We start from the raw sequence: 144,179 nt of genomic DNA on the forward strand, positions 1-144,179 counted from the left end.
ACTTCCATTGATACCTCCATATTATTGTCCATTCTTCCTCAGATATAAATATCCCTCCTTCCTTCTCCCATTTTGTTTTAATGTATGAAGTCAAATGTGTTTTAAGATTTGACAAACCCTTATACATGCTTGAAATGATTCTACTACCGTTATCTGAATTATATGCTTTTCTAAATAGCTGTATCAAGCATGTACTTGCCTTGGTTACATTCTTAAGCATCCTATTAACATATTGTCATATTTGAAAAATACCGATAAAAATCTTGTTTTTCTAATAAGAGTTTCTCTTTAAGCATTTCAAAATTGAACAGTGTTCCTTCTTTCATTATGTTGCAAAGAACTGTTATTCCTTTAGCTGTCCAGTCCTTAAATCTAGCATCCAATTTATTTGGTGTAAAATCCAAGTCCTATGCACACCATTTAAGAATTGCAATACCTCCCTCTAGATTATATTCTTTTACAGTAGTTTTCAATATTTAAGAGTCAATTTCACCCATGGGCAATCAATAGCATTTATGTATCTTTGCAGGTTGTTATCAGTCAAAATTGCTTGTATGGGGATGGGAAGTACCCGCTCCTCAATGTTTTTCCATTGAGCATCATATGATGAGTTGCACCAACAAATCACAGCTCTCAACTGTGCTGCAAAATAATAATCTCTAAGAGAAGGTAGGCCCCATCCCCCCTTTTCCTTTGCTAATTGCAAAGTTTTGAGGTGAACTCTAGGCCTTTTACCCTGCCAAATATACCTTGATAACATCTTGTTCCATTCATTGAATTGATTTTGATTAATCTCTATTGGTAGGGTCTGAAAGAGATATAACAGTCTGGGCAGTATATTCATTTTAATAGACTCAATCCTTGAACTGAGGCTGAAAAAAGAAATCAGGTTCCATCTTGCCATTTCTTCCTTTTTTTTAATATAAAGGCTGATAATTACATTCTGATAATTCCAATTAACCGAATCAAATGCCTTTCCAGCGTTCACGCTTATCACTATTGCTTCGATTTTATTTTTTTGTATATGATCCATAATGTGAGGTGTCCTTCGTATATTGTTTTGTATCTGGCATTGTTATATAAAACCTGTCTGATCGTTACGTATCAGAATGGGTAGAAACTCCTGTAATCGTTTGGCTATAATGGAGGTAAATAATCTATAATTTACATTAAGAACGAATATTGGTCTAAATGACTCGCATTCCATTTTATCCCTGCCTTCTTTCGGTATAGCTGAGATTATCGCTTCCTTCCAACTGGGTGGCATTTGTGCCTTTTTTAGAGCCCAGTTCAGTGTGGGGAGTAAAACAAGAATTAACTCATTTTTAAATTCTTTGTACCACTCTGCCGTATACCCATCTGATCCTGGTGACTTTTTTAATTTAAGCCTACTAATTGCAGCTTTTAATTCAACTTCAGTTATGTCAGCAGTCATCGTTCTATTTTGTTCTTCACTTAAAGTGGGTAACTCTAGAGAATTCAAGGATGTGTCACTTTGGGTTATGCTTCCCCCTGGAACTTTGGAATATAGAGTTCTGTAAAACACTTCAAAAGCTTCTTGAATTTCACTTAGCTTATTTTTTTTTATCATTTTTGTTCTTGGGTCCCTAATTCTATGAATTGTATTTTCTGCTTTTTTTTTTCAGTTTCCACGCCAGTATTTTCATAGATTTTGATTCACTTTCATAATGTCTCTGTTTCAGAAACTTTAAATTTTTCCTGATTTCTTGCATAGCCAAACTATTAATTTCATTCCTAGTTCCTTTAATTTCCCCCTAATGTATCCTGTGCCAAATTCAATTTGTGTTTTTCTCTACTTCTTTCAGCCTATTTTGTAATTCCTCTAATGTTTTATTCCTTATTTTTTTCTTATATGAAGATATCACTATAATTTTCCCTCTTAAGACAGCCTTCAGAGTATCCCATAAAATGGGAGGTAAAACCTCTCCATTACCATTGAATTCTAAGTAGAGACCAATTTCTTTTTTAATTTGTTCCTTAAAGTATGGATCATTTAGTAGACTTGAATTTAGTTTCAAAATAGTATTCTTTGGTTGTAGGTCAAAATCAACAGATAAATATATAGGTGCATGGCCACTTACATCTATTGTCCCAATTCCACAGGTGTTTATTTTGTCTCTGTCTTTTCCAAATGTTATGAATTAGTCTATTCTTATATATACAGAATGGGAAGCAGAATAATGAGTGTAATCCCTTCTGTCAGGGAAAGGTCCCTCCATATATCAATTAAACCAACATCTTCAAAAAGTGTATTAACTTTCTTATGTAAGGATTTTGTTTCATAGGTTTTTGTATTGGAAAAGTCTAACTTTGGTTGTAATTGTAAATTTAAGTCTCCTCTACATATCAGGAGACCTTCTGTTCCCGCTACCATAATATCAGTAATTTTCTGAAAGATACCAATATCACTTCCCAGGGCAACGTATATATTCAATAGAGTAATTGAATTTCCATCTATATTCCCCCTTACCAGACTATATCTGCCCTCCTTATCTCCCATTTCAAATACTTTTTCAAAATTTGGCTTACTTGAGATAAGAATAGCAACTCCTTTCCTGTGTCCTGATTTATATGAGGAGAAAAACAAATTAGTGAAGCCCATTCTCTTTGGTTTTCTATACTCATTATCACTTAAATGGGTTTCCTGTAAATATACTACATGGGCTTGTTCTCTTTTCATTTGGATAAAATTCTATTATGTTTGATTGGATATAATAGCCCATTGACATTAAAAGAAATGAATCTTACTTTGTCCTTAGCCATCTGTATTTATCTGTCAATGTATCATTGAAATTAGCAGAATAAAACTTAATTGATCTACTCCCTGAACAAATAAGAACCAAGAAATGCGAATAATAACAAAAAAGGCAACAAAGGTGTGGTTCCAAGGCTGAGGTCTCCGGTAGATGACCCTGGGTTGAGCTAGAGGAAATGTCTAGCTGTGGGGGATAACCCCTCCTACTTGTGAGTTGAGGGCCCCCATTGCAGTATTCATAAAAGTCAGTAGTCAGTGAACAAATCCATTACACAGAAATGATTTCCCTGTGTATTCCTCCTATATATATACATATGCACACACACACACACACACACACACACACACACATACTCATATACACACATATATACACTTTGTATATATTCTCATTTTGGTAGGGAAAAAGGAGTAAGTGACTGAATAAAGAAGAATAACTGAGTAATATAAAATCCGCATTATAATAAGTATTTTTCGAGATGGGTATGTCACCGTCTACTTTTGCTTCCGTTTAGCTTCTCAACGTTTTTAAAGTTAGCCAAACCTTATGGCTCTTCTGGAGGGGGTGAGTCTCTCCTGATATACTTCTCCTCCCATCTCCTGCCTTCTCGATTCTCGCACGATTTCCCAAGCAGAGCGGGATAATTCCTCTGCCAGGCTTTCCCTTGGTTTGATCACGCTGACAGGCAACCCTCTGGCCTTCATGTCTGTAGTCACCTCTTCCACTGTCTGATACAGTTGAATCCCATCTTGATAAAACACTTGAAGTTTAGCAGGGTACGGAGTTTGAAATCTAATCCTTTCTTGCTTTAGTATTCGCTTTACTTCAGAGTATTCTTTACATTTCTGCAGGACTGCGGGGGGTAATTTTGGTCGAAATACATTAATTTCTAAATTAATTTTCTACATAAATAAATTTCTACATTAATGTCTAAAGACACCCGCTTCTGACCCCAGGCCCTTAGTATAATCTCCGCCTTGGTACTGTATCAAAGGAATTTAATTACTATTGAGCGTGGCTTATCTGCTCTACCTTGGGTAGGCCTCTGGACGATCGCGTGATGTGCCCTCTCAGTTCCAGCTCCATAATCGAGGGAAGCCCCAGCGCGTCCCACAGCAACTTTCCAACAAACTCTGTCATAGATAAACCCTCAGCTCCTTTGGGAACGTTGTATATTCTGATATTTTAACTCCGTGATCTTCCCTCCAGGTCAAGCAGTTTACCTTCTTGGTGATTTAATATTTTTATTGTCTTACTTAGTATCCATTGCACATTTTGCACGCGATCTTCCACCTTCTCAATTTGAGTCTCTGCCACCGCTATTTTTTGATTGATGTTGGCTAGCTCTGACTTAATATCATGTAGCTGCTGTTTTATATCTTTCTGGAACTCCCTTAACTCTTTCAAAATTTCGATCATACTTGCCGGTTTGCCTGAATGAGGCCCATCGTCAGCCTCGCTAGCACGCAGTCAGGTAGGAGAGCTCCTCGTTGTACTCCTCTCGTCCACAGTCTCCGCAGTGTCACTTTTTTAAATTTCCATTCCTTTTCCCCATTCTTGCCCCTCTTATCTGTTCAAATACTTTCAAAAAATACTATATTTGATGGGTTAACAGGGCAAAATATGCATTTTTCCGGAGAATCTAGTGACTTAAGCTGCCATTCTCAATGATGACGTCACCAGAAATTCCCAGAATGCTTTTTCAACACTTCTGTATGGTCTGGGATCAAAGATTCCCGGGAGCCCATGGGAATGTTGCACACCTTCCAGGAGGTTTTGAGCACATCCTTCTGCTTGCAAAACTCCATCCACAATAGAGCTCAGAACAGAGTGTCGGCTTCAGGAATCTGGTGTTGGATGTGAAGTCTGCCCAATGAGGCTGACTGAATACTACTAGATCATTGATATTGGGGATATTGTCCTGAGGTAAGACATTGATGTCAGTTTGCTTTTCTTTCTAGTTAACTCGGAGGATTTTTCAGACATTCTGCAAAGCTATGATCCTTTTACTCACCCAATATGGAACCTGCACATTTGGTTATCAGTGCACGTGCCCTAAACCTTGAAGATTTGGAAAAGGCCTACTTATGTGGTGATCTTGGAAAGTCCCTTCGTCTGCATCCCAAAATGGACACAAACTGATCTTCCTACTTGAAACACCAAAGTGCAAAGAGAAACAACTAATTGCAAGGTGCAATTAGTAAAGAAAGAATAAAATAGGTAATCTCTAAAGGCTTCTTCTCTTGTCCAAATGCTTGGAGTTCAGCCTCATCACAAAACTCTGTTTCAAAGAAGAAAGCACAAGGTGTCATGGAAATATTCTCAGCCCAAGTATTGACACCTAATAGGTTACATTATTAGCCAAGCAAAAGAGTACCAAGATGCCTGCACCTCTCTCATCATGAAGGGCACTAATGACTAATGGGCTGACAGCAGCCTAAAAATGCTCTTTAATAAACTGTTTTCAGTGCAATGTACACTGAAAATGTTACTTTCGTAAGTAATCTATTTCCTCTTCAAGAGGTGCTTCCCAAATCAGTATCTCCAGCACTTAATTTTATACGCCCTCATTTCGAACTATCAGGAAATTGTAAAGACTTGTAGAGCTCAGAAGTCCAGCTTTAGTCAAATCATTTGTGTGATATTTTTCATGTTAATGATTAAGCCAAAATAGTATCATTTCCAGTGTTCTTATAAAATTATCCTGGATTTGTCATTGTGGTCAAAAAACTTTGCATCACTGAGCCCACTGCATGGCTGTACCGCCATCACCTTGTGATTTTACTACCACACAGAAACTCACTGGTTTACTAATTTATTACATAATCACTTTGGCAACAGTGAAGACTCTGTATGATCCACTTAACTTACTACATGGTCCAGTTAAGTTGTAAATGTATTTCCAAGAAAGTGCTGATGAAGGATCATTCAATCAGGAAGTAAATTTAAATGTTTGACTGAATTGATGTTGCTTCATGCCCTTAAATTCACTTGGACCATCTCTGACACCTCTATCCCCTTTCTTGATCTCTTTCTCCATCTCTGGGCACAAACTATCTACCGACATCTTTTATAAACCAATTGATTCCCCCAGTTATCTCAACTATACTTCTCCCCACTTTTATCTTCTGCAAAAATGCTATTCCTTTTTCTCATTTTCTTCACCTCCTCTGCATCTGTTCCATCTCCCCCATTTCCCACACATCCACGCTCACCCCATCTTCTTGTCCCTCTTGTCCTTACCTATCAACCCACCAGCTTCTGCAATTTCTGCCATCTCTAAAGTGACCCAACCATTAAACATATCTTTACCTCCAGCCCTCTCCACTTCCTACAGAGATTGCACCCTCCATGATTCCTTGTCCATTTGTCCCTCTCACTCCAGGTACTTACTACTGTAAGCGGCCTAAGTGATACACCTGCCCCTACACCTCCTTCGTCACCTTCATTCAGGCCCCAAACAGTCCTTCCAGGTGCGGCAACACTTCACCTGCGAATCTGCTGCTGTTGTCTATTGTATCTGGAGCTCCCAATGTGGCCTCCTCTACCTTGGCGAGACCGATTGTAAACTGGGGAACAACTGCATCGAGCACCTCTGCACCATCCACCACAAGCAGGACTTGCCAGTGGCCAAACATTTTAATTCCCGTAACAAGATGAGGCCCCCTCCAACCTGCTGTCATGAATATCGATTTTTCCTTCTGGTATACAAATCTCTCCTCCCTCCTCTATTCCCTATTCTGACCTTTTACTACTTCTCAACACCATTTTTCTCCCCCTTGATCCCCTGCTCTTTCCCTTTCTCCTGTGGTCCACTCTAATCTCCTCGCAGGTTCGTTCTTTCCTCTCCAGCCCTCAAGCATTCCCAGTCACTTAGTTCTACCCATCACCTTCCAGCTGGCCTCTTTCCCCTCTGACCCCCCCCCCCCACCTTTTTATTTTGGCATCTTCTCCCTTCCTTCTCAATCCTAAAGAAGCGTCTTGGCCCAAAACATAAACTGTTTATTCATTTCCATAGATGCTGCCTGACCTGTTTAGTTTCTCCAGCTTGTTGTCTGTATTGGTTTGGATTTCCAATGTCTGCAGACTTCCTTGTGTCTTTAAATTTAAGAACTGGCTAAATTTAACAACTCTCACTTTTTTACCATCAAAAGACTTTTATATAACAGTAATATACAAACCTACACAGGTTGTGTTGTATTCTTCAGCAATTTACAATCTTTATAATTAACATCTGTATTTGAACATGTTGTTATCATCTCCATCAGAACTGATTTATAGTATACTTCATCCATCGGAACCAATCTCACCAGCTGACTACACAAAGACTGATGAGCAATGTGTTTGGGTCACTCCTCTGTAAACCATCTGGACTTCAGCATGGCAACAGTAATTACTAAACCAGATTCAGTGAAACAATCTTTATACGTTGGTGGACACCAGTCTGCAAAAAGATATTCGGCTGTGCCCGTGCTTTCATACTCCAAACCCAATCCTCGAGATCCTCTCATATTCTCAAATACTCCTTTTATAATTAATATGGTCATCTTCATCACAATCGCCATTTGCGGTAAAGCATATCCTAAACTGATAGTCTGCAGTGCAAAAATGTTTTGCCAGTTTGAATTCAGTCCAAGACCACATGTCCAATCCTGCTAGTAGAACCAGGCTTTTATAAGTTATATTAACAGCAAACCCCTGGATTTCATTTGCTGCCTTTTTACTTCTGCCAGTCAGCACATAGCTGTTATTTTAGTTCTCATTTCCTATCGCAAAAGGGTTAAGATTCCAGAACACATTCTCTTTCACCCACACCTCTTTCATTTAACATTCCAGCAACACTACTTCAGTGATAATCACATTTTTTTCCCTCAAGCAAACACATTCACCCAAATGTCACAAAGGAATTTGGAAGGGAAGCTATTAAATAATCACTCCGCGCCCATCGAATTCATTTCCTCATTGCACTTCAGCACAAGTTGATCTATACACTGAAACCAGACCAATAGGTCCAAGAGTAACACAGACAAAATGCTGGAGGAGCTCAGCAGGTCAGGCAGCATCTATGGAGAGGAATAAACAGTCGACATTTCGGGCCGAGACACTTCATCAGAACTAGAATGGAAGAGGGTAGAAGCCAGAACGTGACATTTCTCATTGATATATCTCAATGCAGTTCTCTGCTGCTGAACCAGCTTCAATTAGTGAAACGGAAACTCACAATACAAATGCTGGGCGCAGTTGTGAAAGAGAGCATCAAATGTTTTGCATCCTGGATTGATTTTTATTCCAACTATCTGTTTGCAAATATGATTCAATAACTCTTTTCAACCTACATGTTCTTTTCAGATAAAAGTAAATATGAATTTTATTCCAAGTGCCTTGGAACAGCTTAGCTCCTGGTTTGCCAACAAATGATAAATGAACACTGTGTAAAGAGACTGCACCTCCCTTTATTTATTACATAACTGATCCAAAACTAACAGCAGTAGCACTCTGTTCATATTACATAATGTGAGTAAGACTAGGCCATCTGGCCCATCACCCTGCCCTAACTTTCAATATGATCACAGATGATCCTTAATGGCCTCAACTTCTCGTTTGTTCCCCATATCCCTAACTCCTCAAAATTTCAAATATTTATCTACTTCCACATTTAAATAACTGGCCTTGACAATCTTATGGGGCAGAGAATTCCAGAAATTCACTACCCTGTGAAGAAATTCCTCTGCACCCATTTTATATTAAAACCATATTTGAAAGAACTTTGAAGAAGAAGAAAGCCTTCAGATCTGGAGATAGACAAGTATTGAGGTGAGTACAGAGTGAACTGAGGGGGTAAAGAATCCTACAAGAGGAGGCTGGAATACGGGCTCCAGCAGAATAGCATAAGAGATGTGTGGTCGGGCATGAAGCAGGTCACTGGCTGCAAGGTTAAGGCAAGGAAGATCGAAAGCTGTCTGGATAGGGTCAATGAATTGAACTTGTTTTTCAACATGTTCAGCACGGGCCTTCCTGCTGTCCCCTCCCCCACTGGCTCAGACCACACACCCTCCCTGACCCCAAAGCCTTCTCCCCCCACCACTCTTTCCCCTCTGGCATTTGTGTCCCAAACCCCACCCACCCCCAACCAAACACTGACTGCAAGTCAGGTTAAGAGACAGCTTAACAGACTACATCAAGGTAAGGCTGCTGGATCAGACAACACTGGCCCCAGGGTACGGAAGGCCCGTGCAAGCCAGCTTTCTGATATTTTGCATCACCTTTACAATTTGAGTCTGAGTCAGGAAAAAATACCAGTGCTGTGGAAGACTTCCTGCTTCGTTCCTGTACCAAAGGAGGCAACTCCATTTAATGACTACAGACCAATTGAAATCACACCTCATATGATGAAGTGCTGTAGGGGCTGGTTTTGACTTAACTTAACCCTTGGGTGAAAGCTTCACTGGACCCGCTAAACCACTGGACCCTTTTTTAAACCATAAACAAGAGATAGGGCCTACCAGAGTGGCCATTAACTGAGTAGGGGCTAGAGTCGGAGTGGGAGCTTATAGGCTTTGACTCTGGAGGCTGAGGCCAAACGGACAGATAAGAAGGGTAGGCTCTTTCTTTCGTTATTGCTGATTTGCCTACAGTTCAGTGCAGACGGGATAGCAGATACGGCTGTGGAATGCTCTTCCGGTAGGATGTGGGAATTCATTTGACCTGATGAATACACCTGCGGGAAGTTCAGCGAACTCCAGCTCCTGAAAGGCCGCATTAAGGAGCTGGAGTTGGATGAACGAAAGGACTAGATGGGTGAACACCTATAGAGGTAAAGGCAGAAAGAAGTTAGTATGGGGTCCCCCTGTGGCCATTCCCCTCAGCAACAGGTATACCCCTTTGGTTACTGCCTAGGGGGGATGACCTATTTGGGCAAGGCAGTAACAGCCAGACCAATAGCACTGAGGTCAGCTCAGTGCCTCAGAAGAGTAGGGTGAAGTCAGGCGGAGCAACACCAGCTGATTACCCAGTTTGGCGGGGCTGAAGTCTGCTCCCCCTAGACGAGAACGAGCTGAGCGAGCCTGAGGCGTCCCGGGGGGTTACACAGGGAGCAGATGTTTTCAGGGCAATGCACAGCAGAAATGTGGCAAATGTTCAGGGAACATGCAGAACATTATGCAAATAGTATGTTCCACTGAGACATGGTGTTAGAAAATCTAGTTAAGAAGAAAAGAAAAGCTTACAAAAGGTTCAGGAAACTAGGCTCTGTTAGGGCTCTAGAAAATTACGTGGGTGCCAGGAGGAGGTACAAGGATGAGCTAGAAGGGGCCGCGAGAAGATCTGGGTAAGCAGGATTAAGGTAAACCACCAAGGCAGTCTACAAGGATGTGAAAAGCAAGAGGATGAGCCAAATGAGAAAAGGACCAATCAGTTGCAATTGTGGAAATATGTACATGGAGTCGGAGGAGGTAGCAGAGATACTTAATGAATACTTTGCTTCAGTATTCATCAGTGAAAAGGACATTGGCGATTGTAGGGATGACTTACAGTGGACTGAAAAGCTTGAGCATGTCGACGTTAAGAAAGAGGATGTGCTGGAGCTTATGAAAAGCATTAAGTTAGGTTCAGATGAGATATGCCCCAGGCTACTGTGGGAAGCAAGGGAGGAAACTGCTGAGCCTCTGGTGATGAACTTTGCGTCATCAATAGGGATAGGAAAAGTACCAGACAATTGGAGGGTTGCAAATGTTGTTCCCTTGTTCAAGAAAGGGAGAAGAGATAACCCAGGAAATTATAAACCAGTGAATCCTACTTCAATAGTGGGCAAATTGTTGGAGAAGATCCTGAGAGGCAGGATTTATGAGCATTTGGAGAAACATAATTAAATTAGGGATAGTCAGCATTGCTTTGTCAAGGGCAGGCCGTGCCTTATAAGCCTGATTGAATTCTTTGAGGATGTAACAAAACACTTTGATGAAGGAAGAGCAGTGGATGTAGTGCTTATGGATTTCACTAAGTCACTTGATAAAGTTCCCCATGCGAGGCTCATTCAGAAAGTAAGGAGGCATGGGATCCAAGGAGAGCTTTGTGGATCCAGAATTGGCTTGTCCACAGAAGGCAAAGGGTAGTTGTAGATGGTTCGTACTCTGCATGGAGATCGGTAACCAGTGGTGTTCTGCAGGAACCTGTTCTAGGACCCCTCCTCTTTGGAATTTTTTATAAATGACCTGGATGAGGAGGTAGAAGGATGGGTTAACAAGTTTGCCGATGACACAACAGTTGGGGGTGTTGTGGATAGTCTGGAAGGTTGATAGAGATTACAGTGACACATCAATAGAATGCAGAACTGAGCTGAGAAGTGGCAGATGGAGTTCAAAACAGGTAAGTGTGAGGTGGTTCACTTTGGTAGATCAAATCTGAAGACAGTATATAATATTAATGGCAAGTCTCTTGGCAGTGTGGAGGACCAGAGAGACCTTGGGGTCCGTGTCCATAAGACACTCAAAGTTGCTGTGCAGATTTACAGTGTTAGTTAATAAGTTGTATAGTGGGTTGGCCTTCATCAACCATGGGATTGAGATCAAGAGTGGTAAGGTAATAATACAGTTATATTAGACCTTGGTCAGGCCCCACTTGGGAGTACTGTGTTCAGTTCTGGTCACCTCACTCACTACAGCAAGGACGTGGATCTATATAGAGGAGATTTACAAGGGTGTTGCCTGGGCTGGAGAGTGTGCCTTATGAGAATTGGTTGAATAAACTTAGCCTTTTGTCCTTGGAGTGACAGAGGATGAGAGGTGGCCTAATGGAGGTGCATAAGACGATGAAATGTATTGATTCTGTGGATAGCCAGAGGCTTTTTCCCAGGGCTGAAATGGCTGACACAAGGGGGCATAGTTTTATGATGCTTGGAAGTAGGTACGGGGGAGATGTCAAAGGTAAGTTTTTTACACAGAGAATGGTGGGTGCATGTAATGCACTGCCAGCAACAGTGGTAGAGGCAGATACAATAGGGTCTTTTAAGGGTCTCTTAGATAGGTACATGGGGCTTAGAAAAATAGAGGGCTATGCGGAAGGGAAATTCTAGGCAGCTTCTCGAGTAGGTTGTATGGTCGACACAACATTATGGGACAAAGAGCCTGTAATGTTGTACTTTCTGGCTCCACTCTGCTTGGAGTACTGTGTTCATTTCTGGTCGTCTCATTTATAGGAAGGACGAAGAAGCTTTAGAGAAGATTCAGAGGAAGTTTTCCAAGATACTGCTTGGATTAGAGAACATGTCATGAGCAAGCTAAGGTTTTTCTTTTTGGAGTGACAGAGGATGAGAGGTGGCTTGAAGGTGAATAATACGAGAGACATAATCCAGACAGCACCTTTTTCCCAGGTCATCTGTTTAAGGAGAGTAAAGTTGTGGAGATAAGTTTAAGATGTCAAAAGAAGTTGTTTTGTGTTTTTTTACACAAATTGGTGGGTACATAAATGCTCATTACTAAAACCAAGGCGAGAAGAACTGCAACTAGCGGGGTACTCTCTACACCACCCTGAGCTACCTGCCAGCCTGGTCATCACATGGGAGCCCAAGCATAGGAGGATGAACCCTGGGCGCCCTCCCAAGACTGTGGTCAACACGCTCCTAGAAGATAGCGGTGCAGCTAATGTAGATGAACTGAACACACTGATGAGGGAGAGGGAGGAGTGGAGAGTTCATCATCATGCCTGACGCCGGCCCCCTAGGCCTGAGTCGACGTAAGAAGAAGAAAAAGTGGGTACATAGAAAGCACTACCGGGGGTGATGATAGAGGCTGATACAATGGAGACATCTAAATGCTCATGGAAAAGCACCTGAATGTAAAAAAAAGGCAGGGCTAGGACCTGTGTAAGAGGGAAGGGTTGACTATATTTACATAGATTGCATGACAACGGCACCAAATATTATGCTGTATTGCTCTATGGTTTTCACTTATTTGCAGTCTCTATTCAGCCTTTTGATTCCTCTTAATGACATCACATTTATCCACATTAAAGGCATCTTATATTAATGAAAGATGAAAATGACTACTGAAGTCTTCAATACCTTTGATCTTGCATTTAAACACTGTTGATGCATATACAGCCGCCCATATCTGCACACGGTGTGTCGAGCTGCAGCTCCTAAGGGACCCGGTTAGGGAATTGGTGATGCAGCTCGATGACCTTCATCTGGTCAGGGAGAGTGAGGAGTTGATAGAAAGGAGTGATAGGCAGGAGACAGACAGGTTGGTCACAGTCAGGAGGGGGAAGGGGAAGAGTCAGGCGCTAGAGAGTACCCCTGCGGCTGCACCTCTTGACAATAAGTACTCCTGTTTGAGCAACGGCCATGCCTCTGGCACAGAGTCTGGCCCTGTGGCTCAGAAAGGTAGGGAAGGGAAGAGGAAGGCAGTAGTTATAGGGGACTCTATAGTTAGGGGGTCAGGCAGGCAATTCTGGGGACGCAGGAAAGAAACTCGGATGGTAGTTTGCCTCCCAGGTGCCAGGGTCCGGGATGTTTTGGATCGTGTCCAAGATATCCTGCAGTGGGAGGGATAATAGCCAGAGGTCGTGGTACATATTGGTACCAATGACATAGGTAGGAAAAGGGAAGAGGTCCTGAAAAAAAACTACAGGGAGTTAGGAAGGAAGTTGAGAAGCAGGATCACAAAGATAGTAATTTCAGGATTACTGCCTGTGCTGCGTGACAGTGAGTATAGGAATAGAATGAGGTGGAGGATAAATGCGTGGCTGAGGAATTGGAGCAGGGGCAGGGATTCAGATTTCTGGATCACTGGAACCTCTTCTGGGGCAGGTGTAACCTGTACAAAAAGGATGGGTTGCACTTGAATCCCGGGGGACAAATATCCTGGGGGGGAGGTTTGCTAAGGCTATTGGGGAGAGTTTAAACAAGAATTGTTGGGGGGTGGGAACCAAACTGAAGAGACTGGGGAAGAGGATGTTAGCTCACACATAGAGAAAGCTTGTAGACAGTGCGAGAGGGAGGATAGGCAGGTGATAGGGAAGGGACGCACTCAGACTGAAGGTTTGAGATGTGCCTTTTTAATGCAAGGAGTGTTGTGAACAAAGCAGATGAGCTTAGAGCGTGGATCAGTACTTGGAACTATGATGTTGTGGCCATTACAGAGACATGGATGATTCAGGGACAGGAATGGTTACTTCAAGTGCCGAGTTTTAGATCTTTCAGAAAGGACAGGAAGGGAGGCAAAAGAGGTGGGGGCGTGGCACTGTTGATCAGAGATAGTGTCATGATTGCAGAAAAGATGGACACCACGGAGGGGTAGATGGAGGTTAGGAACAGGAAGGGGTCAATAACTCTACTGGGTGTTTTTTATAGGCCACCCAATAGTAACAGGGATATCGTGGAGCATATAGGGACACAGATCCTGGAAAGGTGTATTAATAAGAGTTGTCTAAATGGGAGATTTTAATTTCCCAAATATCGATTGGCATCTCCCTAGAGCAAGGAATGAAGGAGTGGAGTTTGTTAGGTGTATTCAGGAAGCTTTCTTGAAACAGAATGTAGATAAGCCTACAAGAGGAGAGGCTGTACTTGATTTGGTATTGGGAAATGAACCTGGTTAGGTGTCAGACCTCTCAGTGGGAGAGCATTTTGGAGATAGTGATCATAATTCTATCTCCTTTACAATAGCATTGGAGACAGATAGGAACAGACAAGTTAGAAAAGCATTTAATTTCAGTAAGGGGAATTATGAAGCTATCTGGCAGGAAATTGGAGGCTTAAAGTGGAAACAAATGTTCTCAGGGAAAACTATGGAAGAAATGTGACAAATATTCAAGGTATGTTTGTGTAAGAGTTCTGTATAGGTACATTCGAATGAGACAAGGAAGTTATGGTAGGGTACAGGAACTGTCGTGTACAAAGGCTGTAATAAATCTAGTCAAGAAGAAAAGAAAAGCTTACAAAAGGTTCAGAGAGCTAGGTAATGTTAGAGATCTAGAAAATTATAAGGCTATGAGGAAGGAGCTTAAGAAAGAAAGTAGGAGAGCCAGAAGGGGCCATGAGAAGGCCTTGGCGGGCAGAAGTAAGGAAAACCCCCAAGGCATTCTACAAGTATATGAAGAGCAAGAGGATAAGACGTGAAAGAATAGGACCTATCAAGTGTGACAGTGGGAAAGTGTGTATGGAACCGGAGGAAATAGCAGAGGTACTTAATGAATACTTTACTTCAGTATTCACAATGGAAAAGGATCTTAGTGATTGCAGTGATGAATTGCAGCAGACTGAAAAGCTTGAGCATGTAGTTATTAAGAAAGAGGATGTGCTGGAGCTTTCGGAAAGCATCAAGTTGGATAAGTCGCCAGAACCAGACAAAATGTACCCCAGGCTACTGTGGAAAGTGAGGGAGGAGTTTGCTGAGCCTCTGGTGATGATTTTTGCATCATCAATGAGGACAGGAGAGGTTTCGGAGGATTGGAGAGTTGCTGATGTTGTTCTTTTATTCAAGAAAATAAGTAGAGATAGTCCAGGAAGTTATAGACCAGTGAGTCTTACCTCAGTAATTGGTAAGTTGATGGAGAAGATCCTGAGAGGCAGGAATTATGAACATTTGGAGAGGTATAATATGATTAGGAATAGTCAGCATGGCTTTGTCAAAGTCGTGACTTACGAGCCTGATTGATTATTTGAGTATGTGACTAAACTCATTGATGAAGGAAGAGCAGTAGATGTAGCGTATATGGATTTCAGCAAGGCATTTGATAAGGTACCCTATGCAAGGCTTATTGAGAAAGTAAGGAGGCATGGGATCCAAGGGGACATTGCTTTGCAGATCCAGAACAGGCTTGCCCACAGAAGTCAAAGAGTGGTTGTAGACGGGTCATATTCTGCATGGAGGTCAGTCACCAGTGGAGTGCCTCAGGGATCTGTTCTGTGACCCTCACTCTTTGCGATTTTTATAAATGACCTGAATTGGAAATGGAGGGATGGTTTAGTAAGTTTGCTGATGACACAAAGGTTGGAGGTGTTGTGGATAGTGTGGAGGGCTGTCAGAGGTTACAGAGGGACATTGATAGGGTGCAAAACTGGGCTGAGAAGTGGCAGATGGAGTTCAACCCAGATAAGTGTGAGGTAGTTCATTTTGGTAGGTCAAATATGATGGCAGAATATAGTATTAATGGTAAGACAATTGGGCAGTGTGGAGGATCAGAGGGATCATGGGGTCCAAGTCCATAGGACACTCAAAGCAGCTGTGCAGGTTGACTCTGTAGTTAAGAAGGCATATGGTATACTAGCCTTCATCAATCGTGGGATTGAATTTAGAAGCCGAGAGGTAATGTTGCAGCTATATAGGACCCTGGCCAGACCCCACGTGGAGTACTGTGCTCAGTTCTGGTCGCCTCACTACAGAAAGGATGTGGAAGCCAAAGAAAGGGTGCAGAGGAGATTTACAAGGATGTTGCCTGAATTGGGGACCATGCCTTATGAGAATAGGTTGAGTGAAGTCAGCTTTTTCTCCTTGGAGCAAAGGAAGATGAGAGGTGATGTGATAGAGGTGTACAAGATGATGAGGGGCATTGATCATGTGGACAGTCAGAGGCTTTATTCCAGGGCTGAAATGGTTCCCACACGAGGACACAGGATTAAAGTGCTGGGGAGTAGGTACAGATGAGATGTCAGGGGTAAGTTTTTTTTTATTCAGAGAGTGGTGAGTGCATGGAATGGGCTGCCGGCAACAGCGGTGGAGGTAGATACAATAGGGACTTCTAAGAGGCTTTTAGATATGTACATGGAGCTTAGTAAAATAGAGGGCTGTAGGTAAGCCTAGTAGTTTCTAAGGTAGGGACATGTTCAGCACAACTTTGTGGGATGAAGGGCCAGTATTGTGCTGTAGGTTTTCTGTGTTTTTATTACCTTTTGTAATTCACACAGCAGGTTTGATCTTGTGACGAATGCTTGCAATGTTTTTTTTCTCTCTTGCAATGCAGTGGAATAAACTTGTTGTGGACTGGTGACTGTCGGTACACAGTGGAAAACTGCCTTCAGGTACAGCACACTTTTGTGGATGTTGATTCCCCTCTACTCAACACCCACATTTAGGAATTGGGAAGACAACAGACCATCCACACTGATGGGTGGTCAAAGTTCTTTAGCTGGAATGCACAAACTCATCCATGAACAAGATCAGAAATTATTGCAATGGTCAGAACAATGTTTCATAGAGGCTCAAAGAAATCATGATTATTTTGCCTTAGAAAGAGATGAAAAAGACTTCCACTTTTTTTTTTACAAATTATGCAGGATGGTGTGTGATTTGGAAGAAAATCTGTAGGTGTTGGCATTCCCAAATGTGTACTCCTTGTTTTTTTTTTGTGGCAACATTTGTAGTTTGGAAGTTACTGTTGCTATAGAATAGGCAATTAACTATTGTAGATGGCACCTACTGGTTAATCAACGGATGTCAATCAAGAGACAATCAATTGTCATAAAATATATTTAGCTTATCACAAATAAATGCTGGAAAGCAAAGACAAAGTCTATTTAGATCACTTGGATCCTGCAAAGCCTCATGAATTACAATGGGCAATTTGTGTAGGATCATTTAATTGGCCTGGCAAAACACCCACTTTCAAAGAATAACTCCTAGTTCAAGAAGTCTCCTTAAAATTAGGAAATAAACTTTCAAAGCAAGGCTACAATCGATTCAGTACAAGAACTTGGTGTAAGAGGCGCTGCAGCAAAAGTTCAAAGTAAGTTTATTATCAAAGTTCAATATGCCACCATATAAAACCCTGAGATTCATTTTCTTGAGGGCATACTCAATAAATCCATAACCATAATAAAACCAGTGAGACTGTACCAATTGAGGTGTTCAACCAGTGTGCAAAAGATAACAAACTGTACAAATACAAAAATAAATAAATAAGCAATAAATATCAAGGACATGAGATGAAGAGTACTTGAAAGTGAGTCTGTAAGTTCTGGGAACACTTCAATAATGGGGCAAATGAAGCTGAGTGAATTTATTCCATTTGATTGAAGAGCCTGATGGTTGAGGGGTAATAACTATCCCCATACTTGGTCACGAGAGTCTTAAGGTTGCTGTGCCTTCTTCCTGATGGCAGCAGTGAGAAGAATGCAATACCGAGGTTGTGGGGATGCCTGATGATAGAGGCTGCTTTTCTGCAATGTTCCGTGTAGATGAGCTCAGTGATGGGAAGGGCTTTACTTGTGATCAACTGAGCCTTATCCACTACTTTCTGTAGGCTTTTCCATTCAAGAGCATTGGTGTTTCTACCAGGCTTTGATCCAGCCAGTCAATATACTCTTCACCATAGATCTGACAAACTTCTATAAAGTTGTCGATGTCATGCCAAACCTTCGTGAACTCCTAAGTTAGTAGAGATGCTGCTGTGCTTTCTTTGTAATTACGTGCTAGGCCCAGGACAGGTCTTCTGAAATGATAATACCAAGGAATTTAAAGTTGCTGACCCTCTGATTCAGTCAGATTTCCAATCTCCCTCCAATATGCTGACTCTTGATAGTGGTGTTATATGGCTTGGAGCTGTGCTTAGCCACACAGTCATAAGTGTAAGGTGGGTGGGGGGGGGGGGGAATTGCTAAGCATACAAAACAAGTATTGCAGACAGTTTTGCACATTTTTGGGCTTCAGATAAGTCTTCAGGTTTTAACCTCTAAAATGTTTCACTGAAACTTGTGAAGTCAGTGTCTTAAAATGTCACTTGGCAGACCCTGATGTGTAGCACGTTTTATCTTAAAAAATAATCCCCAAATTATGTAATCAGACATGTATGTATCTCCCAGATTTGTTTCATTGGTAGCCCCAGTTAGATTGAATTAATCAAAAGATTGCCTCAATCCAGATATTTGCACTTCCAACGCTGGGACATGAGAACTTTCCCCAATTGATTGCTAGACAGGTTTATAGATAATATGTATAAAATCACTGGCTCAAGTCCTAAACTGACAAGATTCAAGGTAAAGCTAAAACAATATTGAGTTAACATTATTCACATCAAAATGGTTTACCCTTCTTAATAGTTGGATTTACAATGCTAATTTGAGTCACTACAAGTAGTATGATGACTGAAAGAAACATCAACCAAGTAAAAATGCATTTGCAAAAAACATTAAAAAAAATCTTCCATGAAGAGAAGGATATACTGAAAACATGTTTAATTGTCAGCATCTGCTTACTTATAATATACAAAATGTTTTATTCGAGTGCTGATCAAAAGCTAATGGTAGGTTGTTCAGTCACAACATAACCTACACAATCCCTTTTCCATTATGTTTAGTACATGTAGCAAGAAATGACATTGCATTAAGCAAATAACAGTAAAATATTGAAGGAAGCCATCTGAAGCTGTAGACACAACTGAAGCTCATGGTGCAGGTAACGTTACAGTGAAGGAGCTTTACAGTGCAGTGATCTATCAAATATATGAAAATGCAATCCCTTTATTGTTGTCACCTAGTCTGATCCCTATTAGGAAATGGATTGCTTTAGTATCTGAAATACCAAAGTTAACTAAAGGGCACAATGGAAATAGGTATAGAGGATGCACAGATCTTCAGAAACGCTCTCATTTGTGAGAGAACTTTATATTTCTGAGAAGCAGCAACAGTTGCCGTTTTGAATAAGTAACTACTGTTAATGTGACCAACAGCTCAGTTCAGAACCCATCACATCAGCAAATTTAACTCACTCTGTGCATATAGTGTCAGACAAACTCAATATGCAAGAATTTGATGATGATCTGAGTCAAATTGAAATTAACTGATTGCCAATAGATAGCAGGAACTTTCTCTCACACTAGCCTACGAAGCAAGTGCAGAACAAGAGCTCCAGTGGCCTTAGTTTAAAACACATTCTCTTTTATTCTATTTCTACTTCTAAAGCTTGCATTTATAAAGCACCTTCCACGAAGTACAATCACAGAGGTACAAGGAAAAAAAACTGCCCCAAAGTCATTAGAAGAGTTAGTCCAAATTTTGGTAGCTTATGTTCCTGGTGTTTAATACTAATTTCCACATTATAAATGCTTAGTCAATAATCAAAATCTGGTAGCCATCTTCTGAAACAAACACTAGATTGTCTGGGGCAAAAAATAACTTTAAGAAACTATTAGATTTGCTAGCTTGATGTTAGCTATTGAAAATGTTGCATAGTGCCCACTTCCTTATGGTTTAGGTCAAGATCTTTGGAACAAGCAATCCAATTGAATTGCGAGATAACTACCGCAGTCATTTCAACTCACTTCAAGAGTCTCATCATGCAAAGCAGTTATAGGTACTCACCTGCCACAACAGGTTAAGCACAAAATATTAAAAGTCTTTTCTATTTCAGGTTGAATAGAATCATCCATTTTTTTCCATAGGATTCTCATAAAAGAGTCTCTGCTACTCTTAAGTTTCAAACTGGTTGAAGAATTGGAACTGTACTAGCGTGTGGTCTGCTCATCATTCAAAAAGAGAATCATTTGTGAAGGTTATGCGGAGATAAACTCACCATGGCTGTTAAAGTTCCAGAAGAGGTTGAATAAGGAACTGCTAAACTTCAACATAGCTTCCACAGGTAATAAAAACTTGAGGATTAACACACGATTAAATCTTATTGCTACTTCAGCTGAGGCACGACGAATTTGGCAGTTTGAAAACTAGCATTTCTACAAACTTTAAAATTAGGGATTAGTAGATGACAAGAAACATATAGAAATTAGTAATGTCCAATTATCTTGAGTATTGCTTGTTGGTAGATATATACATATTTTTGGAGATAATGTCTTTCATCAACTATCTAAATAGATCTTTCTACAGCAACTGCCACCTGGGACTTGTTGATAACAAGAACTCAAAAGGTCAACTCTAAAACTTAAACAAAAAAGGTCCACCTCACCATTCCATAGACAAAATTCTATTAAGTTAGCATTTTACAAGTGAATGAGTTATCCAGTTTTAGTGTATTTTTTTTAAATAACAGTAAGAGATTAAGAATGGAACTGGCCTGGATACTACACTGCAGGAAAATATAGATGGATGCTACATAAATTAATTTGCGTTAACTATTCTCTCTCACCAGAAACTAAAAAAAGAACTGATCAATTTGCCTTGTTTAAACACCCTCCACACTACATTTTGAAAAATTCTTGCTACAGAACACTTTCGTATTTTGTAGACCAAACAAGTATATACTGTATTGCTCATTGTGTGAAATGGATGATGTTCTAGGCCTCACCCACAACCTTCCTCTACCATCCCATCAACCATCAGCAGCTTTAATGAGGCTTTAAAAACATTTTATTAAAATTAGGATTACTGTTTTATAATCTTGTAAATTTGAGTCAGGCAGATCATTCTGAAGCAATCAAAACCTCAGCTATACAAATTGCAGTTTGCCTTGTGCTGGGGTACAACATGGGAGAAATAAAACAAAGGGTAAAGCACCTGCTTGAAATAAGTGGTTTAAACATTCAAGGAGCTCAGATGATTTTCTGTCAGCCCAGAACAACACTGTAATTTGAAAAGGTACCGATAGCTTACTGGCTTCTTTTATATACAAATATAAACATTAATTATTTATAAATGGACAACACAATCCAAGATAAGCAAATAATCAAGCTCCTCTTTTATATAAAACAGGTCAGGAAATAATAAGTCCAAGTTGAGGTTAATTAAATAACAACCTGGCAATTCCAGTTAACAAAAATTAGTGTTAGATTGTCCTGCTCCTTAATGTTAGTGCTTTCTTTTAAATACATCAGTCCAGCAGGATAATAGATCTTTCTTTTTTAGTTTTACTCCTAATACACAAATCCCTATCTTTTTTTAAAAAACCTCAATAGCTTAACATATTTAATACTTAACATATTTCTAGAATTTGAAGACATGATAGAGCTTTGAGATAAAATTCTGGCTAACAATCTGTACAAAATTCAGCAAGATAATTACAGTAGAAACACTTGTGGTGTAAGAAAATACACTAGTTTGAAGAAATCTGTTTTGTCAAATTCAACAACTACATTTAGCTTGAATAAATCAGAACCCCATTCATAATCTCTTGGATACATCAGTTAAACTATCTAACCACATGATTGGCATTGCTAATTGTACAGAAGATACGGAGAGTCTGCAGAGAGATAGAGAGAGGTTAAAGAGGGCAAGGGTCTGGCAGATGGAGTACAATCTTGGTAAATGCGAGGTCATCCACTTTGGAAGGAAAAATGGAAGAGCAGGTTATTATTTAAATGGTTAAAGATGGCAGATTACTGCTGTGTAGAGGGACTTGGAGTGCTTGTGCATGAATTGCAAAGGGTTGCTTTGCAAGTGCAGCAGGCTATCAAGAAGGCAAATGGAACGTTGGCCTTCATTGTTGCCAGAGAGATTGAATTTAAGAGCAGGGAGGTTATGCTGCAACTGTACAGGATACTGATGAGGCCGCACCTGGAGTACTGCTTGCAATTCTGGTCTCCTTACTTGAGGAAGAATATACTGGCTTTGGAGGCGGTGCAGAGGAGGCTCACCAGGTTGATTCCACAGATGAGCGTGTTAGTCTGAAGAGAGATTCGTGTCATCTGGGATTGTACTCACTGGATTTCGAAAGAATGAGAGGAGATCTTATAGAGGTAAGTAAGATAATGAAAGGAATAGATAAGAGAGAGGCAGGGAAGTTGTTTCCACTGGTAGGTGAGACAAAAAATAGATGACATAGCCTCAAGATTCAGGAGAGTAGATTTAGGACGGAGATGAGGATGAACTGCTTTTCCCAGAGAGTGGTGAATCTATGGAATTCTATGCCCAGTGAAACAGTGTAGGCTACCTCAGTCAATATATTTAAGACAAGGTTGGATAGATATTTGCATAGTAAGGGAATTGAGGGTTATGGAAAAAAGGCTGGTAGGTGACCATGGCCAGATCAGCTATGATCTTATTTAATGGCAGAGCAGGCTCAACAGGCCAGATGGCCAACTCCTGCTCCTATTTCTTATGTTCTCATGTTCTATTTCAGAAAATGTGGTTTCAGCATTCAGGTAAAATAAATATATCAATCCATAATTTATAAAACTAAATCTATAATAGCTTTACAATTAATCAAGTATTAGCCATTTCTAACTTTGTTTTCTTTTGTTGAAGCAGTTCATTTAACATGTAAACATCATGATAACAGTACATTAAATATAGTGGCATAAAGTAGTCAAGAATAGTCATTATTAAATTTCTTGATTGTCCTCTTCAGTTCATTTCCACATCTTCTTTTGGAGGTGGCTCAAGATATATTGGCATAACTGATGCAGGCTTATTTGCCCTGTTTAAAAAAAGAAAGAAATGTCCTCAAAGTATCAGTAAGACATTTGGAGAATGTTTTATTCTATGAAGAGTCTTATACAAAACAAAATTCAACTGCACGTAGTCACGGAAAATTGGAGATATCTCATTTAACTTTAAAACAAAGTCTTCCAACTGATCAGAACATTCTCAAGTAAGCTGTAAGGAATCATATAAAAGAAATGCTTCAATTTAAAATTGGCTTAATGACAGAATGATGCTTACGAATAAGGAGAGGAAGGTGTCCCCACAACAAGCAAGTGGTTCTTTTTTCTGAACAGCCTCCACATGCCTTTGTGGTTACCGCGGACATCTAGGTCCCAGATGTGCAAGCACTGGAAAACAGAAATACTGTAATTTTTAGACAATCAGTATAAGCCAATGATAGACAACACAAAATCAGCATCAATTCAACATTTAACAGTATAATCTTCACTATATAGATTTACTAAGGTATCATTTTCTACAATTGAATCATGTTTAACCATTTCTTTATAGGAGAATAAGCAAATTATTCATTATTCATAACCAGAGACTCAATGCCACACGTTTTTGACTTCAATGTCACAACATAGGCAAGTCCAACAGTTTTAAAGCCAAGTAATAATGCAAACACTAACTAGATTGTTTTCTTTCCTTAGTAATGTAAAAGTTCAGTAGTTGATGAATAAATGCCAACTACGTCCCAAAAGCTCCATTATATCCTGACTACATGAAGGAGGGAAAACAACATATTAATGGTTGCACAGAAATTAAAGAGATAGAAACATAGAAAACCCACAGCACAATACAGGCCCTTCGGCCCATAAAGCTGTGCCGAACATGTCCTTACCTGAGAAATTACCTAGGGTCACCCATAGCCCTCTATTTTTCTAAGCTCCATGTACCTGTCCAGGAGTCTCTTAAAATACCCTACCGTATCCACCTCCACCGCCGTCACCGGCAGCCCATTCCACACACTCACCACTCTCTGCGCAAAAAACTTACCCCTGACATCTCCTTTGTACCTACTTCAAAACACCTTAAAACTGTGCCCTCTCAGGCTAACCATTTCAGCCTAGGAAAAAGCCTCTGACTATCCACACAATCAATGCCTCTCAACATCTTACACACCTCCATCAGGTCATTTCTCATCCTCCGTCACTCCAAGAAGAAAAGGCTAAGTTCACTCAAACTGCTCTCATTAAGGTATGCTCCTCAATAAAGGCAACATCCTTGTAAATCTCCTCTGCACCTTTTCTATGGTTTCCACATCCTTGCTACAGTGAGGTGACCAGAACTATGCACAGTACTCCAAGTGGGATCTAACCAGGGTTCTATATACAGTAGCTGCAACATTACCTCTCGACTCCTAAACTCAATTCCACGACTGATGAAGGCCGATGCACCGTATGCTTTCTTAACCACAGAGTTAATCTGCGCAGCAGCTTTGAGTGTCCTATGCACTTGGAACCCAAGATCCCTCTGATCCTCCACACTGCCAAGAGTCTTAGCATTAATATTATATTCTGCAATCATATTTGACCTATCAAAATCAACCACCTCACACTTACCTGGGTTGAACTCTATCTGCCACTTCTCAGCCCAGTTTTGCAGTTTTACAGTCCCACTGTAACCTCTGACAGCCCCCCACACTATCCACAACACCTCCAACCTTAGTGAGTGTCATCAGCAAGTTTACTAACCCATCCCACCACTTCTTCATGCAGGTCACTTATAAAAATCATGAAGGGTAGGGGTCCTAGAACAGATCCCTGAGACACACCACTGGTCACCAACCTCCTTGCAGAATATGACCCATCCTCAACCACTCTTTGCTTCTGTGGTAAAGCCAGTTCTGGATCCACAAAGCAATGTCCTCTTGGATCCCATGCCTTACTTTCTCAATAAGACTTGCATGCGGAACCTTGTCAAACGCCTTGCTAAAATCCATATACACTACATCTACTGCTCTACCCTCATCAATGTGTTTAGTCACATCCACAAAAATTTCAATCAGGCACAATCTGCCTTTCACAAAGCCATGCTGACTATTCCTAATCATAATATGCCTCTCCAAATGTTCGTAAGACCTGCCTTTCAGATTCTTCTCCATCAACTTACCAACCACTGAAGTAAGACTCACTGGTCTATAATTTCCTGGGCTATCTCTACTCCCTTTATTGAATAATGGAACAAATCTGCAACACTCCAATCTTCCAGAACCTCTCCCATCCCCATTCATGATGCAAAGATCATCACCAGAGGCTCAGCAATCTCCTCTCTTGCCTCTCACAGGAGCCTGGGGTACATCTCATCCGGTCCGGTGACTTATCAAACTTGATGCTTTCCAAATGCTCCAGCACATTCCCTTTCTTAGTATCTACATGCTCAAGCTTTTCAGTCCACTGCAAGTCATCCCTACAACCGCCAAGATCCTGTTCCCTAGTGAATACTGAAGTGAAGTACTCATTAAGTACCTCTGCTATCTCCTCCGGTTCCATACACAATTTTCCACTGTCACATACTTGTAGAATGCCTTGGGGTTTTCCTTAATCCTGTCCACCAAGGCCTTCTCATGGCCCCTTCTGGCTCTCCTAATTTCATTCCTAAACTCCTTCCTGCTAGCCTTATAATCTTCTAGATCTCTATCATTACCTAGTTTTTTGAACCTTTTGCAAGCTCTTCTTTTCTTCTTGACTGGATTTACAACAGCCTTTGTACACCACGGTTCCTCTACCCTACTATCATTTCCTTGTCTCATTTGAATATACCTATACAGAACCCCACACAAATATCCCCGAACATTTGCCATGTTTCTTCCGTACAATTCCCTGAGAACATCTGTTCCCAATTTATGCTTCCAAGTTCCTACCTGATAGCTTCATATTTCCCCTTATTCCAATTACATGCTTTCCAAACTTGTCTGTTCCTATCCCTCTCCAATGCCATGGTAAAGTATATAGAATTGTGATCACTATCTCCAAAATGCTCTCCCACTGAGATCTGACACCTGACCAGTTTCACTTCCCAATACCAGATCAAGTATAGCCTCTCCTCTTTTAGTCTTATCTACATATTGCGTCAAGAAACCTTCTTGAACACACCTAACAAACTCTACCCCATCTAAACCCCTTGCTCTAGGGATATGCCACTCAGTATTTGGGAAAATAAATGTCCCATCACAACAACCCTGTTATTATTACACCTTTCCAGAATCTGTCTCCCTATCTGCTCCTCGATGTCCCTGTTACTATTGTGTGGTCTATAAAAAACACCCAGTAGAGTTATTGACTCCTTCCTGTTCCTAACTTCCACCCACAGAGACTCTGTAGACAACCTCTCCAGGTCTTCCTCCTTTTCTTCAGCTGTGACACTATCTCTGATCAACAGTGCCACGCCCCTCCTCTCTTGCTTCCCTCCTTGTCCTTTCTGAAACATCTAAAGCCTGGCACTCGAAGTAACCATTCCTGCTCCTGAGCCATTCAAGTCTCTGTAATGGCGACAACATCACAGCTCCAAGTACTGATCCACACTCTAAGCTCATCCGCCTTGTTCATGATACTCTCTGCATTAAAATAAACACATCTCAAACCATCAGTCTGAGCGCATCCCTTATCACCTGCCTATCCTCCCTCACGTACTGTCTCCAAGTTTGCTCTATTTGTGAGCCAACCGCCTTTTCCTCTGTCACTTCAGTTTGGTTCCCACCCCACAGTAGTCCTCGTTTAAACTCTCCCCAATAGCCTTAGCAAACCTCCCCGCCAGGATATTGGTCCCCCAGGATTCAAGTGCAATCCATCCATTTTGTACAGGTCACTCCTGGCCAAAAGAGGTCCCAATGATCCAGAAATCTGATTCTCTGCCCCCTGCTCTAATCTCTCAGCCACACATTTATCCTCAACCTCATTCTATTCCTATACTCACTGTCACGTGGCACAGGCAATAATCCCGAGATGACTACCTTTGTGGTCCTGCTTCTCAACTTCCTTCCTAACTCCTTGTAGTCTGCTTTCAGGACCTCCTCCCTTTTCCTGCTTATGCCATTGTACCACGACCACTGGCTGTTCTCCTTCTCACCTCAGGATACCAGGGACATGATCACAAACATCTCTGACCCTGGTACCTGGGAGGCAAACTACCATCCGTGCTTCTTTCCTGCGTCCACAGAATCACCTGTCTGACCCCCTAACTATAGAAGTCTCATCACTGCTACCATCCTTTTGCTTTCCCCATCCTGTGGAGTCACAGGGCCAGACTCCGTGCCAGAGGCGCGACCACTGTAGCTTCCCCCAGGTAGGCCCCCCCCCGCCCCCCCAACAGTACTCAAGCAGGAGTACTTATTGGGATTTCATATATTCATTGGGATGACAGATTTCATCTATGTCTTATCATTTATGTGGAAGGCCCAGAAAGGGGGCAGTTTTCCTTCAAATAAGGAAAATTAAGAGGTCAATTAGTAGGTGTTGATTTTCACAAAATGAATTTTTAAAAATGGCACCAGAAATAGGATACAGGTTAAAGGAAAATTGCAAAAAGCTTGAGACAATCAAACTGCAAAAAAATATAATGCTATAAATTTTGAAAACATTCAGCAGACCAGAAGCACCTGTGGAGAGAGAACTGGTTTAAAATTTCAAGCAGAACTTGTTCTTAAATATTTCTAATTACAATGAAAGGTCATGAACCTGATTTCAATCTCCACAGATGCTAATAATTCAGAGTGTTCCTAGCAATTTCTGCTGCCTCTGATTTTAATAAGACATGGAATACACAAATACAAATTGTTATGTCAAATCTATTAGCTGGAAGGGCAGTGGAAGCAAATTAACGCTCTGGTGCAAGGACAGAAGAAAAAAAAACCATCAGAGTTAGGATACTCAGTACTTCAAGCCTATCCCACCATTTAATGTAATCACAACTCATTTGTTCCCAGCCTCGTCACCTCTTCTGTGTAGGTCCTCATAAACTTCAATTCCCAGATTTTTCTTTACTTCTTTAATTAGCTTCCACAACAGTCCAGGGTAGACAGTTCCAGAGATTTATCAAACTCTCAAGTTACTCCTTTGCATCCGAACTTCAAATGACTGTTCTCTAAACTTGTAACTATCTCCCCTCATTCAAGTTCATACCATTAGTGTAAAGATATTAGTATGTACCCTGTGTTGCCCCTCAGGATCTTGTGTTTCCATAAAATCAGCTCTCCTTTTTCTAAACTCTAAGGAGTCCAGACTTAATTTCTTTGGCCACTCTTAACAGGACACCTTTTCTTTCCAGGAAATAGTCGAGTGAATCAGTTTCATACTGCCTCTATTGCTAGTATAAGAGCTGGATGGGATTGATTTCAAGGAGTTAGCAGAAATAATTGGCTTCTAATTTAAACTCCAAGAGTCATCTTCCAGGTGTGTGTAAAATAAAGTACCATTTCTAGAACCCCAGAAGAAAATTAAACGCAACAGGGTTGTTCCTGGTGTGATATACTGCGTCCGGTGCTCCCGGTGTGGCCTTTTATATATTGGTGAGACCCGACACAGACGGGGAGACCGTTTCATGGAACACCTATGCTCGGTTCGCCAGAAAAAGCAGGATCTCCCAGTGGCCACACATTTTAATTCCACGTCCCATTCCCATTCTGATATGTCTATCCATGGCCTCCTCTATTGTCAAAATGAATCCAAACTCAGGTTGGAGGAACAACACCTTATATACCGGCTAGGTAGCCTCCAACCTGATGGCATGAACGTTGACTTCTCTAACTTCCGTTAATGCCCCTCCTCCCCTTCTTACCCCATCCCTGATATATTTAGTTGTTTGCCTGTTCTCCATCTCCCTCTGGTGCTCCCCCTCCTCCTTTCTTTCTCCTGAGGCCTCCCATCACATGATCCTTTCCCTTCACCGGCTCTGTATCACTTTCGCCAATCACCTTTCCAGCTCTTAGCTTCATCCCACCCCCTCCGGTTTTCTCCTATCATTTCGCATTTCCCCCTCCCTCCACTACTTTCAAATCTCTTACTATCTTTCCTTTCGGTTAGTCCTGACGAAGGGTCTCGGCCCGAAACATCAACAGCGCTTCTCCCTATAGATGCTGCCTAGCCTGCTGTGTTCTACCAGCATTTTGTGTGTTGTTGTTGTTCCAGAAATTGTTTATTTTTACATAATGCCATAAAATAACAGATGACTTTTTCCAATTGGGACATATTGGTAGCATTCAATGGCAGAATTAAACATCACAACAATTTTTTTTATTTGATCCATTCTAACCTAAAGGGATTTTCCATTTTAAGACCACGAGAGAAGACATGGAAGCAGAATCAGACCATCCAGCCCAATAAGTCTGCTTCACTATTCTATTATGGCTGCCTTCTCCCTGCAATCTTTGACACCCTAGGTATTCAAGAACCCATCAACCTCCACTATAAATATACCTAATGACTTGGCCCCCACAGTCATCTATGGCTAGGAATTCTACAGATACACCTTCCTCTGGTTAAAGAAGTTGGTCCTCATCTCTTTTCTAAATGGACATCCCTCTGTTCTGAGGCTGTGCCCTCTGGTCCTCCACTCCACTACTACAGGAAACAGCTCCTAGGCCTTCCAATATTTGATGGGTTTCAATGAAATCAGTGAGTACAGGTCTCGAGCTATCCTCATACATTAACCCTTACATTCCTGAAATTATTTTCATGAACCTCCTCTGGACCCTCTCAATAGGTGCATGTTATGTCAGGGAAATGTATACAATATACATCCTGAACTTCTTTTTCTTCGCAAACATCCACGAAAACAGAGAAGTGCCCCAAAGAATGAATGACAGTTAAAATGTTAGAACCCCAAAGCCCCCCTACCTCCTCTTCCCACGCACAAGCAACAAGGCAACAACCCCTCCCACCCCCACAAACATACCAACACATTTTTTCTTAAACAAGGGGCCCAAAACTGCTCACAACACTTCAAGTGCAGTCGGACTCCTGCTTTATAAAGCCTCAGCATTACATCCTTGCTTTTATATTCTAGACCTCTTGAAATTAATGCTAACATTCCATTTTTCTTCCTTACCACTGTCTCAACCTGCATGCTCATCTTTAGGGAATACTGCAGGAAGATTTCCAAGTCCTTTTACACTTCTGATTTTTGAATTTTCTCCTTGCTTAGAAAATAGTCAATGCCTTATTCCTTCTACCAAGGTGCATAACTATGATGGTTGTTGACTTCAGGAGAGCAAGGAGCAACCACTCTCCACTGAACATTGATGGCTCCTCTGTTGAGATCATTAAGAGCACCAAATTTCCTGGTGTTCACCTGGCGGACAATCTCACCTGGTCCCTCAACACCAGCTCCATAGCCAAGAAAGCCCAGCAGCGTCTCTACTTTCTGCGAAGGCTGAGGAAAGTCCATCTCCGACTCCCCATCCTCATCACAATCTACAGAGGATGTATCAAGAGCATCCTAAGCAGCTGCATCACTGCCTGGTTCGGGAATTGCACCGTCTCGGATCGCAAGACCCTGCAGCGGCTAGTGAGGTGAGCTGAGAAGATCATCGGGGTCTCTCTTCCCGCTATTACAGACATTTACACCACACGCTGCATCCGCAAAGCTAACAGTATTATGAAGGACCCCACGCACCCCTCACACAAACTCTTCTCCCTCCTGCTACCTGGCAAAAGGTACCAAAGCATTTGGGCTCTCATGACCAGACTGTTCAACAGTTTCTTCCCCCAAGCTATCAGACTCCTCAATACTCAAGAGTCCAGACTGACCTCTACATCATTTATTATTATATTGCAATTTGTCCTCTACCAGTCCTATTGTCTTATTAATTATTGTACTGCCCTGCATCGTTTTGTGCACTTTATGTAGTCCTGTGCAGGTCTGTAGTCTAGTGCAGGTCTTTAGTCTAGTGCAGTTTTTATGTTGTTTTACGTAGTCTAGTGTAGCCTTGTGCTGTCTCACATAGTCTAGTGTAGTTTTGTTTTGTTTCATGTAGCACCAGGGTCCTGGGGGAACATTGTTTCATTTTTACTATGTACTGTACCAGCAGTTTATGGTCGAAATGACTTGACAATGAAACACTTCCCTATACTATATTCCCTCTGCCACTAATTCCTTCTGTCTAGAATAACGTACAATATTCCATCTAAGTCCTTCTGCAGACTTCCTGCTTGCTCAACACTATCTGCACCTCTATCTACCTTCATATCATCTGTAAATTTCATCTTTTCTCTCCTTATGGCTTTTTTAGTTGTCGCCTGTTGGTTTTAAAAGTTTCACAATCCTCTAACTTCCCACTAATTTTTGTTCTATTATATACCCTCTCTTTTTTCTTCTATGCTATGTTTGACCTCCTCATCAATAACAGTTGTTCAGCCTCCTTTTAAAATACTATTTCTTTGGATAGAACTATCCATGCCTCCCAAATAGCTCCTAGAAACACCAGCCACTGATGTTCTGGCGTCAATCCCATTAGAGTCCCCTTCTAATCAACTTTGGCCAGCTCCTCTCTCATTCCCCTTTTCTCCACTGTAACACTGATACATCTCACTTTATCTTCTCCCTCTCAAACTGCAGGATGAAGTCTATCATATTATGACTACTGCTTCCCAAGGGTTCCTTTATCTTAAGTTCCTAAACAAATCTGGTTAATTACACAACCTTCAATCCAGAATCAGTTTTTCCCTAATAGACTCAACCACAAGCTCCTCTAATAAGCCATCTCATAGGCATTCTACACATTCCCTTTCCTGGGATCCAGCATCAACCTGATTTTCCCAATCTATCTGAGTATTGAAATCCTCATGACTATCGTAGTTTTTTCCCACATGCTTTTTCTATCTCATATTGTAATTTAATCCCCACATCCTAGCTACTGTTCAGAGGGCTGTATTTAACTCCCATCAGGGTCTTTTGACCCTTGCAGTTTTTTAACGCTACCCAAAAGGATTCTACATCATTAGATCCTATGTCATCATCATCATCAGGTACCATGCCCAGACCATGCCCAGTTTGAGCTTTGACTGCCATGGGCCACACACTCCAGTTTCAGGTCAAGTGGATCAATTCATTGATATTCATTTCCAGTTCTCTGGCTGCTGCCTCCATCATCACTTGTCTTTGTCTTCCTCTTGCTTTCTTCCCTTCAACCTTTCCCACAATTACCGTGCATTCTAACTCCTCTTTCCTAATCACTTGGCCAATGAGGTTATGTTGCCTTTTCATGATCTCATACATTATTTCTTTTTGTGCTTGCTCTGTTCATGACATCCTCGTTAGACATTCGTTTTGTCCATGATATTCTTTGCATCTTCTTCAAAAACCACAGTTCTGTTGCTTCAATTTGTTTCCTCTAGTAAACTGGATAAATGTAACATTTCAGTACTCTGAGGCGGGTTTTCATGCCTAGTTTAGTTCTCGTAAAGGTGTCTTTTGCCATCTCTATTCTTCTTTTGATGTCCATGTCACACCTGCCATCTAATGTCACTCAGATTCCTAAGTAGCAAAAGTTCTGTACTTGTTTTATGTTTTCCCTGCTTATTCTCAGCCTGCAAATAGGATTCTCCTTTTTTTGGATATCACCATACATTCTGCCTTTTTGCAATTGACAGATAGACCCATTTTTGCACTTTCTTCAATTACTATATCAATGAAGTTTTGTAGTTCTTCCTCCATACTTGCAATTAACACAGTGTCATATGCATTTCTGAAATTATGGATGATTTCACCACCAACTTTGATTCCCCAGGTGTCTCTTATTTTTTGTAATATTGTTTCACTGTACACATTAAACAAATCCAGGGAGAAAACACACCCTTGTATAACATCTCTCTTGATTTTCATAGACTGACTCACTTCTCCATCTATTCTTATAGCAGCAGTTTGTTCCCAGTACAGATTTCTGATTAGGCGGAGGTCTTTCAAATCTAGATCTAGAGTTTCCTGTAGTATTTCAAATAACTTACTGTGCTTCACTTCATCAATGCTTTTGTGTAGTTGATAAAACAAACAAATCTTTTTGCATTTGGATAACTCATTCGGATAGTATCTTTAACATCAATATCGCGGTTCTTTCACAAAACTACATTGTTCTTTACCTATTTCAGCTTGTATCTTATTTTTAACTCTTGTCATCAAAATTCTTATAAGTATTGTGGTGATATAACTCATTAAACTTACGGTCCTACATAATTCACATGCTATTGCTCTGGGTTTCTTAGGAAGAGTGATAAATACTTATAGATGAAAACATGGCAAGTGTTTTAGGACATTGGGCAATATCAGAAAGAGTGCTCCTTGTTAGATTCAGAGGGCAACCATTTGATTTAGCAATTATACAAGTACGTGCACCAACAACAGATGGAACAAATGAGGATATAGATAAATTCTATGAAGAGCTTGAACAAGCAAAGAATGGACGCAAATCTCAAGATATTGTTATTGTCATGGGAGATCTAAATGTTAAAGTAGGACAAGGTGCTAATGGAAATACCATAGGAAAATTTGGACTAGGGGAAAGAAATAAAAGGGGTCAGAAAGGGATAGAATGGTGCAAGATGAATGGTTAGGTCATTATGAATACCTACTTTAAGAACCATCCAAGACGCTTGTGGTCCTGGAAAAGTCCAGGTAATAACACCAGAAATCAAATTAACTTTATTACTGTAAACCAAAGATTTAGAAACTCAGTGACTCAATGCAAAACATATCCAGGTGTAATGGTGACCATACCCCAGTAATATGTCATGTAAAATTAAACTTAAACTAAAGAAGTAAAACCTGATCAATCCCTTGACTACTCACAATTAATTAAAGAAGAAAACTTAAGAACAAAAATTTACCATTGAAGTAAGGAATAGATTTCAAAGTCTAGAAATAGAGTATGTTGAAGATGATAACAATCATGTAGAAATGAAGTTTAACTCTCTAAAAGATGCCTTCGTAGAATCAGCAAAGTCAGTGATTCCCAAAAAAGTAAAACAGCACAGAGAATACATGGATGACAGATGAAGTCAAAAATCTAATGGAAGAAAGGAGACGGAAGAAAACAAATCCTATAGAATATAAGTCCTTAGATAAAAAAGTTAAAAGCTTATGTCAAAAAGCCAAAGAAGAATGGTTAAACCAGGAATGTGAGCAACTAGAAAGAATCCCTATTACCGATCCAAAAATGATACATCAACAAATCAAGAATATTACTGGTGAAAAGCTCCTCTATTCTTCAGGTGGATATTTGAAAGCAAAGGATGGTACCATTATCATGGAAAAAGATGAGATTATGAACAGATGGACTGAGTATATTCAGGAATTGTTTGAAAATTATCAAGGTGAAAAACCAGAAATTAAGAAGAACATTGACAGTCCAAGTATTTTAAAATCTGAAGTTCGTAATGCAACAAATAAGATGAAGAAAGGAAAAACAGCAGGTCCTGATGAATTAGTGATAGAACAAATTATCACCCTTGAAGATTATGGAATTGAAAAACTTACTGATTTAATCAATGATATTTATGAGATCCAAAGTCACCCCTTTCTAAAGATTTGATTTCATTTTTTACCAACAGAGCCACACCACTCCCTCTGTCTACCTGTCTGTTCTTTCAATACAACGCCTATCCTTGGATGTTAAGCTCCCAACCATGATACTCTTTCAGTTGTGACTTAGTAATATCCACAATGTCACACCTGCCAATCTCTGACTGTTCTACAAGAACATCTACCTTATTCCACATACTGCATGCATTCAAATATAACATCTTCAGTTCTGTTTTTAATCAGGTTTTGATTTTGTGCCGCCCCATACTTTAACTCACCCCACTGACTGCAATTTTGTCATATGTTCTGCCTGTCCTTCTTCACAGTCCCACTATACACTGCACCTACTTGTGTACCACTTGCTCCATCCTCAGCCCTTTCACTCCAGTTCCTATCCCACTGCCAAATTAGTTTAAACACTTCCAAACAGCTCTAGCAAACCAAAGATATTGGTGCCCCTTGAGTTTAGGTGTGACACGTCCCTTTTGTACAGGTCATACCTTCCCAGAAGAGATCTGAAACCCTGCTCCCTGCACCAATTCCTCAGCCACACTTTCATCTGACAAATCATTCTATTCTTACTCTCACTGGCACATGACACAGGCAGAAATCAAGATTACTTTTCTTGAGGCCCTGCTTTACAGCTTTCTACCCAACTCCCTATATTCTCTAAGACCCCATTCCTTTTCCTACCCATGTTGTTAGTACCAATACAACAACCGTCTCTTCACCCTCCCCCTTTAGAATGGTGTGGACCTCATCCAAGAGGGCCCTGGCACTTGGGAGGCTTCATACCATCAGGGTGTGTCACAAACACAGAACCTCCTGTAACTACGGAATCCCCTACCAATACTGCACACCTCTTCTCCCCCCCCCCCCCCCCCCACCGCTTCTGAGCCACAAAGACAGACTCTGTGCCAGTCGCTGCGTCTTCCCCTGGTAGGTCACCTCTCTCCTCCCAGCTGTATAATTATTATGGAGGAGAATGGTGACTCTGCATTAGCTGCTTATTCCCTGACAGTCACACAGCTACCTTCCCCCAGCAACTTAGGGGTGAATACCTCCCTGTAGCTCCTATATATCACCACCTCATTTTCCCGTATGAGGCAAAGGTCATCCCGATGGAGCTCCTGTTCCTTAACATGGTCTCTTAGGAGCTGCAGCTCGAAGCACTTTGTGCAGATGTAGTTATCAGGGAGACTGGTGATCTCCCAGAGCTCCCTTATCTCTCACAAAGAACATGCCATTATGCCTGGATCATGGCCAACACAAGAGGGCATAGTTTTAAGGTGCTTGGAAGCAGGTAAAGAGGAGATGTCAGGGGTAAGTTGTTTTACTCAGAGTGGTGAGTGTGTGGAATGGGCTGCCGGCAACAGTGGTGGGGGCGGATACAATAGGCTCTTTTAAGTGACTCCTGGACTTCTAAAGAAAGTACATGTTCGGCACAGCATTGTGGGCCGAAGGGCCTCTATTGTGCTGTAGGTTTTCTATGTTTCCTTCTCAATGCACTGGCTATGTATCATTAAAGAAAAAGAACTTTCCAGAAAATTACTTGGAGCCTCTGCCAGTTGAGCCAAAGCCTCTCATTGTTAACATGGGCCCACACCACTTGCACCATTTCTTTTCATTGACCCTTGCCAAGTGACTAATAACCAGGCCATCTTAAACTCTGCAGACAAGTTCTGACATGCCCAGCTCGCTTTTAAACACTGGCATATCAACTCAACAAGGAATTATCGCCAACTCTCTCGGTGATCTCCCACTCCACGGACAAATCCCAACGGGGTTTTTTAAAACTGGTACAAAAACTCCAGAAGGAATTGTCACCAACTCTCTCTTAAACTTCAATTTAAATCAGAAACATATCCCAATTTTCTTCCCCCAACCTTGCAGGTTATAACCCAGTGACCGCTCGCCCACTAATTAAATGCAGTAAATGTTTCTGTCCTCACTGCACCTGGATAGAAGAACATGTTAAACTCTTTTACAGCCCTGTTATCTTACCATTAAGGTGATACATTTTCTCTGGGAAGGAAAGAGAAAATACAAAGAAACTTTCTACGCCACTATTTTATGCACATTTATGCACCTGCCACAGCTTTTTGTTTTGAAGTAAACAAGCATAACCTAGTTAATCATTTCCCAAAACTATCTCTCTCAGCCATGGTAACTTGTACATATCCTCTTAATAATCTCTAGTGCTTCACAATTCCTAAAATGCAATGACCAGAGCTACGCAGAATTCTGAACTGTATGTTTAATGTTTCACATAACTCTAGCATGATTTCCTTTCTTTTACGTTCCATTTCTCCATTGATAAACTACCTTTGTAATTACCTTACTGACCTGCAAGCTATCTTGAGGAATCTGTAAAACGTCATCTGGTCTTCTGCACTTCATATTTTCCCTATTTCCATTTATTCTTTTGCCTTGTTTTCACCCTCGCCCTGCCACCTCCCAAACAATCCCATAGACTCCAATTGCCACTTTTCTTCACCCTAAGCAAATCTCTTATATTTTCCTAAATTCTACAGCTTTACAACAGTAACAAAGTCAGTTCTGGTATTGTCTACAAACTACTTAAACCATTCCCCCGAAACTCATGACTTACATTCCAATCAAGGTAAATCCCTTTACAATGATCAGATGCCTCTTAGTTTTACCATTCCTTAAACAGGAGGAAAACCCCACATTTCATCTGTTGAACCACAAATCAGTATGGGATTCTCCCAAACATAATGCAGGTACACCATGCTTACACAGTCAAGTACTTTCTAATTTCAGAATAATATTTCTTGTGCCTCTTTATGAGTCACTTTTTGAGGCTCAAACCAGAAGAAAACCCCTCTTACCTTTGCTAACTGTGTCCAGGTTATAAAATCATCTTCCTGTTCCATTCGAATGTACATTATGTAGATTTTTCCTTCGGTGTCTGGAATGAAACTATCTTCACAGGGGTTTTTGGTATGGTCTAGAACCTTGGCCTCACTGCAGGAATAACCACCAATTATTAGAAATCCAAGAGGTCAACTGAAGTTAAGCTATGTTGTATATACTGCAAAGAGCAGGTTCATTTTAGTTAACCAACAATTACCAAACTGCTTGATTACTACTAAGGGTAGTTAAACATGATCACTGCTTATTAAAGGTAATGGTACGAAGTAAACATTTTCCAATCACAGAAATTCTTGAAATGAAAAGCTAAACAATTCAGTAGCTGCTTTTACACCCTGTCCTCTTATTCTATATAAATATTAAACAGGAAACAGGATCAGAAAGAAAACAAGTGAGAAGAAGAGCAGTTTTATTTAAACAAAGCACTACATTACCTTACCAGCTTGTGAATTTCATTCTCATATGCATCCTTTTTCAAACTGGAAAAGAGGTCAAGTTTGAGCCCATGAGCATGCAAAGATATTTTATCAACAACATTTTAAAATGGCTTTTAAATGTCACTAGTGTTAAGAATCATTAGTATAAAGTGTAAAAACAAATAGATTTTGATCTAAATACAAGAATGGGGCATAAGTAAATTTCTGGTTCAAAAATTGCCGAAAAGTCGGGGTTTCAGCACCTAAGTTACAGAGAAAAGTTGAACAAGTTAGGTCTTTATTCTTTGGAGAGTAGAAGGTTGAGGGGGGACTTGATAGAGGTATTTAAAATTAGGAGGGGGATAGATAGCGTTGACGTGGATAGACTTTTTCCATTGAGAGTAGGGGAGATTCAAACAAGAGGACATGAGCTGAGAGTTAAGGGTCAAAAGTTTAGGGGTAACACAAGGGGGAACTTCTTTACTCATCGAGAGTGGTAGCTGTGTGGAATGAGCTTCCAGTAGAAGTGGTAGAGGCAGGTTCGGTATTGTCATTTAAAGTAAAATTGGATAGATATATGGACAGGAAAGGAATGGAGGGTTATGGGCTGAGTGCAGGTAGGTGGGACTAGGTGAGAGTAAGCGTTTGGCATAGACTAGAAGGACCAGGATGGCCGGTTTCCGTGCTGTAATTGTTATAGAGTTATACAAGTCAAATATCAACATTAGGTAAATGAAGCACACAAGACTATTTGGGACACAATGAGATGTCGAAAGAGCCAAAGACTGATAAAAGTACAAGATACCTATCTACGTTTTTGAGCTGCACATTTGGAACAGTGTTGAGCTTGTGTTTCTTGAAATAAGCTTCCTACAAAAGAAAAAAAAGTGAATTACACAAAATGTCTTAATTTACAACAACAAAACATTATAACTCAATTAAAATAGATTAAAATTAAGCCCTCATCACTAATCATTTAGCTATTGATGGTACTGCTGACTATACAAGAGCCAACCAGAAAGGTCACAGCACACATCAGCTGTTTATCACTATAACTAAATTGGTTTGATCAACCCTAAATCATCCCATCAGAGCAGCTTTATATTAATACAACCACCTAGTACTTACATGAAAATACCCATTCATATTGAGTCCAACGATGCCAAAATGGTACGATCTGGATACATCTGGGATAATACATTCCCGACCTTTTCTTTGCTCAGGCATTCTCACCCACATGTCCCAGTCCCAGAGCTGTGAAGTAGTCAGAAGTTAAAACTCAAATAATCTTCTTTAAACTAAATATCAGGGTATATAGCTGCATTTTTATTTACTTCTTTATTATTTATTGATTGATTGATTTATTTGCTTTGTCCAAAACAATACACTCAGCCTGCATGATGTTCCTGATCCTGGTTCAATGCCACAGTTGTATACTATGCACTTTAAAGGTGTATTCACCATGACCACGATAAACTCTTAAATTTTCTTTGATAAATAGAAAATAAATTCTTATCTCATAGAATTACTATGTAATGCATGATAGCATGAAGATATTTTTTTAAATATTTCTTCAAATGGAGTGTTTAAACATGTAAAAGAAAGCATTTCACTCAAAGCAATTGTGCTGACATCTCTTATCAAAACAAAGTGTTGATAAAACCACTTGGATAAAAATGAATTGCTGCACATTGATTTTTTTTTTAACTTTCCAGATAACATCAGTGGCACTTATGCATTAATAACTTGTGGAGTCTTTGATTTGGGCAACAATTGCCAGTATGTTCATCCACACTTGGCAAGATGTCAATGTCACAAGCATTCTGGTTCAACCAGGTACACACGGCATTTCCCCATAGCACAGACATGACAAGTTGGCCCCTGTTGACATTTATCTAATGTATGATTATTATATGTTATTAAAATTTCATAAATATTCACGTTTCTATTAAAAATTCACCATCTATGAGAATGACCATGGATCCCACTCATTTTAAAAACTAAGACTTTGTTTTGCAGAAGCAGATTTGTGGATTTGGTCAGTGGAATAGAAGATACTGATTGCAAGTAGGTACGATAACTATTTATTTACAAACCAACAGTGAAACAATCAACCAAACATCTAAGTCAAACAAGTACTTATTTGAGCCCCCTGCATAACAAAACTGCAACACTACACATTCAATAACATTACTAACTCAAACAGGAACTTTGTTAAGCCCCCTCAAGTTACACAACACTAACAAACTGTCCGTCTCTGTGTGGGGCCCTTATATCAGCAGAACACTTTCCCAATGGCTCTGCAGCCCTGGTCGTGACCCAGCCTGAAAGGACCCAGTCCCTAATCAAGGGTCAGAACGTCTGGCACACACTATCCTTATACTGCTGGCGGGCCCGAAACCGAAGATGGTGTTACAGCGTGAAAGCCAGCTAATGGGAGACAGCTGCCACATCTTTCAAATGGGCTAATCAGCAACCAACACCGTGGAAGCGGCCTTCGATCAGTAGGCAAATTTATCCTTTACATTACATTTTAGCCCTCAAAAGATACAACACCATGACTAGTCAGCCCTCAGGCTACTATAACCCCCACAAGCACCCCACTAAACTACATATAAAACATAAAACCACTGGCAAAGAGCCCTGGTCCCTTTCTCTTCTGTGTTTCACTCTGCCAAGGGCTTTAAATCCTACTCAAGGCGGGAAGGGTATCTGACCTTGACCGACACTGCTGCCCAATCCCATAAGGATTTATTTACATTTACAGGGAGTGAGCAGCATCCTGTGTGTGTTGTTGATCACATGTTGGAACAACAGACCCCATAAGGCGCCCTTCTTTCTATTAGATAGACTCATTCCAGTACCCCTATCATCCCATATCCTCAACAACCACGTGACCAGGGGCCTTCCCAGCTTCTGCCTGGCCTGTACCTATCCGCCAATCCCTCTAGTTCCTTGGTGGAGAACTCCCTGATCTCTGACCTCGGAAGGGCCTATTTTAGTACTCCCATGGCATTTCCCAGGGGCCCCATGGGAAATGGGGTTCATGTGGGATCATGTGGTCATAGATCTGAGCTGTACAGAGAGAATCATACAACTCTGCTCTATTTGATAAGTTGCAGAACCTGGGCCTCTGTACCTCCCTCTGCAATTGGACCCTCGACTTCCAAACTGGAAGACCACAATCTGTGCGGACTGATGATAACATCCTCCTCACTGATGATCAACACTGGCACACCTCAGGGGTGTGTGCTTAGCCCACTGTTCTACTCTCTGTATACACATGACTGTGTGACTAGGCATAGATCAAATACCATCTATAAATTTGCTGATGATACAGCTATTGTTGGTAGAATCTTAGGTGGTGACGAGAGGGTGTACAGGAGTGAGATATGCTAACCAGTGGAGTGGTGCCACAGCAACAACCTGGCACTCAACGTCAGTAAGACAAAAGAGCTGATTGTGGACTTCAGGAAGGGTAAGCTGAGGGAACACATACCAATCCTCATAGAGGGATCAGAAGTGGAGAGAGGGATCAGAAGTGGAGAGAGTGAGCAGCTTCAAGTTCCTGGGTGTCAAGATCTCTGAGGATCTAACTTGGTCCCAACGTATCAATGGAGTTATCAAGAAAGCAAGACAGCCGCTATACTTTATTAGGAGTTTGAAGAGACTTGGCATGCCAACAAATACACTAAAAACTTCTATAATTGTACCGTGGAGAGCATTCTGACAGGCTGCATCACTGTCTGGTATGGAGTGGCTACGGCACAGGACTGAAAGAAGCTGCAGAAGGTTGCAAGTCTAAGTCAGTTCCAGCTTGGGTACTAGCCTATAAAGTACCCAGGACATCTTTAGGGAGCGGTGTTTCAAAAAGGCAGCATCCTTTATTAAGGACCTCCAGCACCTAGTGTATGCCCTTTTCTCACTGTTACCATCAGGTAGGAAGTACAGAAGCCTGAAGGCACACAGTCAGCGATTCAGAAACAGCTTCTTCCCCTCTGTCATCCAATTCCTAAATGGACATTGAATCTTTGGACACTACCTCACTTAAAAAAAATATACAGTATTTCTGTTTTTGCACGTTTCTTTAACCTATTCAATATACATAACTGATTTACTTGTTTATTTATTGTTATTTTTTTCTCTCTGCTAGATTATGTATTGCATTGAACTGTTGCTAAGTTAACAGATTTCACGTCACATGCCTGTGATAATAAACCCGATTCTGATTCCTCCATCTTCACCATCTCGCCATGTATCCCTATCCCCAATCGGCACGTTTGGATCACCTCCCTGCAGCAACAAGGCTCAAACCTTAATAGGAACCATTTGCCAGTTAGCCTGTCGGACATCCTCCAAATGCTCCACCTTCACTACCCAACAGGCTATCTTCATACCCTTGTCTTCTAGCTCTTCAGCCTGGGTCAGTGCTGAATGAGAAGCTTCCTCCATGGTGGTACAATTCTGGTGCAGCACCACCGCCTCATTCTTGAGACTTGCTGTCTCCAGCTCTCTCTGTGTGATCGTTATTTGCTGGTGCTTTACGATGGCTGCCAGCAATTGTGAAAGCATCACTCCGGCTCCCCTTTCCCCTGAGGAACCTGCCTTATTAAGTACAGACATTATGTGGTGTCTGATATTCACCCCACGGGAGTCCAACTTGTCTGACCAGTCTCCAGGCATCAAGTAGGTTGGCAAGACTCCCAAATCTCGCACTGCTGTCAGTCCACCCTGGGACATGACACTGCTCACACAGAGTTCTTTCTCTTATTTTCCCTTCTAAAGAAACTTAACTTCTGTTCAATCTCTGGATCCTTGCTGACTATGCCAAATGTTTGACAGAAGCAGATTCAGTAAGTGGGACAGGAGACACTGATTGCATACAAGCACTTTCACTATTTATTTACAGTGAAACACTCAACTAAGTATCGAAGTCACTCAAGTACTTATCTAAGCCCCTTAAGTTACAAAACTACAACACTAAACACTAATTTCTAACTCAAACAGGTATTTGGTCAAGTCCCAAATTACACAACTACAACACTAAACATTCAACCGAAGTGTACGCGTGGGCCCTTCTATTTGCAGCAGCACACTTTTCCAATTGTTCTTCAGTCCTGGTTGTGATCCAGCCTGAAGGAAGGCCTTGGCTAAGAGGCAGAGCATCTGGCACACTCTAATCTCCAGGAGCCAATGCCTCCGCATCCTTTGAACAGGCCAATTAGTGACTGGCACAGCAGAAGCGGCTTTTGACCAGCTGGCAAGTTAGCCCTTCATGTTACAACTTCTCAGTTCTTTTTAATACAGCTTTGATTACTATAACCTTTGACACGCTGTGACTACAATATTGTACTTTACCCATCAACAAAAGATAGGACAATGCTTTTCAGATAATCAATTATTTCCAACTACACTAACAGAATCAAGAATTTGCACCAACTCTTTCAATTGGCAATAATAATTATTGCTCCATTTTTGACATCACATCCTGGTTAATCAAAATATGACAACTTAGGGATCTTTACTAAATTATTATGGTTTCTTTTAATTTTTCCTTAGCTGTACAATGCAAATGATCTGGCCTGGGTAGGAGAGGAAATAGTTGTCTGATACAAGTACATTGACCAAAAAAATCCATTTAATGGCTCACTCTCTGAATAGATGCCTTATTGCAAAGGCAATAGGAATTGAAGGGAGAAAGAGGGAGTTCTTTAAGTTGGACATGGTATTTCTGCTTTTTTTTTGGATTTCATCTCTCATCCCCATAAGAAATTAAAATAATTTGTAAATAATTACTGCACAGTTCCACTAATGTATAAAAATTCAAAAGGAAATTAGAATACATACTTAGATAATTTTTCTACAATTCCTGCCAAGAAAAAAAATTGAAAAGAGAGAGCAAAAAGAAAAAAAAATTGTCACACTGATACACTCAAAGTGACCGTTATGGAAAAAATTAAAACAGCTGTCAGAATAACACACAGGAACTAACATTGAATTAATGGACTAGGAATTAAAACAACCTTACCTTTTCTGGTGTTGGCCACTTTGGCTCCAGCTCATCTTTATAAAGGCTCTTCTTTAGAACCCATCCAAGCCCTGGCATACTCTCCACTCGATAGAGCAGAGCAATGTCCTCTGCTGTGTGCTCATAGCCCTAAGGTTTACACACAAAGTATCACTCAATCTCAACCATGGAGAACTGCAAGTAATCAACAAGCAATACTGATCTGATAACAGCATCAGTCACAGATAATTTGTAGAGCAGAAAGAAAATCAACCATATGAACATAGATGTATCAAAATGCTTTAAAACAGAAGTTAACTTTCTCCATTTACCTTTACAAACACTGTAAATTATCACAAATTTTAATTTAATATTGTCATTTAGAACAAACACTTCAATGGAAAAGGCGTCTAATAAGGAGGCAGTGATTTCCCAATACAAGTAGAGCAGCTGAACACACTAAACACAGCTCAAGTGGTAGCAACCATCATTTTGAGTTAAAACCCAAATACATAATCCATCCCCTCCACCTCTATGATCCTCTCCATAACAGATGCTAATCTGATCCACTATGCAGGACTCAAATGACATCAAAATTACTTGAATGTTTTGGAAAATAACAACACTCAATGCTGGGAAGCTAGTGCCAATGACAGAGCTGGCCAAGTTTTCAAATTTCAGCAGCTGCTTTTGCTCCATTGCCATGGTACCTCAACAACAGATGCAGATGCAACCAGTTAGAATGCTCTCCATGGCACATCTGTAGAAATTTGCAAGCACCTTTAGTGACATACCAAGTCTCCTTAACTTTTTAATGAAATACAGACCCTGTCATACCACCTTGTAATTGCATCAAGCATTCTTTGTAATTGTTGGGCCCAGGATAGATCTGCAGCAAAGGTGACAAATACAAATACTTTATTGTCACCAAACAATTGATACTAGAGCGTACAATCATCACAGTGGTATTTGTTTCTGCACTCTGCGCTCCCTGAAGTACAAATCAAAGTAAATATAATAAAAAATTAAATTATAAATCATAACTAGATAATAGAAAAGGGAAAGTACAGTAGTGCAAGTCAGGTCCAGATATTTGGAAGGTACAGCCCAGATCCAGCTCAGGATCTGTTCAGCAGTCTTATCACAGTTGGAAAGAAGCTGTTCCCAAATCTGGCCGTACGTATCTTCATGTTCCTGAACCTTCCCCCGGAGGGAAGTGGGACAAAAAGTGTGTTGGCTGGGTGGGACTTATCCTTGATTATCCTGGCAGCACTGCTCCGACAGCGTGTGGTGTAAAGTGAGTCCAAGGATAGAAGATTAGTTTATGTGATGTGCTGGGCTAGGTTCACGATCTTCTGCAGCTTCTTCCGGTCTTGGACAGGACAACTTCCATACTAGGTTGTGATGCACCCTAGAAGAATGCTTTCTACAGTGCACCTATAAAAATTAGTGAGGGTTTTAGGGGACAGACCAAATTTCTTCAGCTTTCTCAGGAAGTAAAGGCGCTGGTGGGCCTTCTTGGCAGTGGACTCTGCTTGATTAGTCCAAGTCAGGTCACTTGTGATATTCACCCCGAGGAACTTAAAGCTTTTGACCTGTTCCACCTGCGCACCACCGATGTACATGGGGTCATGCGGTCCGCTACTCCTTCTGAAGTCAACAACCAATCCCTTCGCCTTGCTGACCTTGAGGGATAGGTTATTGTCTTCGCACCATGCCACCGAGTTCTTAATTTCTTCTTTGTTCTCAGACTCATCATTACCCAAGATGCAGCCTACAATTGTGGTGTCATCAGCAAACTTATACATTGAGTTTGATCGAAATTTGGCTACATAATCATGGGTGTACAGTAAATACAGCAGGGGGCTGAGTACACAGCCTGTGGGGCACCAGTGCTCAGAGTGATTGTAGAGGAGAGCTTGTCCCCTATTTTTACAGCCTGGGTCCTGTCTGTGAGGAAGTTGAAGATCCAGCTGCAGATCTGAGTGCTAAGACCCAGGTTCCGGAGCTTAGGAATCAGTTTATTTGGAATGATGGTATTAAGGGCAGAGCTGTAGTCAATGAAAAGGAGCCTTACATATGTGACTTTATTCTTCAAGTGTTCTAAGGAGGAATGTAGTGCCAGAGAGATGGCATCTGCCATTGACCTGTTGCTTTGGTAGGCGAATTGCAAAGCGTCGAGGTTGACTGGTAGGTTATGGTTGATGTGTGCCATAACCAATCGCTCGAAGCACTTCAGAGCAATTGATGTCAGAGCCACAGGTTGGCAGTCATTCAGGCATGCCACCTTGCTTTTCTTCGGCACCGGGATTATTGTTGCCTTCTTAAAACACGAGGGGATCTTATACTGAAGCAGGGAGCAGTTGAAGATGTCAGCAAACACTCCAGCAAGCTCGCTTGCACAGGCCCGGAGAACCTGTCCCGGGACGCCATCTGGGCCCATCACCTTCCTTGGATTTATCTTCAGGAAGATTCTTCTAACGTCTTCCTCGGTGACGATGAATCTCGATGCCACCAGGTCCGGTTCATCCAGAGGGGGCTGGACGCTCCTGTTCGAATCTTGCGTAGAATACGTTAAGTTCATCAGGAAGAGAAGCACTACAGTTATTGATATACCCAGCCTTTTCTTTGCGCCCAGTGATCTCATTCAGACCCTGCCATAGTCTACTGGCATCCCTCTGGTTAGCGTGGGCTTCCAACTTGGCTCGATATTGCCTCTTGGCGCCCTTAATGGCTTTCCGGAGCTCACGCCTGGATTCCATGTAGCGACTGGTATCTCCAGACCTAAAAGCCACAGCTCTAGTCTTCAAAAGGGACTGGACCTCATAATTCATCCAAGGCTTCTGGTTAGGGAATACCCGGATCGTCTTGCAAGACACACAGTCCTCTGTGCATTTCCAGATAATGTCCATGACAGACAATAGACAATAGGTGCAGAAGTAGACCATTCAGCCCCTCGAGTCTGCACCGCCATTCTGAGATCATGGCTGATCATTCACTATCAATACCCAGTACCTGCCTTGTCCCCATATCCCTTGATTCCCCTATCCATCAGATATCTATCCAGCTCCTTCTTGAAAGCATCCAGAGAATTGGCCTCCACCGTCTTCCGAGGCAGTGCATTCCACACCTCCACAACTCTCTGGGAGAAGAAGCTCTTCCTCAACTCTGTTATAAATAACTGATCTCTTATTCTCAATCCATGCCCTCTGGTACTGGACTCTCCCAACATCTGGAACATATTTCCTGCCTCAATCCTATCAAATCCTTTAATTATCTTAAACGTTTCAATCAGATCCCCTCTCAATCTCCTCAATTCCAGCGTGTACAAGCCCAATCTCTCCAATCTCTCTGCGTAAGACAGCCCTGCCATCCCAGGAATCAACCTAGTGAATCTACGCTGCACTTCCTCAATTGCCAGAATGTCCTTCCTTAAACCTGGAGACCAAAACTGTACACAATATTCCAGGTGTGGTCTCACCAGGGCCCTGTACAAATGCAAAAGAACATCCTTGCTCTTGTATTCAATTCCCCTTGTAACAAAGGCCAACATTCCATTTGCCCTCTTCACTGCCTGTTGCACTTGCTCATTCACCTTCATTGACTGGTGAACTAGGACTCCTAGGTCTCTTTGTATTTCTCCCTTACTTAACTCGACACCGTTCAGACAATACTCTGCCCTCTTGTTCCAGCTTCCAAAGTGGATAACTTCACACTTATTCACATTGAATAACATCTGCCAAGCATCTGCCCACTCACTCAGCCTATCCAAGTCTCCCTGTATTCTCCTAACGTCCTCTTCGCATGTCACACTGCCACCCAGTTTAGTATCGTCAGCAAACTTGCTGATATAGTTTTCAATGCCCTCATCTAAATCATTGACATAAATCGTAAAGAGCTGTGGTCCCAATACAGAGCCCTGTGGTACCCCACTAGTCACCTCCAGCCAGTCTGAGAAACACCCATTCACTGCTACCCTTTGCTTTCTATCTGCCAACCAGTTTTCTATCCATGTTGAAACCCTGCCCCCAATGCCATGAGCTCTGATTTTACTCACCAATCTCCTATGTGGCACCTTATCGAATGCCTTCTGAAAATCTAGGTACACAACATCTACTGGCTTACCCTCGTCTAACATCCTTGTTACACCCTCAAAAAACTCCAATAGATTAGTCAAGCCTCAAAAAACTCCAACAGATTAGTCAAGCTGAGGCATACTCATCAAGGTTAGCTGCCGAGTCCTTGAACACGAACCAGTCCACCGATTCAAAGCAGCCACGGAGGACCTCATCCGTTTCCTCTGTCCAATGCAGCAACACTTTTGACACGGTGACCTCCCGCTTCAGTTTCTGTTTGTAAGCCGGGAGGAGGAGTGCGGCCTGATGGTCCAATTTTCCAAAGTGAGGTCATTGGACTGAACAGTAGGCATCTTTGACTGCTGTGTAGCAGTGGTCAAGTATATTCGGGCCTCTAGTGGAGCAGGAGACATGTTGATATAACTTTGGCAGCGCTTTTCTGAGGTTGGCCTGGTTAAGGTCCCCAGCTGTAATCTGTAATGAGCAAAGCCTCCGGATACCTAGTCTCAAGTTCACTGATGTTGGCATACAGTGTATTCACAGCACACTCCAAGACCGCCTGGGGGTGGGGAATGTAGACCGCTGTCAGTATGACCGAGGTGAATTCCCGTGGCAGATAATAAGGACGACAGTTCACTGACAGATGTTCCAGGTCCGGACTGCAGGAGCTTGTCAGTGCCACTGTGTCCGAGCACCACGCAGTGTTGATCAGTAGGCAGACTCCACCTCCTTGTCTTGCCCGAAGACACCATGCAGTCCATCCAATGGATCGAAAATCCCTCTGGTCGGATGGCACAGTCAGGGGTGGCAGGGGAGAGCCAGGTCTCTGTGAAACAGAATACACAGCAGTTCTGCATCTCCCTGCAGTAGGCGAGTCTCCCTTTAAGATCATCCACCTTGTTCTCTATGGCTTGCACATTAGCTAGTAGGATGGTGGGCAGAGGGATCCGAAAGCCCCTCCCTTCAATCTGACCAGCAGCCCAGCTCTCTTCTACGCTTCCTCGGTAATTTGTTCATCTTTTCAGATTTCCATCGATGCAGTGTGTTGTTGGTCCCATGCCACCCAGGAACTTGAAACTGCTCACCCTTTCCACTGCTGATCCTTCGATGAGGACTGGTACATGTTCCCTCAATTTCCTGAAGTCCTTGGTTTTACGAGCAAGGCCTTTGTTGCAACATCACTCAGCCAGCTGATCTATTTCACACCAGTATGTCTCCTGGTCACCATGTGAAATTCTGCCAACAATGTTTGTGTTGTCAGCAAATGTATAGATGGTGTTTGAGCTGAGCCTAGCCTCAAAGTTGTGCGTGCAGAAAGAGTAGAGCAGTGGGCTAAGCACACATCCTTGAGGTGTGCCAGTGTACACTGTCAGCGAGGAGACGTTATTTCTAATCCGCACAGATTGTGGTCTCCCGGTGAGGAAGTCAAGGATCCAGTTGTAGAGGGAGGTGCAGGGGGTCAGGTTTTGGAGCTTGTTGTCTAGAGCCGAAGGTATGATTGTGTTGAACACTGAGCTGTAATCAATAAACAGCAGCCTGACGTAGGCATTACTTTTTGTCCAGGTGATCTAGTGGAGAGCCAGTGAGATTGCATCCACTGAACCTATTATGGCAATAGGTAAATTGCAGGTCCAGGTCCTTGCTTAGGTAGGAGTTTAATTCAAGCCACAACCTACCTTTCAAAGCACTTCAGGTCAGTAGATGTAAGTGCCACTGGTAGATAATCATTGAATAGCTCACCCTCTCCTCTTGGGCACTGGCATGATTGAAGATGGAGGGAATGTTCTATTGCAGCAGCGAGAAATTGAGCCATGCCCTTGAATATTCCTGCAGTTGGTTGGCACAAGTTTTAAGAGATTGGTATGTCACTAAAGTCTCCAGCAAATGCATAGAGTATACATAATGAAATGTGGAGAGTATTCTGACTGGTTAATCACCACCTAGTAAGGAAGCTCCAATCCACAAGATTGAAATTGGCAGCGGTGTGTTGTGCATTCATCCAGCTCGACCACGGACACAACCCTCCCCACCATTGAGGACATCTTCAAAGGCAGTGTCTCAAGAAGGCAGCATCCATTATTAAGGACCCTCACCACGTGAGACATGCCTTCTTCTCGTACTACCACCAGGTAGGAGGAACTGAAATCAGAAGACTCACCAAAGGTGATTTAGGAACAGTTTCTCCCCCCGCCATCAGATTTCTGAATGATCCATGAACCCTACCTTATTATCCCTTTTTAATGCCAATTTTAATAAACCTGTTTCTGATTCTGAATATCCATTTGTGGCTGAAGCGATACCCAGTACAAAAGGAATAATATTCGGGATCTTGGAACAATAATTTCAAGTTTATTGTCAACTGACTACATACATATGAACACCCACAAAACATATCACACACAGCACATTAAACAAAATATTAAGTTAATGAAATATAATTCAAAGTGTATGTAATATGCTGCACGGGTGAGCAGCTCGTAGTCCTAGTGACAAGACCTCAATTGTTGTAGGGTATTCATTAGTCTCAGAACCTGAGGGAAGAAGCTGTTACCATAAGGCCATTCAATCCTTCAAATCTGCTCCGCCATTCCAACATGGCTGATGTTATCCCCCCTCAACGTCATTCTCGTCTTCTTCCCGTAACATTTGACACCATGAGTAATCAAGAACCTATCGACCCCCACTTTAAATTGCCCAATGACTAAGCCTGCACTGTCATCTGCAGCAATGAATTCCACAAATTCACTATCCTCTGGTAAAGAAATTCCTTATCTCTTTTCTAAATGGACATTCCTCTATACTGAGGCTGTGCTCTCTGGTCCTAGCCTCCCCCACAATAGGAAACATCCTCTCCACATCCACTCTATCTAGGCCATTCAATATTTGATGGCAAGTACAAGCCCAGAGCCATCAAATGCCCCTCATACATTAACTCTTTCATTCCCAGAATCATTCTCATGAATTTGCTCTGTACTCCCTTCAATACCAGCACACCTCTTCTTAGAAAAGGGGGTGAAAACTGCTCACAATGCCTTATAAAGCCTCAACATTACATCCTTGCTTTTATATTCTAATCCCGTCAATATGAATGCTAACATTGCATTTGCTTTTCTCAGCTGCACTCAACCTGCAGTGTTAACCATTAGGGAATCCTGCTTGAAGACTTCTAAGTCCCTTTGTACAACTGTTCCTTTTTAATTTTCTCCCTTATTTGAAAATAGTCTGCACCTTTATTTCTTCTATGACCATACACTTCCCTACACTATATTCCATCTGCTACTTCTTTGCCCATTCTCCTATTCTGAGCCTTTCTTCAGACTTCTTGCTTCCTCAACACTACATGCCACACCTCCCATCTTCATGTCATCTGCAAACCTGGTTCCTTAGCCATGAACTCAGTCCTCCAATTCAATAACATAATGCTCCACTAATTTATGCTATATTATATGATCGCTCTCTTGAGTTAATGCTGTCTTTGACTTCCCTTGTCAGCCATGATAGATAACCTCATCTTCCCTTTAGAACAGGGGCTCCCAATCTGGGGTCCACAGACCCCTCTGTTAAACACACACGCACGCACGCATTCTTGCAGGTGCAGTCGTCAGTGACATTGGAGGTCTCCCTGCCTTCAATTACCTTGCAAGAGGAGCATTTCACTCTCCTGTCTGACGCCCCCACTGCCCTAACTGTGCAATAAAGAAAGAAAAAATAAATGAAAAATATCTACTATTACGAATGTGAAGCAACTCTGAGGGGCCAAAGGGTACAAAGTCGCCCCCTCCTTTTTGAGAATCGCAAGATTGCTATTATTTCGGGTCTGAGACCCAGGAAATGAGAGAGAGACGTCCAGAATACACAAGGTTTGGAATGTGTCCTGACATCAGCGGAATGGAACCACTGATAATGGCCATTGTCTCTTGGAGACGGAATTGTGTATTGAGTACTGTACTGGTCATTGAAACCCCTCAGGGGACAACCAGAGAGGTCTGGTTGAGGGATTGCATCATCCCAATCTGATTGACATCTGAGACCCTGTGAATAAGGATAAAAGAGGGGTCTGGGGAACAACCCCTTTAGACGCACCAGGAGAAACGCTAGAAATCCCGTGACAGTGTTTTATAGCAAAACCCAGTGGGGGCTAGTATTGACGAATACTAAATCTAAAAGTGCGGGTATAATAATAATCAATAAGAAATAAGCTCTATCATTGTCTAAGGGATAATGTATTGTCCGATGGAAATATAAAGTTCACTGCAGTTCCACAAGCTGCCGTCTTTTGATTTTCGCTGGGTTGCAATTGATGTCAGATGTCAATCAGGTTGGGATGATGCAATCCCTCAACCAGACCGCTCTGGTTGTCCCCTGAGGGGTTTCAATGAATAGTACAGTACTCAATACACAATTCCGTCACCAAGAGACAATGGCCGTTTTCAGTGGTTCCGTTCCGCTGATGTCAGGACACATTCCAAACCTTGTGTATTCTGGATGTCTCTCTCTCATTTCCTGGGTCTTAGACCCGAAATAATAGCGATCTTGCGATTCTCAAAAAGGAGGGGGCGACTTTGTACCCTTCGGCCCCTCAGAGTTGCTTCACATTTGTAACACTACCGATGGTCTCCATCTCTCCTCACCAAAGCCTGAATTCCTCACCCTAACACTGGCACACTCACACAATGACCACTCCACTTACTCTTGACAAATACCCAATTATGTACAATCCAACTTCTCCCCAGGAACTGATACACAGAATGTTACCCAGTCTAGCTTACCTAGTCCTGATGCTCTTGAACCTCCCTTCTGACAATAGTGAGTTAAAGAGATTTTGGGATGAGTGGTAGAGTTCCTCAATATTCAACTGCAGGATATATTTCAGAGCATTCAAACGTCAATATGCTACAAACATCGGTCTTCTTTTGTTTCCTCCATTACAAGTTTAGAAACTGAACTTCATATACAGCCGCACAGAAAAATGAAGCAATTAATGGTTGCATGCAGCTATATCTGGTCATATTCATGTCTGAGCTGATAGGTAACCATTTGAACCCCAGGAGTGCTAGGCAAGAGAAATACCTTCTCCTCTTGCATTTGACATCATTGCTATCACCAAATCTCCCTGAGGAGCCAGAGGCTAGCTGAACAAGCCACCGATACTGCAATTAAAAGACCAGTAGTCACTTAACCTTCTGGCCTGCATAGCCTACCAAGCATTTTCAAGACACACGTGGCAAAATACTCTCCCAATAATACTCCAGATGCTCAGCAATCTAAGACAAAGCAGCTTGGTTGATGTCAACTGAACCACTGCCTATTCATCTATTCCCCATTGCAGCAACATAATCTGACTCTAGTAGGCACCATTCTATTAAATGCACTTTATCAACTCAAATTTCTCTGAAAGCCTCCACCATTAAAAAAATCACTATCAACAAGGACAAACAAGCTGATGCACATGAATGCCAACATCTGCAATTCCATCCAAGTCAGACCACCGTGGCATTTAAATGCAGCTCTGACCTTTCATTCCCTTATCTGAATGTTGAAACTCAGACCAAAAGAAAGGAGACAGAAAACACAACTCTCTCCTTACGGGAGGCAAGGTATAGTGTTATAGGTGTGGAAAGGGAAGCCATTAGGAGAGATGCTGCTTACAAATCAGGATGGAACTAAGTAAGAGCAGTCTAGAGACTTAACAATCGGAATGAATAGAGAAGGACCCAGGCATTGTCACACACAAAGGCTATAGGAGGGTAAAAGAGGAATTAGTTACGGCAAAGCAGAAATGAGGGAAATAGGTCTGTCTGAAATCAAACAGGGCCATCGTGGGAAAATCAGGCGTAGCAGATATGCAAAGGACACAGGAAAAATGCACCTGTAATGAGAAAGGGGAACTTTCATCAAAGTCATGTTGAGCATTTTAGGTTGTGGAAAGATGGCAAATGGAAGAAACTGCTGAAAATAGTTTTCACAGAGATAATGTCGGCTAGCAAACTGAAACTCAAAAACAGATTCAAAATCAGAACCAGGTTTATTATCACCGGCATGTGACGTGAAATTTGTTAACAGCAGCAACAGTTCAATGCAGAATGTACAGCAAATTAACTGGAGCTGAAAGTATCACAGATTAGGTAAATTAAGAGGTGACAGATAAATTAGATAGTGCTTCAAAGCTACAAATACAGCAGAAGCAGCATTGGAAGGGTAAACAAGAATTGTACTGCACAGTGAAACAATCGTCTTTACTTTCATATTGTCTTTCACTTAGAAGGAAGGTAGTGAGATGAAAGAATGGAATTATGAAGCTCATACAACAGCAAATTTATCTTTTATTTATACATGTTTTTCTGTAAGTTTGATCAAAAGTTCAAAGTAACCTTATTATCAAAGTATGTTAACATATGCTATCTTGAGATTTATTTTCTTGCAGGAATTTACAGGAAAAGTAAATAAAATACGATAGAATTTATGGAAACACTGTGGGACCCAAGGCTTCTGTATCTCCTGCCCAATGGTAGTAGCAAGAAGAGAGCATGGCCTGGATGGTAGGGGTCTTTGATTATGGATTCTGTCTTCTTTTGTAGCAGTACTCCATGTGGGAAGGCCTGTGATGGACTGGGCTGAATCCACCACTTTCTGTAGTCTTTTCCATTCCTGGGCATTGATAATTCCATACCAGGAGATGAAGCCATTTAGGATAATCTCCAACATTGATAAAAGTTTATCAAAGTTTTTGGTGATTTGCTGAATCTATGCAAATTCTTAATAAAGTAGAGGAGTTGAAATGCCACCTCCTTGCCCAAACACCCATTCTTTTAATTTCTGAACCAACATTTTGATGGGGAATTATTCCAGATACAGGAGCAACACTTTAGTCCTTTACATGGGATTTGGAAGAATGCTTAGGCTAATCAGCTGGGTGACCACAAAATCTGAGGTTCCCCTTCTCTTGCTTCATATCTACAACATTCCAGATTTTTGTAGATACAAAAAAGTAACAGAAAAGAAATGGGTTCTCCTTTTTAGAGTGGAGCAAGAACATAGGGAAGTTGCTTGGTTTACATGGCCTTATACTGAATTTGAAGGAAGGGCATTTATCCAGTACCTCCATGAATACAGTCGGCCCTCCTTAACCGCAAGTTCCGCATGCGCAGGTTCAACCAACCGCGGATCGGGAAAACCCGCAGGTTGAGCATTGTTCGCCTCGCATTTCGTTCATTCGCTACTCATGTTGTGAGCGAGAGGAAGGCGTTTAAGGCTAATAAGTGATGGCTGGCTAGCTACATAAAGCACTACAGCCTCAAGAACTTAAAGATCACGGGAGAATCAGGATCAGCTGATGCCAAGTTGGCATCAGAGTTCCCAGAACAGCTGCAATGGTTGCATCTGTACTGAACATGTACAGACTTTTTTTTCTTGTCATTATTCCCTAAACAATTCAGTATAACAACTATTTACATAGCATTTACATTGTATTAGGTATTAAAAGTAATCTAGAGATGATGTAAAGTATACAGGAGGATGTGTGTAGGTTATATGCAAATACTACACCATTTTATACAAGGGACAAGCATCCACGGGTGTTTAGGATTTAGACTTACAATTAAAATGAAGAATTTCTCCAGAGATTGATTAAACTAGGCATTCACCTGGCAGTGTCAGGAGTTTTCACACCCTTCAGATACAAAACAAATCTTTCTATTCAAATGTCCACACAAACTAGTTAAACTAGAACTCAACCAGATGCAGTTTAGTATGGCCTACCTGATCATTCCAAGCAGATATGCAATACAAACTTTCATCTTCTTCAAGTAAATGGATTGTTTGGCTGAGAAAACTAGAAGAAAACAGATCCAGAGTACTTGCCAATTATGAATAACAAGGACTTGACCCAATCTTGAACCAAATTTACAAACAACAATTATAACTAACTGTTCTGGTATGGAGTTCCGGAGTTTTTGACACTATCATATTCGTATAAACTGGTATTATTGCCCAAGTTAGTTTAGGTTTATTTTTTTTAATATACATTTTTTCGTGCATTTTTACTTTTTTTTCTTTTGATGACTATTTTTATTCTTTTTCATGTTCAATCAAAGTAGGTTTGATTGTTTATTATAAGTTTTTTTTGGCTAATATTTAATAAGATATTGTTATCCTATTATAAATTTAACTTCAAATCTATGTACATAACCTATTTATATTATGTTATGTTTCTTTTTATATATGAAATTCAATAAAAAGATTGAAAAAAAACAATTATAACTAATAAGAAATTTTCCACAGAATAATCATTGGCTAGAATACATTCTTTAATCAATAGGGTGTTAAGCACAAAAATTTTGAAACTTTCTTATAAGAATTTAAAAATACAACATCAAGAAGTGTTTATTAAAGTAAATCAATACTTTACAAATTTACTTTACTTCACTGCTTACTGAAACAGTACCATTTGAAACAGGAAATATGTCTGTACTCACCTGAAAAAATCCACTGAGATATCCAAGTCATCCTCAAGTACCACAGTAAACTTTGCATCCTAGGATACCATACAAAAAATAAATAGGAGAATACTATGCAATGGAAAATTCATTACAAAATATTAAAAGGTAGTGTTTTAAACACTACCAAAGAACAGAAACATGTCAATTATCAATCATCCAGGACTGATAAGATCAAAAGCAGAAAGTGCTAGAAAACCCCTGCAGGTTAGAGAGCATCTGTGGTAAGAGAACACTTCAAGTCAAAGACCAGATGGCCTGCCTTGCCTGTAGTATTTCTAGCAATTTTTGTTCGTATTTCACATTTCCAACATCTGCAATTTTTATACACTGAAAAAATGTTTGTTAATACAGAATTAAGCCAAATCAAAACCCTGAAAGAATACACAAGCAATTAATTATTTCTATATGTGGGGAGCATGCTCAATCCATTTATTAAGATGGAAGGAGGATGTGACATTTCTACTTTGATGGACAGTCAAGCACAGTAAGAGCAAAATGCTAGGAAGTGAGTCAAGACAGTTAAACTATATCCAATAATCAGGCCCAGGTACATCCTCTCCAGTTAAGTCATCATGTGGTACAGCACAGAAACGGGCCCTTTGACTCGACAAATCACACACATACACATATGCACATACAGACAACACATATAGTATAGACACACAAATAAACTAAGTACGTACTGCAAAAACATAAAGAAACTGTGAGGTAGTATACATGAATTCATCACTCATTCAGGAATCTGATGGCAGACAGAAAGAAGCTGCTTCTAAAATATTGAATCTGTCTGCAGCCTTCTGTACTTCTCTGTAATGGTAGCAATGAGAAGAGGGCTGATGAGGATTCTTTAACGATAGATGCTGCTTTTTGAGGCTTTGTCTTTTGAACATCTCCTCAACGCAAGGAAGGTGAGTACCCATGATGAAGCCGGTCGAGTCTGTAACTTTCTGCAGCTTTTTCCAATCCTGTGTAGTGGCCCCTCCATACCAGAAAGATGTTGCATCGAGCTAGAATGCATTTCATGGAACATTTGCAGAAATTTTTTGAGAGTCTTTCATGATATACAAGTTTCCTCAGACTTTGCATTTTCTTGTACTGGCACATATTGTGATGCAATACATTTCAGTAATTATACTAACTTTATCTCCACAAACTCCTAATGAAATATAGCCACTGTTGTGCCTTCTTTGTAATTGCGTGAATAGGTTGGGCCCAGGATAGATCTTCAGAGATGTTGACACCCAGGAACTTGAAATTGCTCACCCTTTCCACTACTGATCCCTCGATGAGGACTGGTGTGTTTGCTCAACTTCCCCTTCCCGAAGCCCACAATCAATCTCTCGGTCTTACTGACTTTGAGTGCAAGTTCGTTGTTGCAATACCATTCAACCAGTTGATCCATCTTCACTCCTGTACACTTTCCCATCACCTTCTGAAGCTCTGCCAACTATTGCTGTGTCATCAGCAAATTTATAGATGGCATTTGAGCTGCGTCTAGCCACACAGCCATGGGCATAGAGAGAATAGCACAGTGGGCTAAGCACATACCCTTGAGGTTTGCAGGTCATGACAGTCAGCAAGGAGGAGATGTTACTTCCAATCTGCACTGACTGCGGTCTCCCAATTGTTGTTTTGTGGCAGCAGCGGGAAACACAAGAGACTAGTATGCTCGTATGTGTGCAAACGTATACATCCATTCTTGCTGAAGGAATTGGTGACGTTTCAAGTCAGGTCTCCGCATTCTATTGGCTCCGCTTTCCCACAACCCCCCTCCCCCAAACTAGATGCTGGCTCAACCCACTAAGTTCTTCCAACAGTTGTTTTTTTTTTGGCATCTTGTTCCTGGAAAGGAGCAGCACAGGCAGACAGAGTAGTGAAGGAGTAAGGAATGCTTGTCATCTTCATCTGCATCTGCTGAGATAGTGAGGATGGGAGTTGGAATGTCTTGTTAGAAATGCATAAATTATTTGTTAAGACTGTACTGGGAGCACTGTGTGCAGTTTTGGCTGCTACGCCAGAGTGATCAAGCTCCTGAGAGCACAAAAAGGATTAACAGGAATGTTGCCTAGACTAGAGTGTTTGAGTTACAAGGATCGATGGGATAGGCTTTAACCAATTCCCCTGGAATGAATCATGTTGAGGGATAACCATGGAGGCTTATAAAATTATGAGAGTGTATTCCCCAGCATAGAGAATTAAAGTGTGTAGATTAAGGATGAATGGGGAAAGATTCAAATAGAATCTGAGCAGCAAGATTCTCCCCATATTGGCTTTATGAAAGAAGCTGCCAGAGAAGATGGTAGAGGCAAGTACAATTACAATCTTTAAAAGACATATGCAGAGGTACATGCACAGGAAAGGTTTAGAATATTGGCCAAATGCAAGCAAATGGTACTGTAAACAGGCAACTTGGTCAATTTGGAAAAAATGAATATTAAATGTGTAGGGTTCTCAGTAACAGTAACCATGGTGTTAACTGTTCAGGCTAACAAAATGGCTTCTCTGTAATGCTATAATGTTATTCTGTGTCTGTTATGTTTGGGTTATGGCTAATGATAAGGGGGAAAATAACCAATGGAGAATTGTTATGCTATCTTGTCTGTGTAAGCTGAGCGGGAGTCTGTGGTCTTTTTCGGGAGGAGAGCAAGGAGGACGGACGTGTGTGGAGCGGGCAGCGGTTCCAGAGCGACGGATACTGGATGTCAGCGGTTCGGACAGTGGCCGAAGGCTCGGAAGGTCATTATGGAAGGAACTGGAGGCATGAGCTCCAACGTATTAAAATATGTGCACAAACTGTCAAACTGATTATTACTTTGGTGCCTTTAGATCAGGGGTGTCAAACTCATTTTAGGTCACGGGCCAGATTGGGCAAAATGCAGCTTCATGCAGGCCGGATCAGTCGGGCGCGTGCGAACGCAGCTTTCATTGCCTCCGTTTTTTCAGCCTGTTCTCATGTGTCTCAGTCTCTGTTATAACTACAAAGTGTTCCACTTCACAAATTCCGTTTCTTATGAAGAAGACTGCTAAGCAAGCATTAATTTTATGATTGGTATTAACTTACAATCATAGGCTTCATATCGCCGGGCCATTAATAATTAAAATAATAGATCTATCTAAAATGATCTCGCCGGGCCGGATGTGGCCCACGGGCCTTGAGTTTGACACCTATCCTTTAGATTATCTGTTTCTACTAACCCATCACTAAGAAATAACTAAAAAGTTGCAATTCTTTACTCACCTTTGGTGCATTGTCTGATATTTGTGTTGCGAGCGTGTACTGGGGGACATTACCGAAGTTTTGCACTACTGGCGGGGTGAAGGCGGTTCACCCTAGGCAAACGGGGGTCAACTGGGGGCACGGAGGCTACAAATGCAACTTTTGGAAAACTACTAAAGATGAAACTACAAACATTTAAAAATACTTCTAAAAACATTTGCTGCAAACACTTAAAACAAACAAAAATCAAATAGTAAATAAAAAAAGATTTTGCCCTGTCTTCCATCCACATTATTTTTAACAAGCCCACATTGATTTCAGTGAGAGTGGTGTCTAATCTAACACAGGATTTGAGACACCTAGGAATGTGAACAAGATAACGGAATCCAGCGATGGAGAAAACTACATTACAAATTGTTCAGTAACTTCAGGACCTTAGTCTTTCATACTACGCATACAGGAAGCCCCCCACCTTGATTCCACATAAATAGATTAATGCTGTATCATCATTTACCTGTAAGATTGAGTCCTAAGTGGGCCATAGTAGCTTACACTTTAAAAGAGCCTTGCACAGAATGGTTTCACTACTTACCGGATGTAAATTGAATGTGGCTGTCAAACTGGCTTTGTAATGCTGTGAAAAGAAAAAGAATTTAGAAAGAAATACAAGTGCTGATCAGGGTTAATAGACAAAGTCCATTCTCTTTAAATACATTAAGTTAAAAACACTAACAAATACAGTTACAGTGGTCCTTTTTGTAAATGAAGTTGTATTTGAAGACAAATGAAGTTGTCTTTTGAAGTTGTCTTCTTTCAACAGCACAAGCAGTTCAGATTTTAATTCATCATTGTTTGTGTCCTTTGAACTATTAAAATCATGAAACACTGATGGAAAAGGATTCTACTTGAACTGCTAGTAGACAAAGAAAGTAGAGAAGGCAAGCAGATTACTAAAACTTTAAACTATTACCTGTGAAACTCGAGCATTTTTAATACTAATGGGAGTATGCTGAACACCTTTCAACCCAAAGAGTTCTACCACATCCATTGGCTCCTAAAAGAGGAAAGAGAAACATTGAACATTAAAGAACAGATTTACTTGAAATTATATAATTTTCACTTTATTTTTAAACCTGAAGAAAATACCATGTCTAACATAATTTATGTTATTAAGTATCAAGCAGAATAATACCAAAACAAAACAAAGGACATATTTGAACACTGCAGTTTGGATATTAATGAGGGTCTGACTTTGGAAGAGGTATTGTAATCAAAGGTGAGAGAGTAGAAACATGTATAAATAAAGCAGTTCAGTTATTCACACCTTTTTACCTCGCTAATAATAATCAGATTTTCTCTGAATTTACAAAAAATATTAATATTCTAAATATCTCCATAAAGAATCGGAAGTGACTCACAATGCAGTTAAATTTATCTGTGCCATAGAGAGAAAGAAAAAACAGTTCATTTGGATGTTACACATTCAGAGGGTTTGATCTATACACACCTGTTCTTTTAACTAAAGTAAATTCTCACCTCATAGTAACCATCAATAAAAACAATGATTTTCTCTGGATTCACACCCTGTGCAGACAGTAATGAACGCAACATCCTACAAAAAAGCAAAGCTACATTCAAAATTGTGGTTTATTTTATCACCTCTCCTAATTGAAAATATTAAAATCTTGGGGACTATCAAACAAATCAAAAATTAAAAACATTCAGGATTTTATTTTAGACCAACTAGAATTGGACCTGGTTTGCAGACAAGGCAGTCCAAAAATCAGCCACTGTTAGTTTGTGCCCATAGACAGAATCTTTTTCAACTTCCAATGCCACAAGATTTTCACCATTGCCCCAATTATCATGGCAAAACATTCCAAGCTGCAAAAATGTTATGCATAAAGCCTTTCCAGAGGATCAGTGGCTCCCAAGTATAGAGATTCTCCCAACATCTCATTAAATCTTCATGAATATAATCTCTGAGATGGTCTCTATTTCGTACTCTCTAATTCATATATAGTCTGACTATTCAGTCAAATGGGAAGAATTAGAAATCTCTAGACCTAGTGTTAGCTAGATGGCCATAGATCAGGATGATACACAACTACCGGTACATGAGAGAGCAACCATAGAATTCTGAAATATATCCTTAATATAGCAATACAGTAAAATAAGGATATGTTGAAATACTCATGTTAATATTAACAAACAAATCAAATTATATCATCTGCACGAACCACATAAACAATAAGTAATCTTACCTGTAAAGGTAGTTAGGCCTGTTCCCTGCTATTACTGCTACTGGGATATCATACACTTTATTATCTTTTAGCTGTTAAAATAAACATAATATTCTGTGTTATCCTGGTGACAACTACACAAAAATATTGGAATTTATATGTGTGATATTTGTTCTGTAATAAAACTGAAATTCCAATCAAGGCACAAATCAATACATCTCTCAACAAAACAGCATTCATTGTTTTATTTTTAAATCCTTTTTGGCATCCTTCAAACAATCTCTGCACCTGACCAGCTGCTTGAAACATCTCAAATGTTAATCTGACCCAACCAGAAGAATCATACAACTATGCCATCAAAATAACTTTAACAAAAGTTTCAGCCTTCAGAGCAACCATTTGGCCTCCAGTTTGCATGGACAAACAGCACTGTGATCAACAATGCCAACGCATAAAAGGTCTTTAGCACGGTTTACAATATGCCATCCAAATATTTTATAATAATTATTTTAAAACAAGTGCCAATTAAGAATACAAGCACTGAAATCATCATTTATGGCAACAGAGCTCCCCAATTTTTAACAAACATGAGAAAATATACAGATCTCGATTTTTAAACCTGGATTTTTCCATTTTATCAGAGGAATGCAGAGAAGTTCTTCAGCTCAACTTGTCCATGCTCACCAAGATGCCCATGGAAAGCAGTCCTATTTGTTTTGCAAAGTTACGATAACACCCTATTGTAATTTCAAATAATGCGGGCAGGATGTAGAAACTTATTTCATGGCTCACAAAGTCTATATGTTGTTCAGCTTGTGAGAGATTGTTCCAAAATCTACAAGAGGTAGTAAAAGCATGGGAAGATAAAGGAAAAGATGCATCAAAGCTACACATTGTTCTAAATCATTCTCATGATTCACCAAACACACATAAAAGGAGCAGCATATTCCTCCCCTTTTCCCAAATGAGCTTATTTTTAGGAGATTGAAATGGTAAAAAAAATTAGTCGAATAATCAGTCGACACTGTTACTATATTGAGTTCGGCAAGGGTTTATATAACAAACAACACGTTTATTAAACACTGAAAACAAACCCCCCAAAAGTAAACAAACACTAATGTAACCGGAAATCAGCTGCTGTGCAGCAGCTTAAACAGTTCTTAAAGTGATGCAGCAAAAACAGTTCTTTAAAGTAGTATTGCCAAAAGTTCAAAATGCTCACAGTCCATTTAAGGGAGAAACTTTTTAAGACGATTTAAATTCTCTTTCACGTCGTTTTGCTTCGATCCCCGACATCGAACTTTTCCCACGAAGTATTTACGAAACGAAACGGCTTAAAGGCACTGACCTTTCCTTTATCACACTGTCCTCAATCTTCTGCTATCCCGCAGAGATTAACACGAGAACAGTCAACGTATTCTTTCAAATAAGGATTAAATAAGGTCGAACCCGTTTCACCGTCGAAAATAGTTTCTCCTCGATCTTTAATTCCCGAACTCCGATCTTCACTCTCCACTGACTTCTGAACTAGCAGTATTGTAACAAAACTGCTGGCAATGACCTTTTAAACTTTAGGCAGTAGATAAAAACTTCATCCTTCAACTAAACTGCGTCATCACATTAATTCACGCAGTGGCATGAAGTCAACTTGGCAAATCCAGCCCCGAACTGCCCCTCCTCACAGGGTGGGGTCTTCCTTTTATAACCTGTAAAAAAAAACCTGTCACATGATCTCTACTGGCGGGAAAATGATGTCACTCCACCATCACAAGACCATGACCTCAAGTCCAGTATAGCTTCAACCCCAGTCACGTGACAAGGGTACCACTGTCATGTGTCACAAGTACGTAACAACACACATTAACAGGGAACGTTCTAGAGCACTGAATTGAATCAATGGCTGAAATGACCACACACACTCAGCCAATCAAATATTAAGACAAAGGTTTTAGAAGATTTAAAATCAGTCAAGAATATAACCAAATCGATTTAGAACACTTCAGCAGAATTTATCAAGTCTAAAATGACCCAACATGGCGCCAGTGTACACCGGACTCTCTGCGGGCTGCAGGAAATTTTCCTCTTAAAATATATTGCTTTTGAGCTACTTTCGCTGCAATCTGTAACATGTAAATTTCCTCTTAACAACGGACTACGAAACTCCATCAATGATTTTCAGTTCTCACATTCAAGAGTTAAATGCCAAAAACGCAGCAGGAGGGGCAGGATTCAAACTTGGCTGAAGCATGGGGAATGAGGGCTCCCCTTCTGAGCATCTTGTTGGTGAAAAACAGTCACTTGAAAATAAGATTGGCAATCTCACGGAAAGGTTGCTGTATCAAAGACAGATCTCAAACGTTTGTTGCTTTACTCGGTTAACAGTGAACACACTGGATGCAGCTATCTGACCAGAAGGTTTTACAACTTTCAGAATGAATCAAACCTCAAACTCTGGCAAGGAAAGAGGTGGTGTGTGCTTTTTGAGTCCATTCTCACTGGTGCACAGATGTTGGGGTTATGTCAACTTCTTGTCCCCTGACTTACAACAGCTAATGATTAAATGTAAGCTATTCTACTTGCCTCAAGAGTTCGTATCCATGATCCTGACCACAGCTTATATACCATCAGCAGCCGATTATAAGCAAGCACTCGCAAAACTGCACAATGCTATCTGCAAACCAGAAATGCCCATCCCAACACAGTTCAAACTTTAACCAGCCCTGTTTGAAGAAAATCCAGCCCAATTATCAACAGCACATGCCCTGTTGCACCAGAGGTCCTAACATACTAGAGCAGTGTTACACTACAATAAGACATGCTTATCCTTCTTTCCTGCGACTGCGTTTTGGTAAGAGGGATCATTTGACTGTATTCCTTATACATACAGAAAATGATTAAACGGCAAGGTTCCAGACATCAAAACAACTAAGAGCTGGTTGCAGGAGGCAGGGGAACAGTTACAAGACTGACTTGAGTAGGTGGGCTGGACCATGCTCAAGAACACATCTGAAGACCTGAGTGATGACACCAGGGTTGTTAAAGACTTTATTAAAACAGCTGTGTATGAGATTGTCCCCACAAAATTGTTCAGCGTTTTCCCCAACCAGAAGCCCTGGATGAACAATGAAATCTGGATCTTGCTGAGAGTGAGGTCAGAGGTATTCAAGTATGCAGATCAAGAATGCTGCAAGAGGTGCAGGTATGATTTCCGGAAAGCCATTTCTCGGGTGAAGCAGAAATTCTGGACTAGACTGGAATCAGCAAGGGATGTTCGACAGCTGTGTTGGGATTTGAATGCCATAACCTCCTACAAAGTTAAATCTTGTGACACAGGGAATAGCAGAGCTTCGCTTCCGGATGAGCTCAGTGCCTTCTATGCTTGCTTTGATCACCAGAACAGGGAGGAACCATCGCACACCCTAATGGTCATTTGGTCTCAATATCTGAAGATGACATGTGGGCTGTTTTTAAGAGAGTAAATCCAAAGCAAAGCATCCAGTCTGGACAGAGTACCTGGCTGAGAACTGAAGACCTGTGCCGACCAACTGACTGGTGTATTCACAGATATCTTCACCTCTTGCACCAGCAGTGTGGTACCAACTTGCTTCAAGCAGGCTTCAATTGTAACAGTGCCTAACAAGAGCCTGGTAGCCTGTCTAAATGACTATCGCCCAGTGATACTTATACCTACAGTGATTAAGAGTTTTGAGAGGCTAGTATTGAAGCACATCAGCTTCTGTCTGGGTGGCAACTTAGACCTGCTCCAATTGGCCTTCCAAAGCAATAGGTCTACAGCAGATGTCATCTTGTTGGCTCTTCACACAACTCTGGAACATCTGAACAGCAAAGATGAATACATCACAATGCTCTTTATCAAATTACAGCTCAACATTTAACACCATCATCCCCTCAAAACTAATCAGTAAACTCGTGACCCGGACCTCAATACCCCCTTGTGCAATTGGATCTTAGATTTCCCCACTTGCAGACTCCAGTCAGTTCAGACAGGCAAACACATCTCCTCCACAATCTCCATCAGCACAGGAGCACTGCAAGAATGTGTATTTAGCTCCCTGCTCTACTCACTTTACACCTGTGACTGTGTGGCTAAGTACAGCTCCAACACCATATACATGTTTGCTGATGACACCACTGTTGTGAGCTGTAGCAAAGGGGGTGATGAATCAGCATACAGGAGTAAAACTGAAAACTTTGCTGAGTGGTGTAATAACAACAACCTCCCACCAAATGTCAGTAAGACCAAGAAACTGATAGTAGATTTCAGAAGAGGGAAGATGAGCCAGTAATCATCGGAAGACAGAGGTGGAGAGGATCAGTAACCTTAAATTCCTAGGTGTTGCTATCTCAGAGGACCTGTCCTCACCTATCACATAAATATTATTCTGAAGAAAGCACAACAGCACCTCTACTTCCTCAAGGATCTGTGGAGGCTCAGCATGTCATCAAAAACCTTGGCAAACTTCTATAGGTGTGTGGTAGACACTGTGCTGACCGGCTGCATTACACCAATGCCTTTGAGTGGAAAATCCTACAAAAGGCAGTGGATTCAGCCCAGTACATCATGGGTAAACCCCTCCCAACCATTGAGCACATCTACATGAAACGTTGCCGTAGAAAAGCAGCCTCCATCGTCAAAGATCGTCACCGCCCAGGCTGTGTTCTTTTCTCACTGCTGCCATCAAGTGGAAGATACAAATATCTCAGGACTCGCACCACCAGGTTGAAGAACAGTTACTACCCCTCAATCATCAGGCTCTGGAACAAAAGGTGATAACTACACCCATTTAAAGTTAATTAAGTTTATATTGCTATTCCATGCTCATTACTTATTGCTATTTATTTACAAACGTATATCTGCATTTGCAGTTTGTTTTCAGTTAACAGTTCCTACTGTTTAAGGTTTATAGTTACTGTTCTATAGATTTGTTAAATATGCCCACAGAAAAAGAATCTTGGGATTGTATGTGGTGACATGCATGTGCTATAATAATACATTTTACTTTGAACCTTGGTCTATTATAACATAGCAGCCACTTGAAAACAATTATCTGATAAAACAAAAACACAAAATGCTGGCAGAACTCAGCAGGCCAGACCGCATCTATGGGAGGAGGTGCTGTCTGGCCTGCTGAGTTCTGCCAGCATTTTGTGTTTTTATTTATTTCCAGCATCTGCAGATTCACTCGTGTTGACTGATAAAACAGCTCAAGGGGGAAGAAGAACTTACAGGCTCAGGATTAAATTCAATAGGTGCTGGATCCTTACAGCTGCAGATGCTCCCATATCCTTCCACTTTACTGCAGAAAGTCTTCCTCCTGCGATTCGCATCTGTATCTGCCCAGTGGCACTCAGCATCTTCAGAAGAAATGCAAACCTTTAGCGGACACTTGACTTCCTGTGACTTGTCACACCAAAGGAATTGGTCTGGAATATCTGTCATTTATTTCCATCAAAATCTGCTAATTACAACTTTAAATGTTTTGTTCCATTCACATACTTCAAACTAACTACAGGTAATTTCATAGAGAAACAGCTGAAGAACATAAATTGTAAGTGAAGGATTTTCAGGCAGGTATTCTCTGCTGGGAACAGGGTGGTAAGGCAAGATTGAGCTCGTTGCAACTTAAACATCGGCTATGATGGCACATGGCTGATCAGTTTGTTCCTCAATTTTTTTAAATTTTTCAAAAAAAATTTAAAGGCATCCATGCAGCTTCACCAGTTACTCAAAATTGCATAAAGCACGGTGTTTAATGAGAGAGTAAAAGCTGAATTCTGCTCATTATGTACCGCAATGCTCAGAATCAACTGACCCACATTTAATATTTACCTTCAGTCGAAGTTAACTGAACTTCAGTCTTCAATAAAACAGGATCACCCCAAGTGGCCAATGCAGGAGATTTTGAATGTTTTTCACCATATACCTGACCTGAAAGTAGAACTGAACATTGTGAGCTTCCAAATAAATCAGTTTGACATCCACCTATTTGGCACGTATTAACTGCAAGAACATGCAAATCTCCACATTTCTCTAACTAATAAGCCATTGAAGACGACAGGATTCAAAGTGGAAATCTACTGCAATACCGAGTGCAGGGTAGTGATATAACAAATTCTTACCACCTCAAAAAAATACTGTTCACTTCTCCATGTTATTACTTCTGGTACGTTTCACTTTTCAGATAAAATAATGAAAGCTATCACATACTGTATGAACATGTAAATATGCATAAACTTCACCTCCTTTCTTTACAACGAAAGTCCACATGTCACGCCAACTGAGTGAGGAGGCAATTTGACTGCCTAGGCCTTTCAGCAGGTTTTTGGCTGCATCTTTCAGGTGGAAGGATCCTTCATCCTATGTAGCAAATAAAAAGAAAATAACAAGCAATTTCCCCCCAGTGTAGCATGTTTAAAGAAAGGAAAAACCAAAATACTGATTATTAACATTTTATATTGCTGTAATTGCACTGACTCATCCTGATAGAAATTTATGGCAAAAAAAATCACAAAAAACTCAGGAGATCTCAACAGGTCTTTCAGCGACTGTGCAAAGAAAATCAGAGTTAATATATTTTAGGTCAATAATCCTTTATAAGATCAGTGAAGAGATTCAAATTCTCTAGTCTTGACCATCCAAAGTGATCCAGTTTATTGCAATTAACCTCAGCATGAGGAATACTGACATTTCACTGTTTTCTATAGTAACATGTGTGTATATTTGAGGAAGTCTAACTTAATAACCTACCTTAATAAAAATTATTGGGAAATAAGCTACTGTAAACTTAACAAAATATTTAAAAGGTAGCAAAACTTAAAATGTTATACTTAGTACAAACTTCTAAGTGAAGAAGGAGAGAATTCAAGTCTGCCCCATTGACAGATTATTGTGACTTTAGTTGCTTAAACTTTAATTCAAACAAGATCAATCTGCTAAAGTTAAAGGTCCAACCAAAAAGGTAATAATCTCTACATTTCTACCTGAGCTACACACAAACTGGCAGCGGATCAATAAGATTTGTGTTAAATGTATGCTCAGGAGAAAATGTAAATGTAGGAGAAGTGGGTGTATGACATTGGCACCAGTAGTGGCGAAGGAGGGTGCTGTTCCAATGGGCTGGCCTGCACCTGAAACCAGGGAACTGGTAAATCACATAACTCGGGCCATGGACAGAGCTTTAAACTAAATAGTAAAGGGATGGATTCAACAGATTAGAAAGGGAAGAAGTTACTAAAGTGGCCAAAATTAAAAAAAGACAAAGCTTATTAAGGGATAAGAATTTAATTTCAGGCAACATGGAGACAAATTTGAGAAGGGTAGCAAATACATGACATAATTTGTTATATTTGAATGCACAGTATATGAAACAAGGTAAATGAGTTTATAGTGCAGCTAGAAACTGGCAGGTATGACATCAAAGAGTTGTGGCTGAAAGAAGATCACAGCTGGAGGCTAAACATCCAAGGACACACATCCTATCAAAATAAAAGGGCAGATATGGGGGAATTCAATAGTTTGAGAGGGAGAAGCTAAAATTAGATGTGTTAGTAGTACAGTTGAGTAAAGTTCATGGCAGAGGCACGAGAGGAGATAGCAAAAATTGATTGAAGGAGATGCTAGCAAGAATGATTATAGTGTAATAATGGCAGGAGTTTCTGGTAGCAATTTGGAAGTCACAGGATTAGTTCACTACAAAGAAACAACAGCATTCTAAAGGATGAGGCAGCCATGGCTGACAAGGAAAAGCAAAGACAGCATAAATCCAAAAAGAGAGGGCATATACTGCAAAAGATAATGGGAATCTAGAGGATTGGGAAACAGTTAAAAACCAACAGAAGGCAATGTAAGCAGCACTAAGGGATGAAAACATGAAATATATAAAGGAAGGCAAATAACATAAGAGAAGAGTACAAAAGATTTTTCAGATACAAGGTGTAAAAAACATGCAAGAATGGACAGCAGACCACTGGAAAATTGTGGTGGAGAAGTAGTAATGGGGAAAATAAAGAAATGGCTGATAAAATGAATGGGTATTTTGCAGTCTTCACTGTGGAAGACACAAGCAACATGCCAGAAATTTTAAGAGTGTTAGAGGGCAGAAGTGAGTGAGCTGCTATTACTAAGCAAAAGGTGCTTGGGAAACTGCAAGGTCTGAAGGAGAGTTATCACCTGAACCTGATGGACTATACCACCAAGCTCTTAAACAGACCACTGAAAAGATTATGGAACATTAATGATCATTCAAGAGTTACTAATCAAGAATGTTTCCAGAGGACTGGAAAATTGCAAATATCACTCCACTCTTTAAAACAAAAAGAGGGAGTCAAAGGACTTCAGTAAGATATTAAGAGTCCAGTATTAAGGATGAGATTTCACAATACTTGGAAGAACATGACAAAATAAAGTAACAACATGGTTTCCTTAAGGGGAGATCCTCCCTGACCAACCTGCTAGAATCCTTTAAGGAATGACAAGCAAGATAGACAAATAAGAGTAAGTTGATGTTGCTTGCTTGGATTTTCAGAAGGTTTACGACAAGGTGCCTCACATATGGCTGCATAACAAGATAAGAATCCATGGTGTTATAGAAAAGATGCTAGCATGGATAGAGGATTGACTGACTATCAGGTGGGAATAAAGGAGGCCTTCTCTGGTTGGCACCGGCTGGTGGCGTAGTGATCGGCGCCAGACTTCAGAGCGAAGGTTCCCGAGTTCAAATCCAGCCAGCTTACTTGCACGCTTTCCATCCGTGCTGGGTTGAGCATCGAGCTAGCAACTCAGCCTTGTAAAAACAAGAAAGCCTGCTAAAAAATGCCATCACGACAGCACCCCGATGTCTCCACTGGGGTTAAGAGCTTTCTTTTTTTCTGTTTGGCAGCTAGGGACTAGTGGTGGTCCCCAAATGTCAGCGTTGGGTCCATTACTTTTCATGTTATGTTAATGATTTGGATGACTGAACTGATGGCTTTTTGGCCAAGTTTGTATATGATACAAAGATAATTGGAAGAGCATGTAATGTTGACTAAGCAGTAATTCTGTAGTAGAATTTGGATAAGTTGAGAGAATGGGCAAGAATACATTATATAGAAATGTATGGTAATACATTTCGGTAGAAGGAACAAAGATGTTTATTTTCTAAATGGAGAGAGAATTCAGAAATCACAAATGCAAAGAGTCTTGGGAATCCTTGTGCAGGATTCTATGAAGGTTAAGTTGCAGGTTGAGTCAGTGGTAATGAAGCTAAATACAATGTTAGCATTGACTTGGAGAGGACTGGAGTACAAAAGAAAGGAAGCAATGCTGAGGCTTTATAAGACGGTGGTCAGACTCCATTCGGAGTTGTATGTGCAATGGGCACTGCAGCTAAGGAAGGGTGTGCTGGCAGAGGAGAGGGTCCAGAGGAGGCTTACAAGAAAAATCCTGAGAAGGGACTTGGATCCACTCCAATTTGCCTACCATCACAACAAGTCAACAGCAAATGCTATTTTCATTAGCTCTATTCTCATGCCTGGAGCTTCAGTTTGGATTGCCAATATTTCCTCCACAATGTCCCTCAGCACAGGTGTACCACAAGGCTGTGTGTCCAGCACCCTACTCTACTCACTTTATACTTACAACTATGAAGCTAAGCACAGCTCCAACGCCATATTTATGTTTGCCGTGGGCAGGGTGTGGGACAGGTGACAGAGGAGTGGTGGGGAGGGGAAGCTGAGTTGTCTTGTTAGCACGAGTACAGACACACTCAGCCCTGAGACACCAGGCAAGGTCAACTGATTCCAAACAATTGGTTTATTGATCATTACAGAATGTCTGTGCTGCTTTCTGCTCCCTCTCCTCTCCTTTCCCCTTTACCCAACCATGATTCCCTCTCCCTGCCCCTTTCCCACTCTCAGTCTACAATAGAGACCTATATCAGAGTCTGATTTAGCATCACTCATTTTCATGAATGTTTTTGCAGCAGCAGTACGCACACACACACACAAAACTGTAGATGTCTTTTTCTATTTCCCAAGTAAAACTTCAACAAACTTCTATAGATATGTGATGGGGAGTATATTGACTGGTTATTTCACAGCCTGGTGTGGAAACACCAATGCCCTTGAATGAAAAATCCTTTCAGAAGTAGTGGGTATGGCCCAGCCCATCAAAGGTAAAGCCCTCCCCACCACTGAGCACATTAGTACAGAGAGCTGTTGCAGAAAGGCAGTATCCATCATCAAAGAACCCCACCATCCAGGCCATACCATCTTCTTGCTGTTGCCACCAGGAAGACCGTACAGGAGCACACCACCAGGCTCAGGAACAGTTATCATCTCTGAACCATCAGGCTCTTGAACCAGAGGGGATAACTTCACTTGCCCCATCACTAAACTGTTAATACAACCTATTAACTCGCCTTCAAGGACTTTTCATATCATATTCTCAATATTTATTGCACTTTTTTTTCCTTTTATACTTGCACAGTTTGTGGTCTTTTGCACATCGGTTGTTAGTCCAGCCCGTTGGATGTGCGCTTTGATTCTATTACTTTTCTTGGATTTACTGTGTATTCCTGTAAGAACACGAATCTCAGGGTTCTACATGGTGACATATATGTACTTTGATAATAAATTTACTTTGAAATTTTTGACTCTGGGAATGAAAGGATTAATGTATGAAAAGTATTTGATAGCTCTGGGCCTGTAAAAGTTTAGAAGTATGGGGTGGGGGGGGGTGTAGTTTCATTGAAATCTACCGAATATCGAAAGGCTTGAATACAGTAGACATAGAGAGGACGTTTCCAACAGTAGGAGAGTCTAGGACCAGAGGGCACAGCCTTAGGATAAAAGAAAACCCCTATAGACCAGGGGTTCCCAAACTTTTTTATGCAATGCACCAATACTATTAAGCAAAGATTCTGTGGACCCCAGGTTGGGAACCCCTGCTAAAGAGCAAAGATGAGGAGGAATTTCTTAAAACAGAAGGTGGTTGAATTTGTGAAATTCATTGCAAAAGACGCTGTGGAGGTCAAATCATTGGCTACAGCCAAAGCCAAGTTTGACAGGTTCTTGATCAGTAAGGGTGTCAAAGCTTGCAGAGGGAAAGCAGGAGAATGGGATGAGGGAAAAATAAATCACCTATGATCAGTAGGTACAGCAAACTTGATCGGCACATGGCTTAATTCTACTCTTAGGTCTTATTTATTGTGTTCTTGGATTGAAAATATCATTTATAAACACAAGAAATTCTGCAACACAGACAAAAGTCAGGGAAGATCTATGGAGATAAATATACAATCAACATTTCAGGCTGAAACCCTTTATTAGGATTGCCATATGAAGGGTCCCCGCTCAGAACATCAACTGTTTATTCTCCTCCGTAGATGTTGTTTGACCTGCTGAGGTCCTCCAGCATTCTGTGTACTCTGCTGTTTTAAATTTTATGCACAGCACATATTGTTCAATGAGAAAGCAGATAGTGCTACTACCCCACTATTTCAGAAACTCAAGTTTGATCCCAATTTTCGTGGCTGACTGTGTGGATATTCCTCTCATGATTGGCTGAGTTTCCTCACATGCCAGAAAAGCATCGTGGCTGGCAGTCGAATTAATTACTGAACACTGCCCTAGTGCAGATGTAGGAGTTGACGCACATACAATAGAGAAGTTTACAGGAATGCACATGGGAGAAATGAATTGATGGGATTGTGCTGTCAGCCAATTCAGATCTAATGTCTTCAAACACATTTTAAGTAAATCATACATTTATTTTCATCTGCTTTTAAGTACTAAATTAGTGGTATAAGTATCTCCCACAGGTAAAAGGAGGAGAGGGTTGGATTCTAAGAAAATAGCCATATTACAATTGTCTGTAACAAGTAGCCTCATCATCTGCACGTGCCAAGAAATACAAATTGAAAAGTATTAATTTTTTTTTTTACAAAGAAATTCTTCAAGAGTAACCTTTTATTCCATCTCTCAAATTTATGGTTAGCGATTTTTAATTGTGTATGGGCGAATCGCTGTAACCTGTTTGGTTGTATTGTTGTCCTGGAATTAGTACAAAAGTAGCCACCCCCAAAAACTAGTCACCTAAAAGTAGAAGGCTAGTTCACTGTGGACATTCTATCAAGAAAGGCAAGATAGTCTGGTTTCTGTATTCCATAGAGTTTAAAAGAACAAGGAATGAGCTTATTCAAATATAGAAAAACCTAAGTGCTGTGCTATTCTATGTTCTATGTTCTTTTCTAAGGGGGGATTGACCAGGTTGATGTTGAGAAGTTTTCACAAGTGGAAGAATTCAAATATTCAAATTCAAATTATTCAATTCAAAGATATTCAAGAATTCAAAGATATTTAGAAGTTTCTTCTCACAGAGGGTGATCAATCTCTGGAATTTGCTACCTCTGTGATAGTGTAAGTTAGATCATTGGAAAAATTTTAAATGGAGGTGGATAATCATTTGATCATTTGAGGAATAGGTAGCATACAACAGCCATGACTGTATTAAAGAGTGAAGTAGTATCGAGGGGCCTGATGGCCTATGCCTGTTCCTAATTTCTTGCATTCTTGCACATTCTGTCTTGAACTACAGCCATGAAAGTAACATCTGAAAACCAATTTATTACACAGGGCTGCAAAAGATTACTGTAGTTATAAGGAGAACCGGGTTGTGGTGGTAGCTGAGATGGGGGATGGGTACATGAACTAGAGGGAAGGCTCAGATAACTGATCACGAGTCAAAATTCCAGCAAGAACGATGAACATATTAAACTCAAGGTTCTCTGGTTTAAAAACTAATATCTTGGCAAGAAGAATATGAGGTTGAAGATAATGTGTAACTTGTTACTAATACAGTGGATTCCAATTAATTGGGAGACTTTGGGACCAATACATTTTGGCTACACCAATTAGCTGAAGTTTCATGGAAATTATCTTTTTTTAAGCTGCTATTTTAGCAGAGTAACAAATTAGCTTCTTAAAGGAAATACAGAACAAATAAGATTATCAATACCACTACAGTACTATAAAATTGTGTATTAGTTCCTAATAGTTATCGACAGAGGAACACTGATGTGTTCTTTTGAGTGACTGTAAATGAACAAAATCAGTACAGACCACCTAGTGTAGATAATGGACTGTCTTCACACAAGACTATTGACGATTGCATCCTCCAAATCTTCACTTTCATTGTAACATACAAGATGATTGTCAATACCCTCAAATTTTTCATAGCTCCGGACTTGAAGTAGTGAAATCATTTCATTTTCACTCTCGGACATTTCTGGCATCTCCAAGCCTGAAAGCTTGAAACCACAGTGAGCAAAACAGTTCTGAATTGTCTTACTGCAAATTTCTCACCAACTATCAGTGAGAAAAAATCACTGCTTTTTGAACACAAGCACGCACAACTGATGCCATTTAAAAACTGTTCACTCTATGCACGGTGCTTTGTCTAAAGCCACACAAGTGTACACATCTGACACGAGTTAGAAGCAGTTTAGCAACAGTCTCCTGCCCTATTTAAGGGAATCATGGCTATTTCCTCAATGTTTTTTGTTTTTTTTAAGAGCTGTCCTAAATAAGTAGCTGCCCCAATTAAGCAATTGCCCATTTAACTGGAATCCACTGCATAGACATGAATAATTTCATCAAGTTGACGCTCCAGAAGCAGAACCCAACAATTCAATTGGAAGGTGAACCTCCTTCCAAACAAAATCAAAATGTAAAGGGAATCATAAGACAACTCGTAAGGAAATCCAGAATTTCCCAAATGTAACTCTGGAAAAGGAAAGACTACACCAACCTTAATAGTGAAGAGAAGTATTCTACCACGAGACACCATATTTAAGAAAAGGATCATAGCTTCATCTTCGTGGGGTGAATAGGTATCAAACACACGTTTGGCCATAACATGACCCTGTTTAAAGCAAGAACAATTTACTACCATTAGTATACTTGGTAACTAAAAAAAAAAGCTGCTTTTTAATATTTCAAAACAGTAAGACATTAATATTAACTATTACAGTACACCTTCCACACAAGTGGGACTGCACAACAAATCCATTTGGTTTAAATGCAGCCTGAAAATTAAATAGGTTACATATTAAACATGTCTAAAAGTGAAGAGCCTGCATTTAAGGAAAGTGCACAGACAACATACAACATCTTGAGGAACATCACCATCCTCACTGAAAGCAGATCAATATGACTACCAGAGGTTAAAACAGTTAAAGGGAACATTTGGTTATAATGTTGAAGACCAGTGCTGTTGAATTAGCCACACCTAAAGTTGCTCCCATACTGTTAAAATACTGGCTGCTAATTAATAATGTGGAAATTGATTCAGGTGTCCTGTTCATAAAAAATTGGAAAATCAATACAGCTTTTATCACCCAATCATCTCTCAATCATCAGTAATGTAATTGAAAGAAAATACTGTCAGTGCTACTTAGTGACATCATTCCATTTCATGGCTTGCCAGGACCAGTTCTGTTCCAGATCTCACCACAGCCTTACTATTGACGGACTCATTAACTCATTTTGCAAAGTGAGTGCCCTCAACATCAAAGTATATTTGACTGAATGAAATATCAAAGAGTCTTGGTAAAATTAAAGTCAGCAGATGGACATCATGGGAAAAGTACTTCAGTGGCAGGAGTCATATCACTTAGAGAATGATAGTCACTGCCTTTGGAGACCAACATACTCTGAAAGATGTGACTGCATGACTCCCTCAAGTCAGTATCTGAGATTTAACCATCTTCAGCCGCTTCATCAATGACTTCTGAGCTCCTGATGGAAGGAAAATCATTAGCCTAGGAAGGGCGTAGGACACTGCCTCAAATAACTTCTGCAGCGACATCTTTAGGTTGATATATTGATTTCCAATGGTAATGACCATCTTTTTTCTTCAAGTGGCTCTAGCCAATGCAGCACTTTTCCCTTGATATCCACCGACTTTAGTTCAGTTAACATTCCTTGATGCTTCAATCAGTCAAATACCACCCCAATGTCAAGGGCAATCACTCTCACCCAATGTGGAATTTCATGTTTTGCCAGAGGACCAATGAATACCATTACTTTGCTGATCAAGTGAAGACAAACTATGTTGCAAGAGTGGCCCTACTCTTCATGAACAAGTCCTATCTGAATTGAATTGAATTGACTTTATTACTTACATTCTTCATATACATGAGGAGTAAAAATCCTTACATTACACCTCAGTCTAAATGTGCAATTTATAGTAATTTATAATAAGCAGCATGTACAACAGGACAGTCAATAATAACATAGATATACAGTTGTGTCAGCATGAATTAATCAGTCTGATGGCCTGGTGGAAGAAGCTGTCCCGGAGCCTGTTGGTCCTGGCTTTTATGCTGTGATGCCGTTTCCCAGATGATAGCAGCTGGAACAGTTTGTGGTTGGGGTGACTCTGGTCCCCAATGATCCTTTGGGCCCTTTTTACACACCTGTTTCTGCAAATATGCTGAATAGTGGGAAGTTCACATCTACAGATGCACTGGGCTGTCCGCACCACTCTCTGCAGAGTTCTATGGTTGAGGGAAGTACAGTTCCCATACCAGGCAGTGATGCAGCCAGTCAGGATGCTCTCAATTGTTCCCCTGTAGGAAGTTCTTAGGATTTGGGGGCCCATACCAAATTTCTTCAACCATCTGAGGTGAAAGAGGCGCTGTTGTGCCTTTTTCACAACACAGCCGGTATACACAGACCACATGAGATCCTCGGTGATGTTTATGCCGAGGAACTTAAAGCTGTTCATCCTCTCGACCCCAGATCCACTGATGTCAATAGGGGTTACCCTGACTGTTCCTCCTGCAATCCACAACCAGCTCCTTTGTTTTCGCAACATTGAGTGAGAGGCTGTTTTCTTGACCCCACTGTATCAGGATGACAACTCCTCTGTTGGCTGCCTTATTATTATTATTTGAGATTAGGCCAATCAGTGTGGTATCGTCAGCAAATTTAATTAGCAGATTGGAGCTGTGGGTGGCGACACAGTCATGGGTATACAGAGAGTAAAGGAGGAAGCTTAGGACACAGCCCCAAGGGGCACCTGTGTTGAGGGTCAGAGGCAGAGGTGAGGGAGCCCATTCTTACCACCTTTTGGCAATCTGACAGGAAGTCCAGGATCCAGCTACTCAAGGCAGGGTGAAGGCCGAGGTCTCTGAACTTCTTGCCGAGCCTGGAGGGAATTATGGTGTTGAATGCTGAACTGTAGTCCAAGAGCATCCTTCTTCTCCAGATGTGTAAGGATGGTGTGTAGAGCTGTGGCTATTGCATCATCTGTCAGTTGTGGCGGCAGGCGAGTTGTACGGAATCCACTGTAGGTGGTAGCATGCTGCAGATGTAATCCTTCACCAGCCTCTCAAAGCATTTGCTGATTATTGAGGTGAATGCAACAGGATGCCAGTTGTTCAGACATGTTACCCTAGACATTTTACTTACGGGAACAATGGTGGATATTTTGAAGCAGGAGGTGCTCTATACTGGGAGAGGGAGAGATTCAAAGTACCCGGGCAGTATTCTGCATTGTCAAGACCAATTCAGTTTGCTCAGGCATTCCAGAATCCAAAATACAGCGCAAGGTCAGGACTACTTTATGCTGATTAACGTAATGTCATCTACGTTATTACCATAATATATAACCATATAACAATTACAGCACGGAAACAGGCCATCTCGGCCCTTCTAGTCCATGTCGAACGCTTACTCCCATCCAACTGGTTAGTCATGTGTCAAGTTAGTGCTGCATAAGAACTGAACTGCCTACTGAATGCACTTTGGTACTACTAAGCAATGCACACCGCACTATCCAATGTGAAAAATGCCTACCACGATAAAAAAAAACATGAACGTGTGACTTGCATAGACTTCAAGATGCAAACTGGCATCTATAATGTCAAACAGAATTTGATGTGGGGTCCAAGCTTACGTCTATAATCATTTTAACCATAGGTTTGAGGGAAGAAGTTTCAGTCTTTCCATGTCGAACTTACTGTAGCTTGATTCAGAACAATAACGTGTATTCCTCGACTCTGCTCTTTGACTTCATCTTCAAGAACCTACGACACCAGATTAAAAGTGCATGAGTTGTAGCACTGCTCAACTGTCTGTGAAATTAAAAATTTTCTCATGTGTCAGCATGAACAGTTACAAAAACTTAATTGATCTGTCTACTAAACAACAAGTAAGCATTCTCCACTTGCCTAAGCAAAAAGTGCAAACTGAAAAACTTCTTTCAGATTAATTACATAGTATTACTTTAATATTAAGGATTTGCTTCGTACAAAAAAAAACAGTAATCAGCAGTGAATAAATGCAGTAATTTCCAAAATTAAAGTTCATCTGCATTCAACCAAACACTGGTTTCATAAAGGTATTTGAGATAATAGAAAACAAAAACATCAGTCAAATTGCTGCCTCTATTGTTCAAGCCCTTTTCTCTATCACTCAACACATACTGTTGCATACACACTTCTGCCATATGATAATCAAGATGGACAGACAGTGAGCTGAATAAATGATTAAAATTTTTATTTCCCACCAAGTCTGATACATAAACATTGCTCATCTCTTCAGATCAACAGATCTACCAATTAAGAGTTGGGTTAATTAAACTCATCTGGAGAAGATGGTACCATGAATGCAACTAATGCATTTTGTTTTTAAAGGAAGGGTTAAGGGAAGATTTGGGGGTGGGAGGGGGGACTGAATGAGGAGGAAATTGCCTGTCAGAACTATATTAGGGCTCACATGAATAACCAGCAAGATAAACAAAGGTGAGTCAGTGGATGTTATTTACATGGATTTTCAACAGGCCTTTAACAACGTGCCACACACAAGGCGGCTAAACAAGATAAAAACCTATGTTATTACAGGAAAGATACTAGCATGGACAGAAAATTGGCGAAGCGGCAGAGGCGGAGAGTAAGATTAAAGGGATCCGTTGATGATTGGCTGCAGGCAACCAGTGTTGTTCCACACAGGGTTTTGTTGGATCTGCTGCTTTTCATGATGTTGATGACAGAACTGGTGGCTTTCTGGACAAATTTGCAGATGATCCAAAGACAGTTGGAGGGGCAAGTATTGTTAAATTGCAGGGAGTATTGCAGGGAGTCTGCAGAAGGACTTGGACAGATTAGGAGAATAGAGAAAGAAGTGACAGATGGGATACAGTGGAGGGAAGTGTATAGTTATGCAATTTGGTAAAAGGAATAAAGGCATAAACTATTTTCTAAAAGGGCAACAAATTCAGAAAACAGCGGTGCAAAGGGACCTTGGAGTCCTAGTTCACGATTGCTAAAAAGTTAACTTACAGGTCGAGTCTGTAGAAAGGAAGGTAAATATGCATTTGTCACACTATACTTAAAATATTGTGAGCAGTTTTGGGCCCCATATCCAAGAAAGAATGTGCTGGCATTGGAGAGGGTACAGATGAGGTTTATGAGAATGATCCCAGGAATGAAAGATATTACATATGAGGAATGGAAGGTTTAACTCACTGGGGTTTGGAAGAATAAGGGGAGGGGGGAATTTCACTGAATCCTACTGAATATTCAAAAACCTATCTAGAGTTGACACGGAGAGGCTATTTCCAGTAGTGGAGCAGTCTAGTACCAGAGAACCCAGCCTCAGAATACAAGGGGATCTCTTTATAACAGACAAGAGGGGGAATTTCTTTGGCCAGTGGTTGGTGAATGTATGATATTCATAGCCACAGGTGACTGGGGAGGGCAAGTCATTGGGTATATTTAAAGCAGAAGTTGACAGGTCATAAGGGTGTCAAAGGTTACACAAAACAGAGTTGAGAAGGAAAATAAATCAGCTCTGAGCAAATGGCACAGCTGACTTGATGGGCCGGATAGCCTAATTCCGCTCCTATGTCTTTTTATGGTTATTGAGTTGGAAGGGAAATTAGACCCTTTAGAACTATAATGGAGCAAAAAAAAAATCAGCCACTTCAATATTAAAAAATAAAAAACAAAAACAAGGGCAGTCATATAACAATCAATCTTCCAGAAAGAGGTAAAGACACTACAATAAAAAATGTGACAAGAACATATAATAGCAAGATTTCTCTAGTGCTATGCAAAGCAAATGACAATGAATAACTCTATGAAGGAGATAGAGGGAAGGTAAATACTCATCCTGATGCATCACTATAGCTTTGATAGTATCCAACTCTGACATAAAGCTAATCACCTTTCTACTTATTCCTTTCTGTGCAGCTTTAATGTTAAAACTGGTATTACAGAGCACAATGGATTAATTAAAATTAAATAGGAAGAAGGTGCTTACTGTGGTTCCATCAACAGCAACATAGACTTTTGACCTGCTGGAATATACTTCAATGTCCAGAACCTTCCGGCCGTGTGATGGCCTACGAGCAGTTTCCATATTAGGCATTGCATCGTCTACCACAGAAACAAGAAAACACCATAAAACACCTACAGAACACCTACAGAAGTATGCTGTATAACAAAGGAGCTGGCAGATCTGAGTTATACCAGACAAGTACAAAAATATCAGAGATATGCATGCTCGGCATAGGGAAGTTATTGGCCGTACAGATATTTAACACCCATCTCAAGTCAAGTCACTTTTTATTGTCATTTCGACCATAACTGCAGGCACAGTACACAGGAAAAATGAGACAACATTTTTCAGGACCTTGGTGCTACATGAAACTGTACAAAAACTACACTAAACTACATAAAAACAACACAGAAAATACTACACTAGTTTACAGACCTACCCAGGACTACATAAAGTGCACAAAACAGTGCAGGCATTACAATAAGTAATAAACAAGACAACAGGTACAGTAGAGGGCAGTAAGTTGGTGTTAGTCCAGACTCTGGGTATTGAGGAGTCTGATGGTTTGGGGGAAGAAACTGTTGCACAGTCTGGTTGTGAGAGCCCGAATGCTTCAGTACCTTTTCCCAGATGGCAGGAGGGAGGAGAGTTTGAATGAGGGGTATGTGGGTGCATTTCCAACTATTAATTATACTGTGAATCTGGGGCATTCTCTATACCAGATGACCATGGAAATACAGTGTGTACAGCATGTTTACAATGAGAGGAATACATTTTTAGACAAAGGGAATTAAGATTTATGGAGATAGAGAAATGCTGCAGTTGAGACAAGGCCACATTTCATTAGAAGAGATAGCAGCTATGAAGGAACCAATTCTCACTCCTTTTCCTTATGTTTTTAAAAACTGCTAATGTACTGAAATTTGAAAGTAAACCATATACAGTAAAGCCTCAAAGCAAATCACTTCGATTTGTTATGCATATAAAACACCAGCCACTTAAATCTTCAAATCAAAAATGATAAAAGGATTACATGTAATCATTATCTCATCAAGCTTTATTCTCCTGTTAAAGTTACCAAAGCTGGATTTAAAAAGGCCAAATTGACATGCATCACCAAAAAGCAGTGTCAATTTAATCCTTAAAGCAAATTTTACACGTACAGTTGCAAGGAAAAGCTTGTGAACCCTTTGCAATCACCTGGTTTTCTGCATTAGTTACTCATTAGTTACTGGGAGAGCCAGTGGATATAGTATACCTGGACTTCCAGAAAGCTTTTCATAAAGTCCCACATAGGAGATTAGTGGGCAAAATTAGGGCACATGGTATTGGGGGCAGAGTACTGACATGGATTGAAAATTGGCTGGCTGACAGGAAACAAAAAGTAGCGATTAATGGGTCCCTTTCAGAATGGCAGGCTGTGACCAGTGGGGTACCGCAAAGTTCTGTGCTGGGACCACAGCTGTTTACAATATACATTAATGATTTAGATGAAGGGATTAAAAGTAACATTAGCAAATTTGCTGATGACACAAAGCTGGGTGGCAGTGTGAAATGTCAGGAGGATGTTATGAGAATGCAGGGTGACTTGGACAGGTTGGGTGAGTGGGCAAATGTATGGCAGATGCAGTTTAATGTGGATAAATGTGAGGTTATCCACTTTGGTGGCAAGAACAGGAAGGCAAATTACTATCTAAATGGAGTCAAGTTAGGAAAAGGGGAAGTACAACGAGATCTAGGTGTTCTTATACATTAGTCAATGAAAGCAAGCATGCAGGTACAGCAGACAGTGAAGAAAGCTAATGGCATGCTGGCCTTTATAACAAGAGGAATTGAATATAGGAGTAAAGAGGTCCTTCTGCAGCTGTACAGGGCCCTGGTGAGACCCCACCTGGAGTATCCTGTGCAGTTCTGGTCTCCAGAGGAAGGACATTCTTGCTATTGAGGGAGTGCAGCGTAGGTTCACAAGGTTAATTCCCGGAATGGCGGGACTGTCATATGTTGAAAGATTGGAGCGACTGGGCTTGTATACACTGGAATTTAGAAGAATGAGAGGGAATCTGATTGAAACATATAAGATTATTAAGGGATTGGACAAGCTAGAGGCAGGAAGCATGCTCCTGCTGATGGGTGAGTCCAGAACTAGTGGCCACAGTTTAAGAATAAGGGGTAGGCCATTTAGAACAGAGATGCGGAAAAACTTTCTCTCCCAGAGAGTGGTGGATATGTGGAATGCTCTGCCCCAGAAGGCAGTGGAGGCCAAGTCTCTGGATGCATTCAAGAGAGAGTTAGATAGAGCTCTTATAGATAGCAGGGTCAAGGGATATGGGGAGAGAGCAGGAACAGGGTACTGATTGTGTATGATCAGCCATGATCACTGTGAATGGCAGTGCTGGCTAGAAGGGCCGAATGGCCCACTCCTGCACCTACTGTCTATTGTCTATAAAATGTGTTCTGATCTTCATCTTCTTGCAACTGTACACAAGCATCATCTAAAATGAATTGTTCTTTGCAATTTCAAAAAAAGCAAGCATAGGCAATCTCTATCTATGTCTATCTATATTTGAAAGGCTACACCCTAACCTCAGCATGGGTGAAAGAACTGACACAACATATCTTTATATAGCTGGAAACTGTTAAACGTTTACATTGCTGACAAAAATAATAATAAAAAATGTAGAAATCTTTACATAAACTGACCATAGTCTTCTTCAAGCTCTTCTTCATTTGCTGCTCTTCTTGTGTCCAAAATAAGCTTAATGTTGACAATTATGGTCACAAGTAAAAACAGGAGTGCACCAGTCTGGAAGAAAAATGTATTTGATCAAACCTGTGCTGATAAGAAATATCAGAATGCAAAAAAAAACATTATCACAAATATTTCAGTTGCCTGCAATAACTAATGCAAACATAAAATACTTAAATGACTTGACAGTGAATTTGATACCCATGTTCCACATCTTATTTTTATAGTTTTGTTATACTTAATACAATCAGTGTGAGGCAGCTCTTAAGATAACTGCTCACTCACTACAACATCAATGATTACTCTACATCCTACAATCATTAAGTAACTGACAAAATACTGTGTTGAACTAAAAATGTAAAGAGGGTTGCCGCTGATTAGACTTACAGAAACACCAAAACCAGATAGAATTGAAGAGTGCAGGAGACACCATGTTGTTACAGGAGGTGAAACAACTTACAAGTTAATAATAGAAAGCACTGAAAAGCTGCCTGCTAACAATGTGCAGCTACAATCAGCCAACTCTTGAAAGAAAATCCTAACCTCCAGTTGTTCCTGTTTCTCTCTGGGTTCCAAAGCTATGGCATTGCAAGCTACGTGCCAAGAACTAGAAAATGCAATCACTGGAGATGGGTATTTGACGGCATGACACCAAAAGATCTGTGTCGCTGCCGTATGTCACTGATCAACCAAATCAGTTAGCTAGCTACTTAAATAGGACAGCTAAATAGCATCTCCCTTCTCAGTCCTGCCACCAGACTATCTATGTTTTCCCATCTCACAAATCAGCACATATTCCCACCAAACCAGCATCTGCAATATTTCGTGCCCATTTTCACCACCTGCTTGGTGATCCATATGAAGTCCCACTGTGGAAATTTGAGATGCTCTGTGCCTTGCCAAGTAATCCTAATTGACTTTGATTATTCAGGCCAAGAATCTCCAGAAGTCCTTGCAATCCTTCCCCTTCTTCCTCCCACCAAGAAGAGGAAGTACAGGAGGAAGGTAGGAAGTCTAGTGACTTGGTGTCAAAACGACCTTTCCCCCAGTGTCAGAAAAAACAAAATACTTCAGGAATCAGGAGAGAGTACATGTATCAGTAATCTGTACCAATGGTTCTGAAGTGGAAGTATCTCAGAGCTTACTACTTCTAGGTGTAAATACCACTGGTAGCCTGTCCTGATCCAATCACATAGACACTAGGGTCAAGGAAGAACGCAAGCACCTCTACTTCATCAGAAGGCTAGGGAAATTCAAGATGTTTCCGATTACACTCACCAATTTTTATAGATGCACCATAGAGTGCAAATTATCTGGATGCACCACAGCTTGGTATGGCAAGTATTCTGCCCAGGTCACAAGAAATTGAGGAGTTTTGAACACAATCCTGTCTATCATCAAGGCCAACCTTCCCTCCATTGGCTGTCTACACTTCTACCTACCATGGGAAAGCGGACAATGTAATCAAAGGCCCTCCCCCCCCCCAAATATTGTCTCCTTTATTCCATTTCATCAGTCAGAAGACACAAATCCCTGAAAGCAGACACCATCAATCTCAAGTTCATCTTTAATGCCGCAAAATTCCTGAACAGACCTCTTGTACAATAAATTTGAACTCTTCATCTCTCACTTTACCCAGTCTTGGTCCTTGCTCCTTACTTGTCCACCCAAACTCTGGTCAGCGGACAATGCTTCCTTAGTCGGCATCTTCCAGCTAGTCCACAAAGCTGTCTACTTCACTTCTTTCACATCTGATTTTCATCTTAAATGTGTTTCTGCGATTTACAGCTGGGAGAATGAATCAGTGATCCAGTTATTTGCTGCCTCTGAGAAGATTCGAGAAAGTAAGCTCAAGCTCGTAGCGCCTTGGGGCAAAGAAACTTAGAAAAGGGGCGCAAGCCAATAATCGACTGAAGCTTTCATTAATCGCTGGCTAATCTGTTGAAGAAGTTTGAAACATCGAGGTAAATGTGGAAGGCAAGTGAGGGTTCAGGATTGACTGCCTGCTTTTGATTGCTGAATGAACGGATCTCTCTGCTCCCGGGGAGAAGCAGTCTACGTGGTGGCCTATCACTCCCCTTTGCGTTAAAACAGTATTTCTTTCTTTCGATGCTGTCGGAGGATGCTACCGAGTTTCTGCATTTATGGATTGAACTACACATTGTGGACTTTTTCAGTCTCATAGCTTTCTCTTCTGTGTTTTCACCTGTTCTTTCTCGTTGGTGTGTTTTGTTAGTTTTTTTTGTGCAGGAAAGGTGTTTTGGGGGCTGATGATCATGTTACTGCTTTTTTTTTGTGCAGGGGGCGAGTTTGGTGTTTTTCTTTGAATGATTTCCATGGTTTTCTTTGTTTCGTAGCCATAAGGGGAAGACAAATCTCATACTTTGGCAATAAATGAACCTTTGAACTGCAATTTCTCTGTAGTAGTAACATTATTCTGCATTGTTATTGCTTTTCCTTTTGCACCATCTCAATATACTTATGCTTGAAGTGACATGCCAAGCAAAGTTTTTCACTGTACCTCAGTACACGTGACAATAGCAGATTAATTTTAAAATGTCCTCTATATGTGCTTGAAAATTTATTACTATAGAGTTCTCAGTTTTGAGAATCTAGTGCCAGGGAAATGAACTTAGTCTTCCCATTGATCATCTAATTCAGTACACCATCTAAAACTTAGACAAACCTTTATAAATGCACAGTAGAAAGTATCCTTACTGGTTACGTTATGGCCTGAGAGGGAAAACTAATGCTCTTGAATGGAAAAGCCTACAAAAAGTAGAGGATACAGCCCAGTCCATCACAGGCAAAAGCCTCCACACCACTGAGCGCCTCCACAAGGAATCACAAGAAAACAGCATCCATCATCAAGGTCCCCTGCCTGAATTATATCGAATCCAGGCCATGCTCTCGTCTCACTGCTGACACCAGGAAGGAGGTACAGGAGCCTCAGGTCTCACACCACAAGGTTCAGGGACGGTTATTTCCTTCCCTTCAACTATCAGCTTCCTGAAGCAGCATGGAATCACCTCAGCTCTCAAGTGATTCCACAAACCATGGGTTCAGTTTCAAGGATGCGGCAACTCATCTTCTCAGTATTGCTTGCTTATTTATTACTTTGTTTTTGTACAGTTTGACTTCTTTTGCATATTGGCTGTTTGTCAAGTCTTGTAGTTTTTCATTGATTCTATATTTCTTTATTCTACTATAAATGCCTGCAAGAAAATGAATCTGTCTGGAGACATAGTTACCTACTCGGATAATAAATGTACTTTAAACCTCGGTGTAGAACCCAGAAGATGGGGAATTAAGCAAAGACATTGGACCCCTATCTGACCGACGGATTTGGAGACTTCTGCAGACACCCTACAGCTTCATGGAGTATACAACACAGAAACCAGAACTTCAAATGCCATCTCTAATGCAACCATGAAATAACATTTCATTACGTACTAATCCCATCATCTACACTTCCTGCATGTTGTGACAGTCTCTACCACTGCCTTGAGGGGCTGGACTGTTGAGAAGTGGCACTGCAGATATGAAGTCAGGCTCCCAGTACTCTCTCCTATCTACCCCCTTCCCTCTCCTTCCACTCTCCCCGACCTTCCCCACCCCGTTTCCTCCTTCCCCTCATCCCCCCACCCCTGCGGCTCCGGTGTACACCGACAGGGAGCGGGGTTATGCCCGGCGACAAGGCCTCCTCACCTGGCACAGCCTCCTGGCCGATCGCTGTCCCCTCAGCCTGTACCTCCAGCTGATGAACCAGCTCCTGTGCCGCCGCGGGACGAACGGCTTGGCTCGCGGGTTCGGCTTCCACTCGTCCATCAGAGGCGACCTGCTGCCGTCCGGTCCAGCCTTCATTCACCTCCGGAGATCATTGCTCCCCGTACCCGGACCCAAGCTGCAGGCCCGAACCTGTACCCCTGGTCATCGCCCACCCCGCGATCACTTCCGGGTCCCAGCCGTGAATAGACCACATTCACAGCCGCCATCTTGAATTCTGCCACCCCTGTCGTTGATCAGGTTAATTGTAAACAGAGAATAGAATTTATATTGTTACACATATATTTGCAGTGTTGTAAATGATTGTTCAATATGTTTGATTTTCTCCTTGCACATACCTCATCTGAGACATTTTGCATGACAGTTTCTCTTCTATTTCATTTCTTGCTCGACAACACAACACCACGCACGCAACCCCCCCAGGGACTCACCTTCTTTACTTTTTTGTTCATGATAGTATTCTTTCACTTCGAATACCAGTAATTGTTCAATAAGTACATGCAAACTTTACTTTGAGCTAATATACTTTCAATATGAGCAAACTCATCCTGTTCAGTCTGCATTAAAATTTCTCTGTGTATTAAGATTAGACAGCTTCCTCATGACACAGCAATTTGGATATATGGATAATTAACTTAATATTAGATTATGATGTGGCTCACATTTACTGTTGATCCCTTATTACTCTACTGGAGAAGATGGTACAGTGCTACCTGAAATGCTACAGTCCATGAGTGAAAGCTGTTCCTATAGTAAAATGCAAGACTTGAATTTCTGTAACAATCTCTTTGGGGCTTGAAGTAATCACAAATTATTTTACAGCTGATGGTAATATGGAAACAAAAGGGAATGCAATAGACAATAGGTGCAGAAGTAGACCATTCGGCCCTTCGAGCCTGCACCGCCATTTTGAGATCATGGCTGATCAACTACTATCAATACCCGGTTCCTGCCTTGTCCCCATATCCCTTGATTCCCCTATCCATAAGATACCTATCTAGCTTCTTCTTGAAAGCATCCAGAGAATTGGCCTCCACTACCTTCCAAGGCAGTGCATTCCACACCCCCACAACTCTCTGGGAGAAGTTTTTCCTTAACTCTGTCCTAAATGACCTACCCCTTATTCTCAAACCATGCCCTCTGGTACTGGACTCTCCCAGCATCTAGAATATATTTCCTGCCTCTATCTTGTCCAATCCCTTAATAATCTTATATGTTTCAATCAGATCCCCTCTCAATCTCCTTAATTCCAGCGTGTACAAGCCCAGTCTCTCTAACTTCTCTGCGTAAGACAGACCAGACTGGAAAGAAGTTAAGCGTAGTTCCTTTGTCGTATAGCCTACTGCAGAGCAGGGTAGAACTATTATTATCAAGTGACTCAAGAGTTAATTGTGCCCTACAAAATATAAATTCTTCTTGACTTGAGGAGAGTATTTCCTCTTCTAGAACAGTCTAGAATTAAGGATAATTATTTCAAGTCAAGTCAAGTTTATTGCCATTTGTCTATATACATGTATTTAATATATATATAACCATAAAAATGTATATAGAAACAAGGTATTGTTTCTCTGAACCAGGGTGTAAAGCACAGTAGCACACATAACACACGTTAACTTACAGTATGAAGGTATGGATAACATTTACAGGTGAATAACATATAAATAACAAATGAAGTGCATTAATATTAAATATTGTAAGGTATGGAACAGATTAACCAGTGACACATCGAATTTAATGTGGCAGGGAGTTCAGAAGCCTGATGACGTGGGGGAAGAAACTGTTTCTCTTCCTGTCCATTCTTGCTTTTATACATCACTTGCCTGATGGTAAAAAACCAGAGGATTCTGGATGGATGGGTGGGATCCTTAATAATACTAAGCACCCTGTGTATGCAGTACTCCTGATATACTGTATATCCATGATGGGTGGTAGGGAGAGCCCTATGATCCCCTCAGCTGTTCTCACAGTCCTTTGGTCCCAAGCCAGGTGGAGATGCAACTTGTCAGGATGTTCTCAGTGGTGCTCCTGTGAGATGTAGTTATGATGGAAGGTGGGAGCCTTGCTTGCCTCAGTTTTCTTAGGAAGTGGAGGTGCTGCTGTGCCTTCTTGTTCAGGGAAGTGATATCATGGGATCAGTCGATGTGAACTCCCAGGGACCTGGAACTCTCTCTGTGGAGGAGCCATCCATTCGAAGAGGGGGCTGGTTCATCTTCAACAGTAAGTGGGCACCCATTCAAGGTAGAAAAAAGGCAAATGCATTTCTCCCAAAGGACCATGAGTCTTTGAAACAGCTCATCTTTGGAATGTGTGGGGAAACCGGAGCACCTGGTGGGTGGAGGGGGGGGGGCGGGGAGTCTGAATAGTAGCAAAGGGAATGTGTGAGTCTGGGAAAGTTTGCTCTGATGGATGGGAATGCAATATGAGGTTACTCTCAGATCAGCTATTAACCTGATTGAATGTCAGGGCTGTCTAATATGCCAAATGGCCCAGTCCTGCACCTCGTTTGTGTCTCTTAAGTAAATTCTCACCTTTTAATCCTAATCTCTTTAACTCTTTGTCAGAAATGTGAAGGTCAAATTTCTTGATCTTTCTTCCAAACTTCTGCAATCCTTCATTGTAGGCTGTGAGATACAAACTATTAAACATCTATAGCTCTGATATGAGCAAGGCAATGAGCAAGTATGTAATGAGCAAGGCATCATGAGTATGTAATGAGCAAGACATCTCACAAAATTATTAATGGAATACAGGCAAAGAGTTAGCAACATGTCTCCACTAGATGGCAGTAAGATGATTCATATTTTTGCAGTTTATGCTCAGTGGCCACTTTATGAGGTAACTCCAGTGGAGACTGTTGTGTGTGAAAGTCCCAGCGGATCAGCAGTTTCTGAGCTACACACTGACCATGCTGTCTGGCATCAATAATCATCCTACAGTACAAAGTCACTTAGATCATATTTCTTCCCCATTCTGATGTTTGGTCTGAACAACAACTGAACTTCTTGACCACGTCTGCAAGCTTTTATGCATTGAGCTGTTGCCTCATGAGTGGCTAAGATATTTGAATTAATGTGCAAGTTTGCCTAATATACTGAGTGTATATTAGAATAAATGTCTTTTATGAGTTGTATTTATGTATTACAATCTGCGACATATGACAATACAGAGTTGCCGATTCAGTGGAAACTATGGCTTTGAATTAAAATCATATGTTTCTCATCCAATCGTGGGCATATTATTTCCTTAGTTCAGACCATATCTGCTTTAACTTTGTCATGGACTCAGGGTCTTGGACTGTATTTTCTGTGTGGCTGTACGTTCATGATATCCTAAATTTGTCGTAAGTGCTTTGTGCTGTGTATGAATGTTGCACTATGTTTCACACCTTGGCCCTGGAGTAACGCTGTTTCGTTTGGCTGTATTCATGTATGGTTAAATGACAATTAAACCTAAACGTGAACTTGAAAGACCATAAGACCAAAAGACATAGGAGCAGAATGAGGCCATCTGGCCCCCTCGAGTCTGCTCCGCCATTCCATCATGCTGATCCTTTTCTTCTAGCTCCTCCTCAACCCCAGTTCCCGGCCTTCTCCGCGTAACCTTTAACTACATCCCAGTCCTGAGAGAGGTTGCTGAAGAGATAATGGATGCATTGGTCATGATCTTTCAAGAATCACTTGATTATGGCATGGTCCCAGAGGACTGAAAGATAGCAAATGACACTCCACTGTTTAAGGAGGGAGGAAGGCAAAAGAAAGGGAATTATAGGTCAGTTAGCCTAACCTCAGTGGTTGGGAAAGTGTTGGAGTTCAATATTAAGGATAAGGTCTTGTAGATTAATGATAAAATAAGTCAAAGTCAAAGTGGTTTCTGTGAAGGGAAATCTTGCCTGACAAATCTGTTTGAGTTCTTTGAGGAAGTAACAAGCAGGGTGGACAAAGGAGAGGCAGTGGATCTAACTTACTTGTATTTTCAGAAGGCATTTGATAAGGTGCCACGCATGAGGCTGCTTAACAAGATAAAATCCTGGAGTGTTACAGGAAATATACTGGCATGGATAGAGGAATGGCTAATGAGTGGGAATAAAAGGGGCCTTTTCTGGTTGGCTGCCAATGACCAGTGGTGTTCCTGAGGGGTCAGTATTGGGACCGCTACTTTTCACATTGTTTCTCGATGATTGGGATAATGGAATTGATGGCTTTGTGGCAAAGTTTTTGGATGGTATGAAGATAGGTGGAGGGGTAGGTAGTGCTGAGGAAGCAATGCAATTGCAGCAGGACTTAGACAAATTGGAAGAATGGGCAAAAAAGTGGCAGATGGAATACAGTGTTGGGAAATGTATGATAATGTATTTTGGTAAAAGGAATAATAATGCAAACCATTACCTAAATGGGAAGAAGGTTCAAACATCAAAGGTGCAGAGGGACTTAGTAGTCCTCGTGGAAGGCTCCCAGAAGTTTAATTGATAGGTTGAGTCTGTGGTAAAGAAGGTAAATGCAATGTTGGCATTTATTTCAAAGGGAATAGAATATAAAAGCAAGGAGATAATGCTGAGGCTTTATAGGACACTAGTCAGGCCGCACCTGGAGTATTGTCAACAGCCTTGGGCCCCATATCTCAGAAAGGATGCATTGTCATCGGACAATCCAGAGTTCATAAGGATGATTTCGGAAATGAAGGGGTTAACAAATGAAGAGCATTTGGCAGCTTTGGGCCTGTACTGACTGGAATTTAGAAGACTGTGGGGGGATCTTTTTGAAAGCTACCGAATGTTGATAGGACTAGATAGTTGGATGTGGAGGGTATGTTTCCTCTGGTGGGGGTATCCAGAACTAGAGGGCACAGCCTCAAAACTGAGGGGTGACCTTTTAGAACAAAAGCAAGGAGGAATTTTTCTTGCCAGAGGTTGGAGAATCTGTGGAATGCTCTGCCACAGACTGCAGTGGAGGCCAAGTCCACAGGTATATTTAAGGTGAAAGTAGATAGTTTCCTAATTGGTCAGGGCATCAGAATCAGGTTTATTATCACCAGCATGTGACGTGAAATTTGTTAACTTAACAGCAGAAGTTCAATGCAATACATAATCTAGCAGAGAGAGAGAGAGAAATAATAAAATAAAATAATAATAATAATAATAATGATAAATAAATAAGTAAATCAATTACGTATATTGAATAGATCTTTAAAAAACGTGCAAAAACAGGAATACTGTATATTTTAAAAAAGTGAGGTAGTGTCCAAAGATTCAATGTCCATTTTGGAATCAGATGGCAGAGGGGAATCGCTGAGTTCCTGAATCGCTGAGTGTGTGCCTTCAGGCTTCTGTACCTCCTACCTGATGGTAGCAGTGGGAAAAGAGCATGCACACTGCCTTTCTGAGACACCACTCCCTGAGGATGTCCTGGTAGTGAAGCATCACTGCCATTCATGCAATTGGGTTTCACTCTGTAGGAAGTAATGTCTTGCAGACCCTGCCAGAGTGCGCCTCCAACCTCATTTGAAATTGTCTCTTCGCCTTTGAAAGAGCCCTCCACAAATCATACCTGGCTTTCTGGTACAGGCCTGGGTTGCCAGACTTGAAAGCCACAGCTCTAGCCTTCAGCAGATGACGTACCTCCTAGTTCATCCACGGGTTTTGGTTTGGGAATGTACAGTAAGTCTTTGTGGGCACACACTCATCCACACAGGTTTTAATGAAGTCGGTAACAACTGCAGCATACTCATCCAGCTTCGAAGATGAATCCCTGAATACAGTCCAGTCCACCGATTCAAAGCAGGTCCTGTAGGCGCTCCTGTGCTTCCCTTGGTCCTCACTACTGGTATTCCAGTCTTCAGTCTCTGCCTATACTCAGGGAGTAGAAGTACAGACAGGTGATCAGACTTCCCGAAGAGAGGGTGTGGAATAGCACGGTAGGCATTCTTGATGGTGGTGTAGCAATGGTCCAGTGCGTTGTTTCCTCTGGTATTGCAAGTGATCTGTTGATGGTAGTTGCTTAGAGATTTTTTTCAGACTGGCTTGGTTAAAATCCCCCAAAACAGTGGTGACGGCGATAGGATGCGTTGTTTCATGCATGTTGATCCTGTTACTCAGATCATCTAAACTGCTTGACATTGGCCTGAGGTGGAATGTAAACTGCTACCAAAATGACCCCAGAGAACTCCCGCGGCAGGTAAAAAGGATGGCACTTTACTGCTAGATATTCCAGATCTGGTGAGCAAAATTAGGACAGCACTGATATATTCATGGACCAAGAAGAGTTGATCATGAGGCATACTCCTCCACCTCTGCTTTTGAGAGACTCTATAGGTCAATCCTGACGGTGTTTAGTAAACCCATCAATCTGGATTGCTGCATCCGGTACGGAAGGGGTTAACCATGAAACAAAGGACCCACACGGTCCTAATGTCCCTCTGATTCAGCACCCTGGCTCTGAGATCATCAGTTTTATTCACCAGACTGCACGTTCGCCAGCAAGATAGTCAGTATAGGGAGTTTAAAAGGTTATGGCAAGAAAGGGATTGAATGGGATCTGGGATCAGCCTTGATGGAATGGCAGAGCAGACTCAGTGGGCCTATGTCTTATGATCTAAATCTCAGGGATAAGAGTTGTGAGGCCATGAATGGAAAATAAATACAAACGTTTGTGAAGTTAGAAAACGAGGCACAGTTTAATTTGAAGCCAATGCAGATGTGCATGTGTTCTTGTGAGCAACAAAGGTAACAGAGTTTTGGATGTCCATTAATTTGATAGTTGTTTAAGATCTGAGGCTGACTTGGGGAACACTGGAGTAATGAGATTTAGAAGTAACTAGGCACAGATTAAAGTTGAAATAACTGATAAACTGAAGCAGAGGAAGAGATGGAGGTCAGCAGTTTGATGCAAAAACACTAGATAATCAGGACACCATCTTGGAGTTCTGTACACCAAAATTAACACCAAAATTAAACCTGTGTGGTTTATTCTGAAGCAATCACAAGGCAAAGAGGTGAAATTGGTGGCTAGAAAACAGAAGTTTTGTTAGGGATCAGTGATAAAGATTAATGTCTTGTTCGAGAAATTGCCATTCATTCAGTCATGGACATCAGTCAAGTAGTCTGAGGCAATAATAGGGTTAATGAGAAGAGGCAGCTTTGTCTTTCTACTTTTCTTTAAGCAATCTCTGCGATCTGGATTTAATCGTCTTGTCTGTAGATGTCTTCAGCATTTTATATTGTTACCGAAAGACTGTCTTCAGTTACACACCAGCATTTTGTCTAAAAACCATGCTAACTGGTCACAAATTCTCATTAAATGTCATAAAGGAAATGAGACAATCTTAATAACTCTGGAGCTGTTCTGATCTTGTCTTTTACATTACTTATACCTGTCTACTTCAGTGAAGAAAATTGGTTATCCGGTTGACTTTGAGGCAGGTGTTTAGTGTGAATTCATGCATTAGTGGAAAGGGCGGTTTGGCAGTTTCATTTGATCTTTCAATAAAAGTTTGGCTTGATCTTAATCTGAACAATGGGTGTGACAAAATATATAAAATCTTCTTTGGTAATAAACTTTGGTAATCAGGATTCCTCAAAAAAGCCTGGAGTAATTGTTTGGCATCATCTTATGAAACATAGACATTTAAAAAAATATGCAGCCTCAATAAACTGCAATCAAGAGGGGGATCAGCATAATCCCAAAAAAGTAATTGGATCCAGTTGAAGTGGAGGTGTTTGCAATTTGGCCTCAGGAGCTGCACTCAAGATTGAGGAGAAGGGGGTGGTGTGAGGAGGGAGAGGTTGTAGGGGTGGAGCGTATACAGTGAAGTATAATGAATGTACAATATGCTTTCAAAATTATATGTAATAGCATAAAATGTTATATTGCAAAATTATATATAATAGATATTTATGCAATAAATACAATTCTCGATGTTCTTAATAATAGATTTTCTTACAATAGTTCAATGATACTCGTGTTTCCTTCTTAACAGGCCCAACCCACTAATGTCCAATTACTCAGGACTCCAAATACTCCTGTCTAAAGTCTAGAAATCTTTTGTCTCTCCCTGCTACTGATTAACACACAAACTTCTCAAAACCTCTATTCTCACCTAAAGATAAAAGGCAGGGAACATGTAACAGGGCAGAAACCAGATCATGGATCCAAAGATCAAACTCATGCCTTCACCACATTTATTTAAAAGTGAGTTATGGTGAACATTTCATGTACATCTGACCCATATTTGATAGGAAGGATAGATCCATCTGAATCGTGGTTTTGCAAGCTATAGTAAGGCTAAGAAAACCATTACTGTGTGTACCTATGACAGCTGATCATCATTCTACAACTTCATTTGCATTTACCCTATCTATACCCTCATAATTTTATATACCTTTATCAAATCTCCCATCATTGTCCTACACTCTAGGGAATAAAGTCCTAACTATTCAACCTTCCCCTATAACTCAGGTCCTCAAGTCCTGGCACATTATTGTAAATTTTCTCTGCAATCTTTCGATCTTATTGATATTGTTCCTGTAGGTACATGACCAGGATTGCACATAATACTCCAAGTTAGGCCTCACAAACATCTTATACAACTCCAATGTACGTAACATCCTAACTCTTGCACTCCTGTAATCACTTCGCCATGGTGATAAGAACCATTATAATCATTAAAGGCAAGTTGGCAAATGGCACTTGGGTTTTTCTCCAACATCCCTCAAAACTAATCAATAAGGTCCAAGACATAGCCCTCCATACTTCCTTATGCAAATGGATCCTTGATTTCTTCATTTGCAGACCCCAGTCAGTTCGGATTGGCAACAACATCTCCACGATCTCCATCAGCACAGGTTTACCACAGGGCTGTGTGCTTACTACTCAAATCATTTTATACTTACCACAGGCTGAGCACAGCTCCATTGCCATATTTAAGTTTGCTGATGACACCACTGTCGTTGGCTGAATCAAAGGTGTTGGTGAATCAACATATAGGAGGGAGACTGAAAATCTGGCTGAGTGGTGACATAAGAACAGCCTCTCACTCAAAGTCAGCAAAATCAAAGAGCTGATTATTGACCACAGCAGGAGGAAACTGGAGGTCCATGAGCCAGTCCTCATCAGGAGAGGGTCAGCAATTTTAAACTCCTCAACGTTATCATTCCAGAGGGTCTGTCCTGGATAGTGCCATTATAAAGTTAGCACAGCAGTGCCTCTACTTTCAGAGAAGTTTGTGAAGATTTGACTTGTCATCTTAAACTTTGACTAACTTCTTTATATGCATAGTCAAGAGTATACTGGCTGGTTGTATCATGCCTGAACATGACATTGAATATTAATGCCCTTGAATGGAAAAGCCTACAAAAAGTAGTGGATACAACCCAGTTCATCATGGTGAAGCCCTCCCCACCATTGAACACACCTACAAGGAGTGTTGTTGCAGGAAAGCGGCAACCACCACATCCAGACCATGCTCTCTGCTTGCTGCTGCTTTCAGGAAGGAGGTACAGGAGATTCAGGACCCACACTGACAGTTATTATCCCTCAACCATCAGGCTCTTGAATCAGAGGGGATAAATACACTCCACTCACCCCATCACTGAACCTATGGACTCACTTTCAAAGACTCTTCCTCTCATGTTCTTGATACTTATTGCTTGTTTATTTATTTCTTCCTTTTCTACTTGCACCGTTTGTTCTCTTTTACATATAGCTTGTTTGCCTGTATTGATATGTGGAGTTTTTCATTGACTATATTGTGATTCTCTGTATTCACAGTGAACTGCCCACAAGAATCTCATGGTAGTATAGGTGACATGTAAATACTTCAATAATAAATTTACTTTGAACTCTGAACTCTTCAAACAGACAGTGATCAGGCCAACTGATGCATGCCATGATTATGCACCACAAGAACTTATTTTGTTAAAATAATTACATTCCTTTTATCCTCTGATGCAAATACAGTTTGTGAGCCCCACCTCCCACTCCCAATTTGCAATGTTTGCACTGTATGTTGAATTAGCAATGGGAGGATCCTGGTTCTGTGCCTGATCTGCATTGTGCTGATTTAACCAAAAAGCAGTAAGATCCCTAGAACAGCGTGTAGCTCAGATCTGAGCTGTCATCCATCTACACCTCTGGGAACCGCAACATCTTGATGTGGAGGCAGTTTATGCTTTATTATTGCTTCCATTCCTTTCAGAGTCAAGAAGATAATGGTATACTTCAAGAAGGAGATGTCAGGAGAACATATGCCCATCTTCATTGAGGGGTCAGTGGTGAAAATGGTGAGCACTTTCAAGATCCTGGGTATCAACATCTCAGAGGATCTATCCAGTGACCACCATATTGATGTAATCATGACCAAAGCATGCCGGTGGCTATACTTCATTAGGACTTAGAGGACATTCTAACAAATTTCTACAGATGTACTGTGGAGACAGTTGCATCACTGTCTGGTATGGAGGTGTAAGCACACAGGATTGTGAAGGCTTCCGAGGCCTGCAGACTCAGACAAGACCCTCCACCATCGAAGGTGGTGCCCCAAAAAGCCAGCATCCATCATGAAAGACTCTAGTCACCTGGGACATGACCTTTTCTCAGTAATGCCATCAGGGAGGAGGTACAGGAGCCCAAAGACGGACACATATTTTAGGAATAGCTTCTTCCCCTTTGCTATCAGATTACTGAACAGTCCATGAACCCATGAACACATCATTATTCTTCTTTTACACTTGTGGTAAACCATGTATACCTGTCTGGACACGCCCCTCTGCTGACTGCTCCTGTGGCTCCTCCCACAGACCCCTGTATAAAGGTGATTGTGTCACTGCTCCTCCCTCAGTCATCCAGCATGGACATGCTCCATTTTACTGCTGATAAGAGCCTTTCAGTATTTATTCTACTTCCAGTCTTTTGGAGTTATTGATAGTGCATCAGCACTATTTTTTTTTAATATAGAACATACAACAGTTAAGATTTATTTATTTTATTGTAAGTTATAGTGCTTTGTCATACCTGCACTGTGCTGCCACAACACAACAAATTTCATGGCATATGTCAGTGACAGTAAACCAGATTGTGATTCTGATGATGATTGAACAAAACTCATAAAAACGTATACCCTAGCTAGAAAGGAACGGAGCAAATATTGCAAATTGAGGTTAATTAGAATCATTAAGATCATCATTAACCTGTTCTTAGAAATACAGTGGAAGGTTCAGGAGGCACCTGTTGTTTTCTTCTTAGATTAGACCATTTCAATATGATTGAATCGGCTGTAGCATTTTCTGTGTGATAATAGCAGAACATGAGACTCATCAGATGATTCGCCAAGTGATTGGTCAGAATGTTCACAAGACAAGTCAAGCAGTATTTGTAGAAAAAGAAATAAGTTATTCTTTCTGATGGAACAATCTTTGTCAGTTCTGGTGAAGGGTCTTGGAGCTACTGTGTGAAACCTGTGTCCACAGATGCTGTCTGACCTGAAGAATAGTCCCAACATTTTCTGCTTTCACTTCAGGTTTCTAGTATTTTTGATTTTGGTCAAACAGGTGATTGGTCTAGATTTTTTCTGCAGGTGATTAGCTAGTTGATAAGTTGAATCAATGGATTTCTGGATTCCCTCTCCTCACTGTGTTGTGCAAAAATGTAGAGTAGTTCTTAAGCTTCTGAAACTGTTCTAGATCCATTTGTTATTATGTGTCAAAAGAAAATGTTAATCCTTTATCATGTAGCTCACCCCAGAACGACAGTTTAGAAGTGTGAAGTTCATAATCTTGGTGAACTTCTTACTGGTTGGGAAAGCTTAATGGGAAAATATTGGTGTTAAATGATTCCCAACAATATTGCAAGCTTTCACAATCAATAATGTGATTGTTTTAGGGAAATGAATAAGGTTCAGGCAAGCCTGAGAACAATACACCTCTATGTCCAAACTTGTCTACAAGTCTAAGTGAGTATAGTGCTAGAGTGTTTTAAACTGACTTTGGTAGAACTATCTGGAGATAAGACATGATCAAGTATCAGTGGTGCTGACAAAGTTTCCTGAGCTCTGCCAACTTGCCAAGCAATATTGGTTTTCAGAGCAATAAATGCAACAGAAGAATGCACGTTTTTGCAAAACATTAAAACACAACAAAGCATGCAAGTTCAATGCCAATAAGGCCAAAAAAGAGACTTTAAACCTGGCTCATGGTAAGATAGACCAAGGAAGATACTGCATCAGGTTTTGCAAGTTGAAAGCTGGGATTAAAAATATTGCAAATCTTGAAATCTTGAAGGGCATGCTTTGAAGGAAAATTGAAGGATATAAACAGAACACAATGACTTCAGTTACAATGACAACCTCATTGATCAGCTTGATTTTAGTCGTCCCAAAAAAGGATGGGATGCTATGCATCATCTTTCCTGTTTCCTCTGATAAAGCTACAGTGTTTCAGAATTATCCTGTATCACTGCTGAATCTACAGGTCCACATGGTGCTACCATCTTCACCATTCTGAACATCTGCACCAGGTTTAGCCTGAGAGGTTCAATGAGTAATTATCATATTTTATAATATTACTCATAGTTTGGAACAATATTGTCGGAGGTGTGTGTAATGTGCAATCATTGCAAGATGTTTCATGGGACAGGGGTCATTGTAGGTGAGTTTGTCAGAGCTGATTTTGAAGGCATGTTTGAGTTAGCTGAGTCGATGTAATTGCTGCTTCAATCCAGTGAGGAATGGACCGCATTGAAGAGTAGCCTCTTCCTTGAGAACAAATATGCTGGTTGTTTCTATTTTAAATCTTTGGCCAGTGTCAGTTTACAAAATTCCCCTCAGAATATTTTAAGTCCTTCTGCATTATATCTCCAAGTGGTTTGAAATGCTTGACACATGGCCGAAGCAAATCACATACGAAGCAAATCCAAGCAATTGTTGGAACACAACTTGGTCATTTAGCTCTTAGCATCTCAAAAAATATTTGGCGTTGTTGAATCTACACTAGACTATCTTTCTTTTGTAAAATTTCAATAAAAGAGCTACTTGCTCACGAGTTTTGATTCTTTTATTTTTCTGCCTCTTTTGTGTTTAAACTTTTTAATATTTGAATAACTTGTTGATATAGAGACACAAAAACATAGAAAACCTATAGCACAATACAGGTCCTCCGGCCCACAAAGCTGTGCCAAACATGTCCTTACCTTAGAACTACCTAGGCTTAGCCATAGCCCTCTATTTTTCTAAGCTCCATGTACCCATCCAGGAGTCTCTTAAAAGACCCTATCGATTATGCCTCTACAACTGCTGCTGGCAGCCCATTCCACGCACTCGCCTCTCTCTGTATAAACATCTACCCCTGATATCTCCTCTGTACCTATTTCAAAGCACCTTAAAACAATGCCCTCTTGTGTTAGCCATTTCAACCCTGGCAAAAAGCCTCTGACTATGCACAAGATCAATGCCTATTATTATCTTATACACCTCTATCAGGTCATCTTTCATTCTCTGTCGCTCCAAGGAGAAAAGGCCAAGTTCACTCAACCTATTCTCATTAGGCATGCTCCCCAATCTAGGCAACATCCTTGTAAATCTCCTCTGCACCCTTTCTATGGTTTCCATGTACTTCCTGTAGTGATGTGACCAGAATTGAGCACAGTACTCCAAGTGGGGTCTGACCAGGGTCCAAAATAACGACAACATTACCTCTTGGCTCCTAAAAGCAATCCCACGATTGATGAAGGCCAATGCATCATATGCCTTCTTAACCACAGAGTCAACCTGCGTAGCAGCTTTGAGTGTCCTATGGACTCGGACCCCAAGATCCCTCTGATCCTCCACACTTATAAGAGTCTTACTATTAATGCTGTATTCTGCCATATTTAACCTACCAAAATGAACCACCTTACACTTACCTGGATTGAACTCCACCTGCCACTTCTCAGCCTAGTTTTGCATCCTATCCATGTCCCGCTGTAAATTTTGACAGTCCTCCACACCATCCACAACACCCCCAATCTGTGGGTTATCAGCAAATTTACTAACCCATCACTCCACTTCCTCATCCAGGTCACTTATAAAAATCACGAAGAGTAGGAGTCCCAGAACAGATCCCTGTGGCACACACACCACTGGTGACCAACCTCCATGCAGAATATGACCCGTCTACAACCACTCTTTGTCTTCTGTAAGCAAGCCAATTCTGGATCCATAAACCAAGGTCCCCTTGGATCCCATGCCTCCTTACTTTCTCATTTGTATTAGCACAAAACTGCATCTGCTTGACAAAATTTTCGATATATTTTTGAGTGGTGTCTTCCCACAACATACCTTCTTGTTTCTGAGGTTCGTTGTAATGGCCACAAAGAGAAAAGGAGCAGCTGCCAGAGGGAACTACGTTACAGTAGATACTACATAGAATAGATTGAATTTCTTATTCTTGCTGCAAGAATATATGCTTACATCAACGTGCCTGCATCTTTTTGTGTGTGTGCAGCATGCATAAGGAGCTGGTGCTTTTCCAGGAAGGCAGGGTTCTGCAACTGGACTTGAGAATTGGCAGTTGCAATCAATATCATGGGAGGTCATATCTATATTGCATACCCCTCATGTAAAGCAAATATCTAGGCTTATTAATTCCTCTGAAGACAAACAAGACCTGCACAAAACCACATAGTTAATTCCTCTGAAAGGAAGAGAAATTAATGTGCCAATGACAATATTTACAATGTAACACACACAAAATGCTGGAGGAACTCAGCAGTTCATGCAGCATCGATGAAGAGGAATAAACAGTCAACATTGCAGGCCAAGACCTTTCATCAAGATTAGAAAGGAAGGGGGGAAAGAAGCAGAAAGTGGGAGGAGGGGAAGAAATACAAGCTGAAAGATGATAGGTGAAGCCAGGTGGGTGGGGAGTGGGGTGAAGTGAGAAGCTGGGTGGGTGCAGATGGAAAAGGAATCTGATAGGAGAAGAAAGTGGACTATGGGAGAAAGGGGAGGAGGGAGGCACCGGAAGGAGGTGATAGTCAGGTGAGGAGAAGAGAAGGGATATGAAGGGAGCCAGAATGGAGAAGCGAAAATGGAAACCTGCTCGAGTCATCTGCCTACTCTAGTTCTTTTTACTCAACCAACTCGACTCAACTATCGCGCTACAGTCTTAACGCGTTCCCCGGAAAGGAGCTCCAAATCCACCAGACAAACAAGACCTGTACAAAACCACATAGATACAATAGTGCAAACAATAGCATAATTGATAAAAAAAAACAGACCATGGGCACAGTAAAAATAGTCCAAAGATGTTAAAGGACTATAAGTTCAAAAGAAATCACCACACAGTTTCCACAAGTCCCCAGGGTCCCGACAGACTCGCCATCCCATGCCAGCGGCAGAAGGGAATACCCCCGCTATGGACTTCCACGGTGCCACCCGACTCAGCCTCACAGACGCAGTACACAATGAAAGCTCCGTCGAACCCAGCCTCACAGACGCAGCACACACCGAAAGCAACCTGACCACAGCAGACTCTGAGTCCGTTGAACCTCCGAGCCGACGACCATCCCCTCTGGCACAGCTTCTCTGAGCACCATCCTCTGCCGAGCGTATTAAGACGGCCCCGCCAACGGCCATCGACAACGCGACCCCGAGGACTGGGGGCCTGTTCTTCCCGGACCTCACAGCAGCAACGAAGAAGGTCTTCCTGGAGATTTCCTGATGTTCCTCCATGCTCTCACGTCCATTTTCAATCAATTATGATTGTGCACATCACCCCACTTCACAATAACAGAAAATCAGCTCCGGAGTGGCTGCTGCAAGCTGCGTCATGCCGCCATCTTGGAAATTTATCTGCAGATGTTTTCATGTTTGTAATTTATAAATGTAGTTATAACTGATTCCTTGTTGCATTTTTCTGTTTAGCTTTACAAATGACATCACATCAACACAACATGTGATGAGCGTATACATTTCCATCTTTAATATGGTTAGAATTCCCCTTTCTTTACATATTCTGTTCTTCCCATATCTCATGCAAAATGAAACAAGGGTTAAAGTATAGACAGTAGCCAAGCCGCTGAGAATGCAATTTAGGTATGCAGGATTTGTCCAACCTGAATATTCGGGCAGGGGTTTTCCCTCCTTGCATTAAACTGAAGAGCAGTGTCTAGCAGGGCTATGATTTCCATTGGAAGCTGTCACTAAGTAATAACACATGCTGCAATGTGATTTACAGCCCACCACCACTTGGGCCTGTTAAGTATATGACTACTTTTTACATGTATGCTACGGGGTCAGTCCAGGTTCTCACTGGGAACATCTGTAACATTAGATAAACAGCTGTGCACAGATGCATTAAGGAAGTTACAAAAGCATATTTTTCTCCAGAGCTAGCAATTTATCTTCCCCACTACAAAGAGCATCTGGTAACATAAACAGGTATGCAATTTTATAAAGTGACAGAATTCCCCAAACTCCAAGGATTCATAGGTTACATGTGTGGGGGTCATAACTACCCCTTCTCAATCATAACAGATCAATTCAACCACCAGAAGCAACAAAAGGAGAGGCTATCACCTTCTAAGTGTACATTTCGCATCATTAAGCAGCCAAGAGGTTGCCTCTCTGAAAATGGTCATTGTGGCAAAATTAAACACAAGCAATGTGTAGTCCAAGTGAGATCACAGGTACTACTGAATCACTTAGAATTAAAATTGGCCAAATATTTTTCTCAGTCAAGATGGTAACATGCTTAAAAAGGACTCAGGGGTGCAATTTTGTCTCACTATATATAGCTGTAGCTGTCAATCATAGCAAAATCTGTAAGTTAGCGGAAGGCAGAAAATGAGTTTTAAATTGAAGCTTATCCTTCCTCCAGGGCATTGTTATATTGGTAAATCCAAGAGCAAAATAACGTTCAGAAGCAGTGATAGCAGGAACCTTTTGTTCTGAGATATTAATTAAAGAAGGAACAGTGGCCATAAGAAGTGTAGGCCACTCACTCATTAAACAGAGGGAGTAAAACCCAGGTTAAAACTCAAAGTGGGGTTTCAAATTCTCTGTAGTTTTAAACTGTAAAGTAAATAGGCTGTGCACTAACTAATCTCATCCTATCTCTCCACACTATTGTCTTTTGTCTTTTTTCTCTTCCCCTCCCCTATTTCAAATCCCTCCCCTTTCACAGCCCATCTGGGACCAATTCTGTGTAACAAAACTGCATTGCATTGATCCCCAGGCACAGAACAATGGCAAATCTACTGGTACAGTTGGAAATTTGCCCCAAACCTTCGAAAGCTTTAGAAAAGATACAATGTGCACAACAACTCAGTGTCCCAAATTTCTTTAAAGAAACAAAATCATCGACAGCAGTCACCATCAAATCGGCAGAGGAGGTCTCACACAGATTAGTGGGCAGAGATTTTAAAAAGGGACTTTCAAGGGATTTCAACTTTTTTCAACAGCACAGTCGTGGTCAACTCAGTGGAGAAGGCCTCACGCGGGATGCGGAGAGAGAGAGACTTCAAAAACTGCTTTTGCAGGATTTCAACAGTGCAGTCATGATTCATTCACAAAGGCAAATAAAATTAATGCAGGGGCAAGTGGAGTGGCCATAGTTGGAGTGGGGAGGCTTTGGCTCATCAAGTTTAGTGAGAACAGGCTTGGGCGTTCTGGTGAGTTTCTTCTTCTTCTCCTTCTCCTTCTCCTTCTTCTTCATCTGTTAGAGCAGTGAGAATGGCTCCAGGGGTTATGGTGTGTTCTTTATGAGATGTGGGAAATGTGGGAGACCTCAAGCCTCCTGAATGTGCACTCTGCTTAAGGTGTGCCATTCTGCAGCATCTCAGAGAACATATTAAGGAAATGGAGCTGCAGCTCGATGACCTTCAGCTCATATAGGAAACTGAGGAGATGATAGATAGAATCTACAGGTCACCCCTAGGTTGCAGGAAGCAGATAAATCGGTGATTATCAGGAAAGGAAAAGGAAATGGGCAGCCAGTACAGAGCAGCCCTGTGGCCATTCCACTCAATAATAAGTATACCATTTTAGATACTGTGGAGGGGGATGAGCTAACAGGCGGAAGCTGCAGCAACCAGGTCTCTGACACTGTGGGTTAGATGGGGAGGGGTGAGAAGAGCACTGCGGTAGTGATGGGGGATTCCATAGAGGAGCAGGCACAAGAATCTGTGGATGCAATAGTGACACCTGGATGGAGTGCTGCCTCCCAGGTGCCAGGGTCAGGTTTGTCTCAGATTGGGTCCACAACATTCTCATGGGGGAGGCTGAGCAACCAAAAGTCTTGGTTCAACTTGGCACCAGTGACATAGGTAGGAAAAGCGAGGAGGTCCTGGTGGGAGAATATAGGGAGTCAGGTAGAAACCTGAAATGCAGGACCTCCAGAAAAAGATGATTTGTCAGATGTATGCGTGGCCGAGGAACTGATGCAGGGGGCAGGGCTTTAGATTTCTGGATCATTAGGATCGCTTCTAGGGAAGGTATGATCTGTACAAAAGGGACAGGTTACACCTGAACCCAAGGGGACCAATCTCCTGGTGGCTAGGGATGATACCACTACTGGGGAGGGTTTGAATTAATTTGGGAACTGGAGTGGTAGGGCTGAGGATAGGAGTATTGGTTTACAAGCAGAGACAGTGTATAGTGAGATGGTCAGGAAGCACAGGCAGATGAAAGGGCACAATTGCAGTCAGTGGGATGAGTTGTAGTATAAAAGGGGGATAAAATCAAAAAAGGTGATGAATACTGGACTGAATGTGATATAATTGAATGCATGCAGTATATAGAATAAAGTAGATGATCTTGTAGTTAGAAATTGACAGCTATAATGTTGTAGACAACATTGAGTCACGGCTGACAGAAGATTATAGTTGGGAGCTTAACATCTAAGGTTACAAATTGTATTGATAGGACAGGCAGGTAGACAGAGGAGTGGCACGTTTTTGTTGGTAAAAAATGAGATCAAATCTATAGAAAGAGGAGACATGGGATCAGAAGATGTAGCAGCCAGGATGTGGGCCACAAATTACAATGGGAGATAGAAAAAGCATGTCAAAAAGGCAATGTTATGTTAGTCCTGAGAGCTTCAATATACAGGTAGATTGGGAAAATTAGGTTGGTGCTGGATCCCAAGAGAGAGAATTTTTAGAATACCTACAAAATGTTTTTTAGACCAGTTTGTGGTTGAGCCCACTAGGGGAAAGACAATTCTAGATTGGGTATTTTATAATTGACCAGATTTGATTAGGGAGCTTAAGATAAAGGAACCCTTATGAGACAGTGATTATAATATGATAGAATTCACTCTGCAATTTGAGAAGGACAGGCTAAAGTCAAATGTTTCAGTATTATTGTGGAGTAAAGGGAATTACAAAGCCATGAGAGAGGACTTGGCCAAAGCTGATTGGAAGGAAACACCAGCAGGGATGACAGCATTGCAGCAATGGCTGGAGTTTCTGGGAGCAATTCAAAAGGTACAGGATAGAAGAAGAAGTATTCTAAAAGCAGAATGATACAACCATTGCTGACAGGGAAAGTCAAAGCAACATAGAAGCAAAAACGCGAGCATATAATAGGGCAAAAGTTAGTGGGAAGTTAGAGGATTGGGAAACTTTTTAAACCCAACAGAAGGAAGCTAAAAAAGCCTTAGGGGGAAAAGAGATGAAATATGATGATAAGCTAGCCATTAATATCAAAAAGGATACCAAAAGTTTTTTTTCTCAGATAATGATGAGTATAGATATTTGACTACTGGAAAATGACGCTGGAGAGAGAGGTAGCAATTAAGGGACAAGGAAATGGCTGATGAACTGATTAAGTATTTTGCATGACTATTAACTATGGAAAAAAGTAGTATTATGATGTAAGTTTGGGAGTGCCAGGGAGCAGAAATGCATTTGGTATTAGATAGGGAGAAGGTGCTTGGGAAACTGAAAGGTCAGAAGTGAGATAGGTCACCTGGACCAGATAGACTGCACCCCAGGGTTCTGAAAAAGGTAGCTGAAAAAATGTGGAGGCATTAGTAATGATCTTTCAAGAATCAATAGATTCCGGCATGATTCCAGAGGATTGGAATCATGGGGTGAGGGAGGAAGAAAGGAAATTATAGGCCGGTTAGCCTGGCCTCAGTGCTTGGGAAGATGTTGGAGTTGATTGTTAAGGATATGGTTTCAGGGTACTTGAAGGCACACCCAAGTCAGCATGGCTTCCATAAGGGAAAATCTTGCCTAACTAATTTGTTGGAATTTTTTGAGGATGTAACAAGCAGGTTAGACAAAGGAGAATCTGTGGATGTTGTGTTCTCAGAAGGCCTTTCACAAGATACCACATATGAGGCTGTTTAACAAGTTGAGAGCCCATGGTATTACAGGAAAGATACCAACATAGACTGAGCATTAGCTGATTGGCAGGAGGCAAATAGTGGGAATGAAGGGAGCCTTTCCTGATTAACTGCCTGTGATTAGTGATGTGCTACAGGGTCAGTGTTGGGACTGCTTCTTTTTATGTTGTATGTCAATGGATGACAGAAGTGATGGTTTTGTGACCAGGCTTGCAAATGATATGAAAATATGTTTAATTTTTTAAATATTTAAATATTTAATATGTTTAAATATAAGGGGCAGGTAGTATTGAGGAAGCAGGGAGGCTTCAATAGGACTTAGACAGATCAGGAGAATGAGTATAGAAGTGGTAGATGGATACTGTATCAAGAAATATATTATCATGCACTTTGGTAGAAGGAGTAAAAGCATAGACTATTTTCTAAACTCTCCAAGAGGACTATAACTTTGTCATAGGTTTTGGAGTCTTGCGTGCCTCAATGAACAGGAGAGCTATTTATCTGGAGACAGGGCCTTGTGCTTTGGCTGCTGGTGGACACCCCTGAAAAACAGGTCAAAGGGTAGAGGCCAAGCTAAGAGTGGTCCACTGGTTTGGGGGTTCAGCTCAGGGCTAACAACCTAGACTTGTCAAAGAACAATTATGATGGAGACAATAATGAACTATCATTCTATACAGACAGTGATGGAGGACCTTCATTGCTGCCCTAAACACCAGCAGCACAGCGAGCAGTAAGCAAGTATTTTCTAAGTAGGGAGGAAGTTCAAAAATCTGAGGTACAAAAGGACCTGGGAAGTCCTTCTGCAAGATTCCCTAAAGGTTAATTTGCTAGTTGGACCAGTAGTGATAAAGGCAGGTGCAATGCTAGCATTCATTTCAAGGGGACTTGAATATAAATGCTGAGACTTTATAAGGCACTGGTGAGGCCTCAATTGAAGTACTGTGAGCAGTTTTGGGCCCCTTAAATAAGAAAGGATGTGCTGATGTTGGAAAGGGTTCAGAGGACGTTGGAGAATGATTCCCAGAATGAAACGGTTATCATATGAGGAGCAATTGATAGCTCTGGGCTTGTACCCATTGGAATTTAGAAGAATGGGTGGGGGGAGGAGATCTCATTGAAACCTATTGAAATTTGAAAGTCCTAGATAGAGTGGATGTGGAGAGGATGTTTCCTGTAGTGGAGGAGTCTAGTACCAGCCTCAGAATAGAGGGACGTCCATTTAGAACAGAGACAAGGAGGAATTTCTTTAGCCAGTGGTGGTGAAACTGTGGAGTTCATTGTCATTGGATAATGGGGTTGAAAGGAAAACAAATCAGCCATGATGAAATGTTGGACCATATGTGATGGACTGAATGGCCTAATTCTGCGCCTATGACTTATGTTCTTATGGTCTTAACTGAAAATTTGCTCTGAGCAACAAAGGCAACATTAAGGCATCTGACAAAAGTTGTTTAAAGAGGTAAGCTTCAAAGAGTGTCTTAAAGGAAAGGGGAGAGTGAAAGAATGGAGATCATGGGAGGAAATTCTTGAGTTCAAAGCTTAGACTTCTTCAAGCACAAATGCCAATATTAGGATAAAGGAGGCTGGGTTACAGCAAAATGTAATATCAAATATTTCACATATGCAGCAAAGCCACCAGAATATATTACAGCAAAGCTCAAAATCCAGAAGGATTATTGTTGTTTCTGGCCTGACTCCTTGCAGTCTCTTGAAAGATATTCTACTGTTGGCCTCTGAGACAGATATCACAGGGTTTCCAGATGCTGCAAGCATTTACACAGGTATAATTTTATTCTCCCTTTCCAAGTGTGCATAAAAAGCATTGAGCCCATCTGGGAGTGAAGTAGCACAGATATTCATGATGTTAGATTTCACTTTGTAGGAAGTTATAGCAGGCAAACCCTGCCACAGTTGACATGCATCTAATTATAAATCCATCTTCACTTGGTGCTGCTTTTTGCTCTTCTGATAGCCTTCTATAGGTTGTGCCTGGACTTCTTGTGGTGTGCTGGATCACTGGTCTTAAATGATCTAGCCCTCAGAAGACCGTGAAACTTCTAGTTCATCCATGACTTCAGGTTTGGGAATGCCAAGTATGTTCTCAAAAGTACACATTCATCCACACAGGTCTTGATGAAGTCGATGAGGACTGTGGTATATTCATTCAAATCCGAAAATGAATCCCTACGTATTGTCCAGTTCATCCGTCTGCCTTGATCACTCCTTCATGATCCTTCCCACTGGTGCTGTGATCCTCAGTATCTGCCCGTAGGCCCAGAGTAGAGTTACAGCTAAGTGATCAGACTTGCTAAAGTATGGGCCTCGGGTGACATGTTGGTCGCAGGTTGTCAGAGACTTCTTCGAGGTGGCTAGACTGAAGTCCCCTACAACGAATGGAAGGGCATCAGGGTGCATACCTTGTGACTCTCTGGTCAACTCTGGTACTGCAATCTTGCCCAGGGGTCTTCAGTTTTATGTTCTACAGAATGTACATTAGGCTGGAGGATGGTGGGGAGGAGGGGCCTCAGAATCCTGCATTTCAGTTTTACCTGCAGCCCACCCCGGCTGCCATGCTTCCTCTAACAATGGAAACTGCACTCACTACATGAGTGGGCTGCAGTCTGGAGTATGCCAATTTGAAAGATCAATGAATATTTTAAATGTCTCGAAACAATATTGTTTACTGAAGTACCTGTGCCTGACTGTAGATTACAGATGTAGTAGTGCTAAATGGGAATATTTGAGAACTGCACATAAAAGTCTCCATTCTCCGATACCATCAGCCAACAATACACCACATTGACACTGTTCTTCCGGGATGTTCCATCAGTATGATTTGAGTTATGCAAAGCCAGTTGTTTAACTAAGCTATTCATGCATGCGTGATTTCCCCAAATCACACCTCTTACCTGCTCCTTGACAGGCTTGAGATAGTGTAGAAGCCAATATTACCAAAGGACAACCATCATCTGCTAAGGCCCACCATGTGATCATACCACCAGATATTTTTGCTTTCATTGCTTCTTTTCAGGTTTGGAGACAAGAGCGAGACTGCAGATGCAAGAACCCGCCAAGTTCCTTCAGCATTTTCTGTGTTGCTCTTTTCAGATTTATCATTTTATCTGAGTGATGTGAAATCATTTCTTGACTTGTTGTACAGCATAAACCATCGGGTTCATTGTCTTTCAACAACATACAAAATGGTTCAAGCACTCCTAAAAAACTGTAATTTCTTGCCATCACTTACTTCTCTATGTCCCATTCTCATGGTTTTTTCAACAATAAATTCATTTTATTAGCTCAATTTGTTGCAACTTGCTGATAAAGCTCCTTCAATCATCTCTTTGGTTCCCTTACAATTCAGTAATCTTGCTGGTGTGTGCCTTAGCCTCAAGGTTACTACTGCATTGGTTCTTGTAAACAGTGCAAAAGTTTTTATCAACAAAGAAATTAATATAACATATTTCACTTAATGAGTACAACATTACTGACAGAGACATGACTTGATAGAGATGTACAAGTTGATAAGAGGCAGAGATTGAGTGGACAACCAGAGACTTTTTCTCAGGGCAGAAATGGCTGATGGCACTGCAGAGTAGAGACTCTTTGCATGCAGTTCCCAAGGAAATAGACAAACATTCCCATTTAGGACTACTAACCTACAATCAGTCAAAGAATAAAAGGGAGTATAATTTTAAGGTGATTGGAGAAAAGTAGATATAGATGTCAGAGGTAAATTTTTCACACAGTGGAGGGTGCTTGGGATGCTTTACTAGGGGTGGTGGCAGAGGCAGATACGTTAGGGACATTTAAGGGAGTCTGAGATAGGCACGTGGATGACAGGAAAATGTAGGGCTATGTGGGAGGGAAGGGTTAGATTGATCTTAGAGTGCTGTAAAAGGTCAGCACAACATCGTGGGCTGAAGGGCCTGTACTGTGATGTAATGTTCTATGTTCTAGTCCCAAGGGGAATACTGCTGGGCTAGTTGTAACAGTACTGCACCTAAAGCACACTCTTGCCAAAATTCCTGCACGTATTGTAAAGGGTTTGTTGAATTTTGTGCTTGTTGAATGTCTTCACCACCACCGTGGCCTTGGACATAACAGAACTAGCTGCAGGAGCTTTGCTTGCAACTAAGGGATACAATACAACTATGAGAATACAACTGTGGGACATGAAAATTAGGTGAACACAGACTGTTGACAAGTGATGATTGATGGTTTGAGTGCTAACATATTGGTCCACTTCCATAATCATTCCATATCAGTGGAGAGGGTATAAAATAGAGTGCCTGGGTGGTGGGGGGAGTTCTTCAAGGCCTCTCCAATGGGCTGTTGGTGGACTGGCAGAACCAGAAGAGTGCTGCGATGAGAGGATCACGCACACCTGGATAAATATTTTAATGCTTGCTCTGATCTGTCCTAATAAATGTAGTCTTAAGTAGATAATTGGAATTTGTGTCTTTCTGCCTTTCCGAGCTGTTTTCAAGAACCTTTTGTTGTAATGAAACACTCCATCAGTTCCTTGCTCCCAAAACTGCAGATCTATAAAGACCTTCCTCACACTCTACTGTCCACTCCAATTTAGCCTTAGCTTCTATGTTAACAATGTCTAGTTAAACACATATAATCTTCCATTACCTCACTGCAACATCCTATAAGACTCTATATATAATCTTAATGTCCAAACATCTTCTGTCATTTGTAGCTCCAGAAATCCTTTTCCTTTTGCTTTACCTCTGTCCCTTTTTCCAGACTGTGAAATGATTCCCAAAAACAATCTACTTTCTTTTGCCCTAGTGGAACCTTTCAGGATTTACCTTTGTAACTAAATCCTCACATTAATGACATAACAATATCATGCCCCTTTTGGATCCTGTATGTTTCTATAATAACATTGTTCTTATTCCACAAAACTTCAGAGAATACAAATCCAACTTATTTCACCACCAGTGATAAGACAAGCCATTTATGCCAGACAACACACACAAAATGCTGGAGAACCTCAGCAGGGCAGGCAGCATCTATGGAAAGAAGCACAGTGGGCGTTTCAGTCTGAAACCCTTCAGCAGGACTGGAGAGAAAAGGCTGAGGAGTAGATTTGAAAGGTGGAGGGAGGGGAGAGAGAAGTGTCAGGCAATAGGTGAAACTTGGAAGGGAAGGGATGAAGCAAAGAGCTGGGAAGTTGATTAGTGAAAGAGATAGAAGGCCACGGAAGAAGGAAAATAAGGTGGGGGGGGCACCAGAGGGAGGCAATGGGAGGACAAGGAGATAACATGAGAGAGCAAAAAGGGGATAGGAAATGGTGAGAGAGGGGGAGGCATTACTGAAAGTTTCAGAAATCAATGTTCACACCATCAGTTTGGAGGCTACCCAAATGGAATATAAGGTGTTGTTCCTCCAGCCTAAGTGTGGCCTTATTGTGACAGTGGAGGAGGCCATAGATGAACGTACAGGAATGGGAAATGGAATTAAAATGGGTTCCCAGTGGCCACCCTCATGGGTAAGCAAAGAGGTATGAGGGGTTCAGCTCTGCATTTCTGTCTGTGGCTGTCACTTGGAGCAAATCTTATTCTGCCTGATTCTTCAGTATTAAGAAGTCAATGTTATTAAAGTTTGTGCAATTCTACACATGAATAAAAACAATAAAATGAGAGATTATGAAGAATTTATTTTTATAATCAACATTCAATACCTGGAACATTTTGTTTGGGTAGGCTGATGGAGAAACATGCAAGTGTATATTTAATCATAGCTGTTAATGGAACAGTAACAATAGCTGCAGAGATCGTTTTATTCTGTAAGTATTAATCTGAATATGTTTAAAGGGATTCTCCTGTACAAATTCCTGAAGTGTTCTTGTTTTGGAGACGTGTTTACAATCCACGTGTACTCAATTTAAACATTCAAGTTAACCCATTATATTAAAACCTTTTCATGAAATAGATATATTCATAATCATGGACTGATAACCTTGCAGTCTTTACAAGTTGGAACATGACAAAGCCTGTCACATTGTGCAACAGTTGGTTTCCCAATATATTTTGGTAAATTTTAATCCATTATTTTCAGAGTAAGAAGATCTTTAAAAATAATGCAAGGACACAAAAGAGGTTGTGTGTGTAGGTGCCAGAAATGAACTGTAGAGAGATAAATTACAGAGAGATAAGTACAAGGACACTCAGAAACAGCATGAGAGGGAATTATCTACCATGAGGCATCACCCTCCCCTTACCCACACAAATATTGAATGCACAGTCACAAAAAGAATGTTAGGTAATTTGAATAAGATAAACAACAGTGCAAGGAAAATATGTTCTTTTATAGTTTTATAACTGTCAAAACTGTCAAATGAGTTTTAACATTACACGCTCTAACATTCATTTCGTAGGATATTTTTTCAGCTACAGTGCGGTGGCAGTTCTAGTTCCCTTAAAGTGCTCTTTGAGGACTAAAACTTTCATATTGTTCATGATTAACCTGCACTCTCTTACTGAATGAGAATTTGCCTGAAGCTGTCTGTCACCATTCAAACCATGGGACCAACGATGAAACAATATCACATCCTAATCTGATGTTTGCCCAACCCAGATCCAACAATGAATCTTTTTATGAGTATTTCTTTATGGACCTACAAAATAATGGCAAATGTGTTATTTACCTCATCCTGCGCCTATAACAGATCAGTAAAATGTGATAGAAAGGGCAGTGTTTAGCTGCACAGCATGGTCTTTTGTTAAATCTAAATGAGCCAAATCCGCCACATACCTGTAACACAAGTTAGAACTTGCTTTACAGGCAAGATGTAAAAGGTGTTTATCATTCTTTATTTTGATTCACCCGGATAGAATAGGACAACAAAACCAATCAACTATTCAACAAGGTCAACTACAATCACTCTACCATTGGTGGTCAGCCCTTTTGCTGCCAATATTCCAGGGTTCAGAACTTCCTCTATAAATCTTCATCTTGCTTTCCTCTTTCCTTCGTTAAGATCCTCATTAAAACACACTTGACACAGACTGGGAGACCATTTCGCTGAACACCTATGCCCTGTCCACCAGAGAAACCAAGATCTCCCAGTGGCCACACGTTTTAATTCCACATCCCATTCCCATTCTGATATGTCTATCCATGGCCTCCTCTACTGTCAAAATGAAGCCACACTCAGATTGGAGGAACAACACCTTATATACCGGCTGGGTAGCCTCCAACCTGATGGTATGAATATAGACTTCTCTACCTTCCGTTAATGCCCCTCCTCCCCTTCTTATCCAATCCCTGATATATTTAGCTTTCCCCCCCTCTTTTTTTCTCTCTCTCTGCCCATCACTCTGTCTGTTCTCCATCTCCCTCTGGTACTCCCCTCCCCTTTTCTTTCTCCTGAGGCCTCCCGTCCCATGATCCTTTCCCTTCTCCAGCTCTGTATCCCTTTTACCAATCACCTTTCCGGCTCTCAGCTTCACCCCACCCCCTCCAGTCTTCTCCTATCATTTCGCATTTCCCCCTCCCCCTCCTACTTTCAAATCTCTTTCTATCTTTCCTTTCAGTTAGCCCTGACGAAGGGTCTCGGTCCAAAACGTTGATAGTGCTTCTCCCTATAGATGCTGCCTGGCCTGCTGTGTTCCACCAGCATTTTGTGTGTGTTAATCAAATGGCTAACTAAACTAATCACTTATGCCTACACAATGTCCATATCCTTGCATTTTCTTCAAATTAATTTGTCTAGCTAAATGTCTCGTAAAAGTCCTTAATGCTTCTGCCTCACCCACTACCCCAGACTGTGCATTCTAAGCAATCATCACTCCCTGTTAAGAATAACCCTCACATCTTTGAAGTTACCCCTTCCACCTTAAATGCATGCACTGTTAATTCTGCTCTTCTTTAGTATGATTATTATCACCCGGTACTCACTGTTTATGAAATCATCAATCTTGTCCATCTCCCACCTTTTCCTAAATTCAAATGTCTTCTCTCTCACCCTTCCGAAGAGACCCACCCGTGCTATGCTGCCTTTTCTCACTTTACCACTTCACATCTTGGAAAAAGGTATTACCTGCTTCTCACAGTCTTATAAACCTCTATCAGATCTCCCCTCAGCCTTCACTGCTCTAGAGAATACGTCGTCCCTCCCACTGACATAAGACTCACCAGTGTATAGTTTCCAGGATTATCCCTGGTTTCCTTCTAGAATAATAGAATGACATAAGTTACTCTCCAGACCTCCCCAACTCTCCTGTGGCTGGAGAGGACAGAAAGATATTGGCTAAAGCCCCAGCAATCTCTTCTCTTGCATTGCTCAATAACCTGGAGTATATGTCATCAGGCCCTGGCGACTCATTCACCCTAAAGATATTTAAAAGAACCAACTCTTCCTCCTCCTTTACCTCAAAATGCCCTAGAATATCAACATGCTCAGCATTGATCTCCCTATCCTCTATGTACCTCTCCTTGGTAAATACTGTAGAGTACTCATTAAGGACCTCACTCACAACCTCTGCATCCAAACAAATGTTCCTCCCTTTATCCTTGATGTTGATGGAAGTTCAGTAAACTGTGGGTAGAGATGAGATGTAATAAAGACAAATAGTCACTTTTGGTAATAGTTACAAGTATTCTTGCTGTAACTGCACAGTAGGATACACATATAAAGAAAGAAACTATGGGTACTTAACCATGGGTACTTGTGGAGATTTAAGTCCACACTGGGATGGAAAAACAGGCAAAGTTAATTCAAATGAGAATTTGTAAATCTTTCTAAGGAGAGTTTCTTGGAGTAGACAGTAGCCAGCAACAACACAGGCTATTTTAGACTTGGTACTATGCAATGAGACAATTAATTTATGCTCATGTTGTAAAGTTGCAACAATCATAACATGATTGAATTTTATATTCTGTTTGAGAGAGAGAACAATGAGCCAAAACTAACCATGGGCAACTCTGAGACTTGAGAGTAGAACAAGCTAATATGAAATGGCAAATTAAGTTGAGGGAGCAGTCTGGTGATATACAGTCGTAGACATTCAAGAGGAACTTTACAAATACACAGAATTCCAACAAGAATGAAAAATTCCAAGGAGAAGACCTACATCTGTGATTAATTAAAATAGTTAAAGATAATATCAGCAGAAGCACATCATTGTGCCAAGAAGCAGGCCAGATGATTGGACGGAATATAAAGGACAGTAAAGAATGACAACGTTTTAGCAAAGAAGAAAAAATATAGATGCAAGAGAAAAATAGCCAGAAATATGAAACACATAGTAAGATTTACAGTGTTTGTTATAGAAGAAAACAGATGGAGTTTTGCTCTGCTAGAAAATGAGGGTGGGAAATCAGTAACAAATGCAAGGAAATGGTTAAGTTTGGAATGCGGAAAATTTGGACATCTAGGCTTATATCCAGTGCAATTTAGACTGAGAAGGACTTGACTGAAACATACTGTACAACATCCTAAGGGGTTTTGACAGAATGTGGATAGGATGTTTACTCTTGTGAAACAATCTATAATTAAGGGTTATGGTTTAAAAATATATGATTGGTTGTTTAGCAGACAGTTGATACAAAATGCTTTCTCTCAGATTGTCAGTAAGTGTTTCAAACTGTTTTTTCTCAAAGAGCCATAGGAACCGAGTCTCTGAATATATTCAGGGCAGAGGGGGATGAACACTTGATAAACAAAGGGCGAGTGTTATCATGCACGGACAGGAATGTGGAGTTCAGGCTGCAGTCATGTTTTATTCAATGGTAGAGGGGGATTGTGGGCTGAGTGGCCTTCTCCACTACCTACTCACTGTTAAGGTCTGTGTGCTAAACTGATGCCAAAAGAAAATAACTTTAGAAAAAGACAATCCACAGGTTCTGGAAACAGTTTAATGAGCTCAGAATTAGCACAAGTATAATCAACATGTGCAAAACATAATTTGTTGCCAACTGTGAGCTGTTTGTATTCACCAACCAATAAACATATTAACTATGGATAAACTCAATATAAATGGCAATATTCTAAATAAAAAGCCAACATGGGTGCAGATTTTTAGTATGCGGGGATTGTTCAGATGCAAATTCAGTCTGCTGATCAAATGACGTTTCCCATTTGTGTCTTCACCAGGCCTGAACCTGCTTAGCTGGAGCTCACAGTGAGTGTGACAAGAACAAAGACCCTGTGTTCCCCATGGTGAACTTGTGTACCAATGTATGCCACAGGATTAATACAACCAAATTCTGAGCCTATAAACATCTCTGTGGTAAATTCCAGTCACTAATTATGCCTTTAGTTATTCATGATCTAAGACATTAAGCACTTGCCCATCACGAAAGAGGAAGCACAATGAAACAAGTTACTATATTTCTCATGGTGCAAATCCTATTAAACATTTCAAATATCATTGACAAAAACCTTAATTCAACTTGATTTCTGGAGTGGAAGTGGTTTTGTGGCAAGGTCAAGTATAAGGGCAAAAGTGACAAAAGACAAAGGCTTTTGTAAGGATTTGGAATACTAATTCAACGATTTGCTATCCACTCCATCTTTCTTTAAAAGGTATTTATAATGAATCACTCGCTTTTTAGCCTTTTATCACATTCAATAAAGCATGGTGGGTGGAAGTTAAGTAATCAGCTTTGCTGACAACTTGCATTAAGTGAAATGATGTATAATTGAATGGACAGTCTGTGAGAAGTACCCGACTTATCCTGATTAAGAGTTTGACCTTCAGACACGAATTAATTCCAAAAGCCATATCAATCGTTGTCCATTTTTTAGCTGATCCAACTGGGAGCAGAAGCTTTGGGATTTTAGGAGTAAAACGTCAATATTTTTAAAAATGTAATGATCATTGAGAAAAGTCTAACAAGGTACAGAGTATTGTATGTATACTGCAAGTTAAGAAAACTGTTTGCTTCTTTTTATTTAATTCTTTTAATCACTATATATCAGATTGTATGATGTCTTCCAGCACTGTTTTATATGAAAGTTTATGGGTATACATGAAACCAGTGTCAGGTCCAGTGTTTGAGGAGATAACACAGGAATTAAGAAAATGGAATCCACTCCAAAGGAGTGGAAATAAAGTAGGGTAGTGTGGTGAACTACGTGTGCCTGTCTGGACACGCCCTCTGCTGACTGCTCCTGTGGCTCCTCCCACAGACCCCTGTATAAAGGCGATCTTAGCCTGGGCCCGGCCTCTCAGTCTCCAGGATGTAGTATGGTGGTCACTCACTGCTGGTTCCTTCTTCCAGTCAATAAAAGCCGATATCTCGCCTTTACGTCTCAGAGTGAGTTATTGATGGTGCATCAGGTAGATTATTATCTGGTTTCTCATGTGTGACCTTCCAAGTCAGTTGTTGAAGAGCACTCGTGGTGAGAAGACCAGTAGTCTTCTCTCTAGATATTAAGACCATAGACATAGGGCAAAACTAGGCCATTTAACCCATTGAATCGACTCCATCATTCCGTCATGGTTGAATTATTATCACTCCTCACCCCATTCTCCTGCCTTCTCCCCATAACCTTTGATGCCCTTACTAATCAAAAGACTATCCAACTCTGCTTTAAATATATACCCAATAACTTGGCATTTGTGTCAATGATTTCCACTCAATAAATAAATTCCTTCTCCTCTCCATTCTAAATGGACGTCCCTCTATTTAGTCCTAGATTTCTCTACTGTGGGAAATACCCTCTCCACATCCACTCTATCTAGGTCTTTCAACAGTCAATATGTTTCAATGAGTTCCCCCTTCAGTCTTCTAAACTTCAGCATGTACAGGCCCAGAGCCATCAAAATGCTCCTCATACATTAACCCTTTCATTCACAGAATTACTCTCATGAACCTCCCCCGGACCCTCTTCAATGACAACACATCTTTTCTAAGATAAGGGGCCCAAAACTGCTCACAATTCTCGAAGTGTGGTCTGACCAGTCTGACCAGTGCCCAAGAAAGCCTTAGTTCTCTTCACCCCATATTATTCGTGGGTGAAGAGAGTAAAGAAATGGAAATAGGATGTGATTAACAGAAAATGGAAACTATCAGCTTCAACAGTGCCACAATTATTGAGAGGACTTGTGAACAATCACGGCACCTCAGCAGATGGAGTGTGTCTATGTGAGCACCTGCTGTTAATGTATTTTTAGATCTAGTTTCATTTCATTGAAAATGTTAATGACAAGGTACAGGAGACATATACATGCTGACTCATGCTGGCTCCCAATTTGATAATATTTCATGCTGCAGTATCTTCTTGTGGCTTGATGTCAAATTTTATTTGACAATGCCCCAACAAAAATCCTTGAAATATTTTACAATGTCATGATTTCCATTGAAATGCAGGTTGCTACACAGAGCCCAGGTCTGGGTAACCTGAATGATTTTTCCTTTTCTATGTAGAATGCTGCCGGCTAATTATTTAATCCATAGTATCATCTCATCTCGATCACGCAGGACAAGAAACATCTTGAATGATATTTAGAATATATGTTCATTGAACCACGTTTATCTTTTAAATGATCATGTGATTCTGTAAATTACACTAAAATGCTTACGGTGTCATCCAATTGTCAAACAAAATTTAATTTTGAATAGTTCTAAGTAGAATTCATTTTAGTTCAAGTTGCCTTAATATTGCAATTGCATACCATCAGTTATTTTTAATACTGCCACTGCAGTGTGCTCAGTCTGAAATTTTCTAATTTAACACTTTCAATTCCACTCAACAATCGTGACAAAACTGTAGCAGAGAATGTAACAAGTGAGAGTCCCACTAGGATTTGGCCTTTTTCTGCAAAGGAGTTGGAATTTAGAAATAGGACAGTTTTGTTAGAATTGTACAGGGTGTTGGTGAGGTCACACCTGTGCTCGGTTGTAGTCCCTTTACCTGAGAAAGGATATTGGAGGCAGTCCTCTCCTGTTGCCAAGTGGCTAAAGAAGATGGATCTTTATTCTTTGGATTTTAGAAGAATGGGTGATGATCTCTTTGAAACGTTTAAGAGAGCATTATAGGACAGACCTTCAGATGGGAGGGGGCCTCGAATGAGAACACATGGGGGCGTATGGTTACAAGATAAGGTGGCAATAACTTAAAACCGAGGTGCATAGAACTTCCCTCTCACAAAGTGTAGTGATTCTCTGTGCGCAGGGTTATAGAATCCAAGTCATTGGAACTTTTAAAAGTAGGTAAATGATTGAAAGATTAAGGATTTGAGGGTCATAGGGATTGGCACGGGGGGGGTGGGCGCTGAGGCCAGGGGTAGATCAGCCATGATCATATTAAATCACAGGGTAGGCTTGAAAGACCTAGTGGCCATCTCCTGCTCTTATTTACCAATGTTGTCTTATGTTTCAGTCATTGTCATATCCCTTGCCAGCTACTCTTGTGAAAGCATGACAACTGTGGTACAAGCAGATCACAAAGGATTCCACTGCATCCACATTGAGGTACTCATGGACCCTCAGAGAAAAGAGTGGCTTGTGACTGTAAGCTTTTCTGGAACCAACCTCAATTTTATCGTGACTGTGGCCATTAGGAAAGTGATTAGTGAAAGTGGAAAGTGATACAGGGCAGAAAGTACAAGAAGATTCAAGTAAATCCTAGTGAATTCCCCTATTATCTATATGTTATCTCATTTGATAGAGATAAAGAAAGGGGAATACAGATTAAAGTACAAATTCATAGTCAAATAGGAACAAGAATAGGCCATTTAGCCCATCCAGCCTGCTCCTTGGTTCAATATGATCATGACTGATCCTCTGTCTCAAAGTAATTTTCCATTCTCTTACCATACCCTTTAAATCTTCTTAAATGTTTTCGGTGACCTAGCCTCTACAGTTTTCTGTGGTAGTCAATTTGTCAGATTCACCATGCTCTAAGTGAAAGCATTTCTCCTCATTTCAGCCCAAAGCATCTTTCCCCACATCTATGCCCAGGAAATATCCTGCCAACATCCATTCTGTCTTGCCCTCAAAGAATTCTGTAAGCTTAATTAGATGTCTCTCCCTCTAAGTTCACAAACCTATTCAACCTAACCTCTCCTCATATGTCAGTCTTATCATCCTTGGAATGTGCCTGATAAGCCTCCACATCACTCCCTCCATGCCAAATTGATCAATTCGGACAGGGAGACCAGAAGTGCACACAATACACAAAGTATACTTTTACCATCTAGTGTCAATTTATGTGCATACAATCAGTCTATATACTACATATAAGCTCGTCTTATGCATAGTAGTTAACAGTTACTTGTACATTGGGTTTTATTTGATTGCTTTTATATTTGTATTTATTGTGGTTTTTATGCTTATAGTGTTTTTTTTCTACTGCATCGCATTCGGAGTAACAATAAATTCATTCTCCTTTACAGTGTGCGCTGAAGAATGACAATAAACAGTCTTGAAGCTTGAATAATAATCTGTTTTTCTTCTTTCCCTATCAAAGGGAATAACCACATTATATTTAATCTGCCAAGTTGTGTGTTTACATTTGTCACTCTCCTCTCAAGTATCTATTTCATTATTTAATGAAATGGATGTTTTCAGATCTGGATTTCGACACCACCACAGAACTGAGACTGCTCTGGTCAAGGTTTAAATGGTTTTAAAGGTTTTAATCACTTAAACCATGATGATGGTAAAATTTCAGTTTTGGTTTTACTGGATCTTAGTGCTGCTTCAGATACAGATGGTCTTATCATATTCCTGGACAGGATAGAAAACTGGGTGGGACTTTCCAGTACAGTCCTATATCATATCTACAGGACAGAGACAATTGTGTATCAATTGGTAGCTGCGTATCTGACCGAACAAAAATGTCATGGCGGAGTGTTTCAAAGGTCCATACTGGGGCCTCTTCTGCTTAACATACACATGCTCCCTCTCACTCAAATCATGGTAAACAACAAAATATCTTACCTTAATTGTGAGGATGACATTCAGATTTATATAACAGTGTCATCAAGTGACTATACAATCATACAATCACTAAAAAAACTGTGTGAACTAATCACTGATTAAATGTGATAAGATTTCCTCCAGTTAAACAAAGAGAAAACTGAAAACTGATTTTGGTGCCAAAACAGAACAGTTAAGAGTCAGGGCTCACTCAGGATCCCTGTTGTTACACTCCACAAACCAACCCAGACCTTGGTGTTGTGATGGACTTTGACTTAAATTTTAACTGCCACTTTAAGACAACAAAGTCAGCCTACCACCAACTTAAAAATATAGTGAGACTTAAAGGGCTTATGTCTCAGCCAAGATCTAGAAAAACTCGTCCATGTATTTATTTTTGGTAGGCTTGACTACTGTAATAGCGTTTTCCCAGATCTCTGTAAAATATCCCTCAGACAGCTGCAGCTCATTCAGAACACTGCTGCTAGAGTTCGCACTAAGACCAAGAGAGCAGAACACATCACTCCAGTTCTCAGATCACTACACTGGCTTCCTGTCCATCAGAGGACTAACTTTAAAGCATTACTACTGGTTTCTAAAGCTTTGAGTGGTCTGGGGCCAAAATACACCTCCGATCTCTTGCTTCATTAAGAGCCTTCCCGAGTTCCCAGGTCATCTGGAGCAGGTCTGCTTACCGTCCCCAGGGTCAAAACTAAATGTGGTGAAGCAGCTTTTAGCTACTATGCTCCACCTCAACTTTAAGCTCTTTTAAATCGAGGCTTAAAACTTTTCTTTTTGCTGTAGCTTTTGATTAGCATCACCTGCACTGTAACTTCTATTTTTTCATTTTTATGTGTGATGTTGTTCACTTTATATTGTCTGAAATTTGATGTTTGACTTCTATACCTTGTTTTGTGTAAAGCACTTTGAATTGCCTTGAGTTTGAAAAGTGCTATTCAAATAAACTTGCCTTGCCTTGGCTTAAAAAATTCTGGAAAACAATAACCAATATATCCGCAATTTCCACAGCTACTATTAAAGTCTGGAATACAAATTATCAGTGACTGAAGATTTATCAGCTTTCCTTCTAAATAATTTCCTCTGCACTATTTTCTTACTCATATTAATTTCCTTTCCTTCCTCACCTTCATTAAGTTCTTGGTTCCCTAACAGTTCTGGAAAGTTACTTATGAGAAAACAGGACCAAAGTATTTGTTTGATTGTTCTTCTCTTCTGGAACTGGAGTACTTGAGTTATAAGGAGAGAATATATATTCCTTAAAGCATAGAAGGCTGAGAAGGAAGTGGGTGACCTTATAGAAGTGTATAAAACCACGAGGAGCATAAGTAAGGTGAATTATCATTGTCTTTTACCCCAGGGGGAAGCAGAATCTAAAAGTCAGAAGCCATAGATTAAATATGAGAGAAGAAACTTTGAAAGGGAACTTGAAGAGCAATCTTTCCACCTTTAGGATGGTGGGTATATGGAGTGAGCTGACAGAACAAGTAGTAGATGCAGATACAATTACGAGGTTTAGACATTGATGCACCATCAATAACTCACTCTGAGACGTAAAGGCGAGATATCGGCTTTTATTGACTGGAAGAAAGAACAAGCAGTGGTTGACCACCGTACTACATCCTGGAGACTGAGAGGCCGGGCTCAGGCCTCAATCGCCTTTATACCGGGGTCTGTGGGAGGAGCCACAGGAGCAGTCAGCGGGGGCGTGTCCAGACAGGTATATGTAGTTCACCACAGACATTTACTCATGGATAGAAATGGTTTAGAGCAGGGGTTCCCAACCTTTTACATGCCATGGACCAATACCATTAAGCAAGGAGTCAGTGGACCTCACGTTGGGAGCCCCTGGTTTAGAGGGATGTGAGGCAAATGTAAGCAAATGGGAGCAGGCAACTTGCTCAGAATGGACAAAATGGGACGAAGGGCCTGTTTCTGCACTTTATGACTCTGTGACAATAATATGCAGAGAACATGCAGAGGAGAGGAGTGAACACAATGAGTGATCAATGACAGAATGATTAGAGGGAGACATGAAATGGCAAAAGAGATTAAGATGCAAGAGAAATTTTTTAGTCATTTTACGGCCAAAGGGCATGTACTGTGCTGTAATGTTTTATGTTCATGACTAGACATCATCAGAAAGGCCATCAAATGAAGCCCATCCCCAATTCATAATTGTTAGTCCAAATCATCGTTATAGGCCTCCACATTACTAGGCCATACCCTAATCACTTCAATACAATTCCCACCTTGTGAGTCCAGATAAGGTGCAAATGGCAAATAGCATTAAGCAAATCATTACCTGACTTTATTTCTTATTCCTGTATTTAATGCAACATGCCTAGTCCAAAAGTGTGTTGAAGCTGGAGAGAGTTATTAAAGTTGTCTTTGAGGGTGGGGTTTACCTGCTACCTGTGCAAAGATGATGAGAAACACAAATGAATGAAAGTGATCCAATGTAAAGGATGGAAACAGAAATTCTGCATGAGGCACCAGACTATCCTTTGCTCTAGTTCTTGAAGTGTGTGTAACATACAAGCTTTTCAACAATTCCAATAACAGGGAGAAAAGCAAATGCTTTGGTAGCAGGTGTTTTTTTCAAACTTTAGATAGGATAATTGCTTAAATAATGTGACAGGGATATTAAAATATTATGATGAAACATTGCTCATTGTGTTTGCCAACAGTAATTTCTAACTTACAATGTCTGTTAGAAGTGGACGCTGGTCAAGATCACAGTAACTGAAACTAAGCAGGCTGAGGGGAAAACCAAAATAAAGGAGACCGGGGAGGTCATGGGACTTTGGCAGTGGCCAGAGGAGAATGGCTTTCTCTTGATGAGAGAAGGAACAGAGCAGATTAGCAGGTTTGGCAAGGTGTAGTGTAAAAAAAGCATGCAATCATAGCTAGCAAGAACAGTTTATTTAAAAGTAATAATGGCAGACTAACTGTACAGGCATGTGAACAGAGGAATGTTTTGTATCGTTTGCAGCTGACACACCTCAGCCTGCAAAAGGAAGCAGAAGATGCCTTGGGCTCAGAATGATCCATTAAACTTTCAGCTCAGCCCTTCTGGGACAATGTATGTCTCCTCCTTACCTCAGTAAAATATATTCAGCCCTTTTATTGCAACAGTGCTGACTGATAAGTGAAATACAAAATCAGTCACGGACATATTCCACTTGCTTTTGCCCTTAACATTGTGCAGAATTTTAGATAAATTATCACCCTGACAGAAAATTCCAAGTATGAAAAATTAAAAGTCATAAATTACATATGTGCTTTGAAATCTGGAGCAACTTATGAATAACGTTTTGTGAAGGTTCTTCTTAAACTGTCTTATTGTTGGTGACACTCACATCAGCTCAGTATCATATTGAAAATATTGAAAATATTGTTCTTCAACCATGCTTAAAGTAGAAAAAAGGCTATCATGATGCAGAGAAGTCAGTCCACATTTGTTTATTATTTAATAATGAAATGATTGATGTTCATTCCTCATATCCTGAAAGAGTAATAATTGTAATTGCTCTTTAGATAGGATCCAGATGTCTTAAAGACAGATCTGGCATGCATTCCTAACATTTCAGTGCCAAAAATGAATGGTTAGCATTTGAACATAACACCAGAATAGAACAGACAAGGTAATCACAACTGGACCAGCTTGCACCACGTCCACATACAAATATCTACCTGCTATGCACTTAAGTAAGGAGTATTGCAACAAGGTTCAAGTAATGTTGATTTGCTTTTAAATTCAATCTCAATTAACATGAATAAAAAAAATATATGACGATAGAGAGAATACTTCCAGTGTAGAGGATACTTCAACTCCTGAGATTGTTACAGCTTCAAGCAAGCATTATATTGCTTATATAATTGACAATTTTGCTTTATGACGTTCTTTCACCTCAGATGGTTGAAGAAGTTTGGTATGAGTCCCCAAATCCTAAGGACTTTCTACAGGGGCACAATTGAGAGCATCCTGACTGGCTGTATCACTGCCTGGTATGGGAACTGTACTTCCCTCAATCACAGGACTCTGCAGAGAGTGGTGCGGACAGCCCAGCGCATCTGTAGATGTGAACTTCCCACTATTCAACACATTTACAGAGACAGATGTATAAAAAGGGCCCATAGGATCATTGGGGACTCAAGTCACCCCAAGCACAAACTGTTCTAGCTGCTACTGTCTGGGAAGTGGTACAGCAGCATAAAAGCCAGGACCAACAGGATCCGGGACAGCTTCTTCCACCAGGCCATCAGACTGCTTAACTCATGCTGATACAATTGTATTTCTATGTGATATTGGCTGTCCTGTTGTACATACTATTTATTACAATTTGATATAAATTGCACATTGCACATTTAGACGGAGACATTATGTAAAGATTTTTATTCCTCGTGTACGTGAAGGATTTAAGAAATAAAATCAATTGAATTCAATTTCTCTCAGTAATTTTCTCCCACTTCAGAACTACATTGCTTGTTCTTCCTTTCTGATTCAGTCACATTTTAGAGGTTGAGGATTTAGACTCAGTTGTGATAAAGGGAATGCCAGTATGATATTATATAAAAAGGACCGATTTTCCATTTTCTGTTTCTAGACAGGAAGCTGCATTGTAAAGGCTGGGATACTGGTCAGAATTAACGAGTGTGTTGGTGCTACATGTGATCTTTCTTCCACCTTACTTCGCTTCACATTTACTTCATAGAAATCTCATCTAGCAGAAATGAATACCAAGACACTTCAGGTAATACTTTAATCTTAACCAAAACTTTAGTCAGGAGGTGAGTTTAAGGTGAGTCTTAAATGAAGAATGACAGAGGATTAAATTCCAGCATTTAGGACTTCTGCAGCTGGGAACAGGGCATTTAAAATAGAGTGCAAGCAAACAGCAAGAATTAAAACATCAACCCTTTCAGAGGGTTGTAAACCCCTGATAGGTTTCAGGGTAAAGGAAGGGTGATGTCTTATTGAAATCGTATATCATTATATTAGCCTATCTAATATAACATAAGTCCGTTAAGTGTACTTCCAACTACTTGGCATTACCCTTCTGAACTGCAGGCAGGTCTGCTCCAATTTGTCTAACTATCTGTAAAGGGGGTTGATGAGCATAGATTCCAAATGGTGACAGTACACCCAGTATCATTCACCATCATCATCAAGTTTGAATGCCGTTTACACATGTAAGTGAGAACTCCGTTGGTCAGGGCCAAACATGGAGGTTGCGTCCTAGCTGTCTAGATACGCAAGCCAGTGCAGTACAATATGGAGAACAAGCTGATGCCCATTTTGGAAACTCCCCCTCTCCACACCTCTGATGAGCCCAAAGGAACAGCAGAGACCAATACAGTTTGGCACCAGCATTGCTATGTATACCGCCACGCAAAACAACTTTTCTTTGTGCAAACTGCCTGTGAAAAGAAGCTGTTTCCACTCCTAACTTCCCTGTCCTATGCTACATTTCCTCCTGCCTGACAGTAGGAGGTCAAAGAGATTGTGGGATGGTTGGGAGAGATATTTAACAATGCTAAAGGCCCTGCATGTGCAGCCTTCATGATAAATATCTCAGATAAGTGGAAGAGAGACCCCAATGATCCTCTCAGCAGACCTCACAATCCTTTGTAGAGTCTTGCAGTCAGGTGCCTTGCAATTACCGTATCAGATGGAGATGCAATTGGTCTGAACACTCTTGATGATGTTTCTGTAAAAGATGGTTGGGGGGAAGCCTCACTTGCCTCAATCTTCTCAGGAAGTTGAGACACAGCTGTGATTTCTTGACTTAAGAGGTGGTATTGAAGGCCCAGATGAAATCATCCATTATGTGCACCCCCAGAAACTTCACGGAAGAGCCATTTAAGTGCAGTAAGAAGTGCTCAGCCTGCGTCTTCTTAAAATTCACAATCATCTCTTTAGTCTTGACCACATTGAGAATCAAGTTGTTGTGCTCACACCATCCCATAAGCCAATCTATCACCTCTGTTGTGTCATCAGCGAACTTGATGATTGGTCGGACTCTGTGATGACTCCCTTCAGCACCCTATGTGGTTCATCTAAAGACCTCAAAACATCCAAGAACACTAATATTTGATTCATTTTTAGTTAAAGAAAGTAATGCAGGGGATAAAAGATTGACCAGAAATACGTAAAAAAGCAACAAATGAAAATAAAGACCTCTTTAATTAGACCAAGAACCAAGGTCATCAATGGTCCCATCTAACTGGGGCGGGGGGCACAGCAGGTGTACTCACTCAACACAGTCTTCATTTAGGTTACAATTAGATGAGAATCAGAACTACAATAGCAAATATTGTAGCAGAATTTCCTCATTAAAGCAATGGGATATCACACTGGGCCTCCACATGACAGAACAGATTTCCCAAGCTCAGCCTATTCTGTGAAACACCAATGGATTTTATAACACTATTGCAATCCCTCTTCCACTAAACAATAAACCCAACCACATGGAATCAGAGAAATGCAATGATTGGTACTTGCACCGTATATAATAATAGACAATGTACACAATTGCTGCTTTCTTCACTGCCACACCAATGACACCAGAAATCTTCAGAACTATTATGGAAGATTGTGTACTTAAAAAAGAAGTGTTCAAGACAAACATAGTGATAAAATAGATTGCATCTTTGGAAACAGCTCTATTTCCATCTTTAATAACTCTATTTTAACCTTTCAGGGTTCTTTTGAAGACCCTGACCTGGAGTCACACTGACTTCGGTTCTTCACAGGAATGGGACCAGCTCGTGGGGTTTCATGACTGGCCGTTATTTGATGTGCCAAGGACGCAGCCTAGGAACTGAGCTCACCTTCAGAGTCCCAAGATCTCGTGGCTCTGGAGACAGCGGACCGAAGGTCGGTATCCCAGCAGGAAATCGGTGTGTCATTGGAGACGGAAGATCTCTGGCTGTGAGCCCAGAAACGCAAGATCTTTGGGCACAGAGCTTGGAAAAAATGATGCAACAGTCTTTTAACATCGTAAATCAGTGAGTTGTTTGTTATGTCTCTCCTCTGGCTGTGAAACGGAGACATCTCGTTCTCCCTTCTTAGGAAGAGAGAGCCCGTGGTATGTCAATCACCGGGTGGTCTTTGGGGCACCGCAAGTTTGTGTCTTTGCTGTTGTTTTGCTGCACGCTTGAGTGCTTGGGGGCGGGCAACACATTTTTTTTCTGGTGGTGGAGGGGGTTCATTGCTTTGCTGCTGCTTACACTGGGGGGGGGGAGACTTTGGGGTTCTAACATTTACCTGTCATTCATTCTTTAGGGGCACTCCTCTGCTTTTTGTGAATGATTGCAAAGAAAGGGCATTTCAGGATGTATATTGTATACATTTCTCTGACATTAAATCTACCTTTGAAACCTTTGAAAATCTTCTATCACAATAGCAGCTCAACATTCTCTCATTTCCCATATCCTGCATGCTATTGAATTTCTTTGACATCCTTCATTCTCTGGAACTCCTAACATGTCAAGTCAATGTAATTTTCTTAAAAGTTAACTTAAGATGAGCAGTATCTTCCCTAGAGGCCTCCACCCAATTTAAGAGAGCCACATTCCATGGTAGTGAGTCTCACCATGGCAACACCTCGGGACAGTGCCTGAGGTTCAGAGTGTGGTGTCACAATGATTTACATTACCCTCTACAGAACTAAGGTTGACTTCACCATATTATTCTTTGATTGAAAATGTAATGAGACTATCACTGACACACAGCATTGTGTGACTGCTGTTTATAATGGTCCATTGCTTTAACCCCTTGCATCCTGCAGAGGCTGGTGCTCTCTACAGCTGCACTGACCTTTTACAACTACATACATGGTTTATGTCAGCAGCCAGGTCTCACCGATGAGACCATCTTACAAGGTGGAAGGATCCATGTCTAACTGAGATAAATTCATTTCAAGCATTATAATGAATTTATCAGTAAGTAAGATAAAGAGAAAAAAAAAACCCTTGTACTTACCTTGTCAATCCAGGTGGAACCCCCCAAGTTTTTGCAAGACCCAGAAAAATAGAGGAACTCAGCAGTTCTGACAGCTTCCAGGTTGTTATCTGGTTGATGATTAACCTGGCTGCCACCTTCACTGATGGTGCCTGTTACATTTGCTATCATATTCTCCTATTCTCAAAAGATGAGTGAGAACGTTACATTGCCAAACAAACTTCATTGGGCTCTCCTTCAAAGATTGCAAAAAATATCTCTTTCTATTTTGCCATCAACAAATTCCGTTTTGTTATTTTTTATTCAGAGGTTTTGAGCTTTGACCAAGATATCGCTTTTGAAGTCTGGATGTGTCACATCGCTTCGGGAGTGACACGTGTACGGTGTCGGCAGTGCAGTGTCAGATTTATAATGTCTGGATGTATAGTGTAGGTTGTGAACCCCGGTCTGTGTGGTGTTGGATGCACGGCTTTCAGTGCTCAGTGTCGTCTCGGAACTATGCCTTGTGCAACACCAGAGGTACAGTGTAATCTATGCAGTGTAGACTGTGCAGTATATGTCGTACCAGAGGTACAGTGTAATCTATGCAGTGTAGACTGTGCAGTATATGTCGTACCAGAGGTACAGTGTAATCTATGCAGTGTAGACTGTGCAGTATATGTCGTACCAGAGGTACAGTGTAATCTATGCAGTGTAGACTGTGCAGTATATGTCGTACCAGAGGTACAGTGTAATCTATGCAGTGTAGACTGTGCAGTATATGTCGTACCAGAGGTACAGTGTAATCTATGCAGTGTAGACTGTGCAGTATATGTCGTACCAGAGGTACAGTGTAATCTATGCAGTGTAGACTGTGCAGTATATGTCGTACCAGAGGTACAGTGTAATCTATGCAGTGTAGACTGTGCAGTATATGTCGTACCAGAGGTACAGTGTAATCTATGCAGTGTAGACTGTGCAGTATATGTCGTACCAGAGGTACAGTGTAATCTATGCAGTGTAGACTGTGCAGTATATGTCGTTCTTTGCTGAATTACACAACAGCACGGTCTGTGCAGTGTAGCCTGTTTAGCAACAGGCTGCTTTGTATTGTATATTTAACGTGGGAAACACAGAATGGTTGGATGGCAGAGACTGTGCTTTTGACGTGCAGCATTGGGCATTCAGTTTTGGCTGTATGGTGTCGTATATACAACAGTAGATGGGCAATGTTAGGTGTATAGTGTAGGTCACACAGTATAAGCTGTACATTGGTGGATATGCAGTTTTGGGTTCATATAGTCCAGGCTCTGCTGCTTGTGTTTCTGCATCTTCTTGAGTTTTACAGATAAGGCCACCCAGATCATCCTGTACTGCTGCCTTCTGCAGTCTTGCTGGACATTAATCATTTTTTGTTTTTATATTCTTTCTACCAATATGATAACCTCTCACTCCACTGCATGATAAGCATGTGCCCTTTCACTTATCCTATGATTAACCCTTTACAGATTCCTCCTCGGTACTTCCTTTCTCACTTTTCTTTGTATCATCAGCAAATCTGGCCAAAATACACTTGATTCTTTTATCTTAGACACTGACATTGATAGTTACAGTTTGCTAATCAGAAGTGAACCATTTATCACAACCCTCCATTTTCTCACAGCCCATCCTAAATCCATGTGATGCACCATCAATAACTCACTCTGAGACGTAAAGGCGAGATATCGGCTTTTATTGACTAGAAGAAGGAACCAGCAGTGAGTGACCACCATACTACATCCTGGAGACTGAGAGGCTGGGCTCAGGCCTCAATCGCCTTTATACCGGGGTCTGTGGGAGGAGCCACAGGAGCAGTCGCAGGGGGCGTGTCCAGACAGGTATATGTAGTTCACCACACCATGCTAATATGTTACCCTCACTTCAGAATCTTTTGTGCATAGAATGCCTTCTGGAATGAATGTCTTCCACAAACCCAAATACTGAACACGACATCTATTTGTTTCTCTTTATTCACCTTGCTCATTACATCCTCAAACTTCATCAGAATCTTCAAACCTATCAAACAGGATTTCCCTTTCATAAAATCAAGCTGATTCTGCTTGGTGGTATCATATTCTTCTAATTCTTAAATATAGGAACACTAGAAAGATCTAAAGATGAGATTTCAAAAACAATATAATGACCAGAAAGCCTGCCAGGGCCGAATCTCTGCAAGTCCACTAGCATAGTCAAAGGCCCAGTGTCTGAGTGTCTGGATCATGCACTGAGTCCTCTCAAGGCTGGAGCCAAAGACGATGGCCTGTTTTGCGTTTCGGGGACGGTATATAAGCAAGGATGGGAGGGAGATTTTGCTGTTGTTGTTTTGTTGCTCGTTCTGTTTTACATTGTTCTGCCTGGTATCGTGGGCACATTATCCTTAGCAACTCAAGCAGGCAGACCCCAGCACACCCTTGGATGTGTTGTTTGTTGCTGCAAATGACGCATTTCACTGTACGCTTTGATGTGCACATGACAATCTTGAATCTTAGTAACAATCAACAGGTCAGGCAGCATCTGTGAAAAGGGAAACTGAGTTAACGTCCCAAGTCCACAACATGCCTGATGACAGCCTTGGTCAATGAACTCATGGAATACTATGGTACAGAAACGTGCCCTTCAGCCCATCTAGTCCATGTTGAACTATTATTCTGCCCAGTCCCATCAACACACACCCAGACCAGAGTTCTCCATACCCCTCCTGTTCATGCACTTATTCAAAATTCTCTTTCATATTGTAATTGTACCTGCCACCACCTCAGTTGAGAGCTTGTTCCACACACTTACCACCATATGAGTGAAGATAGTCTCCCTCATGTTCCCCTTAAATATTTCACCTTTTACCCTTAGCTCATGACCTCCAGTTCTAGTCTCCCCCAACCTCAATGGAAATAGCTTGTTTGCATTAACCCTATCTATACCCCTCATAATTTTGTATGCCTCTATCAAAACTCCCCTCAGGAAAACTTGAGCCCGATCCCAGTATCATGCTGAACTATCTCCAGCTCCAGGATGAGTTTGTCAGTTAAGTAAAATGGCTGAAGAGTCTGATGCCACTCCTCATTTTCAGCCTTCAGGGCTTCGACTTTTACATTACTTCTCAAGTTTCAAGCAAGCTGCAGAACCTGCCACGGTTGAATCCCAGCGTTGTCTCCAACATTTTATTCCTGCTGATTGAATAATAACACAGTTCTGATTGGATTTGGTTCTTTATATTCCATCAGTCTAAATAAATGACTGTCTAAATATACGAGGCCATCATTCCTTGGATGCAGCTTCAAAATGCCGTAAGTTTTTGTTTAAAAAGAAATATAAAACAGTTACTTCATGGTGGTTTATTATCCCCAGAAGTGGATGAGAAACTAGCTTCTGGAGAATGAGGAGCAGCATTTATAGCCTGTTGAATTTATAAAAGAAGTTTACCATAATAAATGTAGACATTTGAATTTATTAAGTTAAGAATTATGACTTAAATAATGTAGTTATGATCTTCAGTAAGGTTGTTAACCATTGCCTCAGTGATAGGAAATTAACTGAGTATAATATCTGGACCATCACTATAGCCCTGCACTACATGTGTGCTGCACTCTCACAAGTCCCGTCTTTCATATGAGACATTAAATTTTAGTACAACTGTACCTCTGTACAACTAACTCCATGACATAAGCCACATGCTGGCAAGCAATTAGCTTGTCTCAACATCCAGTAGATGGTGAACTAAACTGAAGGATTATACTAGAATACTGAATTATACGGGAGTTATAGAATCAATACTATAACATCAAGCAAGTTCATCTCCAAACTCCTAGACCCTCCTCTTGCAACTTGCCTTCTTGACCAACACACTGCCATCAATAAGGTTAAGCAGCAACGCCTTCATCATGATCACCCACAACACTGATGCCCCATAAGGCTGCATCATTAGACCCCTGTACTCTCAGGAGTGCATGGCCAGATTCCACACGTTTCCAGATGAAACCACTATCGTGGACTGTATTCCAAATATCAAAGACTCGGAGTACTGATGGAGACAGGGAGGTTCATGTTTCCAGGAGTAAATATCACCAAAAACCTGGTCCAACCATGCTAATGTCACAGCCAAGAAAACTCACCAGCACCTCTACTTCTTCAGGCAGCTATAAACATTTTGCATGTTGCCTTTGTATCTCACCAATTTTTATCAATGTACGATAGAAAATATCCTATCTGGATGCACCATGAATTAGCATGGCAAATGCTCTGCTCAAGACTGCATGAAATTGAAAAGGTTTGTGTATAAGAACAGGATAACTTGGCAAATGAATGTGAAGCTGAAGAATTGGTGCAGGGGGCAGGGTTTCAGATTTGTGGATCATTGGGATCTCTTTTGGGGAAGGCATAACCTGTACAAAAAAGGACAGGTTACACCTGAACCTGAGGGAGAACCAATATCCTTGCGGGCAGGTTTGATGGAGATGTCGTGGAGGGCTTGAACTAATTTGGCAAGGGGATGGGAACCAGAGTGATAGAGATGAGGGTGGTGCAGTTGGTATACAAATAGAAAAAGACTGTAAGGAAGGACGGGCAAAATTACAGTCAGTGGGCTGAGTTAACTGTAACAGGGGCAGTTAGACACTGACACGAATGATGTGATCATTTCTGAGTGGTGGCTGAAAGAAGATCACAGTTGGGAGTTTAAGATCTAAGGTTACACATTATATCAAAAGGACAGGTAGGTAGGCAGAGATAGTAGGGTGACTCTGTTAGTAAAAAATGTAATCAAATCCTTAGAAAGAGGTGGCATAGGATCGTATGATGTAGAATCCTCATTTAAGAAACTGCAAGTGTAAAAAGAACCTGATGGGAGTTATATACGGGCCTCCAAATAGTAGCCAGGCTATAAATTACAATGGGAGATAGAAAAGGCATGCAAAAAGGGCAAAGTTGCAATAATCATAAGGGATTTCAATATGTGGGGGAAATCAGCTTAAGGCTGGATCCCAAGGGATGGGATTTGTAAAATGCCTATGAGATGGCTTTTTGGAGCAGTTTGTGGTTAACTCCATGAGGAGAATGGCAGTTCAGGATTGGGTGTTATGTAATGACCCAAATTTGATTAGTGAGCTTAAGATAAAGGAGCCCTTAGGAGACAGTGATCTCTATATGAGTGAATTCATCCTGCAGTTTGAGAAGGAGAAGCTAAAGTTGGGGGGTTTAGTATTACAGCAGGTGTGTATGAGATGTTGAGAAGCATCAATCGTGTGGATAGACACAGGCTTTTTCCCAGGCCTGAAATGGCTGCCACAAGAGGACACAGGTTTAAGGTGTTTGGGAGTAGGTACAGAGATGTCAGGAATAAGTTTTTCTACACAGGGAGTGGTGAGTGCGTGGAATGGGCTGCCGGCAACTGTGGTGGAGGCAGATACAATAGGGTCTTTTAAGAGAATTTTGGATAGGTATGTGGAGCTTAGAAAAATAGAGGGCTATGGGTAACCCTAGTAATTTCTAAGGTACAACTTTGTGAGCCAAAGAGCCTGTATTGTGCTGTAGGTTTTCTATGTTTCTATGTTTCTAAAGTGAACTACAGAGGCATGAGAGAGGAGCTGGCCAAAGTTGTTTGGAAGGGGGTACTAGAAGTGATTATGCCAGAACGGTGACAGCTGGTGTTTCTGTGGGACGTTTAGAAGGCGCAGGAAAGATACATCACAAAGATGAAGAAGTATTCTAAAGGAAGAATGAAGCAATGATGGCTGACGAGGGCAGTCAAAGACAACATAAAAAGCAAAAGAGAGGGCATATAATACAGCAAAAAATTAGTGGGAAGGTAGAGGACCGGGAAGCATTGAAAACCCAACAGAAGGCAGTTAAAAAAGCCATAGAGAAAAAATGAAATATGTGGGTAAGTTATCCAATAATATACAGTGAAAGATTATTCAAAAATATATTTTCAGATATATAAAAAGTAAACAAAAGTGGATATTGGACAGCTGGAAAAATGCTGGAGAGGTAGTAATGGGGGCAAAGAAATGGAGGACAAACAATAAGTATTTTTCATCAGACTTCACTACAGAAGACACTAGTAGAATGCCAGAAGTGCAAGAGTGACTGGGGGTAGAAGTGATTGTCATTGCTATTCCTAAGGTGAGAGTGCTTGGTAGATGAAAATTCTGAAGGGAGATGAGGACCAGATGACCCCACAGGCCTGAAAGGAGTAGCTAAAGAGATTATGGAGGCATTAGTATTGATCATTCAAGAACCACTAGATTCTAGAATGGTCCCAGAGGACTGGAAAATTGCAAGTACCACGCCACTCCTTAAGAAGTGAGAGGGGCAGAAGAAAGAAAATTATAGGCCAGATAGCCTGATTTCAGTGATTGGAAAGGTGTTGGAGTCGATTATTAAGTATGAGCTTTTGGGGTACTTGGAGGCACATAATCAAATAAGTCAAAGTCAGCATAGTTTTCTCAAGGAGAAATCTTGCTTGACAAGTCTGTTGGAATTCTTTGAGGAATTAGCAGGATAGACAAGGGAGAGTCTATTCCTAGTGTTCAACTTGAAGATTGAGTCAGTGGTAAGAAAATCAAATGCAATGTTAACATTCATTTCAAGTGTACTAGAATATAAAAGCAGGTGTATAATACTGAGGCTTTATAAGGCAATGTTTGACTGCACTTGGTGTATTGTGAGCAGTTTTGGGTCCCTTATCTAAGAAAAGATGTGCAGATATTGGAGAGGATCCAGAGGAGGTTCACAAGAATGATCCCAGGGATGAAAGGGTTAACATGTGTGGAGCGTTTGATGGCTCTGGGTCTGTACTCTCTGGAGTTTAGAAAAATAAGGAGGGCTTATCATTGAAACCTGTTGAATATTGAAAGGCCTAGATAGAGAGGATGTGGAGAGAATGTCTCCTACAGCGGGGAGTCTAGGACCAGAAGGTGCACCCTCAGAATAGAGGGATGTCCATTTAGAGCAGAGATAAGGAAAAGTTTCTTTAACCAGAGGGTGGTGAATCTGTGGAATTTATTGCCACAGAGAGCTGTGCAGGCCAGTTCATTGAGCATACTTAAGGCAAAAATTGATAGTTTCTTGATTAATCAGGGCATCAAAGGTTATGGGGGGAAGGTAGAAAATGGGGTTGGAGTGATAATAAATCAGTCATAATGGAATGGCAGAGCAGACTCAATGGGCTGAATGACTTAATTCTGCTCCTATGTGTTATGCTCTTACAGTCAAACTATCCCTGTGTCTGCGTACTGTGATTTCAATGCAAATACATTATGCTCAATTCCCTCTGCTCTTATTGTGGCACAATTGAACCCTTAGGCCTTGTATTGAACTGGTTTGATGCAAGCCTATGTAAATGATTGAATGGAAAACCACTGGACCAGAAGCTCTACACAATTGATAATCCTCTAATTCTGAATGATACTCATGGGTGAATTAGATGGCAGTTCAGATCATTATCAGCGCAGTTCAATTGAAAGCCAGTGAAGTATTGAACTTCAAAACAAACAGAGTTATCCCATTAGCATTATGTTATAATTTCATCAGCTGGATGAGTAATACAACAGTGCATTATTTTTAATCCATATATGTAGTTGAGATGGATCGTTAAATAATGCTTTCACTATTTTTATACAAAGATCTGGAGCTAGTTTTAAAAAGCCCTCGTCTCAAAGTACTGTTTGCCTCCTATTCTTCAACAGTCACAATATGACTAAAGCATGTCTAGTTTCTATGAATGATGTCAAATAATTTAGGGAGCAGAGTATTTGTGCGATCAAATACCACAGCATTCTACAGTGTAAATTCTCCAGCCCTTTGTTCTCATCCTTTAAAAAAGAATATATTAGAGTATTGTTATGACAGTCCATAGTTCTTTTCTAATGGGAGTACTGAGTCATTAAGGTTATGTTTATATTTGTAGGGTCCAAAAGCAGAATCAGTGGGATTGGGAAGGCAAATAAGGTACAATCTCACTACCTCTATTTTATTCATTTTATCAATGTTGGTCATTATCGAGGTAATTTTATCAAGATTAAAGATCCTCTGAACTTTCTTGTCTTGTTTCTCAAGAGCTCCAGGCTACCCTATGCTTTGTCCACTTGTGGTGAAAAAAAAACAAATTTGTTCGCAATGTGGAGACACTGCATCTCCTTCACTCAGTTCCTGATCAACCTCACTCTCTCCCACCAATACCTTCACCTTCCTGACCTGCTGGTGTTCACTTCCACCTACTATCTACTTGCATTTATAAAAATATTTCATATAAGGTAATCATTAATCTTGACTTATGTCTTTAGCCTTCATGATCTTCTGAAAATGTTGAGGACTGCACATGGATTTTGCTTCAAAAACACATCTCTTGCCAGAAGGCATCTTTCCTTTGTATGAAGGAATGGAGTAGAATCACAGGAGTTTTATGTGAATACTGCTGCTTTAGTAGCACAAAGTTGAAAACTGAGTGAAAATTTCAAAGGAGTCTCCCACTGTCCCTCCACCAGAACTACCAAATGGATTTTCTGTTTTCCTAGTGGAATTACATTGAAGGGATTCCTACCAATTCAGTTTGGGAAACTCAAGGAATATGATTGCATGGAACTCCATTTGAAAAGAATTTTGTGCTTTGCTTTAGTCCTCAAGATAATTTTAAGCTAATTAGTCAATGAAGTGTCTGGTGTCATCATGTTTTGTTTTGAGTAACTAAGGTGTGGCAAATGGGCGATATGACTGTTTAGTCAATGGACAACTATATGTATTTTAACTATGTTGAGGCATTAACCAAGAAGATTTAAAATAAATGTGATATAAATTTTTCATTAGTTTATGTCTTATTATAAAAACCATAATTTTGATGTAGAATAATAGAGAGACTGTCTACATGACCATTAAAGGTTAAATCAAACCACTTCTTCCAATGCCTACGTAGTATAAGCAGTTAGATATAGAGATTTAAAAGCTGCCATCTGCTGGTAAAGGATTGCATTCCACTGTGTGTGGTCAATGCTGACCATAGTGCTGAAGGGCCTGTCCATATGTTGTGTTGTTCTCTGTTCTATTATCATCCCCTTGTGTCTGAAGTGATTTTTTTAACAATTCATCTCCTCGATTTTCCCATCTTTTACTTTCTCTCCTGATTTTTCTATCCCCAAGATATTTTTCACCATCTCTATATCTGCTTACTGTGAGGTGTGGCATCTTCTATTTTGATGTTAGAGTCATAGAGCATGGAAGCAGCCTCTTTGGCCCACCATGAACATGCTGACCATTACACTGTACCTACTTATACTAAACCCATTAATGCTCACTTGGTTCATAGCCTTCTGTGGTCTGTCGATTAAAGAAATTGGCTGGATTCCTTTGCAATGTTGTGAGAGTATCAGCCTCCACCATCTCCTCAGTCAATGCATTCGAGACTCCAACCCCTTGGAAAGAAATCCCCACAGATCCCCTCTAAATCTCCCACCTCTCACCTTATATATATTCCCTCTTCTTTAGAGACCCTTATTAAGATTCTTATTTTCTTGAGACACAGGAGGTTGCAGATGGTGAAATATGCAGGATAAAAATGAGCAGCTAGAAGAACTCAAAGGGTTAGACAGCATCTGGGCAGGACCAGGGATGTCGAAGCTTCAGTTTGAGATCCTTCAACTGAACGGCTACCTAACCCTTTGAGCTCTCCATCAGTTCATTCTTATTCTTTATCCTAACTCTTTCCTTAATAATTTTCTAAATTCTGGAGTAATGCCCTGGTTCATATTTTTATTGTTATGCTGCATGTATTTCATTCAGCCGTCCTGTAAGAGCTGTCTGTTCTGCTGTCAGCCTGTTAGGGTTATTGTTGAAGATAAGGGATGAGGAGGAACGTGTGTCATCCAGTTAGGATGGTAGAACTGAGGGGAGGTTTCTCTGGTGAGGGACACTAAGGTTGGGCTTGGGGCTTTTGTCTGGCTGGAGATGATGCTGGAAAGAACAGGTTGTAGGAATTGGCCCGGACCATGATTCAATGAAGCCAGGGGTGATGATCAATTGAGGATCAGTGAATATGGTGAAACACTGAGCTCCAGCTTGTGCACATTTGACTGTTTAATTAAAATGGGCCTTTTTCTTTTTGTTTTTCTTTACTAACCTTAAGGTAAGATTCATAAATATAATTCCTTTAATCATATGCAGTGCACTGTCTGTTATTGTGTGACATTAATTTGTAACTGGGTAGCAAATTACACGGCATCCACACACACCGGGGTTTGGGGCGGGAGAGCCGTCTCAATCTCACGGGTTTGGCAGGACCAGAGAGGGTCTTCCTTGGACTTACGCAGCCGAGGAAACCGGATTGGGGGGACGGTTTCACTAGCAAATTTCTACCACTGGACTATGGACTGGTTGCATCACTGTCTGATATGAAAATGCCAAGGCATAGAATTGGAAAAGGCTGCAGAGGGATGTAAACTCAGCCAGCTCCATCACGGGCATGAGACTCCCCACAATCACGGACATATACTGAAGGTGACCTCAGGAAGGCAGCGTCCATCATGAACGAGTCTCAACATCCACGCCATAACCTCTTCTCATTACTACCACCAGTGAGGAGGCATAGGAGCCTGAAGACCCATAATCAATATCTTAGGATTAGCTTCTTTCCCTCGGCCATCAGATTTCTGAATGGTCAGTGAACCCATGAACAGCATCTCACTATTTTGCTTTCTTTTTTTGCACTATTTATTTATTTTGTATATATATTATATTGTGGTAAATTTTATATATTGCACTGTACTGCTGCTACTAAAAAACAAATTTCATGACATACTGTACGTCAGTTATAATAAACCTGATTCTGATATCTGTCAGGTCACCCCTCAGCTCCATCTGTTCCCAGGCTGTCCAATCTCTCCTTATTGAAATGCTCCATTACAGTCGAGATCCAGATGAATACGCTCTGCAGCCTCTCCAGCACAGCTACCTGTCCATCCTGCCTATGGTGTAGTGATCCTTCCAGTGATGACCTGAAATGTTACCCTTCCCTCTGCAGTGATGCTTCCAGACCCGCTGAATCTTTCCAGAATTTTGTTTTACCTAATAAATTAGACATTGCTAAGAAGCAGCATTTGATACGTTTCTATTTCGTGTCAATGCGACAAAGATAATTCGTTAACAAAAGCAGATGTACTTGTTTATTTAACATGAAGTTTTCAGCTGGAGTACACCCAAATGAGCCTTATTCTGTATGTCACTGCCAGGTTTGTGCTGCAGCAATGACTCAGTGGTATATGCCCCGGTGAAATGTGCACTCAGATCTCATTAACTTCCACTGTCTCCTGTTGGTTTCATGCCAGGATGAGGCTCCAAGTCAAGCAGCAAACAGCTCGAAGACAAGTCCAAGTTCTTTACTCTATCCTGATATCCTCTGCAGCAATTTTGCCTGCAGACTAAGCCTTTTTTTATTTTTAAGATTGTCCAATAAAAGTAGATGATGAAATTTTTTTAAAAAACTGCAGATGTTAAAAATGTAAACCAAAACAAAAATGCTGGAAATACTCAGCAGGTCACAGAACATCTGTAGGAGGAGAAACAGGAACAGTTCAGGTCAGGGACCCCGTCCTTTCTGAACATTACCATTATTAGTAAAGCACTTGGCCAGATCTCATCCATTCCACTCCTCTGGGATAGAACAAGAATAGAGATTCCCTGGTCCTCATCATTGGTCACTTTAAGGACTGCACATGTGTGTGCATACACACCTTTTGCTACTAGAGCACAAAGGAATTTAAACTCCATACAAATGTTGTCACCCTTGTTGGCATGTTCAGTATGCTTCACAATTGTACACAGTCACAGTTCCTTTTCTGGTTTCTAATGCGGACAATGTTGACAACATGCAGTCTGCAATGATTTGTCTGCAGATTTTAGAACTGGCTTATTTATATTGTTTTTATTGAAGAAGTTATTGATTCACTATGTCAAATTCCAAAGAAGCAAAGGGCATGAAGCACAAAAGAACTGCTAGTTCATTTAAAGCAGAATGGCTTAATGAAATCATGGAAACTGGTCCACTGAAAGCCCATGAGGTCAGGAAAACGCAGCTACAATAAATGTTTATGTATAGTACAGAAACTGGTGTTATCTGCACGTATTGTCGTGAAGCAAAAGTTACTGGAAAATTTGCAAGTGGGAAGAAGTGATATTTGCAAACTTGACTTTTTAAAGCATCGCTTAGCAGGTAAAGCACATATAGACGGTGTTCAAAAGCTCCGCCAAGAAAATTCTTCACTGCCCACTACAGACCTACTGCATATGTTTTGTGAAAATGCAAGTGAATGAGAGCAAAAACAGGAGATCAAAGTTTTTATTAACAGTTATTTTATTTCTTTTGAACAACAAACTGGACAGTAGTTTATTACTCTTAGAACAGCTTCAGGCTCACTTCCACTTACAAATTCAGTGTGCGTAGGTTGTTGTCACTGAGCAAAAAACAATGTACAGCACAAGATTTTTGCACACGGTGGGCATTACAAATTAGGGGGAAGGTTGGTCCTTACCTTCCACCCCATCAAACCCTGCAAACAACAGATCCTTCTCTGTAGTTCCCATCACCTTCAAAGAGATTCCACCACTGGACACACCTTAACTTCACTTCCCCTCCCCACAATTTGTAAGAGCGGATAATTACTTATCTGTTGTTAAGTTTCATCAGGCAATTATGACAGGGATTGGTGGTGACTCAGTTGCTAAATTAAATGAATAGTAATCCAGAAAGCTGGACTAACAACCCAAAAGAATAAGTTCAAATTCCATTATGGCAGTTAATGAATTTTAATTTTGTCTGGGGTTAGTGGGGTAGGTGAGGAGGACCTGAAATTTGTTGGAAAAAATCAACTAGGTTTAGAAATAATGGCCTCAAACACTGTAGGAATGTCATATAAACCTTTTAATGACTTCCGGGTGGGAGCGGGGAGGTAGAATGTGCCATCTATGACTTCGTCCACCCTCTGTGTTGACTCTTAAGTGGCCTAATAGGCGAGTCACTCAGTTCAAGGGAAACTAAATATCAGCAGCAACTGTTGAACATAGCAGCAGAGCCCAGATCACAAAACACAAATTACAAAATAAAACAGAAATTTGCTGCAGCAGAACTTCTACAAGACCTCTGGCAGATTAGACTTGTCCAGGCACA

General features: G+C 40.9%; 1 protein-coding gene across 2 annotated transcripts; it reads right to left on the reverse strand.

Moving 5' to 3' along the window:
- Positions 1-21,373: 21,373 nt before the first annotated feature.
- On the reverse strand, positions 21,374-87,993 carry pomgnt1 (protein O-linked mannose N-acetylglucosaminyltransferase 1 (beta 1,2-)). Of its 2 annotated transcripts, XM_059984210.1 has the most exons (21): positions 87,747-87,992; positions 83,993-84,095; positions 81,275-81,390; positions 78,973-79,038; positions 75,756-75,869; positions 68,210-68,327; positions 67,800-67,898; positions 67,197-67,324; positions 61,970-62,040; positions 61,242-61,317; positions 60,676-60,759; positions 60,298-60,339; positions 56,465-56,523; positions 55,749-55,821; positions 43,936-44,064; positions 39,036-39,161; positions 38,713-38,777; positions 37,926-37,970; positions 37,449-37,584; positions 23,320-23,429; positions 21,374-23,074 (listed from the first exon to the last, which is right to left on the reverse strand). In XM_059984210.1, the coding sequence occupies exons 1-21, from the start codon at positions 87,900-87,902 to the stop codon at positions 23,002-23,004; spliced, it is 1,989 nt and encodes a 662-aa protein (XP_059840193.1). In that variant the 5' UTR covers positions 87,903-87,992; the 3' UTR covers positions 21,374-23,001. The 2 variants fall into 2 exon arrangements, with proteins under 2 accessions (XP_059840193.1, XP_059840194.1); XM_059984211.1 differs by lacking the exons at positions 21,374-23,074; positions 23,320-23,429 and having other exon boundaries at positions 37,931-37,970; positions 87,747-87,993.
- Between the last annotated feature and the right edge of the window lie 56,186 nt (positions 87,994-144,179).

The sequence above is a fragment of the Hypanus sabinus genome, chromosome 11 (assembly GCF_030144855.1).
Source record: "Hypanus sabinus isolate sHypSab1 chromosome 11, sHypSab1.hap1, whole genome shotgun sequence".
NCBI classification, from domain to species: domain Eukaryota; kingdom Metazoa; phylum Chordata; class Chondrichthyes; order Myliobatiformes; family Dasyatidae; genus Hypanus; species Hypanus sabinus.

Coding starts and splice junctions, on each gene's coding strand:
- pomgnt1 (XM_059984210.1), bottom strand. CDS start 87,902: ATGAAGGCTGGACCGGACGGCAGCAGGTCGCCTCTGATGGACGAGTGG. Junction 60,760..61,241: donor TTATTGATGGTTACTATGAG/GTGAGAATTTAC, acceptor TTCCTCTTTTAG/GAGCCAATGGATGTGGTAGA. Junction 38,778..39,035: donor ATATGAATGGGTATTTTCAT/GTAAGTACTAGG, acceptor TTTCTTTTGTAG/GAAGCTTATTTCAAGAAACA.